The 122,750-nt window shown below is 44.4% G+C and overlaps 1 protein-coding gene across 1 annotated transcript; it reads right to left on the bottom strand.

Moving 5' to 3' along the window:
• Nucleotides 1-1,249: 1,249 nt before the first annotated feature.
• Nucleotides 1,250-95,604, bottom strand: LOC138822818 (chromodomain Y-like protein 2; the record flags this gene model as incomplete). Its single annotated transcript, XM_070015743.1, has 5 exons — nucleotides 95,337-95,604; nucleotides 36,973-37,561; nucleotides 15,241-15,458; nucleotides 5,909-6,081; nucleotides 1,250-1,460 (listed from the first exon to the last, which is right to left on the bottom strand). Coding segments are annotated over exons 1-5 (1,215 nt in total), but the record flags the coding sequence as incomplete, so codon positions are not given.
• Nucleotides 95,605-122,750: the final 27,146 nt, after the last annotated feature.

Genomic DNA, 122,750 nt, shown 5'->3' with positions numbered 1-122,750 from the left:
GGACAGAAGGAAGAAATTAGAACTATAAAGCCCTCCCTACAGAGAGTTCAGAGCACCTAGATGGATGGGAGTCGTCATGGTTACGAAATGGGTGGCTGCTGACAGCCAATCAGGAATCAGGGTAGAGGCACCATGTCCTTTCAGTAGGGTGGAGAAGTCGTCAGAAACCCTGGAGTCCTTTCCAAAGAAAGAAAAATTCACAACAGACATATGCCACCGTGGAAGGGCGGACGTCACTCTCCGGGGCTGTGGAGTCAGTATGGCCTTCGGGCCTGTTGTCTCGGCTGAGCTTTGGCAGCTTTGAGGGGGTCTCTGATGAGCTCGGGTGACTGCTGGAGGGTGGCAGGTCAGTCCCCGGGCAGACCGCTCCTGGGGGACTGCCTGCCTAGCTTTGTGCCTCATGCCTGGCTCCCTCTCATCCATTCTCACTGAATGCTCACCGACCTTCATTCCAAGCCCTGCCCAGCTCACCCTCTGCTCAATCTGACTCCTTTTCCATGTCTATCCAACTGCCTTCCTCCCGGGCCATGCCCAGCCCCGGCACACAGTGAGTGCTCTCCACTGTGACAGCAGTTCCTGACCCTAGTGCTGTGATTGGACACCAGCCCCACTGACCCACCCAGTGACATGGCGTGGCAATCTTAATGGAAGAATCTGCAGCATGGAGTCTGCTGTGTGATCAGCACAGTCCTTTCCCTTCTCTTGCCAGGTGTGCAGCTAAACCATGCTTCCCACCTCCCCTACCAACTGGAGCGGCCACACGATGATGTCATGGCCAGTGATGGAAAAGAAGATGTCCCCTGCAGGCCCAACCTACGAAGATCTCCTGGGTAAGATCTCTCTGTCTTCTTCCTCTGCTAGGGGTGCAGACAGGGGCGCAGGGGTGAGACAGCAACCATTTAGACAGAAGGACTGTGTGTTTTGGGTTATCGTACACAGTCCTACTGAGTTACTGTGAGGAATAAGGTAATACATGTACAGTTTTGTGGCACAGAGTAGGTGCGCAGTGAGTGGACCTCATCATCCTCCTCCCAGTTCTGCTGTTCCCATAGGCAGATACCTTGGAGGCCCCAAGACCAGACCAACCTCAGTTCTGGCTCTTCTGGAGTGGCAGAAGAAGCTGAAGATTCTGTAGGTGGACAGGAACCTGCATTTCATCAATAAGAAGCCACAATGGAAGAAGGATCCTATAAGGAGCCAAGTGCACACACCCTGCGGAGGGAGGCTGCTAGGGAAAGAGGATGCTTACCAGTGCCACGCCCAGGATCTGGGGGAAGGTGTAGGAGGAGCAGCCGGCTGGCGTGAGGCGGATGGTGGCATAGGGTGTCTGGAACCAGGCCTTCTCACTGGCCCACACGATGTCACAGAGGGGCAGGATGGAGGCTCCCAGGCCCAGTGCTGGCCCATTGATGGCTACCACAATGGGCTTCTTAAACTGGATAAAGGCCTTCACGAAGTCCCTGGACGAGAGAGAAGTCCCTCTTTAACAGATGCCTGCGGTCATCAAGCCCCCAGAGCCCCATAATTCTCCCACGCACTACGATGCACGTTCTGGTCATCAGAGGTGAGCAGGGACAGGCAAGGGCCTTACTCACCCAGACACAGAGCCACCAGGCTGCGTGATTTCTCACAGGGGACTGACAAGGGTGGATATGCATCCCTGTCAGCCAGTTCATGCCTGATATCTCCGAGCTACTCTCAGTTTCCATCACCTGCTCCCACTCTTGAGAGCCATGACTAGAACAGTGAATTACGTGGACACCCCAGATACTGACAAAGTTGTACACATTGAAGGAAGATGACCAGAATGTTATGGTTTGGGGGCACAACCAGAGGAAGGTATTCCAAAAAGGCAAATTGCAACTCCAAGAGACAAAGAATGTTCTACCACCACTGGCCCAAGGAATGAGATAGCTTTTCCAGGCAGAAATTGCTCATTGCAGGAGTTGTACTTTGGGATTCATGATCACATTTGGCGATGCTGACTAGACAGGAGTTGGAACTTGAGGACATCTATGATTTCCTTCAATCAGGAATGATCTGATTCTGAATAATCCACAGGGATACTGAGTCATGGAGGGTGTAGTATTAGAATGGCTTTGTCTAAAACTGAGGAAGGATGCTTGGTTTCCAATGGCATTTGACTTCTGCCGTCATGGCTGGATCAGCCTTTCCTAGCCCTGCCTGTCTGCACCGAGCAAGCTTACAGCATGCATCTGCACTTACAAAGCAGAGCCACCTGCCACAATCTCATTTGCCTTTCTCTTAGTTGCTAGATAACATCTATAAAATTTTAATATTCATCTGGAGGTGGAGAAAAGATTCAAGGTATGTAGTAAAGCCAGAATTCTTCATTATTCTCCGATGGAAGGTTGACAGCTACCAAGCACTGACAAGGATAAAATCCAAATGCTCATGACCCTGATCTTCCTTGGCTCGTGTCATTCTTGATCCTGCTGCTCACTGAACATGGCCAAGAAGGCTTCTGAGAGGTCTTACAATCAATACCATGGTTTGAAATTACCCTGCTTAATGATTTTCTTACGTCCTTATCTTTGAGTCCTTTAACACCTTAGGGACAACCACAGATCTACATGAGGCATTGTTTGGCTTCCACCGATATTGAAATTGGCACTCAGTAAGCAGCTACTAAAGAAATACACATGTCCCTGAAGGAGAGTTTGTTGGAGCAAGTATAGACCAGCACTTCGCCAAAGCTGTTTTCCCTCCCTCCCTTCTTATTATTGAGGTTACTGGAGGACCACATTTCCTAGCCTTTCTTCAGGTGGCTGTGGTCAAGTCACCAGATGCTAGCCAGCAGAGTGGGAGCAGGAGCCATGTGCAGTTTTTACATGTACACACAGCCTCCCAACACGAAGTCCTCCAAGGTAAGTCACGTAGATGAACACAGAAGTCTTGGAAGACCTTGGTGGAGCCATAGGATAGAAAGGCATGGGTTCATAAATCATGGTTTGGAGGAGAGCCAGGAGCTGACTGGTGAGATCTGCTTTAGATTTCTATATGCAAGTAGTAAATTATTATCACAGTTGAGCCATTCCATATTATTTGGGATTTGTTAAAGCAGCTAATACTTAACTAATACAAATATCAGTTGACAGTGCTCCTCCTTCTAACCATTTTGAAAAGATACAGGTACCATCATGATTTGGTAGGACCTGAGACAGCTATGAAAAGACTGCTTTACATTCTTCTGCACTCCCTATAAAGTCATCATGAAAGTATGCGGCTTTGACGTAGGCTTGCAACATCATGCTGCTTGAGAAGGTAGAAGCACTTTGGTTATGGCTGGCCTCACTATCCCCCCCCCCCCCCCCCCCGCCGCAAAAGACCAAAAAACAAAACAGAAAAACACAAAATGCAAGTCTTGGTACCATGGCCATCACTCCTGGTTTTTAGTAGCTTTCTCCTGGCTTTAGTGGCTTTCTCCTTAGGATTTAGGATGTGTGATGATCACTGGCTTACATTTTATTTTTAACAAATGCAATCTGGAATCTGTAGGGGACATGGGGCTTATTGGTAAGTCCTTGAAACCCCGAGCTTTGGGTGATTTTCATCAGAGATCCCTTTCTGAGTGCCCTCATGTAATTTCAGAATCTTAAGACTTCGGGCTTGGGAAAGACAGACTGATCAAGCTAAATCTTCCACTTGGTACAGAATTCCTCCATGCCAGACTGAGAATGGATCGCCTGCCTTTGTCACCTCTCCAGTACCAAGCCCCTAGTTTCTCCATCAGCCTTGCCATTGGAGGTCTCGGGTGGGCCTCCTGTTTTTCCAGAATCAACTGCAGGCCTCACCTTCTTCAGGACCTCAGAGCTTTCACTCTGGTTTCCAAACTAAATAAACGCTATATAAGGACAACAAGAACCCTAGAAGAGCAGCGTGGCTCAAGCATGCAGAGCGCCACCCCCATCCCCAGCCGCTCCTGTTTCATTCCAACCTGCTCCTCATTTCATTTCCTTCATATAAAAATGTGATATGAACACCGCCCCCCCACACCCGCGCAAGCCTTTCTCTCTCACCTCAGGCAGCAGATCTGTATCACAAGGCCCCATGGACGTTGGAGCCAAACAGCAAACAGGATATTGCATTACAGACCTGTGGCTCAGATACCTGATCTGAGAGCACTGTCTGGCGGGGGAAGGGGGAGGACGAGACTGTACGCCAACCTTCCCCAGCACCCAAGGCCATCAGGGGGACACTGGCTTTCACAGTTTCTTCCATACAACCTAAGCCCTCTATGGCTCCTGCCTGACCAAGATGCTGCTGCCAGCAGAAAGGAACTGGAGAATCTGACAGATTTGGGGTCAGACCTTGGATAAGCTGCCCCACCTCTAGAACCTCATTTTCTCCCTCTGTAACATGGAAATGCTCATGCCACTCCTCACGGGGCTGCGTAAAACCATGTGATACTGTCCATGACACTATCCACACAGGCCACCAGCACAGTTCCTGATGTCCAGGGAGTAGCAATTGGACTGCCATCACTGTGGGTTGTACACATGTATGTCATGGTGGTCTGTGATCATTCACAGAGGCTCCTGAAGATGCAGAGCAAGTCTCTGATGGTGCTGATGTCCCATGTCACCTAGGGCAATTGTTCCACTGAACCAGAGCTGTAGAAGAAAGTCCTCCCGGGCCAACTCTCACAGCCACACAGCAGCCTGCGAGCACCAAGTGCACACTGTGATCATCACCCCAGGGCCCCCGAGGAGTCTCCAGGAGGCCACACCATAGTCAGACTGAGCTTAACTACAACTCTGGCGCTGGAAGTAACAGCTGTCACAGTAACGGTAATCATTCTTTACACCTATTGTAAGTGCTTAGCGTGTGCCAGAAATAGGCTAGGATGGGTATCTGGCTGCTCTTTATCCTAGCAATCCACCAGGGAGGCCAGGCCTATAATTTTGATGGCTTTTGTTTTCTGGAAAATGCAATAGGCTTGACAAGATGATAAGCTCGGAGCTGCACCACGAATGAGCATGGAGGTGGGTGTTGAGCTCAGGTGGCCGCTGAGCTCAGGTGCAGCTAGCCCTCCCCGCCTTCCTGAACCAGCCATCATGGCACTGTGCTGAGGGCAAGTGTGCACATCTCTCTTCCCCTCACAACAGTCCTGCGTCCAGGAGGCTGCTGGTGGATGAGTCATCTGTGCCCCTCTACCCCCCACCCCATCTACTCATCCAGCATGTGCAGAGGGAGTCAGGGCCCAGTCCTGTGTGTGCCTTCTTTAAGCAATGACAAAGACTGGGCAGGAGCACCAGGCCAGGTGCTCATCCCTGAAGAGCTCTTAAGAGAGCAAGAGGCATCCATAGGCTATGTGAGATCAAGGACATACTACGTCCACCCAGTTCTGTTGGATTAAGAACAAACTTCTTTCACAAGAGATTTCTCAGCCCCATAAATACATAAATATACCTGGGGAGGGTCTTGTAGCATCAACCAGACTCTCAAGCTCTACCTCTTCCCCCCGAGAGGCTAGGATTACATGCAAGGTCCTTCTCTTCTGCTCTCATAGGGCAGTTCTCTCCAGGTTTGGTGTTCACTATAATCCAGGATGATCTCATTTCAAATTACTAACTTCATTACATTTGAAAAGACCTTTATTATGAAATAAGGTCATCATTACAGGCTCCCAATACCTTTGGGAGGGAAGGCAAGGGGTGGGGTTTAACTGCACCCAAGCTTCTCATGCACCTTCTGGAAAGAATTCTGCAGTGGGAAGCAGGTGAATACTTTGGAGCGGGGCTTCACCGTAGAAAGGGACTCAGTATTCCACACGCAAAACAGCCTGGCATCACCTCTGTGCCAAGTCTGAAATTCATGCTTAATTCGACAGCTTGTATTTTTATTTCCTAATTCTGGTGAGCCCAGACAGAACCGCAAAGCTCACCTGATGGCTTCTGCAATGCGAGTGCTCTCCTTCCGCCGGTCACTGGACAGCCGGCCGATCAGGTAGGAATAGTCCAGGCCGCTGCAGAACACGCTGCCCACCGCGCTCAGGAGCAGCAGCTTGCTGTCGTCCGTGGCTGCATTGCACAGTGCTCGCCGCACCTCCTTCATGATCTGCAGGGAGAAATGCATTTGCAGGGATTTTAGTGTCTATCCTGAAAGTCAGCTTGAGGCCTGATCCCCGAAGAGCAAGAGAGGGAGAGGGCTACTCTGTTTCTGCCTGTGTAGGGAGCCTCCTGAATGCAACAAGCACATGTCTAGAACAGAGAAAGAAACCTTATCAAAACCAGAGCCTCCTCACTCCATCCCCAATGCAGGCTGAAGAACTGTAGTTGCTGAGGTCTGGGAGTAGTCCTAGCCCTGTCAATCTCTGCAAACCCTCTCCCACCATTTGCTGGCTGAGCCTTTTCCAAGGTGTGGGGAAACCGTGCTGTGCCCAGCCCAGATGAGACTGGCCAGTCCTTTCTCGGCTTAATTCTCCCACTGCTCACTCTGAGACGTCTGCGTGGCTTGCATGTGGCCCATAGAGGTAGGCTTGGCATTGCAGCAGAGCCAGGGCTAAGGTCCTGCTGTAGTGAGAAGCATCTGCCTGAACTGTGGCTCTGTCGTGTACTGGCCATGGAGCCTGAGACACACCGGCCACTGTTTAGTGGGGAGCCAAATCACCCACAGCGACATCACCATAAAGAATAAATGCAAGGACATAAGACACACTATGGCTTATGGCCTTTGGCAAGTTCACATTCTTGGGAGGTACAGTGAGTTCTGGATAAAGGCCATCTTGTTCTTCTTAATGTGGCTACAGGAGACATTGTACCAGCGCTGGTCTGTGATGCAAATAATGACAAGAAAGATGCTTCTCTGATCCCTCCCTCTGTTCTTAGAGCCTGACACAGTGTCTGGTATCCAGTGAACACTCAATAACAGCTCATTTCATTGTATACTAACTCCTGAAAGTCTTTTCCCAATCTCAGAAGAGAACTAGCCAGGCTGCTTCAGTGCAGGCCAGGCTGCTGCCCCAAAGCCACTTGGCCTTTGATCTAAGGTTCTCAGCGGAACAGTACAATCTAGCTACAGGAGCAGCAGGGCATGAGCTCTGTAGTGCATAGGGAAAAGCAGAGTCTTCCCAAGACTTCGGAGGTCATGATAGAATCAGGGACTCGGCTGCCCGCCCTCTCACCCACACACACACACAGAGTGCAGAGGCCAAAGCACTTTGCGGGACCTCAAAGGCTGGACACAGTGTGAACTGGCCCCTTACAGCCCTTCCACTCCCGGACTCCCAATGGCAGCCTTGCAGCAGACACTGTCCCTGCTGTCTACACAATTTCTTGGGAACTTGGACATTCAGGGTGACACATGGCAATAAGGTGAGCCTGCAAAAGCAGACTCAGAAAGCTTGTATTGGAATCCACTGGATGATTAACCGGCATAGCCCCTCCGATCCTCCTGCCACCTATGCCACAGTCAAAACGAGCTGCTCAGACAAATTTCTTGTAGGAAAAATTTCCCATGAGAACTTCAAACTGCTCTCTCCATGGAGTTGAAGTTCTAAGTTATCATACCAGACAGGAGAGAAATCCCCAAGTTAAAAAAAAAATTAACATGGAAATTGGACATGGGCTAGTGATATCCCTGAGGTATTTCCCTGAAACGAATGGAAAAGTACTCTGGAGAGAAACAGAAACCTAGACTGCATGAGAATTGCATGGGAAAACAATCTCTGCTGCAGATGAGCTCACAATTGAAAATCACAAGCACTTGAGGAAATATAAATCAGCACACTCAATTAGTGGAGGTTTTAATCATTGTAATGTTGATCTAAGAAAGATGATACCATAAAAAATTCAAATAATCAAAGAGAAGAAAGGACACGTGTGTACGATAAAGAAAGAATGAGAGTGAAAGGGAGAAATAGATTTTAAGAGGGAAAGACTTCTCACAATAGAAGATAAGGTCTTGGGTACCTGCTGAGATTACGTGGAGATAAAGGGAAAGTAAGAGAACTGAAAAGTCTGAAGCAACTGCCCTGAATCTACAACAGAGAAATAGAGATGGGAGCTATGAGTGAGAGGGCAGAGACAGGCCAAAGTCAAGAAGGTTTAAAACAGGTGCTGAACCTTCTCTGGAGGCCACAAACAGTGGCAAAAAGGCAATGGCTAAAGAGATAAAGGGAGAGAATAGTCTAGCAGGGCTTCATTCCTATCCTGAGACCTTAAGGGAAATGCTATTTCCTCTAGAGCTCCTACAGATACCTACATTCCTTAGCTCCTGGCTCCACCTTCACAGCCAGCAGTGGTCAGCTGAGTCATTACCTCTTTACACTTTGTTTCACTCTAACACTGACTCTTCCACTCTGCTCTATTGTTAAGGAACCCCTGACAACACCATGTAGATGATGCAGAATTATCCCCTCATCTTACGGTCATGGATGAGCTTAATTCCTCCTGGCATGGAAGCTAACACATGCATAGCCTGTGGGGATTCAGATATGGAGGTCTTTGGAGAAGGGATATCGGTCTACATTACACAGACCTGAAACTCCAGAGCTACCACAAAAAGCTAAGTGGAAGAAATGGCAATAAATGAATGCCAGCATATACCGCTTTAAAATTTCACAATGGCAAAGACAAAACAAGACTTTAAATATATTCTTGGGGGGCTGGGAAGGTGGCTCAGTGGTCGAGTGCTTGTCTTGCATGCTCAAGGCCCTGGGTTTGATTCCTCAGCACCAATAAGCAAAAAGAAAAAAGCCGGAAGTGGTACTATGGCTCAAGTGGTAGAGCGCTAGCCTTGAGCTGAGGAGCTGAGGGACAGTGCCCAGGCCCAGAGTTCAGGCCCCAAGACCGGACCCCCCCTGCCAAAAATATTTGTTTTTTCTTGGGCAAAAGAAAGCTTACAGAAAGGACAAACATTTGCCTGGAAGCCATAGTTCTAAAACTGCAGAAATAAATGCCAGAAATAGACAATAGATAATAAATTTCAAGTATCTGTCAAATTCTTCACCTGGCTAAATAACAACTCAAAGGTGAGGGTAAAAATTGGCATTTTCAGCACAATAAAATTTACCCCTTTCACAAAAATAACTGAAAAGGATGTGCTTCAAGAAGAAGAAAAAAACTGATATATAAGGAATAACAGACTTCAGCAAAGAAACTGAAAACTGTGGTGTTAAATCAGTGTGAGATCTGACTATAAATAATCATTGAATATATAATATCCAAACTGCAATATATCCAAAATATAATCTGGATTTGAATTGTACACCAAACGCTCATATGCTAAATAAAAGACTTGGTTGCTGGTCTGTGGCACTACTGGGAAACGGGGGAACCTTTAAGAGGTAGGCCTTTTAAAGGGAGGAAGTTAAGCCCTTGAAGGGGTCATGGAATCCTAGTCCTTCCCCTTCTCTACCCCTTCCCTCTCCACACACCCATCTTTTTCCCCTCCTTGCTCCAGCTTCCCCATCTTTTTCCCCTCCCCACCCCAGCTTCCTGGCCACCATGAGATGAAGCAGCTCTATGCCACCATACACTACTTGCTAAGATGTTCCCCCAAGAACATGGAGCTAAGTGATCAGGGACTAGAACCTTTGAAATCACTAGACAAAACAAGCCTCCACCAACTAATACAATCAAGAAGCTGGCACTGACTGCTTTGAAGGAGGGGCTTTATGCAAGGTGGAACTATAAAATCCATGACAGTGTTGTGAAAGATGGGGGGGGGGTGACTTTAGAGAAGAGCACACAAAGGTTATCTACGTTGGACTGGTGTAGATGGGATGATTGCATTTACATTTTGCTATGTGAACACAAATTAAAAACACATTAATGACGATGAATGAGAAGATGAAATAAATCTCCACCGTAAGATCCAACAGAAGCCAAGGAAGGAGAAAGTAAACAATGCCTACCTGGGCAGAGCTTAGAGTCTACGAGGAGAGGCAGTATGCAGACAGTCTTTCAAGGGTTGTTATTCATGATTCAGTAGGGCGCTGGAGGAGACATTCTGAGAATTATTCTTTTCAGAGAATCCCACTTATGAAGTACTTTAAATGAATACCAGGATTGCAGCAGGTAACTGGCTCCTCACCTTAAATCCCAAGCAAGATCCTTCAAGGTACACAGCAGGACCCTAATCTTACAAGTGATGCACTGGTGACCAAGTGAGGAGCCAACAGCTCCAAATCCAGGCCCACAGCCCTTCACCTTCTACCATTTTGTCCTGCAGGAGAACTTAGAGCAATGGGCGTGTTTCCGTGGAGAAGGCGGGCCAGGTGTGCTTCATCTGGAGACTCTCCAGGCCTGAGCTCTGCTGGGTGGCAGAAGATGCACACTCCTCACTGACAGGGTCCAAAGCACAGAGTACATTCCCAACCGAGAAACAGCAAACAGGCCACTGTCTTGTGGATGCTTTGATCCATCTGCCTCCAGAAATAGACACACTTTCACCTATATATGAACTCTGTTGCTCTGAGAGGCAAATAAAGAAAAGCCAGCCACAAAGAGATGAGCTGTGATTCCCTGCCTGACTTGGAGAGGAGCCCCTAACCAAGGCCAGGGTTGGCCATTTAGTACAAACATCGCCAGACAAGACAGCCACCTCCTTCGTGAATTAAAACTAAATTTGTGTTTTATTGATATAACTAAAGCACAGATTACATTTTTTTGTATTTAAGATTTATACCTAGGGGGGGTGACTGGGAAGGGAGGTGAAGGGTAAACAAAGGAGGAGGCTGCAATGCTTGGTAAGAAATGTATGCATTATCCTGCCCATGTAATTGTAACCCCTCTGTACAGTATGCTCTCAAATAAAATAAAATAAAATTTTAAATTAAAAAAAAAAAGATTTATACCTAGGACCAGGTATGAGACCCCCATGCCTATAATCCCAACTACATGAGAGGTGGGGAGGACCGAGGTTCAAAACCAGCCCGAGCAAAAAGCGAGACCAACAAACTTGGTGTGGTGGTGTATACCTGCAATCCCTAGAGCTGAAGTTCAGCACTCTGAGCAACAGTGAGACCTTTTCTGAAAAAGTTCACAAAAGCAAAAAGGGCTGGGGGCATGGCTCAAGTGGTAGAGCTCCTGCCTCACAAGCACAGACCTGTGTTCAAACCCCACAACTGTTCCAAAAATTAACTGATTAATCAATTAGAAGGATCAAGAAAGAAAAAAATTATACACCTTCCCTTTGCTTTTTAAATCTGAAAAAATAGCTGATGTTCCATCTTCTTGAAGAACCCCAAATGTAAGGTGTTAAAGGTGAAATGTTCTGAAACCACTACATGCTCTTTCCCTCTTTCACATTTGTTCTAGAATATTCTGGCACATGAGACCTAGTGCTCCACTGTTGCCTGCTGGCCTACAACAGCTCCTCTGCCTTAGAGGCCTCTTCCATGTGACAGTAACAAATGGCCACAGATCGCTGTGCATTTTCAAGTCCTAAATGTGTCCTTTACATTTATTGCCCTTGTTAGAGACTTCCCGGCTGCTGCTGCACCTGCTGTTACCGTCTGCCAGGGAGACTCTCCCTGAACATCTTCCAGGTTCCAATCTGCAGCGAGTTTGGCCTAGGTAACCCAGTGTGAAAGGAACCTGGCCAGTCCTCTCTGCCTTCATCTGAACTGGCTGACAGCCAGGCCCATCTCAAGAGCAATCGCTTTCCTGAGGAACTCCCTCAAGTCCCCGCCTAGCTGCACACTCCTCTCCTAAGCCCCAAATCCTCTCAGCCACACTGAGGCTCAAAGGGCCCCTCTCAAGCCATATCTACCCATCTCTGCCTCTTGAGTAGCTGGGGTTACAGGTGTGAGTAACTGTGCCAGGCTGGGATGTTACTTCTGAGATCCAGCGCTATCTTAGCCATCTCTTTTGTGGAGATGTTGCTCTGGAGGACGCTGGCGGCAGGGCATAAGTAGCCCTGGGGCCCATGTGCTAGAAAGTGATTCTACAGCCAGTGAGGACTGAGGCCTGCCAACACCACACTAGTGAGCCTGGAAGTAGAACCCACCCCACCCCCTCAGCAAAGCCCCCACCCAGACTGGGGCCAGCCAGCAGCTCTACTGTGGGAAACTCTGAACAGGGAGTATCCAGCCAAGCCCCACCCCTATTCCTAACCCAGAGACTAAAATAATCAATGCCTGTTGTTTGAACATGTTTGAACATGCTCAGTCTAGGGCAATTTGTTACACAGCAAAGGATAACCAATATAATCCCTTAAAAGCTCAAATAGCACTTTTCTCTCCTATAAATCCCTTCTAGTAGCTGGTTCAGAACTCTCCATGTGGTGGAGTATAACTCATGACTACAGAACTGAGAGAATGTGTAGTCTTTATCCCCGCCAGGCTATGTCATCTGATGGGGGAGTAATCAGATTTTGAATAAAGTATCACAAAAATACATGTACACGAGTAACTATGAGTTTCCATAGGGAAGATGCTTGTATGAGAGAGATGGAAGGGAAGACTTCATCCTGGAGTGATGGGCAAGCTGAGACCTGAAGAAAGAGCATCAATGAATGATGCAAGAAGAGAGGGAAGCTGGTGGGGTTAGTTGTGTGGGCACATGCAATGGTCTTGTGCCAGGTGAGCACGAAGGAAAGCCAGAATGACAGCAGTACAGAGGGATGTGAGATACCACAATGAGGTCAAACTGCGCTGGTCTCACAGGCCAGAGGAGGGTTCTGAGCAATCAGAATCAGAAATTATCCGTGTGTGTGTGTGTGTGTGTGTGTGTGTGTGTGTGTGTGTGTGTCGGTGTGTGTGTGTGTGTGTCGGTGTGTGTGTGTGTCGGTGTGTGTGTGTGTGTGTGTGTGTGTGTGTCGGGGTGTGTGTGTGTTGGTGTGTGTGTGTGTGTGTCGGTGTGTGTAAAGGGGCAACTTGAAAAAGCTTGTTTCCAGCTCATCATTCTCACTACCTAGTGAAGAACTGAGTAGAGAACTTGAAGTGTTAAGGCAGGCAGAGTTATCAGCATGTTACTACAATGGCCCAGGATAAAATGGATTTCAGTGCTTCTTATAAAAATGGAAGTAAATATAGCAGAGAGGAGGACGCTAAGCATGATGGTACACGCTTTGCTACTTCGGAAGCGAAGGTCTACCTTGGAGGATCATGGTTCAAAACTGGCTGGGATAAAGTTAGACAAAGACACTATCTGGGAAAGAAACAAAGTGCTAAAGGCCTTGGGTTGAAAGGGCTGTGAACAATGATGACAGGGTAACACTGAAGAACATGCATTGAACTTAGAAACTCATTTGTTGAATGGCAACCTTTTAGTACAACTACATAAAAGATAATAAAAATATAATTTGAAAAATAAATAAAAGGTCTAAGGCATGGATCAAGTGGTAGAGCTCATGTCTAGTAAGCTTGAGACTCTGAGTTCAATCCCAGTACCAAAAACAAGGAGGAAGGGAGAGAGAAAAGGAGGGAGGGAGGGAGGGAGGGAACAGAAGCGGAGGGGAGGAAGAGAGAAAGAAAGTTAACATGCTTTGCGGGCTTGGATGAGAGGATATAATTAAAGGTAGATGGGGGCCTCACATGGCTGGGCTGCCCCTAGGGGTGCGATAATGACATTAACTGAGGTTGAAGGCCCTGGAGGAGCCAGGAGCTGGGGCACTGCTCAGGGTCCTCTCCTGGCAAAGAAGACAAGCTTTTAATCATATTTGATACCCCTGCTATTTGCTGGCTCTTTCCTTAGGGACGTTTTTGTTAATTTCCCAGTTCTCAGCCATACCCCAGACAAGAGAAATTATCGCAACATATCCACTGGCCTCAGAATCTAGTTTAATTCATCCACTAATGTCTGAATTCTGCTTGTGCAGCCAATCCAACCAATGTCACACGTATGAGTAGGAAGAGAAATTCAGTCAGGAAGAGTTCCCTTCCCTCTCCTCCATTAACAAGGCAGGCGGGCCCCACGGCGCGATCTCAGGAGCACTTATTGATTACCTCCTATGTGCCGGCCTCTCTGGCAGCTCTGCGTGCTGGACTCTAATCGCAGAGGCAACGCCAAGCTGTTTTCCTGAGGACGCTGAGAAGGGAAAGTAACTTTCCAGGGTAACAGAAATGGCAGAGATGGTGAGGGCGGGATCCAAACCCAAGTCTGCTAGGCTCCAGAATCTGCATCTGCAGTTTAACACCGTCTGTTGATTTACAGGACTTTTTTTTTTTTTTTTTGGTCGGTCATGGGGCTTGGCCTAGGCACTGTCCCTCAGCTCTTCAGCTCAAGGCAAGCACTCTACCACACTTGCGCTACAGTGCCACTTCTGGTTTTCTGGTGGTTTATTGGAGATAAGAGTTTCATGGACTTTCCTGCCCGGGCTGGCTTTGAACCGCGATCCTCAGATCTCAGCCTCCTGAGTAGCTAGGATGACAGGCGTGAGCCACCGGCACCCAGCTTACAGGACGTCTTTCTCGGGGCTCCCCTACCCAGGCAGTCAGCTCACTCACAGCCAGTCCACTTGGGCTGACACAGCTGGGACTACTGGATCAATGACTCTCTCTTTTCCTCCCATCCCGAAGCTGACTGAGGCTGATCAGCCATTGAATCCCCCATCCACCATGGCCCAGCTGGCAGGAGAAGGGGGTAGGGGAGGGGGGGAGCGTGCACACCTCACACCAGTGGAGAACCACCCGCTTCGTGGAGTGAGTAGGTATAACAGTTACCATGCAGAGTGCTCCACACAGGCAGAACAAATGAGGAGACATTGTCACCATCGCTCGGTTTACCGAAGGAAAATGCTAAAAGCATGCTTTAAAAAAAAAAGTAGTCAAGTAGGAAAAAACCCAAGACGCATCAGCCTCGTGTGGCTGTGTCATGATGAGCTTAAAATAACATGGTTTCCAGGTGTGTGAACACGTGCAGAACCATGCTCAGCACCTCCAAATCCCCCGTTCCACCTGACAGCCTCCGGAGAAAGCTGGGGGAGCAGGGTCCCCCTAAACGTCACTCTTGAAGGAGGGGCAAAAGAAATCCCAGCTCCCCAGACTTCCAAACTATCAGCCGTGGCCCCTCCCTCATGACCTGCCAATCATCCCAGACTGGCTCACCCACAATTCTAGAAAAAGAACCATCGTCTACGTAAATCGTAATGCTCAAGGACACAGCACCTCCCCCCTGGAGCCCACACCCCTTTGCTGTGTCCCATGGCTTGTGGCTCACCCTCCCTGTATGGGACTATTACTGACAAGAGAAAGCAAGGACAGAAGAGGATTTGAAGTTGACGGCCATTCCCCCCCTCGCGCCCCAACTCCAGCCCTCATCCTCCATCTACCTCGGGCGTCAGCGAGTTGTTATCCGAGGTCTGGCTGGACAGCAGGATGTGCGTGAACCCCTCTTCCTTCCTCACGACAATGTCGCGAAAGCGACAGTTGCTTTCATTCTGGCGGACGCTGTACCTGAGCCTCTTGTCAAAGACATAGTCCTTCTCCGCCTCCAGCTTCCTCTTCACGGAGCTCTGCAGGTTCAGGCCCCCGTTGGTCAGAGCAGAGCCTTCCGAAATCAGATAAGCAAAGTGAGAAACTGGCCCAGGCCACCATGCCACAAAAGCACAAACACAGAGTGTCTGGATTTTCAAGATGGGCTGAGAGCCGTGCAAACTCCCTTCTAGAGGGTGGGTGGCTGATGTACAGTCTGGGGCTTAAATGCTGCAGGTTCAATTCAGAAGAGGACCCGGGACCCCGGCAGTGATGGGTCTGACCCTCTCTCCAGCATCTCAGCCTGGGAGCGCCTCACTTCTACTTGCATTCCTACCAGTAATGGCCACACTGAGCAGGGGAGAGGGGGAGGGGACAGACCTGTCCACAGGACACTTCTGAGTGACAGACAGTGAGCAGCAGCCAGAGAAAAGGAGTGGCCAGCCTTTATCCAACCAGTACTGCATGCTGAGTCCCATCCTAAAGCACTGAGGATGAAAACCTGAGATGGGAACCTGAGACCCCAGTGCTTTCCAGGAGGCTGTGTCTTGGTGAGGACCAAGCAGGTCCTCCTCTGGTCCCTCCTCTCCTTTTCCAACTCAATTGGACAGTGATGCATTTTCATGCCTCACAGATAAGCATTCATTCACAAATGGCTGGAGAGTGCATGGCTACAGAATTGAAAACGAATAACAAAATGCTGCAGACGTGATGCTTCACCATCCCCAGACTCCCAGTGAGATACATGAGGGGCTCCCGCGTGTCCTAGAGAAAGCATGCACAAGCCTGGGCCCTGGATGCCCAAGCAGTGAGGCTCTGGAAAGGAGCTCCAATGTGTGTTTTGAGAACACTTCCCAGTGAAGAAAACAGCAAATAAAAAAAAAGAAAGAAAATACAAATGACCAATATCGGATATAAAAGAAGCCTCATTGCTATTGATCCTGTGGGCATTAAAAAGATAATAAAGAAATACTATGAGTAACTCTCTGCCTTTTTATTTGACAGCTTAGATGAAATGGGCCAATTCCTTGGAAGACACCAACTTCTAAAACATGTACATGGGGAAATACATCATCTGAGCAGTCCTATAGCTGTGAAATAAACGGAATCAATAATTAATAACCTTCTAACAGAGAAGGCACTGGGTCCAAGTGAACTGCATCAAACATTAATAGAGGAAATACAACCAATTCTCCACAATCTGTTCCAGAACACACAACGGGAGGAACACTTCCTCATTCCACGAGGCCAGCACTGCACCATGACAAAATCGAACCAAAGCTGGGTGCGGCAGCTCACACTGTACTCCCAACTCTGTGGAGGGCAGAAATGAGAATGATGTCCCTTCAAGGCCAGACCCCATCTTAGCCCATAGGCTGGGTGTGGTGACATGCACCTGCTTGCAGCTAAACAGGAGGCTGGAGGGCTGCAATCCAGGCTGACCTGGGCAAAACAAATACAAGATCCTATCTAAAAAAACAGTCTAAAGCAAAAAGGGCTGGAGGTGTTGTTCGAGTGGCAGAGCATCTGCCTACCCTGAGGTCAAACCCCAGTACACACTACCAGGAAGGGAAGAGAAGGGAAGGGGCAAGGGGAAGGGAAAGGAAAATGAAAGGAATGGGAGGGGAGGGGAGGGGAGGGGAGAGGAGGGGAAAAAGGGAAAGGGAAAGGAAAAGGAAAAGAGAAAGGGAGAAAAGAAAGAAGGGAATAACTAGTATCTCGTGAATAGACTGCAGAACTCTTCAACAAAGTATAGTAAATCAACACCAACAACATAAAAGAGTTTATGCTATGAGAGGAATGAAAGCTGGTTCAACATATCAGTAGGCTAAGGAAGAAAAGTTATATAACCCTGTCATATTCTGATGCACAAAAGACATGTGACAAAATTGAGCAGAAGGCATTTTCCTCAACTTGCTAAAGAACACCACAAAATACACTGGACAAAACAGTGAGACACTCCTGCTACACATCTGCCCTTGGCTAGCTTCACCTTGGCGGTCCCGGCTAGTGCATAAAGACAAGAAAAGGAGACACTGAGCAGGAAGAAATGAAATTACTTTGGTCTGCAGATGGCAAGATCATTTATGTCAAAAGCACCAAAGAATTCAAGGAAAAGGACACCAAACTCTTAGAAAGAATAAGCAACCCCAGCAGGGTCATAAATGCAAATTAATATGCATGTCAGGTACTTTCCCAATACCCCAAATGATTAAGTGGAACTTGACAGTTAGCAAAGAGTACTATTTACAACAGCACCCAAAATGTGAAGTAAGTACTTAAATACAAACATAATAAAAACATTAAAAATACAAACCTAATGGAGATTCTGATTGTGAGAAATAGAGATTCTGATGGTGAAAAGAATCACAAGAGAGGCAAATAAATGGAGAGTTAATTACACTGTGTTCATGAATTAGAATACTTAACATTTGTAAGTGGTGACTTCTTCCCAAGGTGCCCCAGAAGCTCAATGAAATCCCAATCAAAATTCCAACAAGCTATTTTGTAGATGTGGTCAAACCAGTTCTAAAGTTTCTCTAGTTAGGAGAAAGACCAAAAAGTAGCCAGAATAATACTGAAGAATAAGAACAAAGTTGGAAAGATAGGATTGCGGCTCAAAGCTAGCCCAGAGAGAAAAGTCCATGAGACTCTTGTCTCCAATTAACCAACAAAAAGCTGAAGGTAACAGTGTGGCTCAAGTGGTAGAGTGCCAGCGGCCTTGAGCCAAAAATCCAAGGAACATTGCCAGGCATAGAAGCAGACAAGGGTGTGGCTCAAATGATAACACCTTTCTTTTAAGTGCAGGGCCCCAAAAATAAGTAAAGGAAAACAGGTAGGAATAGCACTTGTCTGTATCCCAAAACTATGAAATAAAACCTGCAGCTTTATCCATAATCAACAAAAGCTGGAATAAACTAATACTTCCTTTTATGGTAAGAATGGGTCAACAAACTAGCACAACCATACAATAGAATATTATTCAGTGATAAAGAAATTAGCTGTGCAGCCACAAGATTTGAATGGATGTCAGATGTAAATCGCTAGGTGAATGAAGCTACTGTGAAGATTCAGTACATTCTGATTCTGATTCCACGACAAGCTTCAAAAGTAAAACTATAAAAACAGTTAAGGGTCATGGATGCCAGGAGTTCATAATAAGAGGAGGGCTGGAGAGGTGAACCACAGGGGAAGTGATTCTTTATGATACTATAATGGAAAATACAAGACTTAAGCATGTGTCAAAACCCAAAGAGCTTCAGAATGCAGAGCACAGCTGCAAGTATGCAAATCTAAAAAAGAGAAAATGTGAAAAGTTGTGGGATCCCAGGATGGACTTCAGAGTGTCAGGGAAGGATGTCAGAGTGTAAAATAGGAAGGTTGGGGGAAGGTGGCAACAGAAGTAACTTTAGAAATGACAGTGTATAAAATTAAAGGAGCAACATGCTGTGTGTGTGTGCATGTGCGCGCATGTGTGCGCATGCATGCACTCTGGGAAGCCAGCTCATTCCCGTGAAGGTAGGTAAGACTGACAGTTCTGCTGCAGCTGCCCCTGTGTGCCAAAAGTGAGCAATTCGTGGAAAGGTGGCAGGTGGGAAGATCAAGGTCTCCGGCATGGCATGGGAGCGACAGGGAAGGAAAGGGACGGGCTCCAAAGGGCCCTGTGATTGAAGGGTTAGACTCGGTAGGCACACTTGGGCTGGGCCTAATCAGACCAGATGCCTCCATACAGAACTGTCTACACGTGTATGTACATGCACACACAGGTTCGTGCACACACGTGGACCCTCACTCTGACAGCTGAGAGGGCCCAGAACCAACACATCACAACAGCAAAGGGTACATCTGAGTCCAGAGCTGGATCCAGTGCCTGACTGCAAGTAGGAGGACTGCAGGATGAGGCCCCAAACCACCCAGGGAAGATGGCCTCCGGGGACCAGAGTGGAGGTGGGAGAACGTAGTCCCAGGCCAACCCGGGAAAAAGTGTGAGAGCCTGCCTAAAAACTAACTCAACAGCTTGAGCGATAGAGAGCTTCGGGAACAACTGTGAGGCCTTGAGTTCAAACACCAGGACTGCCAGAAAAATACACACACACACACACACACACACACACGCATGCACACACACGCATGCACACACGCACACGTGCACACACGCACGCACACGCACGTGCAAACACACGCACGCACACAAATGTATCTTCAAAGATTCCAGCAATGGTTAAACAGCAGCTGGGAGCTGCTTTATAATCCTCACATCATTATTTGGGTAATTTACACCACGGGAGTCTCGTTTCTCTGGTGGCCTCTCTTTGAGGCAGGCCATGGGGCCCTCACGGTCCTGCTCAGCATACCACCTGTGGCACCTGTGAGCCCACGGGCTCTGTGTCTGACACCTGCAAGCCCCGGAGGCCTCCTCTGGGTGAGGTCACACTCTTGATTTAGACCATGTCAAGGACGGGGACCAGGACCCTCCCTCTGCCCTCTCTCCTGCAGCTGGGGTGCTAGGAGGCAGGTTGCCCACACGAGTGGGGGCTGTGCTATCGGAGGCACAGGGCACCATGGAGGAGCCATGGCGTCTCCGAGCTTCTGAGAAGCCTCATTTTGTACCGTTCGATGTCTCTAAGCGAGCAGGCTTTGTCAACCATCAAGGGGTGGCGGGTGACACACGGCAGGAGGATTTAATGAACTCCGGAGCGTGGACATGGGCACTTCATTGAAAGGCTGGTGGCCAGGGAGCTGGTTCTTAGGCTTCACCTTGAACCCTCGGCAAGATGGAAGGGTTCTGTGTGCAGAGCGGTCTGTGTGCAGAGGGCTCTTTTTATGGGGGCTGCCCACCAGAGGCAGCCACCTGCTGAGACGTAGGCACCAAGAGTGTTGGTGGCCTACACTTTCCAGTATGGGCCAGGTCAGATAAACGCCTGTGGTCTCCTGGGGAGTCACAGCTCTGCTCTGAGATCTTAGGCACTTGCAGCCATTGGGCTCCCTTGAGTTGCCAGAGATTTTAAATGGCAAACGCATGGCTGGATCTCTCTTTCCCTCTGCCTCTCTGTCTTCATTCTTTCCTTCACAATTTAATGACGGGTGGAGCACAGTGGGGTATGGCGCTTGTCACCCCCGCTAGAGATACAGCTGCAGCTGATGCTCGGGAGAATCGTGGTTAGAGGCCATCTTGTGCAAAAAGTTGACAAGACCCTCAACTCTCAACTCAACAACCAAGCTGAGCACAGTGGCTCACGCCTGTGATCTCTACTTGTGGGAAGCATGAACAACAGCGCAGAGGTATCTGAACTCATCTGTCCCCTGGCAGTGGGGCCTGGGCCCCTCTCCCTTCTTGTCACCCAGCCAGGTCCCCCCTCTCCAGGCATCATGCCCCTCTACTCTGAGCACTGCTCCAAGCTGGGAAGGAAGCCCTGTGGGGACAAGACACACATGGATGGCAGTGTGGGGCTCTGCAGGCAGAGGACATGGGAGTAGCAGCCACGTGCGCTCCGGCTGGTGATCTTGTTCCTGGGAGCCCACAGATTGGAGCCATACTCCACAGCTGTCCTCAACTCCTACAAATTCAATAACTGCCAGCAAGGTGACCTGCACGTGCTAGGCACAGCCCCAGTGTAGACTGAGGGACAACAACAGGCTCAAAACAGCAGAACCAGTGGTGAGTCTTTCGTATTCCTGACCAAACTCAAAGTCTGGGCATGGGAAGCCCAGGAGGGACAAAGCACCCTGCTGAGTTCACAGTGGGCTGAAGGCCAAGCCCAGATTGCCTGCATTCCAGTGCCACCTCCCCTTCCTCTTGTTGGCTACCTGCTCACCTGCTGTCCCCTGTGCAAGGCCGGAGACTGCTCCACCCCACAGGACTGCGGACAAGTGAGATCAAACAAATACCATGAGACAATTGAGGACTTTAAGATAGTAGTATTTCAAATGTGCAACGCGGCATATGCAAAGGAAATACCAGCCTAAAATCAGCAAGAAACTCAAATCAGAGCACCAAGAAAAAAAAAAACAAGGGCATCAAGCAAAATAATGAACATTAAATTTAAAAAGCAAAAGACAAATAGGAAAAACTATTTGTGTACTACAATTTAGAAAAAAACTCATAACCTCAAATTGGGAAGAGCTGTTCAACACTGAAGATCAGAAAGATTTTTTTAAAACCCTCCAGAAAAATAAATCAGACAAAAGACATAAATAATATACAAACATTAAATCAAAATGGCCCTTAACGATAAGAAAAGAACTCAACGTCAGTCAAAAGTATATTATAATAGAAGAAATGAAACTACACTGAAATTACCATCTTGCCCTTCAATTTAGTGAAAACTCAACGTCTTCACAATATTCTGCTATTTACGAGTCCAAATAGGTGTAAAAAGAAATTATTATGGAAGGGAATTTGGTGAGATATGACAAAATTGATCCTCTTCCTAGAAATGTATCCCAAAAATATAACTATAAGACAAAATATGCACACATAAGATTACTCATTAGAACATTATTCATTATTTGCAAGTATTTGAAATTTCCTCAAAGGAAATAGGTAAGTGGAATAACTAAGGTACACTCACACAATGGAATACTGTATAGCCATAAAAAGGAAGAGCATCAATTCTACAAACTAATACAGAGTGATGTCAACAAACACATTTCCTAATGAAGAAAGGAAAGGTACATAAGGCATGCAGTCATTAGTGTAAGAAAGATGGCAACGTAACATTGTTTTTATTAGGTTTCATTACATGCCATTCTTATGTGCATATTTATATATAATGTCACTTCCTTCTTAATCATGGGATTTTTTTCTATATATGCTGTGCTTTAAATTCTTTCTCCATTATATTCTGCATTTTCTTTATTATTTGTCTTTTTATCTTGTTTGGTACTGACAGTATTGGTCAAACTGAGAATTAAAAAAAAAAATTCTACTGGGCTGGGAATGTGGCTTAGTGGTAGAATTCTTGCCTAGCATGCAGAAGGCCCTGTTAAAGTCCTTAGTACCACATAAACACACAAAAAAAATATTCCACTGTTACTTCTTGGAGTATATTCCTTTCTTAGAGGTACCCTTTGTACAAAAAGTTAATTTATATTTTATTTGCAGGTTAGTTATGTTTGAAATTAATTTTACTTTTTAAAAATTTTAAATTTATAGAAAACATTATGAAGGACCCCTTTTTAAATTCACCAGTTTTGGTATTTGGCTATTTTTAATTCACCAGTTTTAGTATTTTGCTGTTTGCTTTCTTTCAGTGTATAATAATTGTAAGGTCTGCTCCTGGATGGCTAGCAGACTCCACCCTCCTCGCAGCAAAGTCTCTACCCAGTACCTGCGTTACCTAGGCAACTGGGACACCTGGAAGAGGTCACATCTGCATCCGCTGAGGTCACATCTGAATTTGATGTGGCCACACCCTTCTCCGCCCATACCCTACATAAGGCCTAGCGCAGGCCCAGACTCTCTCTGTTCTTTTCTAGCTCTCTCTGCTCTCTCTCTCTCTGCTCTCACTCTTTTGCCAGCTGCGTGGAGTGCCAACATTGCCTGGTCCCAGAAAGTCTACTGAATAAACCTACCCCTTACCTGAATACCACATGCGTGGTGCTGTTCTTACTCGCTACCTCTTTTAAAAATCCTAACAATAATTACATATGCCTCTTCTATCCTCCATCCATCCACCCACTTACTCATCATCTAGCATATATATATATATCCATACTTACACCCACTCATCCAACCACTCATCTGTCCATCTATTCATCCACCCATCTATCCATCCATCCATGAATCCAGTTAGCCATCCATCCACCCGTCCTATTGGAAAGAAGGGGTAAGGAGAAGATTAAAAAGACTAATAAAAAGGGGTAAATTTGATCTGAGAACATTATACACATAAATGTAAATATGACATGAAAACCCTTTGTAAAATTTATTTATGTTAATAAAAAATAAAGAGAACAACAAACTGATAACAGCAATTTAAAAAGTATAAGGAACTTATTATCAATTCCACCCCAAATAGATTGCCAACACTGTGAATTCAAACAATAAATGTTGGCAGGGAAGTAGGGGGAAAAGAACCCTACAGCACTGTTAGTGGAAATGTACAACCACTCTACACAGCATTTTGGAGGTTCCTCAAAAACTTAAACATGGATCTCCCAGCCATACCACTACTGGGCATCTACCCAGAACATCACAAGCCAGGATATCATAAAGACACTTACACTAATCACAATAGCTAAGCTGGGGAAACAGCCCAGATGCTTTACAATAGACGAGTGGATCCAAAAACTACAGTACCTATAAACAATGGAATTTTACACAGCCATTAGAAAAAATAATATTATGCAGGGAAATTAATGGATCTAGAACAAATCATGTTAAGTGAGGTAAGCCAAGCTGAGAGAGACAAACAGTGCATGTTTTCTCTCATATGTGGAAGCTAGATCTAAAATACCAGGAAATAACAAATTATACATGACTCTAGGCATTCACACACAGTAAGACCAAAGGAGGATACTCGTAGGAGAGGAACAGAAAGTCACAATGCCTATATGGCATTTGATCATACAAAATAATATTTATCTAAATCTACTCCAAGAAATGAAAATGAGAGGTTTATTCTTTGGTGTTTTTGTTTTCTTTTCTTTTGTTCTGTTTGTTTGTTTATATAAGAGAATGCACGGAAATGGAGAGTCAAAGGGTGAATAAATGCAGCAATAGTATTCACTGGACACTGTTGAAAATGAACTATACAACTTACAGGTGGGGAATGGGAGGGCAAAATTGAGTGAGCATGAGGAAAGGGTTGACACTGTCTAAAAAGAAATGTACTCTTTGCCTAACTGTAACCCTCTGTACATCACCTTTTCAGTAACAATAAAAAAAATTATTATCATCACAATGCCAAGAGAAAATAGCTGCCAATCAACAGTTTTATACCCAGCTAAAATAGCACTCAAAGGAACAGGTAAATAGGCATTTCCAATATTTCCCCACCAAGACAAGTTATCCTTCTTGAACTGTAGAACTATAGATGCATGGGCTGTCTAGGAGGACAGAAGGTTGAGGGCTGAGGTGTTTGCACAGGTCAGAGAACAGAGCAGACCAGGAATGAACCACAGAGCATGTGCCTCTCATGCAGCATCAGTTCTCAGCAATGTGCTATTAGAGCTCAGAATCTGTGGCCAAGTTCTCTAACAAGAGCACATCAAGCACTAGGCAAGAGGAGCACAAAGACTCCACTACACAGGGGGAAGGAAGGACAAGTGCAGATGTCACCAATGCTGTCCCTAAGTCAAGGATGTGTAGTTGTCCTGATCCCACACATCCTTGTACTCTAGTCCTGCCCTCTGATGATCACAGCATCTGGACTGGAAACCATCCACACTACCCAGGACAACCCAAAGCAGAGACTCTCCAGGTGTCACGTCGGCCACCAGCTATAGGTCCCACCCCTCAATCCCTGTGCACTGCTGAGTGCCAAATGCAGCTTCCACCTGGGTTATCACAATCAGTAGTTCTCAGGACCACACTGTAGCATACTGTCCTTGACCAAAGCCCAAGGCCACACCACAGACCAGTGCCAGCATGGCATGATTACTTCCAGCAAGATGCTGGACTCTAAACCTTCATGCTGCATGGGAGCCCTGCCATTCACATGAGCTGTAAGAAAAGTATTTCTTTTCTTCCCAGGAGCCCAGTCTACTGCTGAACAAAGCCAAAAAGAAAATAGAAGCCCAGTGGCTGGCCCCTGTGCTAGGTGACATCTTTCACCACACAGAGCTCATTTCACTGTGTTCTCTTCATCCCCACACTTGCCTGCTGTCACCACCAGATCATGGACTCCTCAGGGGAGAAACCTGAGTCTTATACACCTTTGAATCTTCAGCATGGCAGTGCCTAGAAGACAGCACATGCTCGGCACAGTGTTCAACAAGTTCATGAATGAGCAAGCCAGGAGACAGAGAAAACCAACTAGAGCACCCAATGAACCACAATGCCATTAATGGAACATCTATGTAGATGGCGGGTTCATTCCACAGTTGCCTCATTCACAGGTGAGGAAGCCTCAGCCTCCTGAGCTATGTTCCCCAAGCTCTGCCTTCCCCTCATGCAGGAAAACCTGTGTTTTCTACAAGCGGTTGGCCCTGCATGGTTCAGGTGCTCGCTCACAACTCACTTCACACCTTTGCTTTCTGCCTCACAGCAGCCAAGCGAGATCTCACCTCTTCATGGAGCCCAAGCAGAGAACAAAGGGGTGTTGGGAGCAGGTACCAGGAACTTTCCTTCCCGATGGTGGCATTCTGTGGGGCTTCAACCATCAGACCCAGAAGGCAGTCGGGAGACCAGGGTCACTCTCCATCCCTGAACCAATGTCAGCCTCCTTCCCACACTCATGAAAGGCCTTGTCCTTCTTTTTTTTTTTTTTTTTTTTTTGCTGGTGGATCTGAACTCTGCGCCTGGGCACTGTCCCTCAGCTCTTCAGCTCAAGGCGAGCTCTCTACCGCTTGCGCCACAGCGCCACATCCGGCTTTTTCTGTTTATGTGGTGCTGAGGAATCGAACCCAGGGCCTCATGCATGCAAGGCAAGCACTCTACCACTGAGCCACCTTCCCAGCCCAGCCTTGTCCTTCTTAGTGTGGGTCCAGTGGGACATGCCTGGACATCCTCCCTCAGCAGCATGTCCTCTTTCCTGTTTGTCTGTCCTGTTTTCACAGCCCACACTGTACAATCCTCAGTCCTTTCAGCAGTTCTCAGTGAGCATCTGTGATGCTAGGGTGGCTCTATTTGCAGGCCCCTGGGGTGGCCTGATCAGCAGGACCAGATGTGGATCTACCCTGGACAGCTTCCATGCACATCCAGCTGTGCACAGCAGAATACTCTGCTAATCATGAAAATGTCCAATGGATGCATGGTCCCAAAGAGTAGCCAATGGCCAAAACAGGCCACGGAAAATTTAAAATTCTTTCATTTTAATTAACTGAAATTCAAGTGTGGCCACCTAAGGCTGAAGGCTTCCTGTTAACAGTGAGGATTCACATGGTAGGGTAATTACCATGCATGCCTCCCTGTCTTCGGTTGGCTATTCGTGAACATTTGGCTCCCTCCTGCCCCCAGATGGATTCCTCAAGGCCAGGACTATCCTACTCATTCTGGTGTCTTCCAAACCACAGGAGCCCAGCACAAGACAGACATAGATCCTTGTATGTTGAATGATTACCAAGGGTGAACCTTTCATCTCCCAAGAAATTTTGAATTTTTATAACTTCATTTGTGGATTATACAGAATTATTAACATAACCAGGTGGCCACAGATGGTCATTGGGAACCATAGAGTAAGTGTATGTCTGCCCCAAATGATGTCTCAAAGAAGTGTGGGCAGGAAGGTCAGTCTTGGTTATGATGAGGGGAAGGGGTTGGGAAATCCCTTGGCTTACACCCCCCCACTACATGTGCGCATGCATGCACACACACACACACACACACACACACACACACACACACACACACACACACACACACAAAACCAGGTGTGGTTCAGAGTGCTCCTATGCACTGTACTAGCTCCACTGTAACAGAACTGGTCATTCCTGTCCCAACTCCCAACTTGGCCCCCTGTAGAGAAACTCAGACCTCAAAGGCTGAATGCACCTGCTGAGCTCAAATTTGCAACCTCTTAGTCACATTAGCCATCCTGTGGCAGGCCATAATTATTCCTGATAAATTCCTGATAAATCCATACACTCTGAATTTCAATGAAGTTGAGGTTGTGAGAGTACTTAGAATGGCTGGGATGATTATATACATCTTGTGATGTTTACTGTCAGCCATCTAAACAGTTTAAACAGCCAAGAAAAGCATGAATTCAAAATGCAAAATAACCTGATTACAAGAAACTATTTCAGAACCAGGTGTTATGGTCCATGCCTGTAATCCCAGCTTCTCAGGAAGCCTAAGTAGAAAGACCAGTCCCAGGCTGACCTTGAGAAATCTAAAGACCCTATCTGAAAAATCAACTAAAAGCAAAAGGGCAAAAGGGCAAAGAATGTGGCTCAAGGGGTAGAAAAAAAGTCTGTCTTGGCAAACCTGAAACTTGGGCTCAATTCTCAGTACTGCCAAAAAAAAAGGGGTTGGGGGAGGGAGATCCTGCTTCTGCAGTTCAAACCTAGACTCCTGCATAAAGATTGTCCAAGGGCCATAGCTACTTAAAAAGTGTTAGGATGTAAGAGCATTAGTGTGCATAAAGTAACTCCACTGAAAACTCATTTTATCCCTTTTCCTCTACTCAAAGTCTTACACTCCTCAACCTTCTGGTCTGGATCTGCTCTTGAGCCTTAACTCCGACTACTGCCTTGAAACACCCAAATTTTCAGGACTACTTGAGGGCCTCAGCACTGCATTTTCCTGTCTCTGGACCACTGCTTCCACGGCCTCTTGGCCAGGATGCTGGTTCCATCCACCTTCTCACATCGAGTCCTCCAGAGCCACCTCAACAGTGGTCTTCCTGGAAGCTGCCTCTTCATCCCCAGGTGCCTGGGAATGGCTGATCAAGGAACTCAAGGGCCGGTCCTTCCAGAATTAGCATGCATGGCTTTGTAGCAGTCCTAAGGGACCAAGTGACTCCTTCATCCACTTAATTAGCTTCAAATTCTCAAGAAGACCAGGCTGGTCATCTCTGTATCTTCAGTTGCCAGCATAGAGAGGCATAAAATAAATGTCTCTTTAACTGAACAGTAGAGGAAAGTTTATGATCTCAAAAGGCGAACTAACACAAACAGGTTTTTCAAATATAATGTGGCTTTCCTCTCTAAGCTTCTGACAAATGAGGGCAGCAGCAGCCAGAGTGTGTGTGTGTGGCGCTAAATCAGCAGAGCTGAAATCCTGGTGACCACCAACCCACCAGCAGGCCACAGGCCAGTTAGTCCATGTGCGCCAGCCTCAGTTTCCATGCCTATAACTTCTTTTCTATAGCAAAGAACTATACAAAACAGGAAGAATATAACCCATAGGAGGTATACTCTGCTACCAAGGGCACATGGGAAGTGAGCCTGGTCACTTAATGAAGAATCAGCCATGACTGATAGCACATAGACCATTGTTGAGCCAGGTGTGGTTGTTCATGCCTTTGTAATTCCAGCACTGAGGAGACTGAGGCAGGAAGTTCGTGATTCACAGGCCTGCCTGAGCTACATATAATGCTCCAGACCAGTTAGGACTATAAAGGAAGGCTTTGTCTTAGAAAAAAAACCCTGCACATAAAAAAGACAAGGTAAAGGGGAACTTTAGCTCCTGTTAATAACCCTGACAGTGTTATCTGCTCTTCATAGCATGATACCACAAGCAGGAAGCCACAAGAAAACCAAGCAAACACTTGAAACAACTCAAGGAAGGTAAGAGGGGGACCAGGGATCAAGGCTCTGACTAATGCTAGGTAAGTTTGCAACGGATGGACCTAGCCTTGGACCCATGTCATAAGTGGAAAGGTTTCTTGTCTTCCTCCTGATCACCCCTCATCCAGCACCTGCTGTGCTTCTTAGCCACCTCTTAGTGCCCTGGCACAATTCAACAATAGAGCTATGAGCAAAATTCCAGGCCATCCTTACCATCTCAGGGATCATGACTAAGTATGGGAGGCAAGATTATGCATAATGGGAGCATTTGACAGGAGAGGTCCAGCAAGTTCAAGTGTTACACCCTTGGTCTCCAGCCGGTGGCGCAGTTTTGGGAGGTTCAGGAAACTTTAGGAGTCAGAGACTAATAGGGGAAGTAGGTCACTGGGGGTGCGGCCTTTCTTGTACTCTCCACATTCTGTCTGCCATCAGGCAAGCACTCTTCTGATTTTCTGCCCAAGTGCATGAACCATCTGACACCACAAGCAGAAATCTTCCCTTAAGTTGCTTTTCTAGGGTATTTAACTACAACAATGCCAAAGTAACTAATGCATAAATGACAGGCTGTGACACGTACAAACTGAGGTCCATGCTGTCAGTGAAGACACTCACTTCTACATGGGCAGATGGAAATAGAAGGCCATATTCCCTGGTAGATGGGCTCCCAGGGGAGGGGTCACTAAAGGGGACATGCAGGATGAATGGCAACCACTATGCATGTGAGGGGTGGTAGGGAAGGAACACTAAGGAGGAGCCACACATGTGGAATGCAGAGAGTAGGGTCCATGGATCTGGCTTCCCCCAGGATGGTCTAGGATGGGTTGAACTGCCATATCCTTTGTGACATGGCAACATGTACCCCTGTGCTGGTCTTTTACTCTGTGCCCTTGTTACACTCTCACCACCTCCAGCCATGCCTCTTCTCGATCACTCAGCCGGCCTTATCAGACCCAATTTATGTATCTTTTTCTCCAAGAAGGCCCCCTCCCAGGGTGGCTCTGGTACCCCCACTATTAGCTCCCATCTCGGCTTTCTTGTATATCCTTTGTGCCCGAGCTCTATTATCTGTCTACATGGTTCCTGGCCTACAGCTGTCATTCAATGAGTATTGGCTGGTTTAACACTAGACCAAGGGATCAATATACACAATATGTAAAATGCTTTCTAAAGCTGGGAGCCAGTAGCTCATGCCTGTAATCCTAGCTACTCAGGAGGCTGAGATCTGAGGATTATGGTTCAAAGACAGATTGGGTAGAAAAGTGCCCATGAGACTCTTGATTAACCACTCAAAATCCGAAAATGGTGCTGTGACTCAAGTGGTAGCGCACTAGCTCTGAGCACAAAGAGGCTCAGAGACAGCACATAGGCCCTGAGTTCAAGCTCCATGACAAAAAAAACTTTTTAAACAAACAAATAGGAAAATGCAAAGATACAGTTAGAACAAGGGAAGTGAAATAACTGCTAATAACTAAGGAATACCTACCATGTGAAAAATAATATTCTAAGGGCTTTCTATAAATTAATTCGCTGCCACTTTACCCAGTGCTGGGGGCAGAATTATCTGCATTCCATCAATGAAATGGACAGAGAGGTCAGGCGTTTACCTGAGGCAGAAGATGAACGATGGCTTCCCAGCACACCGTGTTCAGCACATGCCTGCACCTGACCAGTTTCCATGGACAGACACAGGGCATGAGAAGATGCTCCCTCAGTGCTAAACTAAAATTAAATCAACAGAGTTTGGAAAAAGCATTACAAAGGCTGGTAATAGATAGCCAGGGCTGGCAAGAGCACATGTCTCTGCAGGCTGCCTCAGCCTTGTCAAAGAGAGAACAGTTAAGTCTCTGCACACTGTAAAATCCTCAGCGGCTAAAAGAGGAGAACAGAGCCACATGTCCTGACCCAGACACAGAGCCAAGGTGGATTTAAAATGTAGAAAGCAAGTCACAGGAAAAAGGCTGTAAATGCCCCAGACTTTACTCAAATGTCACCTCAGGGAGGCCTTGGAGATGACAGATGACTAGATAGACAGACAGACAGACAGATAATAAGTATGATAGTTAACACTATGATACATGATAAGTAATATATAATAAATGATAGGTAATGATAGATAAAATAGATGCTAGGACTAATAGGTGAGATAGATGACATATGGCAGATACAAATAAATATGGTTGATAAACAGATATGATAGGTGATAAATACACAAAAGAGATTACTCATATTCATATCTCCCTCAACAAATATTTGAGTAATATATGATATCTATTACATATGTAATATATAGTGGGTACTAAGTGAGAATAGTCCAGAAAGACCCATAAGAAACATGAACACTTGAAATAGAATTTGGGAAGAAAGGGAAACAAAAGCTAATCCTTTCCATGTTGTAGGAATTTGTACAATCAGATACATCACTTTTGTAACTAAAAATTAAGAGGAATACAGAGACACAGAGAATTGAGGAGAGGAGAGGAAAGAAAAAGGAAAAGGAAAGAAATAAAAGGGAAACAAAATAATAAAACCCTACAAGAACTTAAACTATGTCATGTAAGTACTTTTCTCTCTTTTTCAAAGACATTGTAAAAGAGGAGTGCAGAATCTTTTAACAAAAAGTATAAAAATAAAATAAAAAGGAGGTCAACAAAGTCAATGGTGGTCAACATTCTGCCACACTGTGGGTGACCAGTAAACTAATTTTATTCTTGCTTCGAGTCCTCTAGAGACACGGTACCCACTCCACACAATGCTTTCACTAGGAAGGAAGCATCTACTCCCCACTTCACCCCCACAAGGCTAGACACAGATGATTGGCAACAAGAAAATAGTTCCTCAGACATTTCTTAGGTGGCCAATCAAGAAAAGCTTCTGAGCTGGCAGGGAAAGCCAGCATCAGAATCCCATCCGCCCCTTCTAGATGCCAAACCAAACCCCAGGCTCAGGAGCCCAATGGGGAGTCTATTTCTCCCTTGGACTTGCCAGGGGTCAGGTTGCTCCTGGTAGGAGAGTCAGATTTTCCATCACAGCTTGGCACTTCCAAAGGATGGAGTGGCCAAGCCGGACAGGGTCATAACATAAAAGCATAAATGGGTTATTTTAAGTTCATTCATTAGCACAAAGTACTAACTTGTGACATTTTGAAGCGAAACACAAAACCTTCATAGCTTCTGTTGTTGCTGTTACCGGTTTGGAGAATCCCCTACTTCTGAACACTCAAAGGATGGGTCAGCATTTGTAGACCTGAGAGCTGGGGCTCCGCACCCGTGAAGAGAACGTTGTGCTGGGGAAACGGACGCCTGGGTTGGCAAGAGGCATCACGTGGACGCTGGCCTGGACTCATGGGTTGGGACCCTGTCCCAGGACGCTCAGGGCTGTCCTGAGATAGCTGTCCCTGAAAAGGCTCTTCCAGATTAAGCTGGAAGCCTCTAGAAACAGCCGTAGCTCTTCAGTCATGCGATGGAACCAACTTCGAGAGGGCCAGAGTGAGAAGCTCCTGGAAGGGTCAAGCGTTGGGAAAGCGTCCGTGGGCTGGGCTCTTCAGAACTGTCCAGCACCTGAGTGAGGCTGTCCTATGAACTGTCTTCCTCCTCCTCTCTCTGCCTGCTTTGAAGTCTAGGATTTCCTGGACTCCACGTGCTCTCTTTCTCTGCTTTCTGCAATCATCTGGACCAGCAGGGATGATGTGTACCATGGGCCTAGATTACCTGCTCTAGAATGTTCCAAAGCGCCTATAAAATCACATAGACCTTGTGTTCTTTCTTTCAGGATCCTTCTGTGAAATTTCTAATGTCACATTCGATTTAGTTAAATTTTAATATTCTAGGAAACGGACCATTATATCCAAGTTTTCAAACTGAACCGTGGAGAGCTCGTCCTGTAGGCTTACATCATGTCGGTCGGACAGGAAGCAAGGGGGGCTGGGAAGCAGAAGCGGGTCCCAGCAGCACTCCTGTCCCACGTCTGAACAATCAGAGCTTTGGGATTGCTTTTTACTGTCTGGAAGCAAGTTGAGCAGTTCAGCAGCCAGAGCTGGAGCACCCTGCCTGGGTCTCTCTGCTGGCCCCAACCTGAGCCCTCATGTAACTTCACCCTCCACTTCTGTCATACAGAGAGTACTGCTGATTAGAACTGCATGATTGCTGGTGCTACTTTGCAAACCTCAAGGCTGTACCTCAGGGTAAGTTCCTATCCTCCAAAACTTCAATTCACAAACATTCTATTCTCCAAGTTTTCTAGAAGCAAACTTTAAGATCCAGAGTACAGACACACTTTACCTCTCTCCCTGTAACAACCAGCATGCAGGAGCCCCTACATAGCCATCTTGCCATCCTAGCGCTCATTAATCCAGGATGATGGTCTTAAGCATGGTGGGGAGAGAGAAGAAGCAGATAACTTGATGGAAATGCACATGTGCATTCTTACCCACTCTTCAGACCTACTTCTGGCTCCACCTCTGAGAAACTGAGGCTGGAGAGTGACAGGGCACTCCTCCACTGGCACCAGCACTAAAGTGCTCCTCTATGAAACAGCTTTGTAACTCAGGCTGGCCTCAAACTCACAACCCTGCTTTAGCCTCCTGAGTGCCGGCATATGCCACCGTACCCTGTTTTCCAAACACGGTTCCTGCTTTTGACCAATAAAGGAAAAATGATAATCACCTTGAAAGAGTAAGATGCGATAAACAAATATTCTTAGAAGCAAAGGCTATGATGATCTTAAAAGATCCAAAGACAGAAGACAGCAAAGGTTGCCAGAATCTGTGGGATGCCGCATTCAACAGCAGGAATAATGGGGAAAACATAGACTCAAGCGACGTCTGAGATTAAAAGAGTTGGGAGACGGAGGACAGTCTTCAGACTAGGAAAGGACCCTCAAAACTTAAAGCAACGTGGACGTGGGCCATAGGCTTTGGAGAGCAGCAGGCATCTGCGTGTCCTTCTTGGGCTAGAGGGGAAGGGTGAGGCATAGGGAGCGATGTCCCCTCAGGTCAATGGACATGCGGCTCTGTGCACCTCTAAACAAGAGAATGACCAGCAGCTCCAGACAGAATGGGAGGAACGAACTAGCCCAACTGCCTCTCCATTCAGGTGAAAACTCTGCTTTAGGTAAAAAGAGAGAGGGTGGGTTCAGGAAAGGGTACAGAAATCGTCAGGTTTTAAAACTTGGGAAGTCCACATTCCTACATACAGGCTTAAAATCCAAGCAATCACTCCGGCCCTCCTCTCCTCCAAGGGACCCAGGACTGATTGCTCACAACCTGTGTACACCCACTCTCAGAATTCCGTTGACAGGTAAGATGCAGACCCTGCCCCCCCACCTGAGGCCCCGCCATTTGATCAGGGTGGAGTGAGTTTTAACAAGCTCCCTAAGGGGTACTGAGGCAGATGGTATCTGAACCACAAAGCTATTTGTCATGACCTGAGAAAAATCAGAATTGAGAGCAACACGAGCACGGCATACACCTCATAAACATGGCTGGGGGAAACAATCTGCAACCAAAACACTACCCGCCGGAGCCCCGATTTAGCAGGTCTTCCCACAACAGAACCTGGGGAAGTCAGCAGCACACGGGTCGCTACTCCATATGCAGACCTTTCATTCACCCAAGGAAGTGAAAACCATGGAAAGCACATTGGTATGCGGCACCTGGGAGAGCCCGTCCCTTTCTGCCAGGGAAAGGGAAGCCTGTGATTGGTATGGCAAGTCTGCAGGCACAGCAGTGGGTGCTGGGAATTGAACCACAGGAGACAGAATAGGGGAGCGGGTAGGAGGAGGACATCAGGGCTCCACCCCAGGCCTGGCTACTCCCTCACCAGGGCTGCCCTCCTCCAACAGAGCCTCTTCTCTCTTGAGTTTGTCTGTTCAAGAACCTAGAACAACTCTCTTGGCCATTGCCCTTGCTATCTCTGGCAATAATTTCCAGCCATTTCCTTCCTCAGGTCACCTGCATACCTGAATAAAAAGCTCCATCTAGCTAGAATGTGCAGAGCTGACGGTGGCTGGGACATTCATGTGGGTGGAACAGTGGCACCGCCTGTCTGTAACACATGTGTGATCAGCCCCACACACTTTCTCAGCACGGAGCTAGATGCAACCGCTCTAACTCACCAGAAAGTAGACTGTAAGTTTCCGAAGGAAAAGCCCTTACCTGTCTTTTACCACTCTACTTCCAGCAGTAATCCAGGAAGTGCTGGATAAAAAGATTAGTATTGAATCCAAAGTGCACAGATGCCTAATGTGAAATTTAATTGCTACTTCAGGCTACCTTCGAGCATGCGTCAAAATGCAGCAGAGTGGCCCTGGGTCTGTCAACTCACCCTTGGGGCCCCACCCCATGCTTGGCGCACAGACGTGATGAGCTCTCGCCGTCTTCGGCTGATCTGACACGCATGCAGTGCAGGAAGCACTGGCTTAGCCACGTGGACCTCATGGGCACCATTACGGCACGCTATGAAGCAGTAAGGCCCTCTCAGAGCAAAGCAGAGAGAGGCAGGCACTTCCTCCTGCCCATCCCAGCTGTGCACACTGGAAGCACCAGAGAGATGAGAAGGGGGAGACGTCCAGATAAGCATAGTGGAGCTGACAAGACAACCGTGGCCCTCACCTGCTTCTCCCGGTTGTGAGGTAACCTGCCTGACAGCAGGCCAAGACCAGGTTGGCCTCAATGAGAGCCAAAGACAGACAGCAAAGAGTTAGCACTTCTTTAGAAAGCAATTCAGGATGAGGGACGCCACCTCTTTCACACCAGGGTCTAGTAGTATCAGAAAACCACCCTCCCTTGCACGTCTGCCTCCTTGGGGGCAGCTGTGTTCTGAGCAGGGCAGAGGGTGCCAACAGCCAAGGGTGCTGGGCTTACTCCCCATACCCACAGCCAGAGCCCCAGACACCTGGAGCCGCTTGTCACCCTGCCTGCCATAGGGAGCCGGTGACTGCGGCAGCTGTTACAGGAGCAGCAAACATGGGCGCTTGTGCCAAGCCTCCAGTACCCAGCCCACTTCTCCCCAGGAGCTGCACGTTCAAAACTAACAGCTTTTACATATATAGAAGGCACAGTCCCACCAGCACCAGGGATCTCCAGACGGAAATGTGAGTCACGCTGGGGCAGAGATGGCTAAATGAATCCTATTTGGGTGAATCTCCACTCTGGAGAAGAAAGAACCTCCAAGTGAGGGCTCCCAGCCCCCCAGTAAGAGTCCTTTAAATGGCGAGCTCACCCCAGTGAACCCCAAAGTTCCATCAACACTCTCACATCACTCCTCTTACATCTCAGCATTCTTGCAGGTGCCAGATGGCCCTGCTCTCCCTGGCATGGGTTGTCCATGCCCACACAGGATCCCCCACCTGCCAAGGATCAAGGCTATCTGCGAAGAGGACAACGTACACGCTGGTAGACACGTTGGTGTCTGAGAAACAAGGGAACACACACCAATCCCTTGGCACAGACAGCTCCCCAGGAAGACACAGGGCCCCCTAGGACTCAGTTCCAGAGCAATCTACCTGCTGAGGAAACGGCAGGTGTGGGAGCTCAAATTACCTGGGCCATTGCCTCCTCTTTCCTTAGCTTTGCCTGTACAGACTCAGCAGGAGGGTGGAATTCCAGGATGGAACATGGTGTACACAAGCTGTGTTGCTTCCAGGATGGAGCAAGAGAGTGCAAACTCAGGGAATTAGCCTGGGATGGTGTCAGGATGACACTGTGCACCTGCTACAGTCTGGATACCAGTGTCCCACACTCCCTTCCCCAGAAATTCCCAGGTTGAAACCTCACCCCCAATGCAGAAGCATCAAGAGGTGGAGGGCTCAGCTCCAGAGGAGTTAGCGGCCTGAAAAGGGCCACGCCTCCCACCCCACACCCACCCTGTACCATGTCAGGACAGTTCCATGATGCCCCTCTGAAGAGCAGCCCCCACCAGGCACTGACACTGCTGGCACCTTGACCTTGAACTTCCAGCCACCAGAACTGTGGGAAACCAATTTCTATTGCTGATAGATTACCAAGCCTCCAGATTTTGTTATAGCAGCCGGGGCCTAATTTGGAAATAAGACCCACAGCCCTGGACAAGGGGGATGAACAGAGGGAACATGACTGGAAAGCTAGGAGTCAGGAAGAGAGCATCCTCCCCGTTCCCTAGACTGCAGGCCACCCACCCACCTGACCAAAACCAAACCCAAGGGAAAAGAAAAACACCAACCAAGCCCATTCTCCACCAGCGCCGAGTGGGTCCCGTCACTGTCGCCGGCCTCCTGCTCTCCGTCGTGGTCATTCAAATCCAAGTCCGGCTGGTGGGACTCGTTTCCAAAATGACTCTCATCCTTCTCAGAGCCAGCGTCCCCGTTTTCCAAGCCGTTCTGGGCCTTCTTCAGGGGCATGATCTGCAGGCCGCTGGGTGTAGTCCTGTAAGACACTGTCTTAGCTGCCCTGTCGCCACCTGCGGGGGGCTTGCCTGAATGCCCCTTCTTGGGCTTGGACAGAGGATTGATGCGCTTTCGCTTGTGGGAAGTCCCTTTGCTCTTGGCGGGCTCTGAAGACCTGTGGGGAAGTTTCTCCACAGCGGGGCCCCGGGAGTCCCGCAGCAGCTTGGAGGTGCCCGGCTGCTTCCCTGACTTGACCCGCTTGTCCTTCGACACGTGCAGCCCGTTGAACTCGTCGATGAACTCCTCACAGTGCAGGAGGTGGTGCTCCGGCTCCCACGTGTCCTCCGTGCTCCCGTAGCCCTTCCATCGGATAAGGTACTCCCACTTCCCTTTCTTGTTCTTCCTCTTGTCCACAATCCTTTCAACCTGGGTGGAAAACGTCAGACACAGAGAGGAAAGAGAAAGTCAGTCCTGGGCAGCAAGGACACGGAACCTGGCCTCGGACAGCTGGCACTGCCAGGAACATCAGGGACATCACTCAATGAAATCAAAGGCATACGGCTAGGTGGTCACGTCCCACGGTGCCCGGCCGCTATCCCCTGCCAGGGGCCGCCATGTGTCCAGCCATGCTTGCTCGCATCTGAAATCACACTGCAGGCTTGCTTTCTCAAGAGACTCATTCTTTGCATAGCAGCAAAATTGGCTTATTTTTTTTTCCAAAGACCAATTCAGAGTGGGTTTTCCATTCTGAGCAATACTATACACAGCACTACGCTACATTATCCTAATTGCAGCCCATCTTAAATGCTCCTGAAAACAACCCAGTGAGGTAGTACTTCCCCACTTTACCAAGAGAGAACTAGGGTTCTGAGAGATGAAGGAACTCAACCAAGCCCCACAGGTGGGAAGGGCAGAGCTACACAAGGACCATGCTCACACCAGTCCTACTCTCCTACTCTGTGTGTGCCATGTGTGCACATGCGTGCACACATGAGAGCACATGCGCACACACACACAATGTACAGAAGTACCCACACACAAAAAAATGTACAGAAGTTCCCACACACACACAAAATGTACAGAAGTACCACACACACACACTGTACAGAAGTACCACACACACAAAAAAATGTACAGAAGTACCCCCCCACACATACAAAACGTACAGAAGTACCTCACACACACACACACACACACAATGTACAGAAGTACCACACACACACACAAAATGTACAGAAGTACCACACACACACACACACACAATGTACAGAAGTACCACACACACACACAAAATGTACAGAAGTACCACACACACACACACACACACACACACACACACACACACAATGTACAGAAGTACCACACATTCATTTCTGCAAGAGCAATGCACTAGTGTAGCTCAGAGGACTTCTCGGTGCTCTGTTCGGATGCTGGGATTTTGTCATCAGGCACCAGTCTTAACCACAAGGTCACTGTCTCAGCAGCACAATTCTTTCAGCTCAACCAGAAAAGATTATAATGAACAAAGCCAAGCAGGAAACCTGGTGCACCATAGGAGCACACTTAGAAGGCCAAGAGATAGAACATTTTGGGGGAGCCCACCATGTGGCTAGCAGAGCCCTATGGGGTACACCACAATTTTAGATGAAGAAACCAAATGTGAAGGGGACTCCAACAAATGGCCAGGATGATGTCAGGGTGGGATCTGAACCTACCTCCTAGTTTCAAGCCAAGTGCTACGGTCTCTGTGTCTTCAAAGTAACAAAAGTAGTCCTCATGCAAATGGCAGATGAACTAAGCAAAGGGTATCAGACAATTCAGATTTGAGGTTTTTTTTAATATTTAAAAAAAAACACAGTGATGGGGCTGGGAAGGTGGCTCAGTGGTAGAGCGCTTGCCTTACATGCATGAGGCCCTGGGTTCGATTCCTTAGCACCACATAAGCCAAAAGAAAAAAGCCGGAAGTGGCACTGTGGCTCAAGTGATAGAGCGCTAGCCTTGAGCTGAAGAGCTGAGGGACAGCACCCAGGCCCAGAGTTCAGGCCCCATGACTGGACCCCCCCCCAAAAAAAAAACACACAGTGAAAATTCCCAGTGTTCTACCCCAAAGATGCTGTTTCAATAAAAAGCGTAAATGATTATATTCAAAAGTATATTATATTTGAGTGCACATGTAATTGTATGGAATGGAATTGTGATGTAATTAAGTCAAGACTACAACGTGGAAACATATGAAGAAATATGGGAAGAGTAAAGTGGGTGAAGTTAAACTGAAATTCAGGCAGGGTTCATTAGTGGCCTCTGTTTACATGTTTGAATTTTTGTAAAGAGGGATTGTCTCTCACTGGTTTATGCACAACAGAGGCTATGCAAAATAATTAAACAGTTTTTATTGCCTTGCACTTAATAAATATGGAAATAGCTAAGCCATGTTTCCTCTTCCCAATACTGCCTCTCATAGACAATTTTAATTGTTTCCATAATTGATTTATCTCCATTTAAACAGGCCAATTAAAATTTCTTTCCTTATAAAATGCTCTGTGGACATCTGTTTGAAATTTACTGCATAATTTACAGATATGCCACACAAACTCTATACTAGTTTGTAAAAAAGTAAACTCATGCCCAACTCATCCAACTTCCAATCTATAGGTCAAGGAACACTGGTGAAATATTTGTCAATGCTCTTCAGAAAGCCCAGAGGAGTTGTGGATGGGCTTGTAGCTTTGCTTCATTTTGAGGCCTTTGTAGGGAGAGACCTTCCGCATGCCTGCAGAGGGAGGAAGGTGACAAAGCAGCCCAACCCAGCCTAGAACAGCATCACTCCCAAGGGCGCGGAATCAGAATGGCAAAAGCCCACACAAGTCCTTGAGAACAAGGGAATGTGTATTCAGGAGGTTTTCAGGTTTAGAAAACACACAATCTGATGGGCATGGTGGTTGAAGCCCATAATCTTAGCTACTTGGAAGGTGGAAATCTAAAGGATTGCAGTTCAAAGCCAGCACTAGTAAAAAGTTCTGAGTCTTCATCTTACCCAAAGGCTAGCAATGTGATACATGTCTTCATCCCAGCTACAGGGGAACATAATGCTTGGCCACAGAGTCACACACCTGTTATGCCAATGACATAAAGAAGCATACATAAATGGATCTCAGCCTAGAGAAGCCCAGGCATACAGAAAGAACCTATCTTGAAATAACCAACAAAAGAGTGATCCAAGTGGTAAAGCACCTGGCTAGCAAGCGCAAGGCCCTGAGCTCTCCAAAAAGGAGAGGGCGAGAAGGAGGGAGAGAAGGAAGAGAGAAGAAGGGAGGGAAAGGAAGAGAGAGTAAGGGAAGGGAAGGCAGAAAATGCTTGGCTCTCAGATGAGAGGATATCAAATGAAGCAAAGGAGCATGTTAGACAGATAGCCAACATAATGAATGCAGAGGGGAGGGGAGGCTGATGAAAAGATGGACAGTGAGTGGATGGCTGGATTAAGGATGGACTGATCACTGAATGATGAACAGCGAAATCAGAGGATGGATAGGTAGATGGATGAACAGATCGATAACAGAAAGAGAAGTGGATGGTGAGACACATGAACAGGTAGGTGGTAGATGAAAGGATGGAGAGCTGGTCTCTAAATGGATGAGTGGATGGACAGATGTCAGTCACTTAACAAAATGAACTTAGGGGAAAAAATGAGCATAGTATATTCAATAACACAGGCTTTGGAGCAAGATCATCTAGTTTAAATACCGTCAAGCCTTATCTCATGTTCCTAAGCAAGTTTCTAAACCACTGTGGGCCTCGGATGACTCATACAGCAAGGAGGAAGTAGCACGGCGGCTTCACAGGGCAGCTGTGGAGAATATACAAACATGCATTTTCATATGCAACTCCAAAGGTCACTTCATCTCACACAGCCTCCTAGGACCCAAACCTTGGTGGTATCTGCAGACACAATGTCTCCCCATGCTGCCACCAGACGTCTTAGGACAACCAGCTCTTCCCTGGAAAGAAGCAAAAGAGACCAACCACTCCACGGAGCCTTTCTAAGTCTGAAAGGCAGCTATGCAGATCGGGGCTGCTCCAGAAGCCTGGTGGGGTAGCAAGGATGCGGGGGTCACACAGAGGAAGAACTTCACTTCACTCCGTCCATGTTACTTGAGGTTTCAATCACAGAGTCACAAGTTGCTTTATGGGGGACTTAAAAAAATAACTGCTTTCACCTCTGATCTCATCCACAAAGCCACTGGACACTTGACTATAAATACTACTAACAGGACCATCTCTGATAGCCTGATCTTTGGAAGGAAAATCTGTTGGCTCTGCCACTTTCTATCCCTAAGACCAGGAGCCACTAGTCAACCTCTCTGGACCTTAGCATCCCCAGCTGTAAAAACAGGAGTTTATAGTAACAACTACCACCAACACAGTTGTTAGAAGAACTGAAGAGATGGTAATGTGGAGCACTCCAAAGCACTCTATGGAAACAAAGGGGTTGCTCTCTTACACACAGAACAGTGGACGGGAATGTTTCTATATATCTCATCTAATGCAGCGTTTAAACAAACAAGTGAGTGTTATTCTCAGGTTCAGAAAAAGAATTGCTTCTTGCCAAAGTCCAAAATGTCCACAGAGAAAAAGGAGGGAAGCTGTGGAGACCCTCCTTTACCTCCCACTGCTCCCTCTCTTCTCACCGGGTCTCAGACATCATCTGAATGCCAGTTTGCTCTGTTGGTAATGAAGATCCGAGTCACCTAGAACCTGACCTTGCTTATGCCGCAATATTCCTCATATAGGGAGTCCTCTCTCCTCCTAAAGCTCCCCAGCATTCTCCTCAGTGTCCTAACTGCACATGCCTGCTGGCAACTCAGCAATGTGCACCAGTCCTGGCAGCTCTGACCCCGACTCATCAGCCTCTCCACCACACAGGTCATGTGCAGTAGCAGTGCAAATTAGACCCCTTCTCTTGGACTTACACGTGCTAAAGTATATGAATGATGCTAAGGAAATCAAGCATGCTTATACCTCCACCAGCTTCTTTTCTTCAAAGATGAGCAGTCTGAGACTCAGAACTATTCCTTGGAGTTCAACTAAATCATTAATTAACCGTTACTCTTTGTGATCCCAGCCTTGAGACTATTCCACAGCAAGGGGGGAGGGGAGGCAGGGAAGCTCTGATGCAATTATTACCTGTGCCACAGGGACCCACGGATGGCTGTGTTATTAAGGATAATAATGATGACAGTCACCTGGATTGGTACATGTTCTAGGAACTCTGATAATCACTTACAAGGTGTCAGGTTTCATTTTGCCCCCAGTATTTCACCTGGGTGTAAATTCTTACCACTGGATGAATAAGGATGTTGAGATTTCTAGAGGGCAGATAGGACATGAAGACATCAAGAAGGTAGGTAGCTTCCCTCCACAGAGTCAGTCGGTGTAGTTAACCAAGATTTGAACCCCACAGACCATCAGGGCACCCGTGGTCCAGTGGGGGACAGCCGTGAAAAGAGTAGGCACAACATATTCTGCAGAAAGGACTGTGGGAAGAGAGCGGAGTGCCAAGAGAAGCACAGGTGAGAGGAAGGGCCTCAAAGGAGCCGGACAAGGAGGCTCCTCGGAGCAGAACAAGTCAGTGGAGGCCAAACTGGACGCTCAGAAACGGAGGGAAGCTGAAGCAGTGAGACACCATCCAAGGCCATCTAGCTCCTCAACCTTCCATTGCCAGGCTAACAAAATAGCAACCGCAATATCCGACCTCGCTGTAACACTCGCCAAGAGCCAGCCACGGACGTTCACAATCCCTATCTATTAGCTCAGTGAATCTTCAAAGTGAGAACATAATTTTCTCCTTCTTGGCAGTACTGGTATTGGAACTCAGGGCATTATTATTCACTAGGCAGTCACTCTATCACTGAGCCATGCATCATGTCTTAAATGCTTTTCCTGCACTGGTCATTTCTGAGGCAGGGTCTCATTCCTTCTCAGGTACACACCTAAACCATGATACTCCTATTTTTCACCTCTCCCCAGAGCTAGCCTGGCACGTGTGCTGTGCCACACCTAGCTTCTTCTGAGAGGGAGTTTCATGAACTTCTCTGCTCAGGCTAGCCTTGGGATGAAACACATTCTACCGCACTTGGCTATGAACTGAGACGGGCCTTTGCTAATCTGTCTGTCCCAGGTAGCCTTGAGCCATGATCCTCCCCATCTCAGCCTTCTAAGTAGCTAGGATTATAAGCATGATCCTTCTTTCAGAGGATATGGACCTTGTCCAGGGCCCCACCTCTGAGAAATAATCAGAGTGCCAATCACCTGGGCTCCGAACCCCACACTTTCAATGGCTACACCATATCAAATGGGCTCAACTTGATGAGGTCTACAGTGGTCTTCTCTCAATACCTTGCAGGGTCAATGAATACTTGTGGCACTTTTGTATCATTCAGGACTAACTTCCCAAGCTCGAGTCTCCTGTGGACACAATGCATGCAGTGTGTGCCTCCTCCCTAGTCACTATCACAGTCCTTACCCCAGCTTCCCATCACACAGGGGCACTGGATACAGTATAGTTGCTGTGGACCAGGGTTGCCCAAAAACACAGAACAGCTCTGCAGCTGATGAGGCTGGCCTGAGAAAATGCATTGTTGGTCTGTATCTTAGTCTCTGGCAGGAAAGAGCAAGAAAATGTGGTGCTGTGGTGTTGAGCAACATACCTTGTTTTAGTTTGTGAGGCTTTTTTAATGTCTCTTGGTCAATGTCACTCCTTCCTTCATTCTCCCCTACAGCCTGCACATATATGCATCAGTGTGGCCATGCTATGTGGCAGACACATAGTTCATTCCTGATGCCAAACCACAAACCCCACATCCATGAGGACCATGCCTTGTGAATCCTTTAGCTTCACAGAACAACTCCTTTGTGGGTAGAAGGATTCAGGAACCCCATCATTAAACTTGGTATATATAGACTTCAAGAAGGAAGAAGATAGAGAACATTCTAGAAGCAACTTGCCATGAGCTGTTGAGGTTACTAGAAGCGCTTGCTTCTAGTGATCTGGTCAAAGGAACATAGGAGGCACAATGGCTTCTCTTGCTCATGCCTGGAGAGCCATCCCAAGGAAATGGCTCCCTGGCCAAGATATCTGTCTCAGGACCAGGTCAATCAAACTAGCCTCAATGTGAGGTCCAACCAATAGACACGGGCAACATGATGAAGGTGACTAAGACAGATGCCCAGACCACAGCTGAGACATCTCACAGATAGAGGAGCCTTGCTCTGATCAGGGCCTATACATTTTTTAATAGTACTGTGGTATGTCTTCCAAGATAATAGAAAATATGGCCTCTGTATTTAAAAGGGGAAAATGATGAAGTGAAACCAACAGGTTCAAAAGGAAACTGAAATGAAAGAAGATTCATTACATAAGAAAGCACATAAAGAAACCAAAAGGAAACTACAAGCAAAAGAAGAAAATTCCCATTGGAACCAGGAAAGGATAGAATCAATATGCAGAAATCAAATCAGTGATGTAGACTACATACACAAAAGTTCTCCAGGAAGGCAGAGAAAAGGCCACACATTTTAAAGAAAATAGTGAAGAAAGTAAGAATAGATATCTGGGAGAGGTTACACAGATCCAACCAATGTAAGTCCAACAGAGGGAAAAAAATCAAAATGGAACAGAAATACTAACCAAAGACATAACAGAAAAAAATCTCTCATATTCTCAGTTTGCAGGTCAAGAAAATATCTCAGTGATGGCAGAAAGAGAGGCTGAAAAAAATGTCAACTTTCAGGCTGGGCACAAGCATCTTTATTCCAAAATAACAAATGTACGACTATCAGGAGCCATCCAAAATGATAAGAACAAGAATCAGATCAATTTTAGAGACTATTATATGCCATAATATGTGAGGAGGAAATAAATATTTCTAATTCAAGAATTCTACATTTGTTCAAGTGATTCTGTGGTCCCTCGTTTGAGAAGAAGGAAGACATCTCATGTCTTAGAAGACCAAGTATTAAAAATACTGACTCAAACGGGTATTTCAAAAACTGATTTTTCAACCTGTCTTTGAACTTCATACTTAAGAAAGTGCAGGGAGGTTACATGTGAGGATTAACACTAAACAATAAGACCAACTGAATATCTACAGTTAATCCTAAATCATTACTGAGTATGATAAAATCAGAAGCAGATTCAAAGTGGTTCTCAAAGGATTATTTACTTTAAATGTGAAAACAGAAAGCAAAAATATGAGAAAAAATATATATATTATTTTTTTAAAAAAACAGTTTCTTAGGCAGGTGCTGGTGGCTCATGCATATAATCCTATCTGCATAGAAGATTGAGATATGGGGATCATGGTTCAAAGCCAGCTCAAGCAGGAAAAGTCCATCTTATCTCCAATTAATTAGCAAAAAGTCATAAGTAGAGCTGTGGCTCAAGTGGTAAAGTGTGAGGTGCTGAGTTCAAGTCCTAGCATTGGCACAAATGATACAAAAATGATACAAATGAGCATAGCATTTTTATTCACAGTAGCCAGAAACCAGAGAAATAAAATATTTGTGCAGCTAAATAAATTACAGTATAATCAGGCAACGATCTGCTGCTTGTTGACAGAAAGGACAATGGATAAACATCTACTTCGAGCAAACTGCACAAACATCAGCTGAAAGAAAGAGGCCCGACCTAGGAAAGCACCTTGCAGGCAAAGCATATCCACAAGATCAAAGATCAGTGGCTGCAGGATGCTGGTGCGGGGCTAGAAAGGAGAATGACTACAAAAGCCACAAATAAGCTTTCCAGGAGGCAGAAATGCGCCATAATTTGACCACTGTGGTCTCCATAGACATCTGTGAAAAATCAACTTTACACTTAACAGTCTGTGAGGTTGGTGTGCAGGTAAATAATGCCTTAATAAAATTGTGTGGAAAACACAGATGAAACGTATAGAAACAAAAATAAACATTTCAAATCAATCAAGAGGATGGAAATAAGACCTATACTGCAAGAGGTATCTTAAAAATGAAAGAGTATTTGAGAATAAGAGCCAAAAAGAATAAAATTATGAAAGCAGAAATAAGAACAGGTACAATATTTACTCAAAACAAAATCCACAAGTGAATTCTCGTGCTTGCTTTGCTCAGAACTGTTCAAGAGAGGAAATAGCAAAGATATCTTCCAACAAGCTCACAGATAAACAAACCGAAGTCCACCCATATAACACTGGATCACTACTCAGAAAGAAAAGGGGGGAAACACTGACTTGCAAGGCAGCTGAGTGAATCTCAAGTTCATTTGCCAAGGAAAAAAAGACAGACCCAAAGGCTCTATGTTTTATGACTTAGATGAGTGGAGCCAGCAGAGGAGGGAATGATGACAAAGTGACTGCATAAGGGAACTTTTTGGTGACAAAGCTGCCGTGTGTGGCACCGCAGAGGTGGATCCACAAAACCCACAGAGCTACAGACCACAAACACTTAACCTTCTCTGTATGCATTTTTTAAAATATCAGGCAGGATGCTGGGGACCCCCAGGATGGGATGCTGCCAGTGACAACTGACTTTTACTGTATCACCAAGGTGGACACAATCCGAGGGAAGCGATGGGGGAAAAGGCATTCTCTTACTTAAGGGAAAAAAATATGTTTAAAGTGGATACAACAGAGGCCACAGATAAATAAAACTATGTAAAAATACTGCACTATAGTTGGTAAATTAGTTCTTCACAGAGGTATGAAAAATAAAGACATGACCTTACATATAGATTGTTTGAGCCAATAAGCCAATTGTTGGCAAGAGGAGTCAGGATCTCAAAGAAGATGAAGAAGTTGTAAAGAAACTAAAGGGAAGACTAGAATGAATGCCAGGATAAGATTTGAGTCACAGAAGTGGTATGAACTGGCTGATTTTAACCATGCATGCACAGACACATACCTATAAATACAGAAGTACAGCTATATAAACCATCGGTTAGTGTACACACCAGTATCTCCTCCACCTGTCCTCTGAGAAGACCACAAAAAGAATGCCTCCCTCAGTAGCAATGAACACACCTCACATGTAGAACTTGGTTTCTAAACACCATTCTCCAATGAAAGGAACAAGAATCCCTAGAGAAGTATTGGATTTTAGAACTGACAGGATATAGCTCATCCACGAGATGAAGCCAAATGGTCTTGCAGTGCTAACAAGTAAAACATCTCCTAAGAAAACAAATGAACAAACCCACAGTGAGAGGATACGGATGGCACAGGAGCCAGACGAAGGAGCTGCCAGGGGTCAAAGCTGGGATCATTTCAATAACAAAACAATGACAGTGCTGCACTGAAGCCTCAAAATAAATAAATACCCAGGGGTCTATGTAACATAAAATTAATGAACGAATTCATCAGTGCTTGGCAAATTAGGGGCTGACGTCGGCCCGATGCCTATGTTTGGAAACAGTTTTAATAGAATCTACCCAAGACCATCCTTTTCCTTTATGCAATATCTATCCTCAACTTCCAGGGTAGAGTGTGACAAAATCTCTATTGCCTGCAGAATCAAAGGGATTTATTATCCCATTACAGATCAAGTTTGTTGACCCTGGGAGAAATAAGCAAAGGGAAAGAAGAGACCCATATTCCTTTCAGAATAATCTCAAATAATAAAGGGGAAAAAATTACAGAAAATGTGGTGGGGAGGGCAGGTAAGGGGGAGTAGAAGGATGGAAAAGAAAAGAAGGGACGCATACAGCCGGAATACGAAATGTACATTTGGGATAAAAGGAGAGGGAAATGAGAAGGTGGGATGGGAGAGAAAGACGGAAGGTGAGACATCCAGGAGCAAAGGAAACGCAGATGGGCATGTTAAACTCTGACCCCCGTGGGGCTGGGAAGTGGCTCAGTGGTAGAGTGCTTGCCTCACACGCATGAGGCCCTGGGTTCGATTCCTCAGCACCACATAAGCAGAAAAAGCGCTGTGGCTCAAGTGGTAGAGCGCTCGCCTTGAGCTGAAGAGCTGAGGGACAGCACCCAGGCCCAGAGTTCAGGCCCCATGACCGGAGGGGGAAAAAAAGCAAACAAACAAAAAACAAAAACAAAAAACAACTCTAACCCCCTCCTACAACCATTTGAAGTTCAGAAAATTGTTAATAATAATGAGAAACAGACAACTCATTATTAGATTACTGTGGTAATAACTGCTACAGAAATGACCTACAAATGGATGTTAAAATCAGTGCATAAAACTTTAGAAAGAACCAAGATATATGTGTAACCTCCAACATACACATACAACTTCTGCGGTGATTTTAACCAACAGGAACTGGTTCTCTACCATTTAGGAAAGACAGCTTAATTCTCCCCTCCTCAAATGACTTAACAACCAAGCAAAAGCTTAAAAGGAAAAATAATCTGCTTTTTAAAATACTCTAACAGTGTAAATTAAAAAGGAAAAAAGATATGAAGATCTCAGTAATACCATTAGAGATAAATACATAAATGATTAAGCTGTTTACAAATGAAACACACAAATGGTTATCTAATATAGAGAACACTTTATCACAACTATGACGAGGAATGTGAATATAAATTCACTAATAAGGTTCTGATTTTGCCCATTTAAAGGTGTTTTGAAAATCAGCAGTGTGGAGCGCTGGCAAGGGATGGGAAAGGCACTCCTGACTCACTGTTTCGTAGTGATCAACTTTCTGTGGAAGATTTTCACACTAAGTAGCAAGGGCCTTAACATGTCTCTAACTCAGTAAGGGAGTAATATCTCTTCAAAAAAAAAAAAAAAACTGGCAAAGCACCGTGCATGTTTACTGTAGGTTTCCATGGAAATAGATTAAATGCGACATTGTTCACCAACAGGCTAAAATGAAATATGCATGCTCCAAGTATTAGATCAACAAACAGGTTTTAATAATGCGGGAAAGTGCTGAAATACTAAATAAAAAAAACTGTGTTTCCCATTTTCTCAGGGAATCCACAGCGCCAATGAATCATGAGTGTCCACAACCCCCTACCAATTCCTCCTCATCTCTCCTGCCATCAGGGGTGGACTGTATTTCGCAATCGCAGGATCCAGGCTGCCCCTGTGACTTGCTTTAAGCAACAGAATACAGAAGTGACTCTGCAACTTCAAAGACCGGGCCTTAAGCGGCCCCGTGGCTTCTGCTCCCATCTCCTGGGTTTGCTGTCCTGACCACATACCAGCCTAGCACATTGGAAGTTGAGAGGATAAGAAACACCACAGCCAGCTACCAGCATCTCATGCTAGGAACTTGGCTAGGGCCACTTGGTCTTCCATCCTAGCTGCAAGGGTAAGACCAGACCAAACAAACTGAGGAACCACCCAGGCCCCTGCAGAATCCTGAGGGATGATCACCTGCTCTTGTCTTAAGCAACCAAGTTGAATCAAGGTGTATCTATGATATTACCATTGAAATTGTATTATTGAATTTGTATTTCAATCACATTAAATATGCACACCCTAGGAAAAATTGAAGACTTTATTTGTAAAATTGTATTTACTACGTAGAACAAATGAACACACACACACACACACACACACACACACACACACACACACACACACACACACACACACACACACACACACACACACACACACACAGAGGCCAGCATGCTAACAGGAATGGTATCTCCAGGGAATAGGATTAGAGTTAATTGTCTTCCAGATACTCTCCAACCCCCTTCTTTTCCTCCTCACCTTTTTCTCACCCAGGACGAGGTTACTAGTCAATATAACATCCGCCCACCAGCCCATGTTGCCCCCAAACACTCAGCATGGAATTTACAGAATTTACAATACATTTTACAATTATTATTTTCAACTTCCCACTCTAGGCAGCCACAGCTGCTGTTGCAGAACACAAAAGACAAGACTCATTCATTCATTTACTCATTCAACAAACAGTGCATATCACATGCTAGGGACTGTGGTAGATGCAGAGGTATCATGGGAAAGTCGAGCATACTGAGCATCTACTGTATGCTCAATCCTGTGGGGGCATTACAGGGATATGATCTTATACTACAGACATGGTCTAAGTTCTCACAAAACTTGGCATCCAGTGAGGAGAGTCAGTCTTCTCCACTCTGTATCTTTCCCTTGGGAAAAGATATAAACTCAAACCACTGTTGAAGAGCCTACATCAAGTCTATCAAAAATCCTGCAAAACCAAGTATGTCCAACACTTTCCTCTTGGCTGCAAGTCTATCAACTCCCCCAAGAACATCAAAAGAATTACTCTCACAAAAGATCAAGAGCTCCAAACCAAGAAAGCAAGGCTAGATCTACCCCTACTCAAGGCTGGTGTTAGCGAGTGCAGCTTAGAAACGAGACAACCTGAACCTGGATCTAGACTCTACTCTAGTGAGACAAACAGGACTATAATCATCCATCTGGGTCTCTCTGAGCCCCAGTTCTCCCATCTGGAGAAGGAATAATGACCATGGCTTTGCATATTGCAGGATCAAATGAGATGGCACTTAGAAAGAATTCACCACTGAACCTGGTAACAATTCACCAACAATGAATTAGCCACCTAGATGCTAGAAGCAACCCCAGAGGGGAACATCCCTCCTTCTACACATAAGTAATGAGCAAGAGTACGGAAAATGCACTGTGTTGTAAGGAAAATAGTGAGAATGAGGTGAGGTGAGGGGGCACCCAGAATGACAAAAGGAAGAAAGGAGCAATGAAGGAGAAACGGGACTGGAGAGGCAGTCTTCCTGTTCTACAAGCCACCACTTGGGAGTCAAAGGCAGGTGTTAGAAGATCTGGCTCCTGGACGACCTGGCCAAGAGTCCCAGACAAAGCACATTTACCAGCTTGTCTCCCTGCATGAAGTATAGCAGGGATTTCATCTGGGTTCTGGGAGGTCCTGTGATTTGATGGAGGCATGGCAGGAAGTCATACTGGACCAGGGGACAGGCAGAGCAAATCCCCATTCTAACTCCATTCAGCCAGACTGGAGATAGCCACAGAGGTTCTGCCTGCTGTTGTGACTGGTGCTGAAATGAACATTGTAGATATATGACTCTAGATGCCCAAAGCAAGGTAGCAGCCTCAAATGGCCCAGAAGATGAGGCCTCTTCCAGTTGGCTCACCCCAACTCCAGACATCCTAATTGTATCAAGACAGGAGATGGAGTCATTCTGAGTGCGCAGACCCAATGCTGAAGGCATGACCTCTTCCTAATTTTTATCAGACTTGGTGTTTACAAGAAAAGTTTCTGTTTGCAAATAAATGGCTAGATCCAGCAAGCAGAGACAGCCCCAGAGAGCTCTGGGGCTCAGCTTACCTGGACCCTTCACAGGTCAAGGGCTGGCACTTTGAAGGGCTGTCATAAATGAGAAGAATATTTCATCAATATTTACTGGGCAAATTTCAATGAGAGCCTTCAATTCTCTTAACACTAGATCACCGTGTGGTTATCCAGAAAGCAAGACAGGATGCTTTTATACCAACAGAAGAGCCCAGAGGATCAAATTCTCAGGGCTGGGGTAAAGATGGTGCTCTTCACTCCCTTCCACCCCATGGAGGCGTAGGATGTAGAAAATATTCAGCTAATGGGAAGAATAAGGATTAGGATAGAAAGAAAGAAAGAAGCTTTACACGTGTCCAACAGGCACTGGAGCGGCCATCTCCTTTATTTTGCTACAGCCCTACCACTCCCTTGTAAAGGTACCAACATCATCCCATTATAAGGACAAGACTCAGTATCTTCATCAAAGGGAAAACTCAACATGACACTCACCACTGCCCAGAGCCTTGTTGGGTACAAAGATACCCAACAAGCAATCAATAAATATTACCTGGTAGTCAGATTTCCCTTTAAGATGAATAAGCAAATAAAAAAAGGCATAGAGTTTTTATAACTTATAAGTGAAAAGTATTACAAGCTCATTTTGTGGTTCAATTTGTTTTGTTCTCAGTTCCAAAGTATGAAGACAGAGCATGCAGGAATCTGGCAGTGAAGGAATATTATAAAATAATGTAGATGCAATTCTTATGAAAATATTTTAAAATACAAAAAAATGCTTATTATAAAGCAAAATGAGGCAATTACCTATCCACATTCCTGTTTTAAATATAAAGATAAAAACATACTTCTGGCAACATAGCTCCTAACTGCAAGTTGAACAGAAGTGTAAGGCACCAATCAAACAAGAGGAAATAAAAACAGAAAAGTACAGTCAGTACCCACCATTAACTTGTTTTGAAAACACAAATTTGTTCCAACATGATTGATATATTAGGGAATAATTGAGCTTTGGCATTTGCTTGTGGATGATTTGTCCACTAGAAACAACAGGTAAAGGCAGAAAGCTCTAACCATCTCAACCACGTCCCATAGGTACATGTGCCTGCATTTCACACACACACACACACACACACACACACACACACACACACACACACACACACACACACACACACACACACACATTCATAACTGTGGTGTTCTAAATTCTGTAAAGAGCCAAGTCACCAAAGAAGAATTTTGAATATGCTAATTTTTGGTTTTGCTAAAAATCAGAAATAGTTTTGCACCACGTATCACATGCCCAGCACACTATTCATTTTGAGATGTGAAGGAAGTAATTTCAAATTTTAGTTTCATGAATACCTATTTTTGTTACAGTGCATATCTGAATCCTGCACCGCAGCTGGTTATCTTCAGTCTGTCTCTAAAGCTGCTTGCTGTAAATACGGAAACAATTCCTCTCTGCAACAGGCAAATACACAGGACTCAACACACCACAAGCCTCGGAAAGTCAAGGTGTGGTTAAATGACTGGCAAACTGGACAATGCCAGCACTCTGACAGTGGTAATGGGAGGCAAACTAGGTGAGAGCGCTGGTCTCAAAGTGACGCCAACAGGAAGACAACCTTCTGGACAAAGCCAATGGCCAACAGGAAGTGGATGTTCCCATGGGAGGGCAGGGGGAACCTATCAGTGGAGCTGTGATAAATGCAAAGCTCAGATCATGAAGCACTGTGTCAGAAGACAGTGACAACTCACACTGGGGCAGGAGGTAGGCGGGCACAGACGCATGCACACCTGGGAAAGGGCAAAGATGGGTCTACTGGAATGATTCAGAGGAAGTCCTGCTCTTATCAACATCTCAAGCCAATAAAAGAGCTGGCTTTTCCCAAGATGAAAAGGTTTCTTGTCCTCTAGATATCAGAGTGGGAAGGCAAAACCTCCTGACAGCCCTGGGGTTTGACTCAAGCTACTTGCTGTATAAACCTCAGCAGATTCCTTTTCCCTGGCCAGGCCTCCTTTTTCTCTCCAAAATGGACAAGTTCTGGAATGGCTGCACTGAAGGCTGAAGGTTTAAAAGAATAACAACATGCCTGTTGTTCTAAAGAATGCTAGCTTAATAATAAAAATAGATCAAGAGGTTGCTGCACACCTGGCTTGTGACCAACACCAGTTCCTGTATCTCATGTATTAGATTAGACTTCCTCCGATTTGCCACAAGTTCTGGCCATTTCAATGAAATAAATCATCTATCCTACTCTTTCTGCTTTTGCAACAGGTCCAGTCTGTCGAACCCCAGCACACTTTTACAACGATGCCAACCTGCAAACCCTGAGCAGAAATACCACTTCATTCCATAGTCAACCCAGCTAACTCCTAAGGCTCACCTAGGGCTTCGCAGTGAAATCCATTAGCACCCAAATAAGCCATCATTACATCTGGATAAAAAATTCCATTTTCACAGATCAAATGGAAGCATCAAGCTTTGTAGTTTTTTATGCAGATTTCATAGAACAGAATCAATGTGGTGTTCCAATCCATTCTGGCAAGCAGGAGGTAGCCATGCCAAGAGCTGGGAAGCCACTCATCCAGAGACAGAATCACCAAGTTGAAGCATCCATAGACCCCAAAGGAGCAGTTAAGTCCGTGGAAATGAGAAGATGAGTCTTACTTACCTGGGGGAGCAACTGAGATGAAATCTACCAAGTGTAACTGCCTTGTGGTGCCTGGGGTGCACAAACATAACCAGGGCTTCAGTCCAAGCCATGTGTCTATGAAACTAAGCCTGCAGAGATCAGAGGGTGAAGAGCGAAGAAACATGTCTGGCTCAGACTGTGAAGAAAGAAGGACCACAGAGTACAAAAGAGGATACAGGAATCCTGATGAGCCCCAAGTTAAGACCTCACCACAATTAGCAGTGACTGAAAGCTTTGGATGACTGCCACTACCCAACACCCCAATTCAGCCATCCAACTGGGGAAGTAGTTATTTTGACAGAGATCTGAGACTTCTAATGCTCACCGCCCATATCCAAGACCTACAATCCCACCTCCTGAATTGCCTTCTAGACATTTAAGGACATTTATTGTGCTCTATTGCCACTGGCCTAGACACTGGCCTCTTCCACGGCCTCCAAACGGCAATCCTGCCCTCTCTGGCCTCCCTTTCTCCATTCTCACACTGCCACTAAAAATCTATTAAAACTCTTCAGTGGCTCCCTTTTGCTCACAAAAGAAACTTTAAAATCTTAACTTAGCCTTTAAGGTCCTTCACAGTTTGGGCATCCATCCTCTCACCCTGCCACTTCCTCCTCTTTCTCAACCCTCTTTAGAAGCCCAGGTGCTCTGGGAGACATTCATTCCTCATCTCTCTTCCTCTAACTAGCTCTTACCTACCCCTTGGATGGAAAAAGTGGATTCTATACCAGACATCTTGAGCTCAAAATCCAGCTCTGCCACTGACTTGTGGTGCCCTTGGGTAGAGGTCTATAGCTCTGGCTCCATTCCTCATGAGAGGGGATTAAATTATTCCTGCTTCATGATGTCAGCTGCTTCTTCCTCTTCTAAGGATGAAGAGCTGACAAACATAAAGCAGGTGAAATCATCAGAACAGGGCCCAGCACACAGAAACCACTCAGTCAGTATCTGTTAGCTCCTCCTCATCTCAGCTCAAATAGCACTTCAACAAAAAAGAGCCTCCTCTGTAGCTACGATTTCCTCACAAATGCCTTTTCATTCAAAGCACTTATTGCATCATAATTACAGATAGCTTAATGGGACTATCTGATGGATGAGTCTCACCCACTAGTTACAAGAGCAGGGTATTATCTAGTTTTACTTATACCAATGCCAGTACTGCCACACCTTCTGATATACTGGATGACTGAGTGGATGGGTAACTACATAAATGGATGAGTATATAGATAGATGATGGGATGGATGGATGACTGGATAGATGAATGAGTGGATGGATGAGTAGATGATAGATAAAATGGGTAGACAGATAACTGGATGCATGGATGGATGCTTGGGTGGGTGGGTGGATGAGTGAGTGGATAGACAGAAGAGTGGGTAGATGGATAGATGACTGTGTGGGTGGATGGATGAGTGGGTGGATGGATAGACTGGGTAGATAGATGAGTGAGTGGATAACTAGATGGATGGATTAGTGGGTAGACAAATGAGTGGATAGATGGATAGAGGACTAGGTGGATAGATGGATGGACTCATGGGTAAAAAAGATAAGTGGATGGATAGATGGGTAGATGGATAGATGCTGTGTGGATAGATGGATGAGTGGTTTGGTAATAACTGGACGGATGGATAGATGAATGAGTGGATAGATAGGTAAGTGGTTGGATAGATAACTGTATGATGGATGGATAGATGAGTGGATGGATCAGTAGGTGGATAGACGGCAGATGAATGGATGAGTAAATGGATGACTAGATGGATGGGTGGGTAGGAGACTGAGTGAATGGATAAATGGATGGATGGATGGATGGATGGGTGGGTGGGTGGGTGGGTGGGTGGTGAATGGATGGATAGGTAGGTGGGTGGATAGATGTGTTGATAGACAGAGGACTAGATGAATAGATGGATGGATGAGTAGATGGTTAGACAGATGAGTGGATAAATGGGTGACCAAACAGATGGAAGATCAATGGCTAGAGACAGAGTATCATAGAATATGGTGGCTATGAAACACTCACTGTCTAACTTTAATCTCACCAGTTTTACCTCTATGAACTACTACCCTAAGTACTGAATTGCCTTGTGCATTCTATGATGATACTGAGCATCACCAGTTCTCTCCCCCCCACTCACTGTTTTGATGAGCTCCTTCTTACAAAGACATCAGTAGGGCTAGATTTACTTGTGGCAGTGGAGTAAGGCAATCCAAATACCACACTAAACATATCCATCACCTCAGGGGAAGAATGTCAATGAGGACAGAAGGAACCTGAGCCATTCCACAAGGCAGCATCCGAGGAGGCTTCTTTATGTCTTTATGTGGCACAAACAGAAAAATCCCTGTGTCAAACCGGAGACTGAGCCAGATACTTTGTTTGGTGCTACTGTATAGAAGATAGCAAGCATTCTTGAGACTTGCTAGGCACATAGAATGGGGAAGTGGATAGTTAAAAGGCACCTGCCTTTGGAGAAGATAGCCAGATGTGGTAAAGACATACGGGAAGTAAACAAATAATTACAAGTGTGCAAGGCACAGTCCATCCAGGCAGAGTAGGTCCACTCTATACTAAAAATTCCCTCACATACAACATAGGGCACAGGTCTTAGAACAAGTTTCCCACATGATTTGTGGAAGCAATAAAGGGAGCATTGAGCAGGTCTGGTTCTAATCAGTTTCTCCCTTTGAAAGGCCAAGAGTGTGATGAGCTGTGGTCAACATCTATGTGTTGTCTGGCATGTGTGGGCACAGTTACTAAATCACCCAAACCCAGAGGAGGTTATCACCCACTTTATAGATACAGCAACTGAGACCCAGGGAACTAGGTAAGATTCACACGGCGAAGCCAGGAAAAATAAACCAAGACAACCTCCAAACCCATGCTTACTCTGCTACTCCTGGCCTCACAGGGAGTAATTGGATGCGTTTTGTTTTCTGTTGGCAAAAAATTGAAGGAGTAAGTTAAAATGTCACTGTAGAATATTCATTGTCAAGGTAGTCTGCCAATGAAATCATGGCTTTAATCTTAAAGATGCCAAATTATCGCCTGCCACGGTCGCCATGACATGAAACATCTCTCGTGCACAAACCTCTTAATTCTTATCAAAGTTTTGCCTCCTTATGCTTATCTCTTCACTCAACCAACAGAAGGAGAGGCTAGGATATTATACCTGTTTTTACAGATGTCAAAACCAAGGCTCAGAGAATTAAAGTACTTGCCTAAGGGCCAGGAGTCAAACCCATTCCTATCCACTGCTTGTATCACCTGACCATGTCAGAGCAGTGCTGACTAAGTGTCCCAAGACAAGGCAGACTGGGACAGTGGTCAGGCTTAGGAGCTAGAACTAGCCACAGAAGGGATAGAATATAGAGGAAGGAGCAGGAAGGCCAGTCTGACAAGTATAACCTGACACTCTGGACTAAAAGGCAAGTGATAGCCAACACATATATGGGTCTTGGTGGGAAGAAACTAGAACCATGGGATACAATGCAGCATCAGGAAAGCCTGCCTAGGTATGAAGGGCCCAGCAGCCACTCCTTTGTTAGAAAAAGAACCTTAGTCACCAACTGGAGCAAGCAGGCGTAGGGACTGTGTTGTGGACAAATAATAAGACAACGAAGAAGGCAAGAACTTGTGGCCACAGAACAATGTGGTAATCCTGGGCCCAGAACCAGAAAGTCAGACGGAGTTGTTCTTGACGACAAGACCAGAGATGTCAGAACTATACCATGTGTTCTAGGCTTAAGACTTAATGCACCCACAGAACTGGGCAAGGGCTCCTGAGATGCCCAAGGGCCTCAACTCTGCAGAGAACAATACTCCATCATTCCTTCAGCAACTACCTATTAAGCACATGTTCCAAACCTGGCCCAGGCTCAGCTCTAGAGATGCAATACGGCACGGTCCGCACATTGTACACTCAAGAGTTCAAGGCAATGTTTCTCGAACTGCAGTCTGGGAATCTCTATAGGTGCCCATGAAACTGCACATTTCTGGGATTTTTCCCCAGGCTATGGAAGAGGTTAGGAGCGGGGCCTTGAGCAAGCCTTCCAATTTCTTGAAATCTGTTTCTGCCTTAATCAATGGGACCAGGAACAGGAGTGGCTCATGGTTGCTGTGTGAAAAGACTGTTCTCAGCATAGTTGACCCACACCAGGATAACCGTGATCTTCGCCATCTTAATGTCCTGCATCAGCTGCAGGAATGGAGCCTCCTTTCAAGCAAGTCTTCATTTTCTCCATGCCCTGAGACTTGAGAAGCTCTGAACTGAGTTTATAACTGCAGTTCTGTGGGCAGTTCCTTCTTCCAATGTGGAGACTGACCAGCAACTCAACAATCCCAACAGGTAGGTGGGTGTCTGTATCCTGGGCTACCTGGGGGAAATCCAGGCCACCTTGGATCTCAATTCTGAACCCCTATGTGTTGCCACCACTCCTATGGACCCAGACACAGCAACAGGACACAAGAAGGCTGTCCCCACCAAGCTCTAGTCCGTGCAGTTCTGGGGCCAAGAAGCACCTTTCTCACTGTCTGTCCATGCAGAGGAAACAGAGAAGCAACAGAATCAATGGGGGAAGGAAAGGGAAGAGACACTGCCTGGGTCTGCTCCATAACCTTCTGCTTCTCCCCATCCCTATTCAGCACCTGTATACCCAAATGAGGAAAAGGTTTAAAAAGCCTTGATATTCCCTAACTGTGGCTCCTCACCCATGCTTTGACCTTACAAGGTTACCAGCCTCTAATGATGGAGCAAACAGAGCTGAGACAGAAAAGGGCAAGTGAACTCCAGGACGGGAAGAGAAGGAACCTCATCCTGAGGCTGGAGGGCAGCCAGACCAGGAGGTACAGTCTCCACGCCCCTGGAGCCCTCTCCCAGTTCCTCTCAAAGCAAACAGCTCTTTGGATATGCCTGGAATCCATGGAAGATCCTGGAAAACACCAAGCAACACCTGAACTCCAAATGCCAGAACACCAATAAAGCAAGAAGGCAAGAAAACTGGGCACTAGATTTGCTGCGACTATGACCGGTGCTCACCTCGGGCCTGATAATCAGGCAGAGCAAAATCAATCCCCACCCAGAGATGCCTTACACAAACCTGGCCCTCTCTTCCAGCTGATCTCACAAGGAAAAAGCTCTGCCCATAAACACAACATCTTCTGTAAGAACAAAGATGGTCACTGGCTACTGATACCTCTTTAGAAAGCTGAGGGTATTGCTCCTGTGTCTATCACATCCATTCTTTCATAGCAGCCTTTGGAAAGAGATGTTCCTGCTGGGGAAAGATGTCCTGATATTTCCCGTGCATCCACGGGAGGAGCAGGCTACAGCTAGCTGCAACTTTCATCTACACTCATCATTACCTCCATCCTTAGCACTAGAGACTGAAGACCTCAGTGGGTCCGTCTGAAAGCCTGGCTACCACTTGTAACATTGCTGGTTTAAAAATAAACTGAGTGCCCAGCCGCTTCAGAAACTGAGCATGTGTGGTTGCTGAGAGGCTTTCTTTAGAGACACAAGTGGAGTAACATCCTAAATAAGAGCACAGACTAAAATAAGCCAAGAGAACCCACATCGGATCATTACAGGGCAGTGACTACAGGCAGAAAACGTTGTGCTCATCCTGAAGAGACCCTGAGCACAAGGGATGCCTTTCTTCTGAGACTCCAGGAAAATGCCTCTTCCTAGCAAGTTAAGAAGCCTCTTTCTAGGGTCCTCTGTACCTGGCTCAAATGGCAAGCAGTTCAATAAACAGCAATGGAGCTAAGACACCAGGGGCAAAAGGGCACCAAGACCACTGCCACTACTGACTGCCTGAGGGTTGTGTACTGGGCACAAAGCCATGCAGTTCCAGGTAGTAGTTACTCATTTCGTCTTCACAACAGTGCTGGGTGGCCACACCTGCCCCAGTGGCCATCTGACAGGAGAGAAAACTGAGTCTCAGAACAATGAAGGGGGTTTCCAGAAGCCACGTGGTGAATAGGTTGAGTCCAGATTCACAGTCATTACAGAACTCACAAGCCTGAGCTCTCTCCCAGGACCCAAGCAAGTCTGAGCAGGAACACTGTGACCCAACGGGGTCTTTCGTATCGTGATTGTTCGAGGAGGTAGTGCTGACTGCCCAAGTCCTTCCTTGTTCTGAGAGTGAAACACAAGCACCAGCGTCCTTTGCCAGGCCGCGCTGCTGGCAACCCCCCCCTTCCATGCAGGTGCACCATCCGGCAGAGTCTACTATTTCTATTTCCCACACATCTCAAAATGCACGCATCTTACATTTTATCACTCTACCAGCAAATCAATGTCTTCCTTTCCATTGGTCCCAGTCAAAAACAAAAACAAAAACATTGAAAGCCACACCCCTAAGTCTATGAATAAGATTTCATGACATTTTGTACTTCTCATTGTTGCAACAGGTCCACCTGAATCCTTAAACGACTTGTTTGTCCCCATCTCCTCCACATGTTATACTGACATCAAATATAGTGAAAGCGGGGGTTACACTGTGGGGGAGGGACATACAAAGCAACAAAGAAATAATCTTATAAATGCGTTAGAAACACATGCATGAAAGAAACGAAAACATTAAAATACATATTTAAGGGTTCATTTTCCTAACATCACATTATCTGACCTCATGTCAAAACCAGCTTTACAATGTCGGTGTGGGGGGGGAGGGGGGTATAATTGGGTGGGGGGAGGGGGGAGGCGGGGAAGGGAGGTGAAGGGTAAACAAAGGAGGAGGCTGCAATGCTTGGTAAGAAATGTATGCATTATCCTGCCCATGTAATTGTAGCCCCTCTGTACAGTATGTTCTCAAATAAAATAAAATAAAATAAAATAAAATAAAATAAAAAAGATTTCAAATCAACCCACTTCTCTGTATCACCAAGTCACAAAATCCCTCCGCTAGACCTCAATGGCAGTAGTGCTTAGTCTTCCTGCTTCCACCTTACCTCCAAACAATGCAACCTATAGAGCCTGGAAAAAAGACCCTGTCACCACACCCGTTGGCATATTCCCACTTCACAGTCTGGACCTGTTTGTCCCTAGACCTGCTCCAGTCCAGCTGCCTTCTACACTTCATACGTCATGGTCAGCTCTTTCCCACAGTAGAGACTTTGTAAGCAATACTCCCTGTGGCTGGGCATTTTTTACTGTCATACACCTGTCTGCACATGTACACACATGCTCTGTCTTACCAATTCCATCCCTTTGTAACACTTATCACAAAATATGAACACTTACATGGTTCGTGATCACCGTCCATTTTCACTCTTGACTACAAGCCCATGCACCAGGGTTTCTGTCTGTCCCCTTCACTGCACCGTGCCCCCTGCACAGTACCTGATCTCCAGGAGGTACTCAGGAAACCTTTATTGGCTGGCTGGGCCGCCGAAGCCCAGCCTACAGCTTGCAGACCCCACTGTACACATTTCAAGTGCTCATTTCTATGTCTAAGAACTACCCTTAGACCCTGCAGCCTCATCTATAGGCCAAAAACCAGAGATCCACAAGAAATTCTGGCAAGATGTGTAAGTAACACTGTGAGAAGTTTAACCCACCCTGAATTGAAAAATACCTGGCATATTTTGCTCCTGAAAGCCCAGTAGGAGGGACATGCTTTAGTGACAAGCATGTACCCTGCTCTTCAAGAAGGGCGGAATCTGAATTCCATGGTACCAATGGATAGAGTCCCATTTTTTTGAATCCCCCCATTTGTTACAAATATCCTTGGTGTATCTTTCCTCTTTTCAAATAGACACTGACTTGCTCTTAAGAGGACTGTTGCTCTTAAGCAACTGTTAATGTTGCTTAGGATAAATTTGAGTTCTTCCCATTATGTATGTTTGAGTCACCAAAAAGCAGAGACATCCAGTTCAAATTCAGAAATGATTTTACTAATCCAGAAATATATATATATATATATATATATATATATATATATATATATGTGGTTTAGATGAAAGAAGATTAGCTAGGAGTTCCACCTGCTGAAGGAGGGTGATGTGTTCATCAGAAGGCAACGTAAGATTCTCTCTGTTTGTATGGATGTTTGAAACATTGCACATAAACACTGAGAAATTATTTGATCAGCATTTAGTGATTCAAACCAATATTCGTCCATATGTTTTTCTCCCAACTAAAAGTATTTGCTTTTAAACCATCAGTGAAAAGGAGTTTGTAAAATAGAGATTGATTTTAATAAAACAAACAGCTGTACGATATGCTCCAATTTTAACTATAACACCTTACCAAAATAACATTAAATTATGAATGGATTTCTAACTACTATGTTTCAAAAGCTGAAATTCTCATTAGAGTAAGTTTTAAGTAACTGAAAACATGATGTGGGTACTGAGGCTGGCACTGAATCTATATTTACTGAATGGAACACCAGCTGAGACATTTTCCTCTATTGAATTGCAACTGGTCTTTAGCTTATGCTAAAAGGAAAGATGTGTGTGTGAGAGAGAGGGGGTGGGGAGTGTTAATGATGAGCTGAGTTCAGATTTAGGTTCTCCCCATTCTCCTCTTTAAAAAGAAGCAGTGGCTCTTCAGAAAAGTGGCTGCTTGAGCCGGGTACTGGTGGCTCATGCCTGTAATACTAGCTATTCAGGAAGCTGAGATCTGAGGGTCCCAGTTCAAAGCCAGACCAGGCAGGAACATCTGAGAGTCTTACCTCCAATGAACCCCCAGACAACTGGGAGTGGCACTGTGGTTCAAAGTGGTAGAGTGCTACCCTTGAGCCAAAGAGCTCAGGGATAACACCCAGGCCCTAAGTTCAAGCTCCATGACCAACACAAGAAAAGAAAAGAAAAGAGAAAGAAAAAGGTGTATGTTCACCAGTGACTGGTAGACATACAAAATGAGTCTGGAACATCTTAGAAGTAGCACAATCAACCCAAAATGATGTGAGTGAGCCTTAAAAGCCAACCTGAAAGAGTTCCCAGTGGCCAAAGCTGGAAGAGTATAGAGAGTAAAAACTAAGTAGTGTGCCACTAGTTTATAACCTAAATTAAGGTAACTGTCCCATCAGCTTAACCATATACATAATTACCTATGTGAGGGAGAAGAGACTAATCTTCCAAACAAAAGTGTTCCAAAGTATTTATATAGCTATGCCCCCCTCCTCCAGAAGGTAGAGCTTAAGCTCTCTGCACTTCAGCATGGTTTGTGCTTAGTGAACTACAGAAGAGCGGGGAGGAGAAAACCTCCCAGGGCAAAACACAGCCTAGGCCAGGCAGTCTCCACCATTAGCCTTAAGCCATGCGGACAGCAAGTTCCCTTGATAGGATCCAGTGAAAACAGCCATTTTAAGCCAGTCCCAGTAGTTAAGTCCATGACCCTCTCATCTCCAATAAACTACTCAGAAAAGGCTGGAAGTGACACTGTGACTCAAGTGGTGAAGTGCTAGCCTTGAGCAGAAGAAGCTCAAGGACAGTGCCCAGGCCCTGAGTTCAAGCCCCAGGACTGGCCAAAAAAAAAAAAAAGAGGCATGTCCTCCAACCTCTCTCTCTAAGACCCATAGCCCAATCTAGTCCAATCTAGCCCAATCAAGCCATGAGATAAATATCACTAAAAAGAATGAGCAATAGTCTACAAAATATCTGCCCAGTATTCCTTGAAGCTGTCAAGCATATCAGAAATGAACAATTTACCATAGACCCAGGAGGGCATGCAACATGAAATGGAGCACACTGCTCTGCAGAGAAGCTGGGGTTCTAGCAACAAGCCAGACATGTTTTCTGAATATTGGTCCCTGGGCTATTTCTTTGTGCTAGGTTTTGAAGCCCCACGGCACTAAATACACAATTTTATACATTCCATGTTCAACAGAGCCCAAGAGAGCAGTGACCATTCACCACCTGCTTGCTTTGTGCTCCCTGTGAAACTTCACCCAACATCCCATAGTCGTCGACAAGATAAACACTGTCATTAATGGAGTTCCCCAGTGAGCTGCTGCTATGTTTGGAGCTCTGGGAACCAGAGACTCCCCACTGGGCTGTGGGGTGGCATCCTCTACACACACACAGGCTTCTGCCATCTCTCAGTCCCTGGACGGCCCGCCCTTCCGCCCCGGCTCGCGACGCATGCTGCACTTTCTGTGTGCCCTTTCCACGTGCTGTGTCTCCTGAGCATGCCTACCAGTCACCCAGCCTGTGAGTGTAGCCACACCTCATGGTCATCGTTTTCTCTGGCCAACCTGAAATTCCTCGAACCCCAAAAATCTTGGAACTGAAAAAGGATGTCAGAGAAAAGCCCAATGACGTTAAAATGAAGTGTGGAGTTTAGCGGCTAACAGTAATAATAACAGTGCTGATGACGATGATGGATCCTTAGTGATGCCAAATGCGTCACAGTTCAGCAAGGTGCTAACAGGGAAAACTGAAGGGAGAGCACAGGAAATGCTCTGTGCTATCTCTGTCACTAAACCTAAAACGATTCTAAGATGAAAGTCTGTGTAAGTTGAAAGAATGATTCATAAGAAGGAAAGGTTGGACTTCTGGAATGGCTGGCTGCTTGAGGGATTCAGAAGAGGATGCTCTCTTTGAGAGAGCATGGGGGGCGGCGCCCTGCCAGGGGGGAAATGGGAAGGGATGGGAAGGGGAAACAAAGGAGGAGGCAACAATGCTTGATAAGAAATGTACTCATTACCTTGCTCATGTAACTAACCCCTCTGTACGGTATTTTCATGATAAAAAAAAAAAAAGAAGAGGATGCTCTCCTGAACAACAACAAAAAAGAGGGAGAGAGGGAGGGAGGAAGGGAGGAAGGGAGAAAGGGGAGGGGAAGGGAAGGGAAGGGAAGGGAAGGGAAGGGAAGGGAAGGGAAGGGAAGGGAAGGGAAGGGAAGGGAAGGGAAGGGAAGGGAAGGGAAGGGAAGGGAAGGGAAGGGAGGGAGGAAAAGCATTTACAGTCTCTGAAAATTGTCCTCAGAGAAGACAGTAAAGTGAGAGGCATTTGTTAAGTGCTATCTAGTCAATGTCAGCAGTAGGTGCGGAGAGCTGTGTCACCGCCATGGCTTGTCCTCACGCTCCTGCCCAGCTCTTCACAGCATGCAACTACAGGAGATGCCGACAAGGATTGTGGACTTCTCCTTCCTCCTGGCTGGCTCCACTCTACAGGGAGGGGCTCTCATCTCCTCCCACACAGCTCCCTGCGCCACAGAGTCCCGGCCACAACTCAGCTCCCGCGGTAGAACCCAGGCTCTACGGCTGGCCAGACTGGGGTACAGAAGGCTGGGGCTTTAGCCACCTCCCCAACCCATATGGCATGTGGGATGGGCATTTCAAAGAGGGTCAGGCTCAGAGGAGCTACCATCCTGTCTCCCAGGGCCCCCGAAACAAGACAGAGAGGCCACTCCAGAAGATGTGAGCTCTGTCCTCTCTGTGTAGTGGAATCTAGGTTCTACCCAAATGCAAAAAGGCCCTAAGGTCTGGCAAGCAGAAAGCAATGCCTCTGGGAACTGACTGTATTTGGGATGGGGCACAGAGAAGATGGGGCTTGAAGACACTGTTGAAAACAAAGGAGCCCTCGGTGGCTGAGCAGTTCCAAGGGAAACCTATAAATACAGGCTGCACCCACTAGGACGCACTCACTCGAGCCAGATGTGGAAATCACAGCATCATGATTTCACATTTGAATCACGACCCCCACCGCCACCCCACCACTAGCCACCAACAAAAGATGGGGCTTCATTAGCACCACCAGATACTCAGTAATAAACCATGCTCCAAGGCACACCAAGTCCAATGGTAGAGATCTAACCAGCTAAAGAGATGTTAAGTGCATCATTCACGAGGAAGAACCTTATGTTGGGACAGGTATCAGTGGCTCATGCCTGTAATCCTAACTATTCTGGAGGCTGAGATCTGAATATCGCATCTCAAAACCAGCCCAGGCAGGAAAATCTGTGAGACTCTCATCTCCAATAAACTACTCAGAAAAAACCAGAAGTGGCTCTGTGGCTCATTGGTAGGATGCTAGCCTTGAGCCAGAAAAACTCAGAGACAGCATCCAGGGCCTGGGTTCAAGCCTCAGGACCAGTATCAAGAACAAAAACAAAAACCTTATGTTGATTCGGAGAGTCCTGGAAAGCCGAACTAAAAGACAAAATTAAAAAGCTGAGCAAGGAAGGACCTAAGGAGCTTTACAATGCAGGGCAAATAAGACTTCATAGAACTGGCTCAGCATAGTCATCAAAAATAAATAAATAAATGACCAAACAGAAATGGCAAGCTCTGGATAGAGATGGAGGGAGAGAATCACTATCCAAATACGCTACACTGTATTACCTAAAATGTCCGGCTATGAACAAAACATATGAGACTTGAAAGGAAAGGCAAACTTACAATGAATGCACTGGATAAGTAGGTAACAGAAAGCAGGAATGGTGAGGCATGCCTGTAATCCAATCCCTGAGGAGACTGGAACAAGAGGATTGCAAGTTTGAAGACAGCTATTTACTAAGATCCTGTCTCAAAAAAATAAAAAAACTTACCCCCCCCCAAAAAGTAAACAGAAACTATCTTTGAGGTGGTCTAGCTGTTGAACTTAGTAGAAAAAGACCTCAAAACAATTACTATTGAAATACAAAGCTAAAGAAAACCATATTTCAAGAAGGAAAAGCAAGTAGGATTGTGACTAATCAAATTCAAAGTATCAAAAAAGAAAGAAAACAGAAATGCCACCTGCACAGGAGGAACGAGTCCTTTGGAGGCACTTTTCCCCAGGGCTGCCAGGAAGCTCTGGTAAAGTAGCTCCCAGCATGGGAGGAAATTCACCCTCAGGATTCTCTGACGACAAAGCAAAGCAGCCTCACAGTCTTTGGGAATCTTAGCAGCTCCCTCTCCAATCCTGGGCACCTCGGATGACTTTTCTCTCGACCTATGGCAGTGACTCCAGCAGCTGTTCTGCAGGGCAGCCTTCCTCCAGAAGCCCCACTCAGCGGACGGGCTGAGTCTTCCAAATTCTAAGTCGTTCTCCCCAACCCTCTTCTCACAGCTCTGCAGTGATTGCTCTAGGGGGCTACGTCTGTCCAGGTGGCGGACATGCTAGGGCTCACAGCACCATTGGCTTTTTACCAGGAATAAAGGTGGCAGATACAACAGCCAACACATAAAAAAGCCATCATCAGTGAAGGAGATAGTACCAACCCCTTCAGTTCTTTTAGGTGCCCGGATGGACAGTCCTAGCACTGAATTTTCTAGCGGGCTCTACCAGAACATCCTGTTGAAAAGCTCAATGTTTGAAGAGCTCCATGAAGACTTTGTTTGACCAATGTGTACATCGGGATGGGATGAAGAGAGGTTTGAGGTTCAAGATGGAGCTACGGTAGCCAAGGCAACAAGGAGTAGGGTTAGTGCCTGTCCCGTAGGGTGTAAGAAGCACAGAACTGGAATAAAGGTGAGCCACAGAGGGAAGAGCATGCTGAGCGCTGGGACTGATGGGGTGAAGCAAGATCCAGAAACCAAATTCGCACAGGCCCAGAGGACAGCCACGGTACAGAAAGGCAGAAGAGGGAAGTAGGTTCAGGAGGGTGGATGGGGCACAGCCCCGCCCCTAGGGAGGCTGACTCTTTGGCAATCCAAGGCCTGAGCTTGCGCTCCATTCTCCAGGACTGTTGCAAAAGCTCCGGTGATGGACTAGGGGTTGGGGGAGGAAGAGCAGACTTACCTGCTTGCATTCTGGGCAAAAGAGGTGTAGCCTGGATCCTTGCCACACACACACACACACCTTTCCCTGGAGCGCTAGTTTCCCAATTGTGCAATTTGATGTGACTCTCTCTTCAACTTAAACCAAGGAGGTCATGACGGCGCCTCCAGCCACCATCATCCAACCACTGACAGGCAGCAGTCCTCCTGGGCCACAAGAATATGAGGGACAGGCCTCCATTCAGGGGTTCCCAGCAACCCCTGAGCACTGCGCTCCCCATGCCGGTCCCTGAAGTGCCCTGCCTCCTGTGACCAGAGCATGCACTCCCTGCAAAGCTGGACCATCACCCCGAACATGCGGGTGGCTCTTTTAGCCGAGACACTCTTCACCTCTGCCAGCCATCCAGAACAGGCAGTGCTGGCGGAACAGGACTCGGAGGAAGGGAGCACACAGACTGAGACCTGTCACCAAGGCTGGGGCCCGCCGGACTTACCTTACTCTCCTTTCTCCATCACAGCCTGAGTGTCAGTCACCACTCCACACCTACGTCCACTCGGCCTCTGCACCGAGGGCCACCTACCCCTTATGGCCAAGTCCAACAACCCTGCGACCTGGGACCTAGAGCTGTTACTGCTGACGCCCGGCCCGGGGGCCCTGGATGAAAGCCCTGTCTTATGGAATGCTCACTTGCTCGTCTGTTCTGCTGGCACCATCAGTGCGTTTAGAATTCAGGACCCTTCATCAACCTTTTCCCACCTGTCTGTTTGCATTTCTCGACAAATCTGGACTTACAACCATGACCTCAGATAAAAACAGATAAGCGAGGCCCGCACGAGCCTCATGTGCAGCCCATTCGACAGTCCACAGGGATGCACTTGTGTCTGGGTTAGTGGTGTGTCACTGACTTGAGTCCTCATTGAGAACCACACGGCAGTGAGGAACAGAGGGGCACCGCTCACTCCATTCGTGAAATGAGGGCGGCAAGATGGCACTGTGGCGGAACATCGGGCCCCTGTGTTGGGTTCAGAAAGCGGCTCTCAGCCCGAAAAAGAAACAACCTGCGACACATGGTAGAGTCTGGATAAGCCAAGAAACCGGATGTCACATGAAAGCAGCCAGCCCCAAAAACTGCACAGGGCAGATGACTCCATCTGGGGGACAGTGCAGGACAGGCAACTCTACAGCGACAGCCAGTGAAAGAATGAGGGCTGCCTAGTGCTGGGACTGGAGGAGGGATTGAGGGGGGGGCTGCCTAGTGCTGGGACTGAAGGAGTGGGGGTTGCAAGAATAGAGAGGTAGAGGCTAAAAGGTACAAGAGTGCCTTTTTGAATGATAAAAATGTTCTACGATTGTCTGTGGTAATAGCTGCATATTGGGGGGGGCGGAGATGGCAGTATTAGAGTTTGAACTCAAGACTTTATGCTTGCTAGACAGATGCTCTACCACTTGAGCCATGCCTCCAGTCCTTTTTACTGTAGTTATTTTGGAAACAGGGTCTTTTTATTTTTTAATCCAGGATATACTGTATCATAATCCCCTATGTATGTATCTTTGATAGCTAAGATGATAGGCATGCATGCTATTATACCACATCCAGCTTTTTCTGCTGAACTAGGATCTCATGAACTTTTGCTTGGATTGACTTTGAATCACAATTCCTCCCAAGTTCAGCCTCCTACATAGACGGGATTACAGTCATGAGGTACCACACCTAGCGTGTGTGTGTGTGTGTGTGTGTGTGTGTGTGTGTGTGTGTGTGTGTGTGTGTTCTGACTGTGTGTGTGTGTGTGTGTGTGTGTGTGTTCTGACTATGTACCCCAGGCCAGCTTTAAACGCTTCCTCTTCCTTCCTTAGCCTCCAAAGTGCTGAAATGGCAAGTATATGCACCAAGTTTACTGGATTTGTATACTTTTAAGTGCATGAATTACAGGCATGTGGATCACAAATCAAGAAAGCTGTTTACTGACACAGAAACGGAAGACAAATTATTTAATTTCTCCAAGCCTGTTTCCACATCTCAAAAATAGTAGTAGCAAATTTTAAATACTTGTGAAAATCTAGAGAGAAAGTGCTGGCTGTTGGGGCATGGTGACTCATTCCTATTACCTAGTTACATGGGCGTAGACACTGGAAGGGTCACAGTTTGAGGCCACCCTATGCAAACAGTGTGTGAGACCTCATCTCAACCAAAAGAAAGCTGGGCACTGTGGCATGTACCTGTCATCCCAGCCTCACAGGAAGTACAAGTAGGAGGAATCTTGCTCCCTGTATTGATAATTGCTATACAAGAGTGAAAGAGTATTCACAATAACCAAAAAGAAGAATCTGCCCAGTTTTGCTATCAATGGATGAGTCAATAAATAAAAATGGGAGGTGGGGGGGGGGAATGCAATGTCATTTGGAATTGAAAAGACAAGAAATGGTGACACGGGAATGAACATGAGGATTTTACACTGAGTGAAATGAACTGATCACAAAAATCCTGCACAACTCCACTGACATAAAATACCTACAACTGTCAAAGCCAGAGAGAGAGCAGGGCAGCCGCTGCCAGAGGCTGAGGACGGGGGGAGACTGTGCTTAGCAGGGACTGTCCTAGTCTTGCAAGCCGAGGAGCTTTGGATGGACGGTGGGGACAAGTTGTTGAGATGGTAAGTTCTATGTTCACTTTGTCACAACTGTCAAGACAAAGACTAGAGGGCTGCCAGAGCAAAGGAGCATGGCAAGGAAGAGAGACAGAGAGGGCCCCACAGGACAAAGACCTAGATCAAACTCCAGCAGGGTAGCTCATCAGAACTGCTCAGAACCAGAGGCTCAGGACAGCCCCAGTACCACCTTCCAGGTGGTGCTAGCCTCGCCCCCTCCCTCCGCCTCACTTCCTGCCAGCCACACCACCACCCACACATGCCCTGGAACAAATGCCAGCTCAGCGCCTGGGGTGGGAGGTGGAAGCAGAGTGAGTCACTGAGTCACAGAGTTCTGCCCCGAACAGGCACCAAGGCCCCGCCTTGCCCTTACCTCCTCCCACCTGTGTGCGACCTCCACCCACAGAGGCCCTGTGTCTAGTAACTGTAAACATGCAGAGAAGCCAGCAAGGCTGAGCCACGTCCAGACTCAGGATGAAAGGCCACAGTTCTATCGTCTGTCAGGGGGGTCCCTGGCTGTGGAGGGTGGGAGGTGGGGAGGTTGGACCAGGAGTGATTACAGAAGAGAGAGCAGCTCAGGAAAAGGCAGATGGACTGGGCAGGGACATGGATCTTGGTGCAATGCCCCTGTCGATGACCTTGGTGCAGCCTTCAGAGGGGCCTGTCCAGTAAATCGCCAAGGTAGCTAGGAGATGGCACTTGCCGCATGTTCCCCAGTATGGCCTGACAGTCCTACACTCCAGTTCCCTATCTCCAAGTTCTGCACAGTGGACAGTGGAATCAGAATCAGCCAGACAGAGGAATACACCAGAGAATTGGAAAGCATTTGGAAAGGCCTCATGCAGAAGTTCACCCCACAATTCTGCAGGGCCTAAAATTTCACCAGGAAAAACTCAGGCCATTATTCTTAATGTTGTCTTAGAATCTCTAAGTCAGAAAACAAAAAGATAAAGTCACTTATCTGAGAGAATCTAAACACTATTACTTGCATACATAATCATATACTTCAGCATCCCAAGAGAATAAAGTGAAAGATCTTAGAATGAATAGGAAATTTTTTTTAAAAAAACACACTTGATTACCAAATAAAGAGCCAACAGCAATAAGCAGTTAGAAAATATAATCAGAAAGAATACTATTTAAGGCACGACAGAAATACAAAATGCCTGGAAATAAATGTAACAAGAAGTGGGAAGCCAGGCACTGGTGGCTCATGCCCGTAATCCTACCTCATCAGGAGGCTGAGAACTGAGGATTGTGGTTCAGGGCCAGCCCAAGCAGAAAAGTAAATGAGACTTTTATCTCCAATTAACTACCAAAAAAGCCAGAAGTAGAGTTGCGGTTCAAGCAGTAGAGTACTAGCCTTATTAAGCAAAAAAGCTTCGGGACAGTGTCCAAGCCCTGAATTCAATTCCCCAGAACTGGCACAAAAAAATAAAAGAAAGAAAAGGGAGAGCACATAAAAGGTGGAATGAGGATATGATAGTCACCAGACATTGTGTGGAAATGAACTGGATAGATACCTTATGGGTGGAGACAGGAGGGAAAGAATGGAACCGCGCCACAGAAGGGGAGACATGGTTGAGGAAGAATTGTACTTATTATACCTGATTCACATAACTGTAACCCCCCCCATTTCAACTATACAAATATAATTTTTAAAAAGAAATGTATACAAATGACATTCAAGATTACAACTTCTCTTTTGCAAACCTATCCTAATGTACAATAAAAGAAATACTACAATCTATGCTTTCTTGATTTCTAAGGAATGTCAGTTTTATTTTTGACAGGTTGTTTCTATCCGTTGTTATCAACAAAATTTGGTGTAAGATCTTCAAAAAAAGCTGTGCAGGATTAAATGAAGAAATCCATGAAGTAGTGATAGATACATCTTTAAATGATGGTTACCCCAACTGGAGACACTCACATGTTGATTTTCACAACATTAACTTTAAACTTCACACAATTTCAATCAAAATTCCACTTGGATTTTTTAAAAACTTGAAAAAATTACTTTAAATCAGTAAGAATCAGAAATGTCCCCCCCCAAAAAAACTTAACAACCAAAAAAAGAAAAAATGGCATTTAGCTCTCACACTACCATTTACATTAGAGTAATGCGGAAGCCCAAAAATGGAATTGCATACAAGCTCAAGAACACACCTATGTAAGCACAATGTGCAAATATATATATATATATACACACACACACACACATACTATGTGCTATGTGTATATACATACATACATATATATATATATATATATACATGCTAGAATTTATACATCATAAAAACATCATTTTAGATTCTAGATCCAGTGAAGTTGGTTTCGATAGCTAATTAACTAAAGAAAACCTTATGGAATTTCTACTTCATACCATCAACAAATATGAGTCTGGTTTAAGTCAAGAATTAAATGTAAAAATTAATAAATGCACAGATGTATGTGCCTGAGAGAGATGTGATTCCTAAGTCTATGGGGAAAGTTAAAAGCTTTTATTCAATAAATATTTTGAATTTCTAGACATCAAGCAGTGGCATAATCAAGATTTGAAAACATATGAGAACAAGTTTGCAACCTAACTAAAAGATAGTTAAATGCTGAGATGAATCCTGGGCTTGGCAAGCAACACATGAACACATAACTGTCACCCTTCTGTATATCACCTTTACAAAATTTTCTTTAAATGTCAAAAATAAGGAAGTGGCGCTGTAGCTCAAGTGGTAGAGCGCTCGCCTTGAGCTGAAGAGCTAAGGGACAGCGCCCAGGCCCAGAGTTCAAGCCCACAACCGACAAAAAAAAAAAAAAAAAAATGTCAAAAATAAGTATGCGGAGAAAAACAAACATGAAATGATCAATGAACAAATGAAAGATAAAGGTTCGACAGTAAGAAAAACTACAACAGGGCTGGGAAGGTGGCTCAGTGGTAGAGCGATTGCCTTGCATGCTTGAGGCCCTGGGTTCGATTCCTCAGCACCACATAAGCAAAAAGAAAAAAGCTAGAAGTGGCGCTGTGGCTCAAGTGGTAGAGCGCTAGCCTTGAGCTGAAGAGCTGAGGGACAGCGCCCAGGCCCAGAGTTCAGGCCCACCACTGGACCCAAAAAAAAAAAAAAAACTACAAGGATTGTTGCTTTTCTAAAAATCTGCAAAGCTGCAGGTAATGGCCTCCAGGCGAATGCTCAGGCAGAAGAAGCATGCACAGCGACGGCTGGGAAGGTATAACCACTGGGCTAATTTACATGTGGCCAAAGCAGAGTTGAAATAGCTGTTAGTGATTCCATTTTCACAAAATAGCTAGGGCCCTACCCAAGTCTACCTGCAAAGTTTCAACTCTGTTGTCACATTTTATGCACTTACTTCTTATTGTGTACGCAGCTATATGCTTCAAATAGCTTGTGTAATTTAACCCTTCAAAAACAAGTATAAAACAATAGATGAGTGGATCCAAAAAATGAGTACCTAAACACAACAGAATTTTACACAACCATCAGAAAGAATAACAACATGTCTTTTGCAGGAAAATGGATGGACCTAGAACAAATTGTGTTAAATAAGGTAAGTGAAAAAGACTAACAGTACATGTTTTCTCTCAGATGCAGAAGCTAGATCTTAAATATACCAGGTCCATGATAAATTACACAGGACTCTAGTCATTCACACACAGTGAGACCAAAGGAGGATACTCTTAGGGAATGAACGCAAAAGCACAATGTTGGGGCTGGGAAGGTGGCTCAGTGATAGAGCGCTTGCCTTGCATGCCAGAGGCCCTGGGTTCCATTCCTCAGCACCACATAAGCAAAAAAAGCTGGAAGTGGCACTGTGGCTCAAATGGTAGAGTGCTAGCCTTGAGCTGAAGAGCTGAAGGACAGCGCCCAGGCCCAGAGTTCAGGCCCCATGACTGGATCAAAAAAAAAAAAAGCATAATGTCTATGTACCTCTGATCATATAAAATATTATTTATCAAAATGAAAAAAATAATAAATATAAACCCTGGTATGTCGATTTTTTTAAAGATAAGGAAACTAAAGTATAGAGTTTTTGTGAGTCTGTTCTTTTAAATGATACATGTAGCCAAGCCAGTATTCAAACCCAGGCAGCATGACTGCCTAACCAGACCCTCATCCATGGAGATGGGACACTTCCTCGACCCAATACAAGCACTCAAAAGTTCTCGAGGAAAGAATAACCTGGAGACCTCCACACAAAGCCTGTCTTGAGTTGAATGGATCTGCCTCTTCTCCATTTGTTGGAAGGCAAGGTACATCCCTTCAGGAGACAGGATGGATGGATTCCTTATACAGGAAAAGAACACAGTCTGTAACTTAAATACATGTCCAGCATTCTGTCCAAGCTTACCAGGTATACCAAGAATTAGTACCAAGTGTCAAAATAAACATTAGACCATAGGTACAATTACTGCAGCTTTCAAAATAGATGACAGTCAGTGGATAACTCTAACAAAGAAAAACAAACCAAACTAGTTACTGAAATTAAGAATTCAGTAAAAGTTAAACAGCAATGGAAATTAGTCATGTGAAAGTTAGGGTCAATAAAAACATACAAGCAGAAACAGGGAGGGGGAAAAAAGGTAGAATTACAAAAAAAAGGAACCTAAGAGTCTGAGGAACACAGCATTCATACATGTGTAATGGAAGTCCCAGGAAAGGAAGAAAGGAATAATGAAGTTAGAAGAGTTGTATCCAAAGAGAAGTTCTAATAAAGAGAACATCAAGTCACAAAGATGTCAGGCAGAATAAAACCTACAAAGAAATCTTCAAAAGCTAGATAAGGGAGGGAGGATTGCATTATTTTTAAAGGGGAGGGGCAGGAAGAGTGACAGCTCAGATCTCAATAAAAACAAGAGAGATGTTGAAACAAAATAAGTCAGTTCAAACTCTTCATGGAACTATCCTGAAATGGACTAAAATAAAGACACTCACATGCACGATAGCAGAATTTATTACCAAGCAGAGGTGTGTTGGTACTTGTTGAACCAAGGAAAAGAAAACCCGAGTCAGTACTGGCTGATTTCTGTGTTGTAAATACTCCTTTCCGGGCTGATTGTAAGCTACTAATGTTCTATCACCCACTACAGAGCCAGCACGGACAGTCAGCTCACAGAGGCCGCATGCAGCATACAAATGTTACCCATGGAACTAGAGAAATCTTCAGGAAGAAAAAAAAAAATGATCCCCCATTGAAAGGTCAAACATGAAAGACAAGGAAAAACAGAAAGAATGCACACATGGTACATAAATCTAAATGAAGACTTGATTCACAGAACAAGGATTAGTGACAGTGACCGGTGGCAATCTAAAGCTATGTAGTAGAATGATGTGCATGCTATGTGCATGATATTAACATGAAAGAAAGAAACGGAACCCAAGTCTTCTATGGTCTGGGGGAGGTGCTTCCTAATTTACAATCATTTATAAATATGTGTTGAAATATCTCACTGTACACGTGTCTCCACTCCCTGCCCCTGTACATCGGGGTTTTTTTTTAGATATTAACATGAAACAGACGCTGTTCTAGACTCATATCAGAAGTTCTTAAATACATCTACCCCTTGACATAGTTGTCAGTAAGAAGGTCTTGGGATAGGCGGGGTACTTAGGGAAGCGTCTCTGCCTTGAGAGTCCCAGCTTCAGAAAAGCAGGCTGAGGATACTGAGAGGTACGAGAAGGTGGTACACATACATTTGTGAAGAGTCCCCAGGACTCGTCCCAATGTCAGGGTGAGGACTCCAACAAGGAGAAAAAAAATTGTGTCAGAGGAGGAGTAAGACTGCAGGGAGGGAGGCTGAGCTTCAAGACTCGGGAGCAGACTGGGGGTGGGAGGGGCGGCGTTGGGAATGGCGGTCAATACCAGGAGCCCAGTCAGTGTACAGCTCCACAAAGCCTAAAAACACTGGACCCAAAAGGAACTCAAAACTGCTGAAATGTGAATGTCGTATGGAGTCATTTCTGACCAAAGGGTAATCCACGAAGACCTCACAGAAAAGAGGCCACCATGACACAAGCTGGAACTGCTGTCCACACTCACTGTTCATACAGTTCTGCATTGGTTAATTCACCTACTCCCCGAAGTTCATGCCATCCTCACATCAATACTTCAGAGGCTTTGTAGATGTGCAGATGGCCTTGGGAATGTACACACACACACACACACACACACACACACACACACACACACACACACACACACACACACACACACACACACACACACACACACACACACACGACCTACATAAGGACAGCAGCGAAATGGCTCTAAGGGAGATAAAAAGCAATCTGCGAAAATGGAGCCCCTCTCTCATACAAGAGAGAAAGACTCAGACCCAGGATACAAGTCTTCTACCACAGGGATGTAGGAAATAAAGTGTTTCCAAGTAAGAGTAATTAAGAGATAACCACCATCAACACTAAAATGCTTAGGGTAAATAAAAGTGGCGTATTGTATACCTGAATTCACGCCTACTGATTACCCTTGACTCCAAGAAAAATTCATGTGTCCTGCATAAATGGTTGCTAAAATTCTCCCACTGTATGTAAGGGGTTGGAGGCACGGGCGTGGCTCAGCTGGTAGGCACTGGCCAATGAGAGAAAGTGTCAGTTCTGAGCTCAAGGCCCAGGCTCCAACACTTTAAAGAAAAAAAATCTTCCTGGTTTTTACCTAACTGTAGGGAAAAGGCAAAGTGTTGGGCTAATACCAGAGAACTGTCTACAGACCACTGTTGTCATTTTCCTTTGGAAATAGAATTTTAAAAAACAGAAACCAGCTGGGCACTGGTGGCTCACATCTATAATCCTGGCTACTCAGGAAGCTGAGATCTGAGGATCATGGTTTGAAGCCAGACCCAGAAAAGTCTGTGGGTCTCTTATTTTCAATTATTCACAAAAAAAAAACAAAAGTGGTGCTACGGCTCAAAGTGGTAAAGCACTAGCCTACCACCACGACCAAAGCTCAGCGACAGCACCCAGGCCCTGAGTTCAAGCCCCACGGCCAACAACAACATAAAAACAGAAACCAATTGTCCATCTTTAGGGTCTGGTAGTAAATACACTTTTGTTTAAATGTGCAAAGAAGCAGAGATTCTGCCATTCCAGAGATGACTCTGATATCCCTCAGCAATGGAGTCCACATCCCCATCTTATTTACACTTCAGCTTTCTAAATGAGGTTTTAAGCAGTGAGATAAGAAATTGGCCCAGATTCTTACGTCACAGGCCAGGGCCCATGCCAAGTGCTTCAGATGGGCAGGCCTCTGGAGGGAGGGGAGAGCAAAGCCCAGGAACCTGTTGGTGTGGCCTTAGCACCCAGTGACATTGTTATCAGGATGCTCTGAGGTCCAACTTCATTCTGACAACTTTCCCCATCAAATTGAAACAAGCACTGAAAAGGGGCAACCACATAATTACTGTCGGGGGAGTGGTTTGGGGAGTGGTTCGGGGAGCGGCTCCTCAGGGAGTCTGGTGCTGCCGAGACAGCCATTCCTACCAACAGACCCAGGGGAATGAAGACACCTGTCTGTCCACACCAAAACCCGCACACGCATGCTCACAGAAGCCACAGAGTCAACACAAGCCCAATAACTCATGAACAATGAAGCAAAATGTGGTCTTTCCACACAAAATGGAATATTAGACAACAATAAAAGAAGAGAGATGTTCTTGGGTGACGTCATTTTCACGGAACATTAGTCAAAATCAATTATTACTATTTAAAAAGTCTTCCAAAAATGTTAGGTAAAGGATAGATTTTTTTACTTCAGTTTTGGTAGTAGAGCTTAAAATTTCCTGTTTCATTGGCCACTTGACTATCCCCTTTGTGAATGCTCTCTTCCTTACCCATGTACAACTAACTATGACTCATCTACTGTATAAATAACCTTTAAAGTAGCAGGTCAGAAGTTTGGAGCACATTTATAGTTGTGCAACCATCACCACAATCCATTTTAGAACATTTTTCATCATCTCCTTCCCTCAGACCCTGTACCCATTAGCTGCTGCTCTGTGTCCTGCCAACCTCCCCGTCTCCCTGGCAACCAATTATCTACCTTCTATCCCTTTGTACCTATGGATTTGTCTATTCAGGTCACTTTATATAAATGGAATCAAACAATATGTGATTCCTGGGTGACTGGTCGCTTCTTTACAGGGTTTTCAAAGTTCCTCCATGTTTCCACATACATCAGCACTGCATTCTTTGTGTGCATGTGTGTGTGTGTGTGTGTGTGTGTGCGCGCGCGCGTGCGTGCACGCGTGTGCCAGTCTTGAGGCTTGAACTCAGGGTTTGAATGCTGTCCCTTGAGGCTTGTTTTGCTCAAGGCTAGTGCTCTACCACTTGAGCCACAGCCCGACTTCCAGCTTTTTGGCACTTAATTAGAGAGCTAAGAGTCTCACCAACTTTCTTGCCTGGGCTGGCTTTGAACTGCAATTCTCAGATCTCAGCTTCCTGAGTAGCTAAGATTACAGGTATTACCCACCAGCACCCAGTCCATCTGCATTTTTGCAGACATTAAATATTAAGCTACAAGTCTCAGGACAGGAAAAAGCATGATTTTACTTATTACTTTTAACAGCTGTTTAATGCAATTGTGAGAATACTTGCAGCCATGCTTTCTGGAATGGCTAAGACTCCTGCTGCATACAGAACCTCCCCTCAGCTGCAGTTATAGAAAACAGAACCGTCTACGTGAAAGGCTATCAGATGGGCATAAAGCGAAACACCTAATGGGAAATAATCCCACAAACAACTTTGTGTCAATGCCCAAAGCAACCCCAAATACTTTTCAAGAACGCTCGCAATAGACCAGCACAGGAAGTACAAGCAGCCTCTCGGTGTCAGCCTGTGTCTGTATAGCCACTAATGCCAGAGAGCACACCTGAAATGCTGGCTTGGGCCAGAGAAGTCATTCCACCAGTGCATACCCAGGGCCCCACACATGACAGGCATTGAATATTCTCCATCTTTCCCTAGGTTAGGAAGAGGAACTGCAATTGAGAATGTCACCAAATAGCATCATGTGCAAGGTGCAGCATTGCTGATCTCTGTGAAGACTAAAAAGTGGCACTCTTCTCTGGAGAGTCCCAGGTACCACCCCCCCACAGGTGTCAGAAGAACCCAGCACCTAACATGACTGACCCAGTTAGTCTTCCTATTGGTCTCATATCTGCTCTTCGCAGTCCACACAAGACACCATCAGGACTCAAGAGCTAAAAGCCCAGGCACACTGTCCATGAGGGACGGAGTTGGGGACAGGACCCCAAAATAGACTTCCCAGCTCATGTCTCTTGCACTTAAGTCAGTCATGCTGTGACCCATGAGAGAGATGAGAAATATGCTCCAGATCCTGACAATATCTTAAACTTGGAATTTCCTTCATTCCCAACCTTCTCCCTGCGCAGTGGCCATCAGGGCTATGTAATAAATCTTGAATTTGACCTCTCACCAATGTTACTTGTCACAAGTGTTTCTTACCTGCATGTACTTGTATTCACACACCTTTATCTTCAGGCTTCTATAACAGAACACCAAGAGGGAGTTGTAGACATTAAGAATTCATTTCCCACTTCTGGAGGCTAGTAATCAAGCTATCCTTGAGCAAAAAAAAAATGCTCAGGGACATTGCCCATGCCCTGGGTTCAAGCCCCAGGACCAACACACACACACACACACAAAAAGTTGGACATGTAATCCCAACATTTGGAAGTCTGAGTCAGGAGGACTCTGAGTTTGAGGTCTGCCTAAGATACCGGTGAGTTCAAGGCCAACCTGGGCTAAAAGTGATACCAAAAAGGAAAAGAAAAAAAGAAAGCAATGAAGGGAGGAAGGGAAAAAAGGACAGGGGAAAAAGAAGGAAGCAAGCAAGCAAGGAAGCAATCTAGGTCAGTTACAAATCAATGAACAAATTGTACACCTTAAGTACTTAGAAAGAAACTAAACATATAACTAGTGCAAGGAAAGAAACAATAAAGATTAAAATGGAAACAAAATACAGAACTGAAAAATCAGACACTATGGTTTCTTTGAAAAAGATAAAACAAAAGTTGAAAATTCTTAGCTAGATTTATTAAGAACAAAAGAGAAGATTCAAACTGCTGAACTCAGAAATGAAAGGTCAAATGCTAGAGACTTTGCAGAAATAAAAATAATCATATGACCATGAATAACTCTACAACAAATTAGATAGTCTACATAAAATGGAATTATTTCTAGAAACACACAAATGCCCAAAATTGACAAGAATGAATAGAAAATGTGAACAGACATATAACATATAAATGTAATGAATGAAGAATCAAAACCTCCCAATAAGAGAAACCTAGGACCAGTTGTCTTCTCTGGCAAATTCTACTAAACATTTAGAGAATTAACACCAATACTCTCAAGCTCTCAAAAAAAATTAAAGAGAAGATTACATTTTCAAACTTACTTTATAAGAACAGCACTAGTGTTGATATCAAAACCAAAGAGACCACACAAAAAGAAAACTGTAGGTCAACAACCCTGAGAATACAATAGCAGATACTCAACAAATACCAGCCAACCAAATTCAGCAGTATATTAAAAGGAAAAGGGTAAATACCATGACCAACTCAGTTTATCCCAGGAATGCAAGGATGGTTCAAAATGTACTCATTACCTTGCTGATGTAACTAACTGTAGCCTCTGTACAGCATCTTTACAGGAAAATAAAACTTTTTTTAAAATGTAACACACTACATTAACAAGATAAAGGAAAACAAATCATAATCATCTCCACAGAAAAATCTTTGACATCCTTTAATAATTCAAAATCGCAAAACTACAAGTAAAATGAAAACTTCCTAGCAAGATGAAGAGTGAAATCATATTATTCAATAATAAAAGCTGATCTAGGGTGGCAGCAGAGAAGAGAAAAATGGTTTCTTAGTGACTTAATTCACTGTTCCACAAATGGAGAATGCACAGGGCTGACTTCAGTTCATTCAATCAAAGCATTTCTCAATAGCCAGCACTACGCCAAAATGGAAGAGATCACCTCTAGTAATTTCAGTAAATGCTACAAGTGTCATTTTGGATCACAGACTGGTATTCTCTAAAGGATATAGAGCAAGTTATTAGGTCAATAATAAAGGAGGCTGACACCAAAAGGTCAATACCACACATAGGAAAACACAAAGGAGAGCTGCACACATCATATCATCTCTACCATGTCTGAGAAGGAATGTGAGAAAACAACCACTGCCAGCATCAATTCAGAGAAAGTTAGGTCTGCAGTTTTAACAAGGCCCACATGTTTTGCATCCTAAAAGCAGCCACTGTACAGCTCCCTTCATCTCTCTATTAACTACAAAACCTGTTTCACAAATCTCCACTTATACCAGATTCTTCAAAGTAGATGTGGTATTAGGTCTCAACAGAAACCAAAAAAGCAGAAAAATGTAAATGTCAAGACACTCCCATTTTTTTACTTTGCTCTTTATATTATTGTGTTTTGGATTCCCTTACTTGGCCTGCCTTCCAACAGTTAACACAAAAGTTTGGATTTCCTGAAAAAGTCTAGATATCAGGATTCCTCATAATGTCAAGACCTGTGCTGTCAGATAGGAGGTGAGAAACTAGTCTATCAAGACTAAAGGCCATGCTAACCCTCAGCAGCTTCCTTCGTATAATCCTTTGTGTGTATGTGTATGTACCAATCCTAAGGCTTGAACTCAGGGCCTTGGTGCTATCTCTGAGCTTTTTTTGCTAGAAGCTAGCATTCTACCACAGCTTCACTTCCTTTTTTTTTTTTTTTTGGTAGCTGGTTGGAGATAAGAGTCCACAAACTTTCTTTTCTTGCCCAGGCTGATTTCAATCTCAATCCTCATATCTCAGCCTCCTGAATAGCTAGAATTACAGGTGTAAGACATCTACACCCACTTATCTTTTGTACAATCTTGCAAAAGAAAGCAATAATGGCATCAATACCTTCAAGAAAACTCAGGAAAGGCATAGCCTGTACCTTATATATGACACACTCAGGTATCAGTGATGGCAAAGAAGCCAGTTTTCACATCTCAAAGCATGTCTCCTTTAGCACACTAACATTTTTGTAAGTGTCACTCATTTTGTTATCATCTGTTGGGAGATGTTTGTGACAAAGGAAACTGATGATTCTCATCAGCTCTAAGATTTTGCAATTCTCTGAAGATGTCCTATGCACTTAAAACACAAAGCTAGATGCTTTCAGTGAGTTTCACTTATTAAAAAAAAATAATGACCACTGATTAACTGATCAATGAAGACATAGAAAACCGACTCAAGAGTTAAGGAAAACTGACAGACTAAGAACTCCTTTCAGTATCATCACCAAACAGGTTATAGAGATATCTAAGGCAATTTCAACTTTACATAAATGAAGTGCTTTTCATGAAACCGATTTGTCTTTGTGTCTTGTAACACACTAAGGACTGAACAAGTCAGACAGAGTCACTACGCTCATAAGAGTCAAAATACACTATAACCAATACAAGTGAGTGCTATCCTGCAAGAACAGGGTTCTAGGGGGGTCCAAAGAAGGGGCAGAAAACTCTGATGAATCAAGGAAGCTTTGTCAACAAGGAAGCTTTTGTGAACCCTGATGATGAGCAGAACTAAGCAAGCCAAGACCAATGTTTCTGAAGGGCCATCACAGCCCCAAGGTGGCCACCAGGTTCCATGGAGACTCAGCTGTAACAGTGCATGCCAGCTCTTTATCACCTGTCCAATCCCACCTCCCCCACATCGTCACGGACATGAGATACAAGAAACTCTCTTAAGAAACTCTCTGGACACAAGGCTCCATTACAATCTAGAATGGATGGTGTCTGTGTAACTGGCCAAATGACGGAAGCTAGAGTAGAGGCAGAGCTGGGGGTGGGGGGCTGAGGCAGCTGCAAACCATAGGGAAGCCTTTGTGTACACTCCATGGGAAAGGGGCTGACCCAGAATGGCTGCTCTCTACCCAGTAGTCACACACAATGAGGAACAAGAACTTGAAGGTCCCAGGGTATTTTTATGGGACTTTTGCTACCTAATAATCCTGTATTGGTCACAGTGGCGAGAAAAATGGAAAAGTAAATTTCAAAAAAAAATCTGGAAAACTCTTCTCAGAATAGGGGGAGACTAAGGCACACAGGGAACAAGGAAAGGAAGGCCACTGAAGGGAAAGCCCACATGCCCTGGAAGCAGAGGCTCCAAACATTTTCAATCATTCAATGAGTGCGCTCACTAAAAGGTTACTACATGCCTAGTAGCGGGCCACCAGCTATGGATAATACCATGACTAACCCAGATGATCTCTGTCCCACAGAACTGAGTGTCCGGCAGAGAAAATGGCAAATCTCAGCCACATGTCAAAGTGGATATGTGTGAGAATGTCTTAGCTTGTGATATTCTTAATACAGAATTAACTGATCAGAGAAGTGAATTCTATTTTTGTTAACAGCCAAAACTTTTAATGAATGTTGAGGAAATTTGGAATATTGACAACCTCAATATTCCCTATCTTCCTGCATTTGGCTTGCTTGTACCTAAGGTGGGAGTGGGGGGGGGGGGGAATAGCCTCAGGATTGTTATGTGAAGCCATTAGATGTGGTACCCACTTTGGTTTGGTTTAGTTTGCTAGCTTCTGATCCTATTCATTCAATCATGAACTCTGACAGAAGGAAAGAGATGGAAATGTCTGTTTCATGATTGAGCCATTAACACCTAACAACTGCTTCCATTCCTTCTCTCACATTTGAAGGTCAGGGCAGAGGGACCTAGAACTCATAATAAACCCCAACAACATAAGGATACAAAGTGTTGGACATCCTATTATTATCACACATTTCTTATGCCAGAATTCTGCTTACCACCAAACCTGAACCTAGAATGGCATCTGAGTATTGTGACTTGCTGTAAAAGGGCATTTCTTTGTACAATTTTACAGGAGGAAAAATGGATAGGAATGATTTAAGAATAATACAAAGCTATAACTTAAAAAAAAAAAAATAGGGCCTGACAATAAAAACCTCAATGAGAGCTGCTGATGGGGGATGGGAGGGTGGGGATAGAAAAGTAGACTCTGTTAAGAAATAGGTACTAGGGAGATGGGGTTATGCTAACAAGGAGAATGAAAAAGGATGAATACGGTTAAAATAGATTGTCTGAAACTATAAAAACAGAACTATGAAGAAAATGGGACTTAAGAGTGTACCTCAAGTGATAGAATGCCTGCTTAACTAAGCACAAGGCCTTGAGTTCAAGTCCCATAGCACCATAAAAGTACACTAACCACAAGTTTTAATATTTGCCAAAATACAAGGAAAAGGAACTGTATTGTGAGGCCTGCTCACAAAAAGAGAGTTGACCTGGGTGTACCTGTCAACATAGAAAACTCTATTGTGTTTTTTAAAAAAAACAAAGCACAGGGGGCTGGGAAGGTGGCTCAGTGGTAGAGCGCTTGCCTTGCATGCTCGAGGCCCTGGATTCGATTCCTCAGCACCACATAAGCAAAAAGAAAAAAGCCGGAAATGGCGCTGTGGCTCAAGTGGTAGAGCGCTAGCCTTGAGCTGAAGAGCTGAGGGACAGCGCCCAGGCCCAGAGTTCAGGCCCCACGACCGGACCCAAATAAATAAATAAATAAATAAATAAATAAATAAATAAATAAAGCACAGAACTGTCTGTAAGTGTTGGCTTTTTCACACTGCATTCCAAGAGAGAATTTAAAAGACACTGTGCTGCAACCCTTGCACCCAGCTAACATAGCTAGCACAGTTCTAGGCACAGAATTAACACACAATAAATATCTGAGTGATAGATTACTGAACCAATGACAACTTTCAATAAAATCCAAACCCACCAATTGCATAGTTCCACCCCTGGTTAATAAGACTCTTGACACAGTCTCTGAAACACTGAACTAGAAGACAAAGAAATGAACATTAATGGAGAAGGTTCCCTTGTCAAGAATCTGAAAACTGGGTGTTGGCTCCTCAGTAAAAGAATTCCTTGCATGGCAGTGAAAGGCCCACAATCTTAGCCCACAGATGGGTTCTCCCCTAAACCACTTAAAAAGCAACATGGTGACAGGTCACCACTGGGAGTTTCTCAAAGAGATGGGGCAAGTGGAGTCAAGAAAGAATAACGTGGGCACCCATACCCTTTGTAACAGAAACTGGAACAGAGAATGTTATACCATCCTCCACAGAGAAACTACTGCTAGAGGATGTGTCTTGCCCTACAGGAATGCCCATTGGAGGAAGCAAACTCTACCCACTGGTAAGCCTAACAGATAAACATAGGAGATGGCAATGGGCTAGCAGAAGGGACAGTAAGAGTTAGATCGGGACAAGAAAAGTGAACTCCCATTAACCACTTTGCCTAACCTCTCAGTGCCAGAAGCTGACTCAAGCAGGTGCCACTATGACACAGACATACAGGCGTGCCATCGGGCACCTGACCCCAAGAGCAACTCCAGTGGGACAGAGCACCCAGCCTGGCAGGTTCTTGGAATTACCTGCTCAGGTCTGTAGCCAGAGCTCCAGACTTATGCTCCAGATTTGCATTTTCTCTCCCTCCCTCTCCCTCCCCCCTCATCTCTCTGACACACACACACACACACACACACACACACACACACACACACACTGACAGCAAGGCATTCATTTGAAGAGGTAATTGATTCAATCAGGGAGTTTCCAAAAATACAAGAGCTCTCATCCAACATCGATGCCCATTACTGGGATATATACACTATGTCATTGCAAGGAACTGGCTTGCCTGCTATGGGTTCACCAGACAAGTAGGAAATCCAAGGGGCAAGAGGTCATCAGAAAGGCTGGAAACTAGCCGGGCACTGGTGGCTCATGCCTGTAATCCTAGCTACTCAGGAAGCTGAGATCTGAGGATCAAGGTTCAAAGCCAGCCCGGGCAGGAGAGACCATGAGACTCCTATCTCCAATAAACCACCAGAAAACCGGAAGTGGTGCTGTAGCTCAAGTGGTAGAGCACTCGCCTTGAGCTGAAGAGCTGAGGGACAGCGCCCAGGCCCAGAGTTCAAGCCCCACGACCGACAAAAAAAAAAAAAAAAAAGAAAGGCTGGAAACTCTCCAGCACAGACCAACCTGCTATCTTCAGGCAGAATTTCTAGTTCTAGTCTTAAGGCCTTCTAGCTGACTGATTCAGACCCCTTAGATTATCTTTGACAATCTCCCTTAAAGTCCACTGATGATGTACTGCAATCACATCTACCAAAGATCTTCACAGCAACACCTAGGCCATGTTTGATCAAATAACTGAAGAACATAGCGAGTAAGCTGCCATCATCACACTGACTCACCAACCGTGATGTGTGTTCTGCCCAACCCGCTTCTCTCAGACAAAAGCTGCTGCAGAAAGCCCTTGAGGAGGAATTTTATCTATTTGTGCCCAAGAATTGTTTTCCTTGAGAAAATTTTATACATTAAAAAGGTTCCATGTTGACTGCATTGTACATGTTCTACTTTTCTTTCTCCTGCTGTCTATGGAAGACATCAGACATGATATCATAGGTCACCAGAGAAAGGTGTTTAAGACTCATAGAAAAGTCACATCTGAGAATGTGAAGTCCAGTAATCCAATGTCTTCATCAAAAGCTTTTGTTACCTCTGTCATCCAAAGCAGTAGAACATGTGTAGAAGGGGAAATGGGGCCGGCAGGTCCATCATCAGACTTTACCCTGGATAGACGTTGACCTATCACACCCAAGATGTCTCTATCCCTGCACTCCACGTCGTCAAGCCCTTCCTCACCACCAACACACTCAGTGGAATGGATTCCAAGGGGTTACTGATGATTTCTTGGTTATTCAATCCAAGGACACTTTAACCACACCCTCTTTCTTAAAATGTGATTCGTTTGTTGCCTTACACCATAGAAAAGACCCTTATGGAAGTGGCGCTGTGGCTCAAGTGGTAGAGCGCGCACCTTGAGCTGAAGAGCTGAGGGACAGCGCCCAGGCCCAGAGTTCAAGCCCCAAGGCCGACCCAAAAAAAAAAAAAAAAAAAAGACCCTTATTTTTTTTCTCCTACTTTTTTTGCTACTCCTTGTAAATCTCATCTTCTTTCTCTTTCCATCTCTAAGACGTCCAAGGTCACATCACTGTCCCATCCTCATGTTTCCAATCGTGAATGAGCCCCAAATCTTTTCTCCATTCTAGCAACAGCTCCTGGGCTTCAGGCGCCTGTTACCTACTGCCATGAACGTATGCCCACGTGTTCCCCAGCACTCCACACTCTGCCCTTTCCACGGCCTCCTTCAGACAACGCTTCTTCCCCATTCTACCCCGACCCAATGACGAACCTAGAATCCCAGATATCCCTCAACTCCTGCCTTCCCTCATCCCGTTCCTACCTACATCCTGCCTGCCAACTTTTATTTGAGGGGGAGAGGTCCAACTGTGGCTAAAAGCTGCAGTCCATTCAGGCTTCTTTGCCGCTAGGTATGACCACATGACTCTGGTCAGACCAACAAGATGAAAGCAGGACTGTATAGAACTTCCAGACAAGCTATCTATTCTCACCCTCCCATCTATTTCTGAAAATGATGACTAGAACTTCATGGTTACCTTGAACCATGAAGTGACCCTGAGGACAGGAGACAGAGCTGAAGAGGCCATAATAGCCTGTGCTCTGAACAGCATAGACCAACAAACCAATCTTAGACTGCTTAACTCTAAATTTCATTTCATGTGTTTAAGCCACTGCTATTGTGTATTTAATTCTGACTGATATACCAAATGTGCTGGTTGTTTTTAAGTCTTGCAATTATGTCTATTTCTCTCCATTCCTATTTCTACTTCTCTAGTTCAGGCCATCATCATCTCATTTCAATTACTAAGACAACATACAGGACTAACCAGTCACCTTGCTCCTACATCTTCCTCCAATCTGGTCACTCATTTCAGATAGGTAACCTGGGTGGTGTCTCAATAGTGTTAAAAATTCTAGTAATTTCTTAGAATTTACCAAGAGGGAAACAGTAAGATATTCAGGTATTCATACAAATAATGATGTTTGTGGGTGCTCTAAACAGCAATATTGGTTTACAAATGGAAGCAATCTAAATGTCTAGTAGGGAATAGGACAAAGTTATAAATTCGAGGGAAAGTTAAATTGCCATTACAATCCACGGCATGGAGTAAGATGTCAGGGTAAGAGGAAACATGTTCTTCCCCCTGATCCCCTGAACATGGCAAATTTATGTGAAAGTAAAACAGGTTGTAAATAAGATATACCTAGGTTGGGTTTCTTTTTTTTTTTTTTTGGTCGGTCATGGGGCTTGAACTCTGGGCCTGGGCGCTGTCCCTCAGCTCTTCAGCTCAAGGCGAGCGCTCTACCACTTGAGCTACAGCACCACTTCCGGTTTTCTGGTGGTTTATTGGAGATAGGAGTCTCGCGGTCTTTCCTGCCCGGGCTGGCTTTGAACCGCGATCCTCAGATCTCAGCCTCCTGAGTAGCTAGGATTACAGGCATGAGCCACCAGCGCCCGGCTAGGTTGGGTTTCTTAATTACATAGATGTGTGAGAAGAACCATTCCAGTCTTGCTTTGAATATACACCAAAAAAAGCTGATGTTGTAATTAATTCAGATACCACGGTAGTACATATTGAATACCATGATATGCTAAACACATAACAAGTTATCATAGGTATATCATAATATTTTTCTTTTGCTTTTATTTGTAAAGATACAAATTTAAGTGCTTTCCAAAACTAAAAAGGTAACAAGCGTTCTCAATAAATCCTGTAAGCCTGATCATGCTCATTTGCTGAGTTACTAAAAACCATCACCTCCTCTAGAAAGCATTCCCATCCCCCCAGGTTGGGCCACACACCCCCCTCAACCTGCTCCTGGAGAGCCCGTATCGCACTAGAACTACCTGATTTTTTTGTTTTGTTTTAGGTGGTACCATGGCTTGAACTGAGGACTTTGCACCAGCTTGGCTTATTTGCTCATTTGGGGTTCTACCACTTGAGATATTCCTCCAGCCCAGCCTGGTTATTTTTTTTATTATAAGTTTTGTTTTATTGTGAAAATATGGTACAGAGGGGTTACAATTACATGAGCAAGGTAATGAGTACATTTCTTATCAAGCATTGTTGCCTCCTCCTTTTTCTTTTTTTTTTTTCAGCCTGGTTATTTTTAAGATGATATCTCACTCTTTGCCTTGGTTGGCTTTGGACCATGAGCCTCCAGATCTTAACCTCCTAAGTAGCTAGTATCATAGGCATGAGCCACTCGTACCTGGCTCTACCCACTTTCTTAAGTCATCTCCCTGACCACGGGCTGTTGAAAGACCTCATCATTTCCCTATGGCCGGGAATATATTTGGTAACCTGTAAATGTGAAAGCCACAAATAAATGATGATGCTATGAATTAAGCCAACCTAGACCCCTTTTCTCCATCCAACAGAGGCAGACATACCACTAGAAATGCCATGTCTCCAACACTTCAGACCACTAGTAGTTACCAGGTTTGAACTGCTTCAAGGAGCCACATCAACTTCTTCCAAGGAAAGTTGAAGGCCCCGAAAAAAACGAGTGACTCAACCTAAAAGGCTACTCAAAAATAAGCCATTACGAACCCTGGAGGTGGTTTTAAATAACTTTCAAAGGTGGGAGAATCGCACACTCATTCCATCTTCATCACATGATTACTATGATCAACAATCAACCCAACTCAGCAGATCCTTCTGGGAAGTTGTGTGTCCTCCAACTACTGGTACAGAAATTCAAGATGTTGTATCACCCCATCTATTCCATCAGTACACGTCTTTGACAGAAATCTCCTTGGATGTGATTGGTAAATGAGCAAGAGGGAGAACAAGGAAACTGCATTGGTTAGGATATGACTTCTGCCAGCTTGTCAGTATTTTGCAATAGCCATAGACAACCAAATACCTTAGGACAAAGCTGGGAGAGTGCTGACGTGGATGATGTAGTGGCTTCAAGATCCAATGAGGCTGCCACTATGCTAGCCTGCACGGCGAAACCCTAAGAACAGATGAAGAAGCTAGGAAGACATTTCTCCGCCCCTCCCTCCCAGCAGAATGAAGAAAGTCACACATTTAATTCCAATGGAATTGGTCTTTATCAGAAAAAAAGGCCTCATATCATCTACAGAAAGAAGGAAATGCAAGCTCAATGTGAATGCTATAAAAGATGAAGTGATTTGAGAAGGGTAAGCATCCTTCAGTGGAACCTAACCAGACTCTATTTCTTTCTTAGAGTTGTTTTTGTTAGTTTCTGGCTTTTCAGCAGTCTGAGTCAATGCTGTTTTCCCCCTAAGCTCTGTTATTTTTAGTGTGTGACTTTGTAGAACACAGGTACATATGTAGTGGTAAAGTGCCTGTGTTCATCACTGGTCAGAGCCTATTTTTAACTAAATTTCTTTCCAAAACCTAAAATCATCCTCTTATTTTTATTTGGAATAAAAAAATCAAGTAACTTATACTCTTTATTATATTATTATATTATAGAGCTCCATCTACATGGAGGGAGACAAGATATCAATCCCAAAAGAAAGACAAGCCTCACACTTAAAACTATTTCATACTTACAGACCAGGCACAGCAGCTGCAGCCTGTAATCCTACCTACTTGGGAGGAGGATGATGGGATCAAAGTTCTAAGGCCAAACCAAGCATAAAAGTTTGTGAGACTCCATCTCAACTAATAGCTAGGCATATGCACCTATCATCCCAAGCTAGGGGAGTGAAAGCACAATGGCTTGAGCCGGTGGCACACACCTATCATCCCAGGAAAACACAAATAGGAAGATCACGGTCCAAGTCGGCATGGACATAAAACAAGGCCTTACCTAGAAAATAACCAATGAAAACAGGGGCTATAAGAGTGGCTCAAGAGGTAGAATGTTTGCATAGCAAGTATAAGGCTGTGAGTTCAAACCCCACTGTCACTACCAGGAAAAAAAATAATAACTTCACACTGTTAAGCTTGAACTTCCCAAACAATTTTATACTTTGGAAAGTATGAGTAAACTCAATGTTGACAAAGAAAGAACTGTCAACTCATCTCCATTTCAAATTGGCCACTACATATTTCCTCTACAAACATCCATGTTCTTGGACCATTTTTTGCTGACAAAGTGGAGTCCTCCTTCACAAGGTCTGTTAATCACAGGGTAGAAGCAGTAAAACACCACTCAACAAGGAAAGCCACATGGTTGAAACTAAAAATTCTTCTAATGAAGAGCAGTCTGTTTCTCTGGTAAAGAACTCGGCAACTCAGTCATACTTCCTTCCAGAGACAGAACTGAGCCACCCTTACTACCAAGAAGCCAAAACTAGAGAAGGAAAGAGATGATACAGAGCATAACACCAACAAAAGCTGCCAGTGCTGGTGGCTCACACCTGTAATCCTAGCTACTCAGGATCACTACTGTGATCTCAAGATCATGGTTTGAAGCTAGCTCCCAGAGGAAAGTCCATCGGACTCATATCCCCAATCAGCAAAAATCTGGAAGTAGAAGTATGGCTCAAGTGGAAGAATACTAGCCCTAAGTGAGAGTTCAAGCCTCAGTACCAGCATCCAAAAAAGAAATAATAAAGGTCACCCAAAGGGCTTTATGTGTACTTATACCAGTCTTCTGTCACTGATACACTCAATGAGTAATGGCTAGGATCTTGGGACCTGAAGACGGTCAAGTCAAGAAAACCAGGTTTCTTATTCTACTGACAATATCTTCCTAATACCCAAATATCTTCACAAATGATTGACAAGCATTGATGGGTTGCAAGCACTAATGTCTACTGGAGCCCCATTAGTAATGTCAACAACGAAGGAAAGAGCATGCAAGGCTACAAGGACCACTGGGGATAGTGACCGTCTAGAGATTATATGCTCCATTTGGATTTATTCAAATCCATTTCCTTATTTACCATTGAGGCAGGGTAAGCATGCTCACTTGCACGCATTCATGCACTTACAGGCACAATCTACACCTGGCCCAGAGGCTGACAATTCCTATGGTCAACAGAATATAGCCCAAAGCATCTCAAGTGGAATTTCATTTTCTATCCAGATGGAGACCTACTCAAAGACATTAGTAAATGCTTCAGATCACCTTCATAAGGGTGGTACTAAATACATGGGAAGAGGATAGGAACTCTGCTATAGCAGAAACAAAACAGAAAAGGCTGTTGGAACCTCGGCTTGGCTCCATATTTTCTCTATTATGATTGAAGAGTGTCACTGCAGAAATGAAACTTTCACTGTCTTGTGTCTTTTAAATCAGCACCAACTTCTTAAAAATACTAGTTATGGAAGGCTTACTCCTAAGAGTTAAGATTGTCTGAGAGGCCCAACAGAAAAAAGAATCTCTGCAATGTAAATCTCATCTTTATCAGAAAAGGTCATTGAGAAAGCCAGCACACACAGGTGAAATGTATCAATTACAAACACAACCACTTAGCCCATTCAAAATGTGGTTTATTGGTGAAAGGCTATGAGAGGCCATTTTCTGTACACTCGAATATAATATTTAATTAAGATAATACCATAATGTAGAATGAGATGCTTTTTCTTCTTCCAAGGTCAATCTTTGCACTGGGTATTCCAAGAATTTTCCTTGAATCAACATTCCAATTTTAATGCCTACAACCATTTTATAGTTAGAAATATGTGTGCTAATGTACACTTAGCACTTCTTGTTTTTAAAGTTAAATTTGAACCACAAATTAAATCCCTCTGTATATGTTATGTAATGTAGACACAGGCTCTGAAAATGTTGACATGGGTTATATTCTCATAATGCAATTTAGCCCCTTTAGTAATGACTATGCAAATAACCAGCCACAGGAAAAACCATTTTACATCTAGTGCAATTACCTACTACCGCAAAAGTAATTATTATTATTGTCCTGCTCATTGAACTTCAATAAGAACTCTTGAGGTGCTAAGATAGTTCAAGGCCATTGTGGAACATCCAGTCTTCACACCCAGCTGGCTCTATAATTATCAATGTTAAGGAGGGCAGTTTCATATGAACATTAAGTAAGAAATTATCCCCAAAAGGTTCCTAAGTTCCAAACTTGAAATGGCGAAGTACTGGTGGTTCCTGATATGTGCTCTTAATGTCCTCCCAATACCACTTGTCACCCAGGCAAGGTGAACATCAATGGATAGGAAACTTCATGATCCCAGAAGGTCGTCAACTTTCAGGTAATGCCCTGGTGGCAGCTGGTTATACTTCAGGAGGCCCAATTTTTCCATTTTGCTGTATTTCAACATGGTTTCAGAAACATCTCTGCCATCTTGAAAGAGACCAATGAGCTTGTGGTGCATTGACCACCTCTGCCAAAATTCTTCACCGGTTTTCTATCCCAATTTGTCTTCTCTGTTGGCTCTGAACTTCTCCACACCTACCCTACCCACTCCTGCCAGCTGGTGGTCCCTGCCTGGGCCTCACTCGGCCCTAAATCATCCAGAAGACCATGAGGACAGCAGAGGCCAAGGTGCTGAGTGTCCTATTTACCATCCTCCTCTCCCCACACTAAACAGCAGATCCACTATGTGAAAAGCTTGGGCTGTCCAGGAAGAGACGGGGGGGGGGGGGGGGGGACGGGGGGGGGGGAAAGAACGCTCATGGCGGGTAAATCACCTCTGCAGTCCCTTACCCCAAAGACGAATTCCACCCTTCTAGGCGCTCATCTTGACCCCAAGCCCTGGGATGGGAGCGGAGTTAACCCAGAGACCCCTGGCGCTGGCTTCCGGGAGAATCCGCAGGCCTCTGGCTGCACATGCACATGGCGGGTCTCTGGGCTTCTTCACTTGAGCCTTCTTCTCTTGGGGACCGACACCTCTTGGAGGGGATCCCCCCACCCCCACCCCCAGGGAATGGTGGCTATTTCTCCTTTGTCCTCTTGTTCAAAGCGGGGGACCAGGAACGGTTGTGGTCGAGGGGCAAACTGGGCCCTAGCTCTCCCCAGGGGCCATGGGTCTTCCTCCATTGTTCGAGAGATGCCACGTGCACGCCAAGTCTTCCTCGGCTTGGGAAACCATTTCAAAACCTCCTGCACCGGCTCTTCCCAGCGTGGACCTGCCCACGGGCCCGGCAGGCGGGCGGAGGGGAGGGCGGAGGAGGGGGCGCTCGGGATCAGGGCTTCCACGCCGCCCCTCCGACGACATTCTCGGCCCTTCCACACGGGGCCCTCCACAGCGCCCCCTCTCGGCCTCGGCGAGCACGACACCCGCATGGACGGCCGCGGTGCCCCCCCCCCCCCGCCCCGGCCCCCGCGCCCCGGCCCGAGGGCTCCCGAGCGGGTGGCGGGGGCAGCAGGTGGGGGGAGGGGAGGGTCCGGCGGGGACCCCCGGGGGGGGGGGGCGCGGCTTGGCGGGCGTCTCCGGAACCCCGGCCCGCCGCCCCCTCCACCAGGCCCTCCAGGACCCCGCCTCGCCCGGGCCGGGCTGCGCCACGACGGCCCGCGCCGCCGCCCCCCGCACGCCGGGCCCCGCATTCCCGGCGCGTCCGGCGCCGACTTTTACCTGTACTTTCTGCACTCGGGGCGGCTCGTCGGGGAGAAGCACCTCCCCGGGACCGCTACCTCCGCGGCCCGGCTCCGCCCGGCTCCCTCCCCTCACCCCCGCCAAGGCCCCAAAGTAGAGGGAGTGAGCGAGAGAGTGAGCGAGAGCGAGAGAGAAAGAGCGAGCGGGCGCGGGCGCCGCGGGAGGCGGGCGGGCGGCGGGGGAGGCGGAGGCGCGCCCGGCCCCCGCCACCCTCCGGCCGCCACCGCCGCCGCCGCCGCCGCCGCCGCCACCGCGGGCTCGGAACTCCGCTCGCGCCCGGCCCGGCGCCGCCCGGGCCCCGCCGCCCCGGCCCCGCCGCCTCCCGCGGGGCTCCGGGGCCGGCCCGCGCCCCCCCGCGGCCCCCCGTACCTCGTAAAGGTCCCCAGAAGCCATGCCAGGCTGCGGAACTTGGCTCGCCGGGTGTGCGCGTCTGCTCGCTCGCGCCCCTCCGTGCGTGTGCGCGCGGGGCAGTGCGCGCGGGGCGGTGCGCGCGCGGGGGTGTGCGCGCGCGGGGTGCGTGCGGGCGTGTGTGTATGTGTGTGTGCGCGCGTGTGCGCGTGTGCGTGTGTGTGTGCGCGGGGTGTTGAGTAAACTGTGTTTTTGCAGGATGACAGGCTCGGGGGCCGCCTGTGCGCAGAATCAGAGCGGGCGGCGGCGGCGGCGGCGGCGGGGCTGGCGTAACCGGCGGCGGCGGCGGCGGCGGCGGCGGCGGCGGCGGCACGAGCGCGGGCAGCAGCGACGGCCGCGCAGCGCGCCCGCCCGGGAACACGGACGCGGCCCGAGCGCCGCGGGGGGCCCCCGCGACCCGGAGACCTGGCGGCGGTGGCTGCAGCGGGCGACGGCTCGCCCCGGCGCCGCCTGCAGGAAGCCGACCCGCGCCCGCCGCCGGCCCGGACGCTGCTGCCACTGGGCGAGTCCCCGCCCCCCGGGAGCCCGGCCCGGCCCCCGGGCGGGGGGTGGGGAGAGGCGGGGGCGGCTGCGGGCCGCGCCCCGGGGGTGGGGGGCCGAGCCCCGCGTCGGGCCCGCCCCGCCGCCCCCGAAGCTGCCCGCGGGGGGCCCCCCGGGGGGTGGCCGGCCAGGTGCCGCCCGGGAGGCCCCAGCCCGGGGCCGCGAAGGGGCGGCCGCGGAGGCCAGGTCCCAGGGCTGCGGTCCAGGGTCCCGGGGAGCCGGCCTGGGGATCCCCGCCCCTCGCCGCCCCCTTTTGGGGAAGGCAGTGGGCGCCACCTTGGGAGACGTGGACCCTCCGGGGGGTGAGGGAGTGGAGGGCACGGAGCCCCGGAAAGCCGGGGCGGCAGCCGGTCCTCCGGAAGGGCGAGGTGCGGCCTGACCTCGACCCCTCTCCCGCCCCTGACCCTCGGCTCATCCCTCAGTCCACAAACATTTCCCAAAGTCCACCCAAGGCCGCGTCTCTGGAAGGCCGCGGGGCCCCTGCCCACGTTGGACTTCGAACCCCAGAGGGGAGAGGCGCCTGCGGGCACGGCCGTGGCTCTTCCAGGGGCGTGGGGCGGGCGGCCTGATGGGCGCCAGACGCCAGAGCTGGGCCCCCCAGGCGCTCCCTTCAAACGCAGACCGGCTCTCAGGTGGTCTCCTCCCCTGCTAACTTCAGGGACAAATGGCCACCCTGGTGCTTAAAGGCTTCTTGTTATGACTCGTTGTCTTCCAACCAGAGTGGACAGGCTGTTCTGAAAGTGGACCAAAGGGCGTCCTCCCAGCCTCCACGAATGTCCAGCTGGTGTCTCTCCAGATGTGATGTGGCCATAACTCACATGCTCCCGGGCCGTGTGCTGCTCGTGGGGCTGTGGACGTGGGTGACGTAGGAGTTGGTTGCAGGATCTGTGGGGCTTGATGTGGCCTGGCCATCCCCGTGGTCCTCAGGAACGGGGAGCTCATGCCTGACCTTCAAAATGCCCTTCTACAGAATGGGGTGACCAGGGGGCCCAGAAGAGTGGCGTAATCCAGAGATGGTCAAACTTAGAAGTCGCCCAATTGTTCAGTGTAAAAAGAAAAATCAGTATAATGTACTCCAGACCACGGAGTTTTCCTGTGTGGCCCACACATGTATTTGCGCGTGCTGTTCCCTCTACACACAGAACCCATCTGGAAACCTCTGCCGGGGTCCATTCTATCCACATCACCAACACCTATGTGCATTGCTGATGGAGGTGGATGCACAGTGAATATGCACACCGTGCTAGTGCCATATGTTATACCAATGTCTAGCTAAAACCCCATAGTAAAGATGGGAAGGGATCATGAAGATGTGGAAACAAATACAAAAGTTTTTTTTTTTTATTATTAGAAGCTCAAGGGACTTTTTATTTATATTTGTGTGTGTGTGAATGTGTGTGCACACACCTGCGTGCAAGCCCATTGGAGCTTGAACTCAATACCTGGATGCTGTCCTTTAGCTTTCTGCTCAAGGATAGTGTTCTACCATTTAAACCACAGTTCCACATCTGGCTTTTGGGTGGTTAATTGAAGTTGAGTCACAGACATACCTACCTAACTGGGCTTCAAACCTTGATCTTCAGATCTCAGCCTCCTGAAGGCCACCAGAGCCTAGCTGGATTTTTTTTAAAAATTTTATTAGCTTTAATCGATTGTACAAAGGGGTTTCATTGTGCTAGCCCATACATGCATGTGTTGTACATTTATCAATTCACCCCATCTGTTATCCTTTCTTATTCCACCTCAACTGTTATAGCAATTGGTTTCTCTCTTTATAACTGATATTTTCCCAATAGACATGGTTTTAAATAATAATAATATGCAGTTCTTTAACTGTAAATAGCAAAAAAAATAGTGATCCTTAATTTGTACAAATGATTCGAAGAGGAGAAGGATGAAAGGGTGACATTGTTCAAGATGAACTGTACTTATAAACTGAAATGTTGAATTGAAACCCCTCCATACAACTACTTAAAGGCAATAAAATAAAAAGCAATCTGAGGATCATATGAGGGTATAATTTGAATGCAGAAGACAAGAAAGAAACTAGATTTGGAAATAATTTGTTCAGCCAAATTTAAATATGGAATTCATAGCTTAAAAAAAAAAACATCAAAAGCTTGTGTTGGCCAAGGGTGGGTGCCATCAGGGAAGGAAATTTGGGAAACTAGTCTAAATAGCAATGGTTTCCAGAAGTCAGAGAAGTGGGTGTTCACTGAGAGTTGGGGTGCTTACTGAATACTTGGGGGAAGAGGTAAGACCCATAGAAAAGGAGAGAGCGTGTTTCAGTTTGGAGTAAGAAGTAAGAGTAGGTAGCAGGTGCCTGGCGGTGGAAGGGTGTGAGAGGGCTGGAAGATGGATCTCTGAAGGTCACAGAACCTTGGATAGTGAATGTGGGTCAGTTCATGGAGTCTTGAATGCTAAGCTAAGAAGTCTTTGATTTAGCAGGTCCGCAGGAAAAAACTGAATGAATCAAGAGCACAGGACAATGAAAAGCAGGCTTTTAAAAGCGAATTCTAGAAGAAATGTGAGAAATAAACTATTGGTGGAGGGAGACTAAATAAGGTTTCAGGCAGGGAGACCAATAGCAATGTCCCCAATGGTAACAATAAAATGAAGAAGGAAGAACCCAGCTTTCATCCTTGTCACTCCACCTACTTCCACGCAGCATTTGATTCAGACCAGCAGGACTTGGTGACGAACAGGATGTGTGTGCATTGAGGACAGGGGAGGGGCGACAACTAAGGAAAGAAAGGATACACAGATGACTAAGGGTTGAAGCAGCAACAGAGAGACCCACCACTCGTCACACTATTTTATTTTGGGTTTACCCCCAGACTGCTGCTGGCTTCCAGGAAGGACAGATGCATCCTGCCGAATGAGAGGGAGAGTCTTCACTGCCTGTGGAGATCAGCCATTGGGCGCCCTGCCCCGAGTCTCTCAGATGACAGAGAACCCACGTTGCTCATGGACAATGGGAGATATTCATCTTCTACCAACTGGCATAGAGGACTCTTCAGATTCATCCTAGCTCAAGGGCAAGAGACAGAAAATTCAATGCATCCCAACTTAGAAAATGCATTGGCTCATATAACTTGGGAAGGAATTGCTTCCAGGACTGTCTGTATTAAAGGTCTCAAGCAATATAAGAAGGCCTAATCCCACTATTTCTTCCTACATGCTGATATCTTAACCTGTTAAAGACAGGTTTCTTCTATGCAGCTGAGAATATGGTGCCTAGCAGCTCACATCACCTGCTTCTACCTCCTACGCTCATATTTTGACCCAATCACTGTAGCCAATCATAGATACTACACTATGATTGGCCAGCTTAAGGCATAGCCTACCTAGCTTAAGGCATAGCCTACCTATAGGGAATGAAAAAGATGACTGATAGTTTTATCAAAATTACATCATTGGAATTGGGGATGAGCAGAAGCTCAAAGGAATGACAGAGGGATGCCAGAGAGATAGATGCCCAATATGTGATTAAATAAATGTAAGATAGAATGGGCCATATATAGTTTAAGATTGGCCAGTCTACTACCCAAGTAAAGATTGCATACGCTCAAATGGAGTCATATTCTTTTTCTGGCATGAGATGTAATCTTCGCCTGTTGTATTGTGTGGTGGGTGAACATGTATGCTCTAGAATCATACTGACTGGAGTCTTAATTCTTATGTCCTCACTGTGGGTGATTTGGTATAGACTCTTAATCTCACCATCCTTCCATTGCCAAATGTATTTGTTCTCCATTATGGTATCATAAATGATTCCCAAAATAATAGTTTAAAAGACTTGTCTAAGCTGGGAGTCAGTGGCTCATGCTTGTCATCCTAGCTACTCAGGAGGCTGAGATCTGAGGATCATGATTGAAAGCCAGTCCGGGCAGGAAAGTCCAGAGACTCTTATCTCCAATAAACCACTCAGAAAACCAGAAGTGGCTCTGTGGCTCCAGTGGCAGAGCACTTGCCTTGAGCTGAAGAGCTAGGGGACAGTGCCCAGGCCCAGAGTTCAAGCCCTATGACCCCACCAACAACAACAACAAAAACCTGTCTAAATTACGGACAATTACTTGGGTGGTTCTGGCTCAAGTTTGCTCATGAGATTGCAGCTGAACCACTGACTGGAACCATGGTCATGAAAGACTTGTCTGGGGAGGGAGAACTTGTCTCCAAGGTGATCCTTCACATGACTGCTAGCAGGCAGCCTTAGCTTGGAGCACCACAGTCTCTCCCAGTAGTTGCTTAAGTGTCCTTACAAAACAATACCCGTCCAACATCGTTAAAACATTAGCTCTTCTCAGCACGGAGCTGTAACCAAGCTGATGATGCAACCCATGCTAAGAAGCCCACTTGATGCAGATGGAGAGGTGACTTGATGCACTGGGCAGAGCAGCTGGAGAGAGATGTCATCTGATCCACAGCCCTTGCTTTAAAGATGAGAAAACTCAGCCATGTTAGGTGAGTCTAGAGAGAGCAGCAAGGAAGTCACGGTGTTGCTGGAGATGCTGATCATAGGTGCCAACTCTGATGTGCCCACCAACTGTGCCACTAAGCTAAGGGACACTCAAGAGGCAGAAACAGGTACCTTTTAATGATAGACCTATGCAAGAATTCACAGACAGATTTCAAAAAATCACACCACACCTACAAATTGAGGTGATAGGTAGGCCAGAGTCCTTTTGAGAATTAAATGAGACAATTTTCATAGAGCCCCTGACACTGCCAAGAGCTGGACAATACCCTGTAGAATTGCTGTAACAACTACTATTACTTGAAATGTGCCCTAATATCCTTTAGAAAGGCATGAAATCAAGTAAAACCTCCAAATAAAATAGTTTTCAAGCCATGGAAAAACTCTTCTAATTGAACTTCATTTTCAGTGCTAGATTTTTTAAAATTTTACTTCCATGAGGATAATAACTGAAAAAGTCATACTTACTCAGCGTCTACAGTATGTGAGGTATTGTTCTTATTAAACTAAACATGTACCATCCACCAAGAATACAACTGAGGTGCATAGTATACTATTATTTCAAGTAGAGATACGAACCAGGAAGAGAATGAGCTAGATAAAAGACATAGAGGAACCAAGATAGGGGTGGAGAGACTAAGGCTTACTAGTTTAGATAAGGTCGACCAGACCTCACTAAGGTGGTAACATTTCAGTAGAAAGGCAAACAAAGTGAGGGGACAGGAATCAAGCTAAAAGGCAGAACATGTCAGGGCAGAGTCCAGAGACTGGGTTTGACATGTTCAAGGTCCAGATACAGTCAGAGAGCTCGCCAAAGATCTTGTAGGCAAAAAGGAAGAATTTGGATTCTCCCAGATACTATGAGAGGTCATCGGGGTGGAGGAGGAACACTGAGTAGGGAGAATGGGATGCTCTAACCCTTTGGCTCTGGGGTACAGAATGGAATGAGGAGGACCAAGGGCGATGCTGGACACGGGTACAAAGGTCCAGGTGTGCATCCCTGAGGTTGGGCACAAAGAAGGCAGCGGTCATAGTGAAGAGCTGTGGTTGAACCAGACACAGGATGATAACCTGGGATGTGAAGGAAGAAGAGTTCTACAACTCAGTCTGAGCATCTGGGTAAATGGAGATATAATTTACTGATTACTGGGACGTCATTTATAGGAGGCAGACAGGCTCAGTAGTTTTGTTTTAGCGTGTGTTAGTCTTCTGATGGATGTTAAACAGCAGCGCAGAGGAGGGCAGGAAGCATTCATTGAGTGAGCTGTGAACTCAAGCTGGACACATCTAAGGGTGTGGCCAGCATATTGATGGCGAGGAAAGACCTACGGGAGGAGAAAGCCTCAGATGGAGCAGGAGAGCACTGCAGCATGACTGGTCAGGAAGAGGGAGAGGAAGCAGGGCAAGAGCCGAAGAAGGGGTGGGCGAGGCAGGTGGGAACCAAGAGAGCCAGCTGCTTCCTACCCAAGCAAGGCCTAGCAAGGCTGATGGCTAAATGTCAGTGGGAGGCTGGGTAGGAAGACTGTGGGATTTGCCAGCGTGGGACAGGAAAGTTGAAAGCTGGGCTGAAGTGAGTTAAGGACGCTTGGCAAAGAGGAAGTGCAGATGGCAAGCCCAGGTGATTCATTCAAGGCCTTTTGCTGCAAAGAGCAGAAAAGTGGGTCAGGAGGTAGAGAGGGCCACTGGATACAGGAAGGGATTTTTAATATAAACGTCATTACGGTGCGATTGTACAGTCTTACAGATGTTATAATAAATGTGGGGAAATGGCGGGGCACTAGAGAGAATGGAAAGTTACAGGAGCAGAAGCACTGATAAATCCAGTAAAGGAATGCCACAGGCCACAGCAGATGGACTGTACTTAGAAGCGGGGAATTCAAAAGTATTGGGCTAGAACTGTGTTTTCCAAATATTTCCATCTTCCCAGAATCTCATTTACAGATATCATTAGTTAAGGTGAGACCAGAGAGGCAGAGGGACTAATCCAATCACTAGTAGAGACAAAAACCATAGAACCACATGTGAAGACCAGAGAGACGGCAATGATGCATCCACAAGCCAAGGAAGACTGGCAGCAGCCACCAGCAGCTTAGAAGAGGAAAAAGAACTCTTCCCCAGAGCCTGAAGAGGGACCATGACCCTGACTATACTGCGGTTTCCTGCCTTATGTTTCCAAAATTCTGACAGAACACATTTTTATTGGTCTAAGCCATTGAATTTGTAGTCATGTGTTATGGCGGCCTTAGGAAACTAATACATCATCCATGGAAAAACCAAGAGCACCTAGCATAGACCATAAAGAAAGAGAATTGGCAGGATGGAGTAGGGATATCAGAAAAGGCGAATGTGATTTGCTGGGAGTGATGTTGTTCATCTCTTGTTCCTCCTCTGACCCATCCCCCAATCCTCACCAAGAACTATCAATAGCAATTTTTGCTCACAAAGATATCCAGATTTAGACAGTACGCAAAGGATTTTACTAGCATTAGATATGTGAGGGCAGATGAGAGGCACAAAAAGTCAGAAGATTGGATGAGCTAGGAATCTGCAACGGCATTGCAGAAGCTACTCAGGGTCCTTGGAGGTTTGTGGTCATAAGCTAACAGTCGAAGCAGTCAAACCATGGTTGTAATTTGTCCCAGTCATACTGTTGTTCAGGGATAGACAGGCCGGAGCACGTGGGTCACTGGATTTCACCAAGTTTGGGGTTTGCCATATGGACTCAGTAGAAGAGAGGGGTCAGATGGTAGAGTGTTGATAAGAAAATGATTTGTAAATGATAGAATAAACCTAAGCTTGATAAGGACAGATGTGACAACCTGGGATGGAGTGAAGGTGGTATGAACAAAATTGTCTATCCATGGACTGGAACAATGGTTGTTAGAGTGGCATCTTTGAAGTGGTTCTTCCATAAATAATGGCGGCCACTACTTAAGAGCAACAGCCCTGAGCCACATGTCTTCTGAGTGTGACTTCTGCTTTTCCAGCTTCCTTCCCTCCCAGCACACTGTACGGACCAGCTACTGGCCCACGAGGATGGACACAGGACTACTGTTCAGAAAGTTATGGACATGAAGGATCGAGGGAGAAATTAGGATGGGGGACAGGGAGGAGAAAACACCACAGCTATCAGGACAAGTAGAAAGAACAAGAAAGGCAAGAAGGAGAGCGAAATAGGAAGACCTCCCAGTTATCCGTGCAAGAGGCTCTTTGACCTTAATTAATGGAGGAAATAAGGAAATGCGTATGGACTCCAGTAGTTTCTGGTAATAAACTTGACCTTCTTTCTAAGCACTGTAGTTGGAACTCAGTCATTTGGGGCAGACTGTGGTAGTTCATCATTTCCTCATTTAACCAAACAAAGAAACATCACCCCATTTTACATATGCAAGAAGAAATGTGCATGACCCCCTGGTGGAGCTTTTGTTGCATTAAAGGCTTCTTACCAGCCATGCTCTTTAGGCAAAGTTATCTCTGTCAGAGAGAGAAAGAAATCCCAGCAGGAATGAAGAACAGGTGCTGTGATTAAGTCCTCAGGACCTAAGATGGGTGGATGGATGCTAGGACGCAAATACCAGCTTTTCAGTTTCTTGGTCATGAGTTCTCTGAAGGGAGTCTGGGAACCAAATGCTCCCTTGTCTAGAAAGATTGAGATGTAATTTTTGTTTATACATAGTAAATCAGTGACAGTACTATGAAACCAAGATGTTCCCAACCAAATGGCCAAACAGCCAATCAGAATTTCTCAACTTTTTGGTCTCAGGATCCAGTGTCATTCTTACACATGACTGTGATCAACAAAGAGCTTTTGTTTATATGAGTTGTATGTGCTGGTGGTATTTAATGTATCAGAAACAAAATTGAGAAAATTTTAGTTCAGGAATATACATATATTCCATTCACTGGTGATGGTAGTTATCTACCATCATGTGCTTCTAGAAAACTCTGTTTGCTCACAGAGAAAATGTGAGTAAAACGGCCAAAATAAATAAATAAATAAATAAAAATCTTAGCATTAGTAGATATATCATTTTGACCAAAGGAGCCTCAGAGTTACCTAGACCTATCTCAGTGAATCACAACCCCACAGAATCTTCAACAAGGCTGCCTTTGTTATGTATAAAGGCCTTTGTGTGTGCCTTTGAAGATTATATTAAAACTGTTTCTCTTCTAAATAGACTTCTGTTGTTTGCACATCTTGGGGGGTCAACGTGCATGTTCTCCTTCAAAATGTCTCCCCAGCTGAAGGAGCCCAGGGAGAGTGGACATAATTGTGTAAACTTCAGGGGGACCCTGAAGGAATGCTCTTAAGGGTATTAGTGCAAAAGTTAAGAGAAAGATACAGTGTCCCCACCTGTACCCACTACCCAGCTACAAGAACCCCAAGGTCAACACCTTCTTACTGTATCTCTCCTGCAGCATTCCATCACCACACACTCTAGACTATCTTGAAGCAAGACTCAGATATTCACCACATCACCAGACAATGTGTCCATATGTACCTCCACTGAAGAACCATTCCTTTTTCGTGTTTTGGTGGTACTTGGGTTTGAATTCAGGTTCACTCTACCACATGATCCCATAATACCAGCCCCTTTGGCTTAAGTTTTCAGAGATGATGTTGTGCTTTTTCCCAGGCCAACTCCGGACTGTCATCCTTCTATTTGCACCTTCTGAATAGCTCAGATTAAGACCTTTGCTACTATATCCCAGATCTTATCTTAAAGATAAGATCTTAATAACTTTTTCCTGGACTGGACTTTGCACCTCAAATCTTCCTCTCTCTGCCTCCTGAGTAGCTGGGATTATAGGCACGTACCATCATGCCCAGCCCAAAGACCTATTCTCTTAAATATAACCTCAACACTACCATCATACCTAAATTAACATTATTACCTAATTAATACCTAAATTAACACTTAGTTAATAACCAAAATAGCCCCCAGTTGTCTCAAGTACATTTTGATAGTTGGAGTGTGTAAATCAGGATATAAACATACACTTATTACAGTTGATGTCTATTTTTTAAATTTTTACTTTTCTCTCTTTCTTTCTTTTGGTTGTAGGGCTTGAACTCAGGGCCTGGGCACAAATTTTTCATTCAAAGCTAGCACTCTATCACTACGAGACACAGCGCCACTTCTGGTTTTCTGGTGGTTAATTGGAGATAAGAGTCTCACAGACTTTCCTAATTGGAGATAAGAGTCTCACAGACTTTCCTGCCTGGCCTAGCTTTAGACCAGTATCCTCAGATCTCAGCCTCCTGAGTAGATAGGAAGACAGATGTAAACCACCAGCACTCAGTTTATTACTAACCTTTAAGTACCTCCCTTCTTCCTCTTTTCTTCCTCCTTCCTTGCATTTTATTGGTTAAAGAAGCTAGATCATTGGTCAGTGATGTGATGGAATATGTTCTTCTATGCCCAGTAGGTCTTATACATGAGCAGCCAGATTTAGAAACCTCTTACCTCAGCCTCCTAAGTGCTCAGATTACAGGTATGTACCAACATGCCTGGCAACCTGGGAATTCTTTATCAGGCCTCTAATCTCTTCCCACAAGTGACAGGTTTCAGATATGAATTCTGGGAGGAACAAGAAGTCAGATTGGAGCAGGCATCTAAGTGAAGTTGCAGGCGATGATTTTTAGTTTGAATTTTTCTGCACTTCTTAGTATCCTGTATGGGCTATGTACTTACTTGGAAATGAAAATGTTATTTTGAAATCAAATAAAAATTTAAAATACTCCAGGAAAAAAAAACAGGGAAAGGCAGTAACAGACAATACAGTCATAAAGACATACAAATAGACAATAAAATTAGGAAACAGACTATTCAAGTCCACTTGTAATAAAAGAAATTCAATGTAAAACCACAGGAGAAGACACATTAATTCATCAATTGATTATATTTTAAAATTACTCCAGCTGTTATTTTTATGGTTGGGATTTTTTGGTCTTTATATAGAAAAAATGTTAAAAATGAAAACCCACAGTATGTCATTCCAGAGGTTCTTATTTTTACAGTTACTGAGCTCTGGGCAAAAGCTGTATATGGGTGTATCAATTTGCCTGGCATTGCATTATTTTATGACCATATTATTGTTATTACAAAGCTTCCCTATAGCAGAGTGGCCACATTTTCTTAATCTGATCCTGTTTACATGGGATAATAAAACTGTTGCTTACAAAATATCCTAATACCTACTATTTATCTAATACAATTTTGGTAGGCTAAATTATTGCTATCTTTTCTAAAAGGAAATTCAGCATTGTTTATCATATAACTCAAAAATGTTTGAAATGTAGGGTCCAGTAATGTAACTTCCTCAAAATAGTCTAAATAAAAGAATGAAATCTGTGATAATATCTTTGGCTTATAAGTATTTCTTAAACTTATTTATAATACAAAAAAAATCATTGCAACTTGGAGGCTAATATTCTGAAGGAAATTAAAACCATGACCTTTAAGAAAAATAGTTAATGATATGAGAGAAAGGCTCATTATATCTTGTAGCACAGAGAAAGCAGATTATAATACAGTGTCTAGTCTGGCCACACTTTTCAAATGTGTGTGTGTGTGTGTGTGTGTGTGTGTGTGTGTGTGTGTGTGTGTATAAACATGTTCACAATTACTGACTCTAGAAGATTTGGGTTTTCTTCCACATTGTGGAATTTTCCAAATGTTCCACAACAAACACGTATAATATACACATTTATAAGCATAGACATATTTATAGAATTGGGGCACATTATTTATAAGATTCTGAAATAGAAGATTCTCTATAAAGAAGCAATAAGAGAAATCTGTAATGATCTGCCGGCCCTGCATTGAATTTGGAGATAATCAATACGAACACATTTAGCTAAGTCAACATACAGTGGATACATGTTAAAAGTATGTAGGGATGTGTGAACATACATAGGTTAATCTAACACGTCCCTTCCTGTCTGCTGGGAGTGCACAGAAGTAACGATACTCCAGGAGCATTTTTGAACTCCCTCCCACCCAAATCTTTATTTCTTTCCTTAATCTTCCTTTTTTTAAAAAAAAAACTTTTTGCCAATACCAGGGTTTGAACTCAGAACCTTGTCCTTGCTCAGCTGGGACTCAAACATTTGAGGCAAGCTTTTCGCTGGTAGTTTTGGACATGGAGTCTCACAGACTTTAAAGCCAGTCTGGGCAGGCTTTCCACCACAAACCTTTGGATCTAAGCCTTCTGGGAAGCCAGAATCACAGGTGTGAGCCAACCATGCCTGACTTGAGATCTTACTTTCTCGTACCATGATCCAATGAAAGGAATCAGGACGCCTTAGATCAATGGACCAGAGCAAAAAATACACAAAATGATCCTGGAATAACACCTCAGGGCAGAAGATAAGGAATGAATAAAAAATAAGTCTGCTATAATGAGGGTATATCAAAGGAACTGATGGACAAAGTTCTCATTGGCCAACACTGTGACAACATAAGTTATGTAGCATTCACTTATCATCAAAACATAAAATAAATATTTATGAATTGATAAGGAGAGATGACTTTTTATCCAATGGATTATTGGGTAAATGAACAGGTATGAAGGCACAAATATCCTGTAGAGAAAAACTCTAAATAATTTATATAGACACTCAGACTTCATGGGCTGGACAGAGCGACTTGTTTCCAGAGAGTACAGTAAGAAAGGAAGGAGATAGAAAATAACTTTACCATGGAAAAACCTGACAATCACAATCTCAACCAGGAGATCAAAACCAATTTTGGTCATGATAAGTCATGCCTGCTGCTGATAGCCTTACATCTGATATGACAGAAATGGTGGTGTTTCCTACTACCAAATCCATAACCCCAATCTTATCATGAGAAAGATATGAGACCAACACCAACTGAGGAAAATGCTATAGAATGTGCATCCAATATATTCAAAATTGTCAAAGGAGAATATCAAAAAAGGGAAGCATGAGAGATTTGTCTTAGCTAAAGAGAGTATAAGGACACTTTGACTAAATAGATAGAGTTAAAGTAATAGGAATAAAGTAGGTGCTCTTGCCAATAATAATAATGTGTCAAGCCTCAATATTATCTTTGCGATTTTTCATTAAGTTTGCAAGCATTCTAGTAAAGCTTATTTCTTAGAAAGCAAGGTTCTGTAACAAAATAGAGCAAATCATTTTCAGAAATTCTCTTCCTGAGACACCAAGTAAGGTAAAGCTATTTCTAGAGTAAAAGTGTGAAAGTATTATTTTGCTGACTTAATAACGTAGTTAAAAATATACACTAAGAGCAGGAGGAATGTCTTTTACTTCATTGATAGTGAACCCTTACTTTTGTAATACATAAATACTCACCAGGTTATAATTTCTTTATATTTCATCACAAGATAAATGGGAAAACAGGGAATTTACCTAAGAAAAGCCATGCCTTCTAAATAATAAGAAACTTGGAAAGAGGAAAACTTAAGGAACAAGCTACTCCAAACTTTAGAAGAAAAAATGGCAAAACCTGGTCAAGATTCTAGAAAAAAAAAAAGCCAAAAATAATAACACTTGAAGACAAAATCAGAAGGCCTTAAGGAAAGATTGTGATAAATAGACAACAGAAAGATTTAATGGAAGATGAATAATACAAAAGATTTCAAAGAAATTGAAGATACTGTAGTAGAGTTAAAGTTAAAATATTGTAGTTTTATTTATTTATTTTTTGTCCATTGTGGGGTTTGAACTCTCGGTCTGGGTGCTGTCCCTCAGCTCCTCAGCTCAAAGCTAGTGCTCTACCACTTGAGACACAGCACCACTTCCAGCTTTTTCTGTTTAGGTAGTGCTGAGGAATTGAACCCAGGGCCTCATGCATATGAGGCAAGCACTCTACCACTGAGACACCTTCCCAGCCCCCAAAGTTAAAGTATTGTAGCAGTCAGAGCTTCTGCATGGCAAAGGACATAGCTAGCAAGATCAATAGAAAGCCCACAAATTGGGAGAAGATCTTCACTAGCCATACAACAGACAAGGGTCTCTTATCTAAAATATACCTGGAACTCAAAAAATTAAATCCCCCAACAAATCCTCAAAGAAACAACTGCCCAATAAATAAGTGGGCTAAAGACTTAAAGACAAACTTCTCTGAAGAGCAAAGAAGGAAGGCCAATAGACACATGAAGAAATGCTCAACCTCCCTAGCCATAAAAGAAATGCAAATCAAAACAACCTTGAGATACCACCTCACCCCAGTTAGATTGGCTATAATTAAGAACTCTAATAACAACAAATGCTGGAGGGGATGTGGACAGAAGGGAACCTTACCACATTGTTGGTGGAAGTGGAAACTTGTTCAACCACTTTGGAAAGTAGTATGGAGGTTTCTCAAAAGACTCCACAAAGAGCTCCCCTATGACCCAACAATCTCACTTTTGGGCATTTACCCAAATGATCACAAACAAGACCATACTAAAGCTACCAACACAACTATGTTTATTGCAGCATTATTTACCATAGCTAAGATATGGAACCAACCCAGATGCCCCTCAGTAAATGAATGGATCAAGAAAATGTGGTATATATACACTATGGAATTCTATGCCTCCATCAGAAATAATGGCATTGCCCCATTTTTAGGAAATGGAAAGACTTGGAAAAACTTATATAAAGTGAAGTAAGCCAGGCCCAAAGAAACATAGGTCCCATGGTTTCCCTTATTCGCAGTAACTAGTAGACAAGCAGAAACGGTCAGATAAGTTGATGTTAGGCGAAATGAACCCCAAAATAAGAATTCAAATTTTTTTTCTTTTTTTTTTTTTTTTTTTTTTTTCTTTTTTTTTGTCGGTCATGGGGCTTGAACTCCAGGCCTGGGCGCTGTCCCTCAGCTCTTCAGCTCAAGGCAAGCGCTCTACCACTTGAGCTACAGCGCCACTTCCGGTTTTCTGGTGGTTTATTGGAGATAGGAGTCTCATGGTCTCTCCTGCCCGGGCTGGCTTTGAACCGCGATCCTCAGATCTCAGCCTCCTGAGTAGCTAGGATTACAGGCGTGAGCCACCAGCGCCCGGCAAATTTTTTTTCTTTTTTGCGATTGTTTCTAACATATTTATAAGATGATTTCTTTGTTGCTTTGTATGTCCCTCCCCCACAGTATAACCCCTGTTTTCATTGTATTTCATGTTGGTATACTTTGTGGAGAGGAAGGGAAAAAGCAAATTGTTTAAATAAGGATACAGGTGAACCCATTGCAACAATGAGATGTATAAGACGTTATGTCAAAAAACGAACTTTACAACTTTGGGGGGGGGGGAGGAGAAAAGGGGGGATGGAGGGTGGAGATGGGAAGGGATGGGATGGGGAAACAAAGGAGGAGGCAACAATGCTTGATAAGAAATGTACTCATTATCTTGCCCATGTAATTGTAATGCCTGTGTACGGTATTTTCACAATTAAAAAAAAGTATTGTAGCAGTGTTAAACTCAACATTGTAGACAATAGATAACTGCATGTAATGTGGACAGACAATTTTAAAACAGTTTCTAGAATTTAAGATAAAAGGGCAAAGAGATTTAGATGAAAAAAAAATCCAAAACTCCTTGAAGATAGAAAACAAAGATGCGATTTAAAGTGAAACAAGAAAAAAAAAACATAGAGCAGACACAAAATTCAAAATTATAATACATGAAAATGGTGATGGGCTAAAGAATTATCAGTTGGTATTAATTTATAATTTAACCATTTTGTGTGCAAAGAAATTAGTCTTTAAGATGCTGTTTATGTGTGTATTTTTCTACAACAACTGAGAAAATATACTTCCTTTATTCTTTTCTTGGAAAAAAATTATTTGGGTACTCTAAGCAAAACTAACATTTTAGAAATGGGACAGCAATGAACACTGAAACTAGTCAAGCTATGAAAGTCTAAATATAACTGTTAAAAACCTAGTTTTAAAATTGAAAGTAAAAGTATCAATGAAATAGTAACCTGGAACCAAAACCTGTACAGAAAGGGGAAGTAAATTATACACAATGCTTTCCCTCAAATAGAGGACTGATACTGCCTTTCTTCTGGCCCAGGACTAAAAATGATAAACTCGGAGAATGAATTTGAAACACCAGAGTTAACCATTAACAAATTTACAATCATAGGATACATTAGCCTGGAGACACAGACAAATTAACAGCTAAGTCAATATATCCAATAGCATAAAATAGAGGACCGTGTAATAACAGAAAAGCTGAGTTGAGATGACAAGGGGAATGTCTATTGTAAGACCCAGTGAAGAGAATAAATGCCCATAGAGAGACAAAAACTCTTAAATTAGGCCCTCATTTTATGTTAGGCTCCAAAGTAGGTCATTTTTCCTAAAAATATAAGTATAAAAACTAGTATAACATGTTTTTAAAACCAAAAGAAATAGAAGACATGGTACAAATGCAAAATGTGTATTAGATGGAGAAGCAGTCTGTACAAAAACACTAAGTGAAACAAATAGGATATTTTACAGTAATAAAAGGGAGAACTCAAAATAAGAATATGATAAAAACATACTTAGAACTCAAAAAACTAAATCCCCCAACAACAAATCCTCAAAGAAACAACTGCCCAATAAATAAGTGGGCTAAAGACTTAAAGACAAACTTCTCTGAAGAGCAAAGAAGGATGGCCAATAGACACATAAAGAAATGCTCAGCCTCTCTAGCCATAAAAGAAATGCAAATTAAAACAACCTTGAGATACTACCTCACCCCAGTTAGAATGGCTATAATCAAGAACTCTAATAACAACAGATGCTGGAGGGGATGTGGCCAAAAGGGAACCCTACTGCATTGTTGGTGGAAGTGTAAACTTGTTCAACCACTTTGGAAAGCAGGATGGAGTTCCTCAAAAGACTCCACATAGAGCTCCCCTGTGATCCAACAATCCCACTTTTGGGCATTTACCTAAATTATCACAAACAAGACCATACTAAAGCTACCAGCACAACTATGTTTATTGCAGCATTATTTACCATAGCTAAGATATGGAACCAACCCAGATGCCCCTCAGTAGATGAATGGATCAAGAAAATGTGGCATATATGTTTGTTAGAAAATAGAAAGACTTGGAAGAAATTATATTTAGTGAAGTAAGCCAGGCCCAAAGAAACATAAGTCCCATGGTTTCCCTTATTTGCAATAACTAGTATAAGTCTAGGACAAGCAGAAAAGGTCAAAAGCTATGTACATATGACCATAAGATGATGTTAAGTGAAATGAACACCAAGATAAGGACACAACTTGTTTTTTTAATTGCTTGCTATTGTTTTTAATGTACTATGTGATTTTTGTTGTTTCTCTTGTATGTTTTTCCCCCACAGTATAACCCCTGTTTTCGGTGCCCTGCATCTGGTATATACATTTTTCTAATTTGGGGAGGGGAGGGGAAATAACAAAATGCTGAAATAAGGATATAGGTTGACCCATTGTAACAATGAGATGTATAGGACACTGTGTTGAAAATGAACTTTACAACTTGGGTGGGGGAGGAGGAGTTGGGGATGTGGGAAGAAAGGGATGATAGGGGAAAAACAAAAGAAGTAACAATGCTCCATAGGAAATGTACTTGTTACCTTACAAATGTAACTGTAACTCCTTTGTACAGTATTTTTACAATAAAAAACATAAAAAATAAGAATATGATGTAATTATTCATCAAATACTTATCAATGCTTAAAGCTGTGCAAAGAATAATCATGTGAAACATCGAATGCTAACCACCACTAAAATTTAAAGTACAATGGACTTATTTTTAACATGTTCTGTTTCTCTCAGAATTGAATCATTTTAATATATAAAGATGATTGGAGATGTGGCCCAAGTGGTAGACTACCTTCCCACCAACTAGTAGGCCCTGAGTTCCAACCCTAGAACCTCCAAAAGAATTAAGTAAATACATAAAGAAAAAAGTTAGCAATACAAAGGAAAAGTGTTACTATTGTTATTATTTTGAGATATTTAAGCATATAATTATTGTTTGGAACTGATCAATTAGATGAACAAATGAAGATTTAAAGGATCTAGATCTTCAAAAAGTTTTTTTCATTTAGTTTTTAAAATGATTTGAATAGAAATTATTTTGCCTGTAAATTATGGAAAATTTATAAACATAAAGTGCAATAATATTATAAACTAATAGCAGCCCTTACCTAAGGATATAGATCCAGAGATAACCTCTTTAAATGAATCTGCTTGAAATAATGCTAATTTTACTAATAGGGAAAAGTAGTTGGAGTAGAACTGAATCTGGAAAGATGAAACTAAAAACTTACGAAAGGAAATCTATTTTATTGTATGTTTAATGAAGTTACAAAACAAAGCACTCAATATTGCTTTGTGGCATACTTATGCTGAAAAAAATCGAGATCTTGTGATACAACATCCTTCATATTTGAATCACAGAGTTATTTTTATTTAAAACTCATGCAAATTTAATGGTCAATCTGTTATTCTATTTATCAGCCTCACATAAGTCACCATCTGAACTAGCCTTAATTGCATTTTTTTTCTGCAGTTAATCATTCAGGAATAAAAGATCTCAATGGCTTGTTTCTGCTTACAGAAAGAGGTATCCATTATTACACTGTTGAAAAATAGAATACACAATAGGAAGGAAGATGAGTTGGCAACTCAACCATGAGAATGTTCATGGTTGCTACTCATTGAGAAAAGTCTTTTTAAAATCTCTTGAAGTCCTGGGTTCCAGTTTTTCTTGGTTGTACTGGAGTATGAGTTTAGGGCCGTAAGCTCTATGGCTGAGCTACATCTCCAGCTCTGCCTGCTTTTTAAAATCTCTCATTATTTTTGAAATAGAGTCTTGATTTCTTCCTAGGCATAAGCCTGGACTGTGACCCACCTATTATAGGTTTCCTGTCATTGTTGGGATTACAGGAATGTACACTACATCCAGCTTCCCTACACTGAGAAGAAATCTTGTTGACTTTTCTGCCCAGGCTGGCCTAGAATGATGACCTTCCCAGTCTCTGCCTCCCATGTAGCTTAGGGTGACAGATGTGTGCAACTATACCCAACGAGGGATGAACTGGCCTCAAACCATGAACCTCCCACTGTTGATCTCACAAATCATTAGGATTACAGATAAGAGCTACAGGTGGCCAGCTTCAGTAGTTATCTTTCAAGTAGGGTCTTATCTTTATCCTGGGGCTGGCCTAAGACAGCCATTGCCTATCTATGCTGCCACATAGCTGACTTGGGATCATATGCCTAAACTATTGTACAGAGTTTATTCACTAAAATGAGGTCTCCCTAAATGTCTGCCTTCACTGGACTCAAATTGCACTCTTCCTGATCTCAGCACTCTGAGTAGCTGGGATTACAAGCATGAGCCACCATGCCAGACATATTACAATTTCTGCATGTGTGTTTGTGTACACGCACCTGTGTGAGTATACATATGCACCAGTACATGAGTTAAACTCTGGGTCTTACACTCTTCTCCACTTTCTTGGTCACAACCTCCAGTCTGGAATTCTTCTGGTTAATTATAGATAAAGGGTCTCAAAGATTTTTCTGGCTGGCTGGCACTGAACCACAGTCCTCCAGGGCTCAATCTCTGGAATAGCTAGGATTCTCAGTGCAAGCCACCAGCACCCAGCTACAATTTATTTTTAACTATTATGCAATAGATACTAGGCAATGGGTTTTATATGTATGTCTTAACTTTTTAAATTTTTATCAATATAAATTAATTTTACAAAGGGTTGAATTGTAATATCTATCTACCTGCATTTAATGTAGTTTGATCAAATTTCCTCATCTATATTATTCTTTCTGCTTCCCTCCTTATAATAACTTTCAGCAGATATCATTATGCTATTTTCATACATATATACAATGTATTTTTTATCCTAGTCACCTGCCATTACCCTCTCCCTTCCTCTTCACCCTTTCCACTGTCCCCTCCTTCTTTTTTTTACAATCATGCCATATTATTTTTTTAGGTCTAGATGTTGCATATGAACAAAAACACATGATATTTGTCTTTCTGAGGTTGGCTTAGCTCATTGAATCTCTAGCATTTTTTAAAATCAAAGCCCTTTTCTGTTTCTTACAGGTCCTTTTAATGCTTTTCTACTTAAATTGTTCCCCTCTGAAGCTATTGTGTTTCATCCTGTAGATCTTTCTCTTCCTCTACCTTCATGCTGCCAGATCCTTGCTGGTCAAAGAAATGTGGATGGTCCCATGCAGTTTCTAAATCACCTTCACCAACTCCCTCTTTAATCAAATATGTTTGCTTTGTTTTGTCTATTTTTTTAAAAAGCAATAATCAGCTAGATATTACTGGACCAAAACATCTGATCAGATGGACAGGAACAGGATCAGATCCTGGCCTTGACATCAATGGAGACTGAAGCTGGATTTCTTTTTTTTTTGTCGGTCGTGGGGCTTGAACTCTGGGCCTGGGCGCTGTCCCTCAGCTCTTCAGCTCAAGGCGAGCGCTCTACCACTTGAGCTACAGCGCCACTTCCGGTTTTCTGGTGGTTTATTGGAGATAGGAGTCTCACGGTCTCTCCTGCCTGGGCTGGCTTTGAACCGAGATCCTCAAATCTCAGCCTCCTGAGTAGCTAGGATTACAGGCGTGAGCCACCAGCGCCCAGCGGAAGCTGGATTTCTTAAGTGGTGAATTCATCAGCACACATTTTGGGCTATGATAACTTAACTTCCCTATACAATTACACAACCATAAAGAATTTGATAGTGAAAAAAAATTGATATTGAAGACCCCCACACACACTTTCATGAAATATAAAACAAAATCTGTCCTACATAATTATGCATAGGCAGATATCAAAATAGTAGTGAGAAATTATTTGGTAATTAAATAATCACAGTGAAAATAGATCATATCAAAACAATAGAATATAGTCAAGATGTTAATGCGTTGAAAATGCATGTGACTAAACGCTTTTAGTATTACATAATGTTGAAAATCAGGGAAGCACTTAACTTACATTAAAAAGAAGAAAATGAACATGAAAGGTAAAAGTGAACATTTACAATGATACAAATGGTAGAGAAAAATACATTTGAGCGCTGATACTTTGAAATTTTCAACATATTCCAAGATTAGGCAAAACACAAAAAACAGGCTGGGGAAGGAAGTAAAAAGAAGAAAGAAAGGAAGAAACAGAAGATCATTGGAGAGAGGCAGGGAAGGAAGAAGCAAAGACACATAACATCAGGAGTGAATAAAGGTTTTGCTCTAAAGAGTTCAGGATATAAAGTTCATAAATAAAGTCCATTTATTTTTAAATTTAAAATGACAGTTGAAAGTGACTGGTGTTGCCATCTGTTGGTAGCAGATAGAGTTGCCACCTTTCAGATCAAATAAATCTTATAAACTAGAATTTCATAATTGTTTTTAATTAACAACTTCCTGAACACTTTATAAACAATATATGATACTGTGTTAAATAATTGTTAAATCTTTATTGAAGTAAAATCCCATTGGAAATTATAAATAATTAAACTTGACTCAAGAAGAGGTAGAGAAATAAACATAATGACATGTAAATAAAAATTAAAATCCCAGGCTGGGAAGGTGGCTCAGTGGTAGAGCACTTGCCTTGCATGCATGAGGCCCTGGGTTCGATTCCTCAGCACCACATAAGCAGAAAAAAAAAGCTGGAAGTGGCGCTGTGGCTCAAGTGGTAGAGTGCTAGCCTTGAGCTGAAGAGCTGAGGGACAGCACCCAGGCCCAGAGTTCAGGCCCCACGACCAGACCCAAAAATAAGAATAAAAATAAAAATGAAAATAAAATAAAATTAAAAATAAAAATCCCCAACATGTTTTAGACAGGATTACAGGTGAATACTTTTAAGAAGGGGAACCAATACTGTGTTTTTAAGTCTCTTCCAAAAGGTAGAAAAGGGATTTTTTTGCTAATCAATTGAGTACAATTGACATTATTGAAAAGCTGATAAGAATATCTCTAGAAAAACATTTGCTAATTACATTTTTAATATAGATGCAAAAGAATCATCTGAACATTAGTAGCAAGCTACATACAACTATATAGTCAATGAATATCACTCTGTGTCCTCAAAATTACTTCTAAATGTGCAAGGATAATTTAATATTACAAAATCATCCATATTATTCAAATAATGATCCAAGGGAACAACCTTATGAAAATCTTGAAGGATTGAAGGGAAACCTTTGGATAGAATTCAACTGCACTCCTAGTTAAAATAATTCTACTCTACTAGGTACTAGGTTGAGAAAATTTTACAAACATCACTGATATTCCTCTCTTTCTAAGATTAGAAAAAAAAAAAGAAAATGATGGATGGCTATTTTTCAGTGCTACTTGGAATTTTTGGTTAGTTAGTACAATAAATTTTGAAAATAAAATATATTCAAACTGTAATAACATCTATAACTCTCTGGTTTCAAAATCAAAAGAGAATCAACTAAAAAATTTTAAGTAAAGAATACAGAAGTAGTTCAGAAGGCTAAAAATTAACTACAAAAGAAGAGAGTAGCTTTCCCACATACTACTCACATAGGAGAAAACAATTTCACTTAAGTACCAAAATTCATTTTTAAAAATATATTTAAAAGTATATTTTTAGAAGCTAAACATGTAAAAATATTAGAACATATCTGGAAAAAAATACCCAGTATATTATGTTTATGGATAAGAAGATTAAGTATTGCAAGCAAGTCAATTATTCTCCAAATAAATCTATATATATAATACAATTCCAACTTATATCTCAGGCAAACTTTTATTCAAAGTAAATGTAGGCTTTCAAAACTCAACTAGAATAATAAACAGAACATACCTGAGCCATTTTTAAATGAAGAGAAATAAAGCAGGCTTGCTTGTCGTATCTAACTTTGAAAATAATACTAGACCTGAGACAAGAGTAGAAAGACAGGCTGATGAAATGCAACAGAAAGTCCAAGAACAAGAAGAAGGACCTACAAGAATGTGGTTGGTGATAAATGTAGAACCAAAAAGCTGTCTGTTACATAATATTACTAATAAATTGTATTAAAACAATGATTAAGTATTTGGTAAAATATAAGATTGGTTTCTACTGCAAAAATATGACCAGGCGTTAGGGGCTCAAACCTGAAATCCTAGCTATTCAGGAAGCTGAGATCTGAGGATTGTGGTGTGAAGCTACCCCAGGCAGGAAAGTCCATGAGACTCTTAACTCCATTTAACCACTAAAAAGCCAGAAGTGGAAGTATGGCTCAAGGGGTAGATCACTAGCCTTGAACAAAAGAAACTCAGGTACAGCACCCAGGTCCCAAATTCAAGCCCCAAGATTGGCATACACACACACGCACATATAAAATTATGATAGGTTGCATACATTTCTGAAGTGTCAAAAAACAAAAGATTAAAATCTCCAACCAAAAACTTGGCCTCAGGAGTATAATGCTCAGCACAGAAACACAACTAGTATGGAGAAGAAGAAAGTAATACTGTCCTTCAAAAGGCAATATTTTACTTAAAAAAGGACTTTAATGCTTGATTTTAGTGGATAAAGGCTCAATGAACTTGAAAGAATAAGAATGATCAGCAAAGTTAAAGAGGACATATATAAACACCTCAATGAACTCAAAGAGAATGCAAATAAACAACTGAACAAAAAAAGGCATCTGCCTTATTTGAAGAATAGGGGAACCCAATAAAGAAATAGGAATCCTGAAAAACCAAAGGCCTTAATAACCCACCCACACCCAAAAATAACTCAGTTGAAAGTTTCACTAATAGATTTAGAACAGATGAAAATAGAATAGCAGGGCTTGGGCATAAAGTGGAGGAATTAGAACATTCAGATAAAGACAAATTAAAAATACTAAGGAAGTACAAACAGAACATGGAAGACATCTGAGGCATCATTAAAAGACCAAACTTATAAATCATGTGTATATTAGAAGACATAAGAAGGGAGAAAGTATATGCTAAAGGCATAGAAGTCATATTCAATAACATAATAGCAGAAAACATTCCCAGTCTTGAGAATAGGGGGTTATTCTAGTACCTGAGACATTTTGGACACCAAGTAGACTAAATCAAGAAAAAAATCTCTTCCAAGACACATTATAGCTAAAACAATAAATGTACAGACAAAATTATATTGAGAGCTGCAAGAGAGAAGCATCAATTCACAAAAAAAGGCAAATCTAAACAACAAACTCCCCAACAGAAACTCTAAAAGAAGTATAAAAGAATATAAAGAGTATAAAATATAATGAGTATATATAAGTATATATATACTTATATATATGAGTGTATATATATATATATATATATAAAGTATAAAACAATACAGTCTAAGCCCTACAAAGAAAATAACTATCAGCCTCTATACCTAGCAAAGATATCTTCCATAACTGAAAGATAAATAAGAAAAAATAATTCATGATAAAAACTAAAGGCATTCATGACTATTTAACCAACATAAAGGAATTCTATACCTGGAAGAAGATAATTGCAACCAAGAAAATACAAGAAAGAATAAATCATACTAGATGCATTGATAAACAAACCATGATTGAGAAAGAAACAAACATCACAACAACAAACTGACAAGAAATACTATATACCTTTCAATATTGCTAAATGTTAACAGTCTCAATTCTCTAACCAAAGACGTTGGGTTAGATTAGAAAATGACCCAACTGGGCTGGGAAGGTGGCTCAGTGGTAGAGCGCTTGCTTTGCATGCCTGAGGCCCTGGGTTCGATTCCTCAGCACCACATAAGAAAAAAGCCGGAAGTGGTGCTGTGGCTCAAGTGGTAGAACACTAGCCTTGAGCTGAAGAGCTCAGGGACAGTGCCCAGGCCTAGAGTTCAGGCCCCACAACTGGACCAAAAAAAAAAAAAAAAAAAGAAAATGACCCAACTACTTGTTGCCTACAAGAAATGCACTTTACTGCCAAAGACCAAAATTGGCTAACAGTGAAAGGAAGGGAAAAGTATTCCAAACAAGTGGGGCAATTTTAAAAAATTAACAAAAATTAACAAAGTAGACTCAAATTTAATTCTTTTAAGAGAAATAGGATTGATAAAAACAGCAAAGCAAATGAAAAGTAGGGACAAGTCTCAAGCAGGAAATCCTAACAAATACCTAATGAAATTCAACTAATCATTAGCAAATACTTCAAAAACTTATATTCCAATAAACTGGAAAATTTAAATGAAATGGATAAACTTCTAGGTACATCAGTAGGTAAATTAGTAAACTATAAAGTTTTTAAACATATCTATAACAAACATGGGATTGAAGCAGTAATAAAGGGTGTCCCATGAACTCACTCTCTTTAATGAACTGACACCAATGTTTCTTAAACTATAGGAAGAGAAGATATGTTATCCAAACTCATTTTATGAGTATTGCCCTGATACCAAAACTGGCTCAAACAAAAAGTATGGACCAATTTTCCTGATTAACATTGATGCAAAAATTCTCAATAGAATACTTGCAAATTGGTCAACAATGCATTGAGAAAATCTTACACCAGGATCAAGTTGGTTTCATGCCAGAAACAAAAGAATAGTTTAACACACAAATATAAATAAATGTCACACAGCACATGAACAGAATCAAGGGTGATAATCACATGATCATCTCAATATATGCATGAAGAGCTTTTCACAGAATTCAACATCTTTTCATGATAAAAGCTCTGAAGAATCTAGGAACAGAAGAAACATAACTCAATATACATAAGGTTCTGTAGACAAATACAGCAAACATTTTGCTGTGTTGGGAAAACTAAAACCATTCCTCTAAAGACAAAATAAGATAAGAGAGTCAACTCTCTCTACTCTTATTCAACAGAGAACTTGAATTCTGAGTCAGAGCAACAGAGCAAGAAGAAATAAAAGAGATTCAAGGAAAGAATGAAGTCAAATTATCCTTTATTTGGAGATGATTTAAAAAAGAAAAAAACTAAAGACTCTGCCAAAAGAAACCACTAAATCTGATAAGGCTTTTGGCAAAGTACAAGATATGAAATCAATATACAAAAACTAGTAGCTTTTCCATATACCAATAATGAAGAGGATGAGAAAGAAATAATAAAAACAAACCTACTCAGAATAATCTCCAAAAAAGTAAATGGCTAATAACAAATTTAGCTAAAAAGACCTCTACAATGAAAACTATAAAATATTGATGAAAGTTAAGAATTCTAGAAGAGGGACAGACCTCTTGCGTTAATAACAAAAGCAATCTACAAATTTAATGCAACTTCCACCCATCAAAATACCAATAGCATTCTTTATTAAAAAAAATTTAACAACATAAAATTGATATGAAAACATAAAAGTTCTAAAATAGAAAAAGTTATTCTGAGCAAAAAAAAGAGCAATGCTAGAAGTATAACAATATCAGACTTCAAATTATACCACAGAGCATAGTGACAAAAAAAATTAGCAAGATACTAGCACAAAAACAAATGCTTAGAATGCAATAGAAGAGGAAGTCTAAAACAATAAGCTGACACGAACACTACCTAATATGTGTGTGTGTGTGTGTGTGTGTGTGTGTGTGTGTGTGTGTGTGTGTGTAAAGACAGCCATTTCAAAAACAGAACTAGGAAAACAGGATAACCATATGTAGAAGACCCAAACTAACCATATGTAGAAGACCCAAACTAGACACTTATCTCTCACTCTATACCAAAAATAAAATTAACTCAAATGGGCAAAAGATCCTAATCTAAGACCTTTAACTTTGAACCTACCAAGGAAAACACAGGGAAGACATGTGGAGGTATTGGACTCAGATTCCACTTGCCCAGGAATAGTACAAACTGACAGAAGCCATTGTGTCAAATGTAAAACTTCTGCACTTGGAGGTACAGTTCTTTGTCTTTTGGGGCAGGGAAAGGGGAAGCAGTCCTGGGGCTTGAATTCAGGGCCTAGGCACTGTCCCTGACCTTTTTTACTCAAGGCTAGCACTCTACCAGTTGAGCCACAACTCCATTTCTGGCTGTTTTTAGTAGTTGGTGATTAGTCTCATGGACTTGACTGCCTGAGCTGGTTTTGAACTATATACCTCAGAGCTCAGTCTCTTGAATACCTAGGATTATAGGCATAAGCCACTGGTACCAGCTTTCCTCCCCATCCCCTGCCCCGCCCCCTCCTCCTTCTCCTCTTCCTCCTCCTTCTCGTACTGGAGATATAACCCAGGCAGTGAGTGCTCAGCATCAGTCTCACTCTCAGAAATCACAAATTCTACCTCTCCACCCTCCTCTCACTCACCTCTGCCTAACTCCAGCAAACCAACACTCCTGTGTATTCTCCCTCTTTCCAGCGGTTCCATCACTTCCAAACACATTGTAGGAATTAAAATCATTGTTCCTTTCT

Source organism: Dipodomys merriami, unplaced genomic scaffold (assembly GCF_024711535.1).
Source record: "Dipodomys merriami isolate MVZ:Mamm:240054 unplaced genomic scaffold, mDipMer1.0.p SCAF_116, whole genome shotgun sequence".
NCBI lineage: Eukaryota > Metazoa > Chordata > Mammalia > Rodentia > Heteromyidae > Dipodomys > Dipodomys merriami.
Note: the sequence above shows the minus strand (reverse complement) of the source record. Positions and strands in the feature narration are given on the sequence as shown.